The 144,179-nt window shown below is 42.3% G+C and overlaps 3 protein-coding genes and 1 long non-coding RNA gene across 4 annotated transcripts; 3 read left to right on the forward strand and 1 right to left on the reverse strand.

The window, feature by feature from the left end:
• The first annotated feature begins 28,670 nt into the window (after window positions 1–28,670).
• LOC109415305 (gustatory receptor for sugar taste 64a-like) lies at window positions 28,671–34,385 on the forward strand. Its single transcript, XM_062856999.1, has 5 exons — window positions 28,671–29,512; window positions 29,577–29,860; window positions 29,942–30,104; window positions 30,185–30,274; window positions 34,261–34,385. Exons 1-5 carry the CDS (start codon window positions 29,324–29,326, stop codon window positions 34,372–34,374), a joined length of 840 nt encoding a protein of 279 aa, XP_062712983.1. The 5' UTR covers window positions 28,671–29,323; the 3' UTR covers window positions 34,375–34,385.
• Window positions 34,386–55,797: 21,412 nt separating this feature from the next.
• LOC109415316 (glutathione S-transferase D4-like) lies at window positions 55,798–56,813 on the reverse strand. Its single transcript, XM_019689203.3, has 3 exons — window positions 56,632–56,813; window positions 56,146–56,568; window positions 55,798–56,077 (listed from the first exon to the last, which is right to left on the reverse strand). Exons 1-3 carry the CDS (start codon window positions 56,719–56,721, stop codon window positions 55,934–55,936), a joined length of 657 nt encoding a protein of 218 aa, XP_019544748.3. The 5' UTR covers window positions 56,722–56,813; the 3' UTR covers window positions 55,798–55,933.
• Window positions 56,814–59,180: 2,367 nt separating this feature from the next.
• LOC109416051 (gustatory receptor for sugar taste 64b-like) lies at window positions 59,181–109,604 on the forward strand. The gene is made up of 10 exons (XM_062857421.1): window positions 59,181–60,344; window positions 60,416–60,578; window positions 60,649–60,738; window positions 107,737–107,781; window positions 107,963–108,266; window positions 108,330–108,524; window positions 108,584–109,022; window positions 109,085–109,247; window positions 109,314–109,403; window positions 109,461–109,604. Exons 1-10 carry the CDS (start codon window positions 59,698–59,700, stop codon window positions 109,557–109,559), a joined length of 2,235 nt encoding a protein of 744 aa, XP_062713405.1. The 5' UTR covers window positions 59,181–59,697; the 3' UTR covers window positions 109,560–109,604.
• A 20,755-nt stretch (window positions 109,605–130,359) lies between these two features.
• On the forward strand, window positions 130,360–130,994 carry LOC134290032 (uncharacterized). Its single transcript, XR_009998808.1, has 3 exons — window positions 130,360–130,725; window positions 130,793–130,873; window positions 130,963–130,994. It is a non-coding gene; the product is annotated as an uncharacterized LOC134290032 (long non-coding RNA).
• Window positions 130,995–144,179: the final 13,185 nt, after the last annotated feature.

The following is a 144,179-nucleotide window of genomic DNA, read 5'->3' on the forward strand; positions in this document are numbered from 1 at the left end:
TTGTGATTGCAGCGTACTGCCCCCAACAGTGTTATGAACGGCAGGGAGGGGCCCGGCAGTTCAAGAATGACCTGGTCAAGCTAACTCGGCACAGAAAGCGGTTCGTCGTGGCATGTGATCTCAACGCCAAGCACGAGGCTTGGGGCAACCATCGGCGAAACAAGAATGGAAACCTCCTGTTTGGAGAAGCGCAGCTGGGACATTTCACGGTACATGCCCCCAGCGATCCAACGTACCTGTCGCGGGCGGGTGTACCGTCCTTCATGGACATCTTCCTCACGAATACAGAAGTATCAAGCCCAAACACCATCAACGACCTCAGCTCTGACCACTTACCAGTGTCCATCCGGGTTGGTGGGGGAGCTGAGCGACGGCAACATCGAATGCGAAAGGATTTTCAACGAGTGAACTGGGTCGAGTTCCAGCGGAGGGTCGATATGGGAATCGACCTCGAGGCAGCCCTGGAAACCGAAGACGACATCGACGCTGCAGTGGCCAACCTGCAAGAAGCCATAACATCAGCCGAGACCAGATGTGTTCCACGAGTATCAGTAGTAAGTAACCAACTTCAACTTGACCCTTTCACGAAACGTATTATCAGAGCTAGGAACGTGTTCAGGCGCCAGTACCAGCGTACTGGTGACCCGGTAAAAAGAAGTACGGCTAGGAGACTGAACAAAATAATAGCTTCTAGAGTCCAAAATATTAAAAATGAAAACTTCAAACAAGCCCTCAGCAGGATGAATCCGTTAGCCAAACCATTTTGGAAAGTAGCAAAAGTTTTAAAATCGAAACCTCAGCAGATTCCCCCACTCAAGTGTAATAGTGATCTACTAGTGTCTCCAATCGAAAAATCGAATGCTATTGCCTTACAGTTCAGAGAATCCCATATGATAGGTAGCCAAATGGTCAGTCCTATGGAGCTTCCGGTTAGAGATACATTGTCCACCTTGCGTAACACCCCATGCTATGTCCCACAAAACAAACGAATAACTACCGAACAAGTCGCAGCTGCACTCAAGGGTTCCAAAAACATGAAAGCACCTGGCTTTGATGGTATTTTTAATTTAGTGTTAAAAAATCTGAGCATGTCTGCGTTGGCCTACATAGCTAAAATCCTCAACAAATGTCTTGATCTCCACTACTTTCCCACTTGCTGGAAGATGGCTAAAGTGGTGCCAATTTTGAAACCAGGGAAAGACCCAACCAGCCCTAAGAGTTACAGACCGATAAGCTTGCTGTCGGCCCTCAGTAAGCTGTTCGAGAGGTTGATACTCGATCGCGTTCAGGAGCATGTACTCAACAACAATATTTTACTTCCGGAACAATTTGGTTTCCGTAAAGGTCACTCGACTGCCCATCAGCTTTATCGAGTGACTAATATTATCAAGCGGAACAAATCCGTGGCCAAATCCACTTTCATGGGCCTTCTTGATATTGAGAAGGCCTTTGATAGTGTTTGGCACGATGGATTAGTACACAAGCTCTACCGTTACAATTTCCCGAACTACATAATCAAAGTTATCCAAAACTACTTGAGCGACAGATGCTTTAGAGTGTCTCTAGGTGGAGCTCTCTCGGACAGCTTACAAATTCCGGCTGGCGTCCCTCAGGGTAGTTTGCTTGGTCCTATACTGTACAGCATATACACGTCTGACGTCCCCCAACTCCCAGACGGCTGCTATTTGTCTCTTTTCGCCGACGATACAGGCATAATGGTCAAGGGTCGAAATACGTCCACCTCGGTGCGTAAACTGCAACAGTGTCTGGACTCCTTCCAACAATATGCTGAATTGTGGAAAATCAAAGTTAATTCAGCAAAAACGCAGGTCATTGTCTTCCCATACAATCGATCCCCCAGACTGATCCCATCTGAAAGTCAAAAAATCATCATGGATGGAAATCCGTTAGACTGGTCCGCTGAAGTAGTGTATCTCGGCCTAACTCTTGACCAGAGGCTTCTGTTTAGGTCACACGTAGACAAAACGAAAACAAAATGTAACAAAATCATTAGAGCACTATATCCATTGATAAACAGAAGGTCCAGATTGTGCCTGAAAAATAAATTAGCTGTGTATAAACAGATTATTGCTCCTGTTATACACTATGCAATGCCTGTTTGGCAGACTACTGCTATGTCGCATAGGAAAACGTTGCAAAACCTACAAAGCAAGACGTTAAGAATGATTTTGAACGTACCGTTTAACACGAGAACGACTGAAGTACATGATCTAGCAGGAATCCAAACCATAGAACAGAAAATGCAAACAATATTTCAAAAATTCAGAGAAAAGGCATCACAATCTGAGCACGAAATGATCAGTTCGCTGTTTCAGCAATAGTAGGGTAAGGAGAGGTAGGATAGGGTAGTTTGTAATTAGTTTTAAGGAAACCAAAAGCAATATTTACAAATTGCAAAAGAAAACATCAAATCAACAAAACAATGTAACATAAAAATTAGAAGAAGGTCAAAGCTGAAATGTAAACCACAGTATCACTTAAAATGTAAAATGTATAGTAATGTAAAAATAACTGAAATAAAGAATATTTAACTGAAACTTTCTTTCGTCATTTTCGTTGGATCAGTCAAGGAGGTTGGAGGTGGATGTCACCTCCAGCAAGGCAGCAGCACAACAACCCAGCGACTACTCTCGGATATCGTGCTGATGATAGCACTTGGAATCGCATCCATGGCAGCGGCGGTGGGCCAATTTTCGACGGCGTCCAGCATTCTCCGCACTCCGCAGCGAAAACCAACACGCATTGCATGGCATTTTGAATGCATCAAAATCGTCCATTATTCAAACCGGTCCTTTTCAGGACCATCGAAAATGATTCCTCAAGAGTTAATTGGATAATTTCCAACATCGATCGAGATGTAGTGCAACCAAAAAGCAAAAGACAGAGCATCGTTGCCAGCAATAGTGAAACTGGTCATTATTGTAATCCACGGCGGTCCAGTTTTCGGTGGCGTTTATCATTCAGCACGGAGAAAACCAACACGCATTGCGTGACATGGTGAATTCATGCCATTTCGTTCCTAAAATCGTCAATTAATCAAACGGTCTTGTTCAGGACCACCGTTAATTATTCCTTAAGAGTTTGTGAATCAGCTAATTTCATTCCATCGAACGAGAAAAGTGTGGTGCAATTGAGAAGTGAAAGATTGAATACTTGGTGGCCCAGCAATAATGATGAAACCGGTCACTAATGGCCTAATGGTTCCACCCGGAATTTAACAACGCATTATTCTATCCGAACTATTTTGCGTGAAACATTGCTTAATTAAAATTAAGTTTAAACAATTTTCGAAAATGTTCGAAGGTGAATATATGACGAAGCCACACCTAGAATTTTCTAGAGCACAAATCTGAAGAACCGAATGTCGGTTTGCGCTTAAAAGTTGATCGTTTGGTTACCCGCTGGTGGTTTGCTCATTTCTCGGTTGGTTAGTTGCTTGATGCGTCTGGAGCATTCGGGGCGGGTCATGCAAACGAAATAAACTGGAAAGCCAGCCAAATGGGAGGAGCCTAATCTACTAATCAAGGGGAATAAAAGCAGTGACCTCTGTTTTCTTCCGTCATTTTCGTTGAATCAGTCAAAGGGAATGGATGTCACCTCCGCAGCTGCTCACCAATCCTGCGATGACTCTCGGCTATTTAGCTGATAGAACCAGGAATCTCTAGAATCTGGAACCAGGCATCTCAGGCTATATGGAACAGGGCCCATATAGCCGAGGCGGTAAACGCACGGGTATTCAGCATGACCATGCTGAGGGTAACGGGTTCGATTCCCGGTCGGTCCAGGATCTTTTCGTAAAGGAAATTTCCTTGACTTCCTTGGGCATAGAGTATCTTCGTGCCTGCCACACGATATGCACATGCAAAATGGTCATTGGCAGAGGAAGCTCTCAGTTAATTACTTTGGAAGTGCTAATAGAAGCAGGCTTTGTCCCAGTGAGGACGTTACGCCAAGAAGAAGAAGAAGAACCAGGAATCTCATCCACGGCAGTAAGCGATGGCAGTTTTCGATGGCTTCCAGCATTCAGTGCGGATAATTTTCAATTGTCTTGCCGAAATCTCCTGTTATTTAAAAGGTTCTTTTCAGGACCAGTGAAAATTATTCCTCCAGAGTTATGAATCGGATAATTAAAAGCAACAGACTGAAAACTTAGCAACAGTATAGCCGGCCTCTAATTGTTGTTCGCGTAACTATACAACGTATTGTTGAATCTAGAATATTTCATGAAACTGCAATCAAAATTATCTAAAATTTCGTTAACAGCAATTGGGTTGTTTAGTGAATTAAATATTACCATTTTCTTTAGCCTAATCGAAAGAGCTCATTTTTCTGAGTATTAGGTGAATTTATTGCGTTCCAATTTCTTTGTTTTGATGGTTAAATAAACAAAACAGTTTTAATTTCCGTGGATAGAATGACAGTTCAATCGATAAAGTGACATTTCACCCCGACCAAAAAATTTTCTCCATACAAACTTTAAATGCATTTTAAAAATAGTTCCCGGTCACCAAAAATGATGAAATTTTGGATTTCGACTAATTTTTGGACGGAGATTCCGATTATGCAATAATCTGGATACCCCTAAAGAACCCAATTGAGTTGTGTCAAATACACATGGCTACGGTGGCTCCATCTGTTCATTTCATAGCGGCAATTTTAGTTATTTTAATGATTGTTGCGATCGCAATATGATGTTTGGGAAGCTATGGCTTAACGCTTTTCAATATTATAATCATTCTTTCCTTTCGACGAAAATTCTTTCAAACAACGGTTGAACATTTATCTTCAAAATAAAATAATACTCAACCCTCAAGTGATGGCCAACCGCGCGAGTTACGGAAGGTTTAACTAATTAACATCTTATGAATGCGTTCAGTGAAATGGATCACATAGGTAACAACTTTAATCAACACATCACTCCGCCGATTTGAATTTTGCCAGCATACATTGTGTAGGCCTTTTATCGTCGGTTTCCTGCAATAAGGGCACAACTCAAAAAATGTGAATTTTCAGAATAAGCGTTTGAAATTTGGCAATCATGAAGCACCTCCTGCAAATTCACTTATTTCTCTCATCATTTGATAAAAGTAAACAAATTTTGATTGTTGTATCATTGAAAGGGGCTGAAGGACTATCTGTTTCATGAATTTTTGACAACTATTTTTCAACGACTATTGAAAAAATTGACTGATTTTGAGTTGTGCCCTTACTGCGGAAAATTGGTGAAAATGCCCAAATCTCGCGTTTCTCATCGAATTTTGGAACGGGTCTTTGTGAGATGAAATTTTACATAGTTTTTCATCATTTGCCATCAAAATCTCAAAAATGACATATCTTGAGTTGTGCCCCTATTGCAGGAAACCGACGTTATGTGATAAATTCGTTATGCATTTATTTACGAAGGTCGGACAACAATGACACGAAAAATCAGCTGATTTAAGACTTCAAATTAAAGGGCCCATTTCAATATATAAAAGTCGGAACCTCATTCCAGCCTTTGTCCTACGTCAACAATGCGGTTATGTCTCAGACATTACCCACCCCTAGTTTTTAACTAAAATCTTATTTTGCCAATTACTATTTTGCATGTGTATAGCGTGTGACTTGCACGAAAATACTGCATGCTCATTTAAGTCGAGGAAATTTCCTTCACGAAAAGGTCCTGGACTGACCGGGAATCGAACCCGTCATCCTCAGCATGGTTGTGCTGGGTACTCAGTACTCACGCCTTAGCAGCTGTGGCTTTATGGGCACTTTTCGTTATCAAAAACAAATCATCGGTGAACAAAATCGGTTTAGGGGGCGTCCATAAATGACGTAGCTATTTTTGAGCGATTTTTAATACCCCCCTCCCCCCTCGTAGCATTTCGTCACAAATTCAGACACCCCCCTCTATAAATGACGTAGCTTGTTAAACACCCCCCCCCCCCTTCAACAAAATGTTCATGTGATTAAACTCGAACTTAGCTCTGATTTCAATTTTAACTTGTATGCTAATAGAATATTATGAAAAAACAACAATAGCAAGAAAACATTGCCAACTGCCAGGTTCAGATCACCGATATCAAGACCATAGGTGCAACCAGTGGAGATTATCACCAAAGCTAATGACTCAATAAACCACCCATTGTTCTGCTACCATATTAGCTTAGAAGCTCTTCCGAAGATATTAGTTTGTTCACTAATAACGGGTGTCCACTAAATAACGAGAATGCTTCCAAAGTGCTCTTAAAAATATATGATCTTCTAAAACGGCAATCTGAATCTATCTATCATAAAGGTTTAACACTGTACTTTCATGGAAAAATATAAAATTTTAGAAAATTGAACGTAGTAATTTGTACAGCATATTTGTGTAGTGATGTTGGAGCAACTGCTTTGTACGACTTTTAAAATTTAACTTTCACGCATTTTCTGCATCTGTGAAATAGTTAGTTGAAATAATTGACTTCCAAGCTACCTTTAGCATCTACACACTCAAACAACAATAGGAAAAAAAATGGGGATACTGACTGGTTTTACTGCTTTGATGGCAGCCTTTTCTCGTAAATGACGTTTATTGAAATTTCCAAAAAATGCCATTTTTCTGTATCATAAAAACGTGTCAATGTAATTTGTGCACTGCGGTTCATTGTTGACCTTTTTGTGTGCTATTTTATTTTATAACAAACCATTTACATGTTGTCCAACGTGTAAATGTGATTTGATGTGGATATTTGATATTTTACACGGCATTCTATTGATTTATCCAGCCCATGACGCAAAAGTACGTTTAATGATGTGAAATGATTTCATGCTTATTGATTTAGCTAGTTTACATCTATTTCCATCAGGATCTGTTTCTAGGGATGCCAGGTTGTAGAGTTCATTCAAAACTGGACAGATTTTAGGTTTTCTTTTAACTTTTTTACGTTTTTTTTAGCAATCGGTAGAGCCGTCCAAGGCGCTTAACTAGGGCTTCCTGTTTCAATGTCGTTTTCTACAGAACAGAATAAGTTGAAACAAAATAAAAAAATACGCTGACTTTGTGGATAGATAGATGATTGTTTTAGGGCCCATATAGCCGAGGCGGTAAACGCACGGGTATTCAGCATGACCATGCTGAGGGTGACGGGTTCGATTCCCGGTCGGTCCAGGATCTTTTCGTAAAGGAAATTTCCTTGACTTCCTTGGGCATAGAGTATCTTCGTGCCTGCCACACGATATACACATGCAAAATGGTCATTGGCAGCGGAAGCTCTCAGTTAATAACTGTGGAAGTGCTCATAGAACACTAAGCTGAGAAGCAGGCTTTGTCCCAATGAGGACGTTACGCCAAGAAGAGAGAGAGAGAGATGATTGTTTTGCATAAAAAAACTTTTCTCTAGGGGCGCTTGTAATTTTTTAATCAGTTGCTAAAACCATTCTCGTTATTTAGTGGACACCCGTTAAATCTATGAAGAATATCAAATTGAATTAATTTGAATAAAATTCACCACGACATTCGAAGGACTCTACAAGAGTTTCTTCTAAAATTCTTATAGCAGTTCATTTTGGAATTCCTAGAGAAGTTTATATTGGGATTCCCATTTTTGAGAATGTCTCCCTTTTTGGAGGAACTACGTCCTTCTAGGATTTATCCATGCTTTTTTGTGATTCCATTAGATAATTCCTCCTTATTGTATTCCTTCAGGGGTTCCTTCAAAGATCCCTCCAATAATTCATTCCGGAGTTTCTTCTTAGATTCCTCCAAAGGTCCTTCTGAGATTTTGACGTAGGACTACGTCTCTGTTTTCTATACCCGGTGTCATTTCAAAATTTATGAAACCAAGAGCGTTACGTTTGAGTGAAAGATTTTAAACGCTCACAGTACCTTTCCCACTGAACGAAATGATAAACAAATCCCGTTATCCGAGAGATGAAACTCCCGCGTTCAATTTGTAATATTCGATGAACCTAAAAATCATTGATAAATAGTTGAAAAGTTGTTTTAAAGTTAGACATTGAAATTGCTGAAATCTATAAATATGGGTAGCGGACAAATTTTCTCGTTCAGTATACCAACGCTCTCTGATTGGTGCGCATCGTGGGGGCAACTACGATGCAGGAAGGAATGCGATCATGCGAGAGCTGATCGTCAGTTCCATTCAACCACCGTCGAGGTGACACCTCGAGCTGGGCAGCGGCACATCGACTCAGCGACGACAATTGGCTATTGTACTGATAGCACCAGGAATCTCATTCACGGCAGCAAACGGCGGCCAGTTTTCGATTGCGTCTAGCGTTGAGCGCGGAGAAAACCAACACGAATTGCGTGGCATTGTAAATTCATCAAAATCGTCCATTATTCAAACGGTTCTTTTCAGGACCATCGAAAAAGATTTCTCAAGAGTTAATTGGATGAATTTCCACCCTCGATCGAGAAAGGTGAACCTAGTGCAAAGCAAGGACAGAGCGGCGTTTCTCAGCAAAAGCAAAGCCGGTCATTAATCGCATGCACGGCAGCAAGCGGCGGGCCAGTTTTCGGTGGCGTTCAGCATTTAGTGCGGAGAAAACAAACACGCATAGTGGCATAGTGAATTCATTTAATTTTCCTCCTAATTTAAGGACCATCGAAAATGATTTTTCAAGAGCTGTGAATCGGATAATTCCATTCCAACGAACGGGAAAAGTGTAGTACAACCGAAAAGTGAATGATTTTGAATGCTTGGTAACTCAGCCAGCAACAATTATGACGTCTAATTGTTCCACCCGGACTTTGGCAACGCATTATCATATCCGGACCATTTTGCGTGAAAAATGTTTCAATTCTAACATTTTCCAAATTAAAATGATCTAAATCATCTAATATTTTGGTTACATTATCCGTTCAATGGAAATTTTCTCATTTCTCGGTTGATTAATCGTTTGATGCGTCTGGAGCATAAGGGGCGGGTCATGCAAACGAAATTAACTGAAAAGCCAGCCGAATGGGAGGAGCTTCATCTGCCAATCTAGGGGTATAAAAGCAGTGTTCTCTGTTTTCTTTCGTCATTTTCGTTGGATCAGTCAAGGAGGTTGGAGGTGGATGTCACCTCCAGCAAGGCAGCAGCACAACAACCCAGCGACTACTCTCGGATATCGTGCTGATGATAGCACTTGGAATCGCATCCATGGCAGCGGCGGTGGGCCAATTTTCGACGGCGTCCAGCATTCTCCGCACTCCGCAGCGAAAACCAACACGCATTGCATGGCATTTTGAATGCATCAAAATCGTCCATTATTCAAACCGGTCCTTTTCAGGACCATCGAAAATGATTCCTCAAGAGTTAATTGGATAATTTCCAACATCGATCGAGATGTAGTGCAACCAAAAAGCAAAAGACAGAGCATCGTTGCCAGCAATAGTGAAACTGGTCATTATTGTAATCCACGGCGGTCCAGTTTTCGGTGGCGTTTATCATTCAGCACGGAGAAAACCAACACGCATTGCGTGACATGGTGAATTCATGCCATTTCGTTCCTAAAATCGTCAATTAATCAAACGGTCTTGTTCAGGACCACCGTTAATTATTCCTTAAGAGTTTGTGAATCAGCTAATTTCATTCCATCGAACGAGAAAAGTGTGGTGCAATTGAGAAGTGAAAGATTGAATACTTGGTGGCCCAGCAATAATGATGAAACCGGTCACTAATGGCCTAATGGTTCCACCCGGAATTTAACAACGCATTATTCTATCCGAACTATTTTGCGTGAAACATTGCTTAATTAAAATTAAGTTTAAACAATTTTCGAAAATGTTCGAAGGTGAATATATGACGAAGCCACACCTAGAATTTTCTAGAGCACAAATCTGAAGAACCGAATGTCGGTTTGCGCTTAAAAGTTGATCGTTTGGTTACCCGCTGGTGGTTTGCTCATTTCTCGGTTGGTTAGTTGCTTGATGCGTCTGGAGCATTCGGGGCGGGTCATGCAAACGAAATAAACTGGAAAGCCAGCCAAATGGGAGGAGCCTAATCTACTAATCAAGGGGAATAAAAGCAGTGACCTCTGTTTTCTTCCGTCATTTTCGTTGAATCAGTCAAAGGGAATGGATGTCACCTCCGCAGCTGCTCACCAATCCTGCGATGACTCTCGGCTATTTAGCTGATAGAACCAGGAATCTCTAGAATCTGGAACCAGGCATCTCAGGCTATATGGAACAGGGCCCATATAGCCGAGGCGGTAAACGCACGGGTATTCAGCATGACCATGCTGAGGGTAACGGGTTCGATTCCCGGTCGGTCCAGGATCTTTTCGTAAAGGAAATTTCCTTGACTTCCTTGGGCATAGAGTATCTTCGTGCCTGCCACACGATATGCACATGCAAAATGGTCATTGGCAGAGGAAGCTCTCAGTTAATTACTTTGGAAGTGCTAATAGAAGCAGGCTTTGTCCCAGTGAGGACGTTACGCCAAGAAGAAGAAGAAGAACCAGGAATCTCATCCACGGCAGTAAGCGATGGCAGTTTTCGATGGCTTCCAGCATTCAGTGCGGATAATTTTCAATTGTCTTGCCGAAATCTCCTGTTATTTAAAAGGTTCTTTTCAGGACCAGTGAAAATTATTCCTCCAGAGTTATGAATCGGATAATTAAAAGCAACAGACTGAAAACTTAGCAACAGTATAGCCGGCCTCTAATTGTTGTTCGCGTAACTATACAACGTATTGTTGAATCTAGAATATTTCATGAAACTGCAATCAAAATTATCTAAAATTTCGTTAACAGCAATTGGGTTGTTTAGTGAATTAAATATTACCATTTTCTTTAGCCTAATCGAAAGAGCTCATTTTTCTGAGTATTAGGTGAATTTATTGCGTTCCAATTTCTTTGTTTTGATGGTTAAATAAACAAAACAGTTTTAATTTCCGTGGATAGAATGACAGTTCAATCGATAAAGTGACATTTCACCCCGACCAAAAAATTTTCTCCATACAAACTTTAAATGCATTTTAAAAATAGTTCCCGGTCACCAAAAATGATGAAATTTTGGATTTCGACTAATTTTTGGACGGAGATTCCGATTATGCAATAATCTGGATACCCCTAAAGAACCCAATTGAGTTGTGTCAAATACACATGGCTACGGTGGCTCCATCTGTTCATTTCATAGCGGCAATTTTAGTTATTTTAATGATTGTTGCGATCGCAATATGATGTTTGGGAAGCTATGGCTTAACGCTTTTCAATATTATAATCATTCTTTCCTTTCGACGAAAATTCTTTCAAACAACGGTTGAACATTTATCTTCAAAATAAAATAATACTCAACCCTCAAGTGATGGCCAACCGCGCGAGTTACGGAAGGTTTAACTAATTAACATCTTATGAATGCGTTCAGTGAAATGGATCACATAGGTAACAACTTTAATCAACACATCACTCCGCCGATTTGAATTTTGCCAGCATACATTGTGTAGGCCTTTTATCGTCGGTTTCCTGCAATAAGGGCACAACTCAAAAAATGTGAATTTTCAGAATAAGCGTTTGAAATTTGGCAATCATGAAGCACCTCCTGCAAATTCACTTATTTCTCTCATCATTTGATAAAAGTAAACAAATTTTGATTGTTGTATCATTGAAAGGGGCTGAAGGACTATCTGTTTCATGAATTTTTGACAACTATTTTTCAACGACTATTGAAAAAATTGACTGATTTTGAGTTGTGCCCTTACTGCGGAAAATTGGTGAAAATGCCCAAATCTCGCGTTTCTCATCGAATTTTGGAACGGGTCTTTGTGAGATGAAATTTTACATAGTTTTTCATCATTTGCCATCAAAATCTCAAAAATGACATATCTTGAGTTGTGCCCCTATTGCAGGAAACCGACGTTATGTGATAAATTCGTTATGCATTTATTTACGAAGGTCGGACAACAATGACACGAAAAATCAGCTGATTTAAGACTTCAAATTAAAGGGCCCATTTCAATATATAAAAGTCGGAACCTCATTCCAGCCTTTGTCCTACGTCAACAATGCGGTTATGTCTCAGACATTACCCACCCCTAGTTTTTTTTCTAAGGTTTTTCTAAAAGTTTATCCATGGTTTCCTTAAGGAGTTCTTTCAAGGTTTTTTTTTCTCCTCTCTTCCACCAGCAATTTCTTTAGACATCTCTACAGGGATTTTAACCGGAATTTCTTTTGAGATTCCATCAGAACTTCTTTCTGTGTTTCCTAAAAAAGTTCCTTTCGGGATTCCTCCAGGAGTTCCTTCTTGGATTCCTTCAGGGGTTCATTCAGATATACATTCCAAGATCTCGGCGGGTAACCCCTCCGGAATTCATTCAAAACCCTCCCAGGAGTTGCTTCTGGGATTCCTCCAGGTGTTCCTTTTTGGATTCCTTTAGGAATTCCTTCGTGGATTCTTCTGGGATTCCTCGAGAACTTCCTTCTAGGATTTATCCAGGATTTTTTTTTTCCCGGGACTCCTTCAGTAACTTTTTCCAGCATCCCTGCATTCACTCCATCCAAGATTCCTCCAGGATATCTTATAATTCTGCGAAGAATCCCTTTACGGATTCCTCCCATAGTTGCTTCTGGAATTCCTCCAGGATTTTCTTTCTAAGATTTCATCAGGAGTTATATCCAGATAATCTTCTGTGATTCCCCAAGAGTTATTTTCGGGATTGCTTCAGAAATTCCTTACGGAATTATTTCAATTATTTCTGCCATGCTTTCTTCAGAAATTAAACCAGGAGTTCCTTCTGACAATCTACAAATGTCTCCATCTAAGATTCTTCCAGAAGTTTATTCAGGGTTTCTCCGAAAGCTTCATCTAAATTGCTGCAGGTACTCCTCACGGAATTTCTTTTAAAATTTCTCTATTTCCTTTCATAATTGTTCCAGCAGTTCCTTCTGAAATTCTTCTGAAAGTTCCTTCAAGTTTTCCCTCTGAGATTTCTCCAGATCCTTTTGAAATGTTTTCAGAAGTTTTTTTTTCTGGGTTTCCCAGTAGGAATTTCTGTGGAAATGTTATCCTTCTCCTGTTTGGGAAACCTATAAAGAACACAATGAGAAATTCCTTACAAAGTTGCTAGAGGAGTTCCTTTAGAAATTGTTGGATGAATTCTTTGAGGAAGTCCTGTAGAAACTATATAAGGAACTGTTGGAATCTTGCCGTAATGCCAAAAGCTTAGAAAAATTTTCCATTGTAACCCTAGTGGCGTGCAGTGCCCTCTATAGGAAGCAGCAAACTATTGGTTTTGAGAAGCATTTCAGCGAAATTGATTTTTGTCTGCAAACACAATATATTATTCTTTACGCAGGATTTCAAAAACACTTTCTCAGATACAGTTGTTGCGTCCGATAGCGGCATGTCTTATGAAACGAATCCGGCATTTATTTCCATTATGTATTAGTTATTTATATTAATGTGAATGGAAAAAAACTAGGGGTGGGTAATGTCTGAGACATAACCGCATTGTTGACGTAGGACAAAGGCTGGAATGAGGTTCCGACTTTTATATATTGAAATGGGCCCTTTAATTTGAAGTCTTAAATCAGCTGATTTTTCGTGTCATTGTTGTCCGACCTTCGTAAATAAATGCATAACGAATTTATCACATAACGTCGGTTTCCTGCAATAGGGGCACAACTCAAGATATGTCATTTTTGAGATTTTGATGGCAAATGATGAAAAACTATGTAAAATTTCATCTCACAAAGACCCGTTCCAAAATTCGATGAGAAACGCGAGATTTGGGCATTTTCACCAATTTTCCGCAGTAAGGGCACAACTCAAAATCAGTCAATTTTTTCAATAGTCGTTGAAAAATAGTTGTCAAAAATTCATGAAACAGATAGTCCTTCAGCCCCTTTCAATGATACAACAATCAAAATTTGTTTACTTTTATCAAATGATGAGAGAAATAAGTGAATTTGCAGGAGGTGCTTCATGATTGCCAAATTTCAAACGCTTATTCTGAAAATTCACATTTTTTGAGTTGTGCCCTTATTGCAGGAAACCGACGATAAAAGGCCTACACAATGTATGCTGGCAAAATTCAAATCGGCGGAGTGATGTGTTGATTAAAGTTGTTACCTATGTGATCCATTTCACTGAACGCATTCATAAGATGTTAATTAGTTAAACCTTCCGTAACTCGCGCGGTTGGCCATCACTTGAGGGTTGAGTATTATTTTATTTTGAAGATAAATGTTCAACCGTTGTTTGAAAGAATTTTCGTCGAAAGGAAAGAATGATTATAATATTGAAAAGCGTTAAGCCATAGCTTCCCAAACATCATATTGCGATCGCAACAATCATTAAAATAACTAAAATTGCCGCTATGAAATGAACAGATGGAGCCACCGTAGCCATGTGTATTTGACACAACTCAATTGGGTTCTTTAGGGGTATCCAGATTATTGCATAATCGGAATCTCCGTCCAAAAATTAGTCGAAATCCAAAATTTCATCATTTTTGGTGACCGGGAACTATTTTTAAAATGCATTTAAAGTTTGTATGGAGAAAATTTTTTGGTCGGGGTGAAATGTCACTTTATCGATTGAACTGTCATTCTATCCACGGAAATTAAAACTGTTTTGTTTATTTAACCATCAAAACAAAGAAATTGGAACGCAATAAATTCACCTAATACTCAGAAAAATGAGCTCTTTCGATTAGGCTAAAGAAAATGGTAATATTTAATTCACTAAACAACCCAATTGCTGTTAACGAAATTTTAGATAATTTTGATTGCAGTTTCATGAAATATTCTAGATTCAACAATACGTTGTATAGTTACGCGAACAACAATTAGAGGCCGGCTATACTGTTGCTAAGTTTTCAGTCTGTTGCTTTTAATTATCCGATTCATAACTCTGGAGGAATAATTTTCACTGGTCCTGAAAAGAACCTTTTAAATAACAGGAGATTTCGGCAAGACAATTGAAAATTATCCGCACTGAATGCTGGAAGCCATCGAAAACTGCCATCGCTTACTGCCGTGGATGAGATTCCTGGTTCTTCTTCTTCTTCTTGGCGTAACGTCCTCACTGGGACAAAGCCTGCTTCTATTAGCACTTCCAAAGTAATTAACTGAGAGCTTCCTCTGCCAATGACCATTTTGCATGTGCATATCGTGTGGCAGGCACGAAGATACTCTATGCCCAAGGAAGTCAAGGAAATTTCCTTTACGAAAAGATCCTGGACCGACCGGGAATCGAACCCGTTACCCTCAGCATGGTCATGCTGAATACCCGTGCGTTTACCGCCTCGGCTATATGGGCCCTGTTCCATATAGCCTGAGATGCCTGGTTCCAGATTCTAGAGATTCCTGGTTCTATCAGCTAAATAGCCGAGAGTCATCGCAGGATTGGTGAGCAGCTGCGGAGGTGACATCCATTCCCTTTGACTGATTCAACGAAAATGACGGAAGAAAACAGAGGTCACTGCTTTTATTCCCCTTGATTAGTAGATTAGGCTCCTCCCATTTGGCTGGCTTTCCAGTTTATTTCGTTTGCATGACCCGCCCCGAATGCTCCAGACGCATCAAGCAACTAACCAACCGAGAAATGAGCAAACCACCAGCGGGTAACCAAACGATCAACTTTTAAGCGCAAACCGACATTCGGTTCTTCAGATTTGTGCTCTAGAAAATTCTAGGTGTGGCTTCGTCATATATTCACCTTCGAACATTTTCGAAAATTGTTTAAACTTAATTTTAATTAAGCAATGTTTCACGCAAAATAGTTCGGATAGAATAATGCGTTGTTAAATTCCGGGTGGAACCATTAGGCCATTAGTGACCGGTTTCATCATTATTGCTGGGCCACCAAGTATTCAATCTTTCACTTCTCAATTGCACCACACTTTTCTCGTTCGATGGAATGAAATTAGCTGATTCACAAACTCTTAAGGAATAATTAACGGTGGTCCTGAACAAGACCGTTTGATTAATTGACGATTTTAGGAACGAAATGGCATGAATTCACCATGTCACGCAATGCGTGTTGGTTTTCTCCGTGCTGAATGATAAACGCCACCGAAAACTGGACCGCCGTGGATTACAATAATGACCAGTTTCACTATTGCTGGCAACGATGCTCTGTCTTTTGCTTTTTGGTTGCACTACATCTCGATCGATGTTGGAAATTATCCAATTAACTCTTGAGGAATCATTTTCGATGGTCCTGAAAAGGACCGGTTTGAATAATGGACGATTTTGATGCATTCAAAATGCCATGCAATGCGTGTTGGTTTTCGCTGCGGAGTGCGGAGAATGCTGGACGCCGTCGAAAATTGGCCCACCGCCGCTGCCATGGATGCGATTCCAAGTGCTATCATCAGCACGATATCCGAGAGTAGTCGCTGGGTTGTTGTGCTGCTGCCTTGCTGGAGGTGACATCCACCTCCAACCTCCTTGACTGATCCAACGAAAATGACGAAAGAAAACAGAGAACACTGCTTTTATACCCCTAGATTGGCAGATGAAGCTCCTCCCATTCGGCTGGCTTTTCAGTTAATTTCGTTTGCATGACCCGCCCCTTATGCTCCAGACGCATCAAACGATTAATCAACCGAGAAATGAGAAAATTTCCATTGAACGGATAATGTAACCAAAATATTAGATGATTTAGATCATTTTAATTTGGAAAATGTTAGAATTGAAACATTTTTCACGCAAAATGGTCCGGATATGATAATGCGTTGCCAAAGTCCGGGTGGAACAATTAGACGTCATAATTGTTGCTGGCTGAGTTACCAAGCATTCAAAATCATTCACTTTTCGGTTGTACTACACTTTTCCCGTTCGTTGGAATGGAATTATCCGATTCACAGCTCTTGAAAAATCATTTTCGATGGTCCTTAAATTAGGAGGAAAATTAAATGAATTCACTATGCCACTATGCGTGTTTGTTTTCTCCGCACTAAATGCTGAACGCCACCGAAAACTGGCCCGCCGCTTGCTGCCGTGCATGCGATTAATGACCGGCTTTGCTTTTGCTGAGAAACGCCGCTCTGTCCTTGCTTTGCACTAGGTTCACCTTTCTCGATCGAGGGTGGAAATTCATCCAATTAACTCTTGAGAAATCTTTTTCGATGGTCCTGAAAAGAACCGTTTGAATAATGGACGATTTTGATGAATTTACAATGCCACGCAATTCGTGTTGGTTTTCTCCGCGCTCAACGCTAGACGCAATCGAAAACTGGCCCGCCGCTTGCTGTTGTGAATGAGATTCCTGGTGCTATCAGTACGATAGCCAAGTGTCGTCGCTGAGTCGATGTGCCGCTGCCCAGCTCGAGGTGTCACCTCGACGGTGGTCGAAATGGAACTGACGATCAGCTCTCGCATGATCGCATTCCTTCCTGCATCGTAGTTGCCCCCACGATGCGCACCAATCAGAGAGCGTTGGTATACTGAACGAGAAAATTTGTCCGCTACCCATATTTATAGATTTCAGCAATTTCAATGTCTAACTTTAAAACAACTTTTCAACTATTTATCAATGATTTTTAGGTTCATCGAATATTACAAATTGAACGCGGGAGTTTCATCTCTCGGATAACGGGATTTGTTTATCATTTCGTTCAGTGGGAAAGGTACTGTGAGCGTTTAAAATCTTTCACTCAAACGTAACGCTCTTGGTTTCATAAATTTTGAAATGACACCGGGTATAGAAAACAGAGACGTAGTCCTACGTCAAAAATAGTATTCGTTGATATTTCTTGAAACAGCAAATCATTATGAGATTTCACTTATTTGACTGATAAAAACTAGGGGTGGGTAATGTCTGAGACATAACCGCATTGTTGACGTAGGACAAAGGCTGGAATGAGGTTCCGACTTTTATATATTGAAATGGGCCCTTTAATTTGAAGTCTTAAATCAGCTGATTTTTCGTGTCATTGTTGTCCGACCTTCGTAAATAAATGCATAACGAATTTATCACATAACGTCGGTTTCCTGCAATAGGGGCACAACTCAAAATATGTCATTTTTGAGATTTTGATGGCAAATGATGAAAAACTATGTAAAATTTCATCTCACAAAGACCCGTTCCAAAATTCGATGAGAAACGCGAGATTTGGGCATTTTCACCAATTTTCCGCAGTAAGGGCACAACTCAAAATCAGTCAATTTTTTCAATAGTCGTTGAAAAATAGTTGTCAAAAATTCATGAAACAGATAGTCCTTCAGCCCCTTTCAATGATACAACAATCAAAATTTGTTTACTTTTGTCAAATGATGAGAGAAATAAGTGAATTTGCAGGAGGTGCTTCATGATTGCCAATTTTCAAACGCTTATTCTGAAAATTCACATTTTTTGAGTTGTGCCCCTATTGCAGGAAACCGACGATAAAAGGCCTACACAATGTATGCTGGCAAAATTCAAATCGGCGGAGTGATGTGTTGATTAAAGTTGTTACCTATGTGATCCATTTCACTGAACGCATTCATAAGATGTTAATTAGTTAAACCTTCCGTAACTCGCGCGGTTGGCCATCACTTGAGGGTTGAGTATTATTTTATTTTGAAGATAAATGTTCAACCGTAGTTTGAAAGAATTTTCGTCGAAAGGAAAGAATGATTATAATATTGAAAGGCGTTAAGCCATAGCTTCCCAAACATCATATTGCGATCGCAACAATAATTAAAATAACTAAAATTGCCGCTATGAAATTAACAGATGGAGCCACCGTAGCCATGTGTATTTGACACAACTCAATTGCTAGATTCAACAATACGTTGTATAGTTACGCGAACAACAATTAGAGGCCGGCTATGCTGTTGCTAAGTTTTCAGTCTGTCGCTTTTAATTATCCGATTCATAACTCTGGAGGAATAATTTTCACTGGTCCTGAAAAGAACCTTTTAAATAACAAGAGATTTCGGCAAGACAATTGAAAATTATCCGCACTGAATGCTGGAAGCCATCGAAAACTGCCATCGCTTACTGCCGTGGATGAGATTCCTGGTTCTTCTTCTTCTTCTTCTTGGCGTAACGTCCTTACTGGGACAAAGCCTGCTTCTCAGCTTAGTGTTCTATGAGCACTTCCAAAGTAATTAACTGAGAGCTTCCTCTGCCAATGACCATTTTGCATGTGCATATCGTATGGCAGGCACGAAGATACTCTATGCCCAAGGAAGTCAAGGAAATTTCCTTTACAAAAAGATCCTGGACCGACCGGGAATCGAACCCGTTACCCTCAGCATGGTCATGCTGAATACCCGTGTGTTTACCGCCTCGGCTATATCGTCGGTTTCCTGCAATAGGGGCACAACTCAAAATTGGTCGTTTTTGAGATTTTGATGGCAAATGATGAAAAACTATGCAAACTTTCATCTCACAAAGACCCGTTCCAAAATTTGTTGAGAAACGCGAGATTTTTGAATTTTCACCAATTTTCCGCAATAAAGGCACAACTCAAAATCAGTCAACTTTTTCAATAGTCGATGAAAAATAGTAATCCAAAAATCATGAAACAGATAGTCCTTCAGCCCCTTTCTATGATACAACAATCAAAATTCGTTTACTTTTGTCGAATAATGAGAGAAATAAGTGAACTTGTAGGAAGTGCTTCAAGTTTGCCAATTTTCAAACGCTCATTCTGAAAATTCACATTTTTTGAGTTGTGCCCCTATTGCAGGAAACCGACGATATGGGCCCTGTTCCATATAGCCTGAGATTCCTGGTTCCAGATTCTAGAGATTCCTGGTTCTATCAGCTAAATAGCCGAGAGTCATCGCAGGATTGGTGCGCAGCTGCGGAGGTGACATCCATTCCCTTTGACTGATTCAACGAAAATGACGGAAGAAAACAGAGGTCACTGCTTTTATTCCCCTTGATTAGTAGATTAGGCTCCTCCCATTTGGCTGGCTTTCCAGTTTATTTCGTTTGCATGACCCGCCCCGAATGCTCCAGACGCATCAAGCAACTAACCAACCGAGAAATGAGCAAACCACCAGCGGGTAACCAAACGATCAACTTTTAAGCGCAAACCGACATTCGGTTCTTCAGATTTGTGCTCTAGAAAATTCTAGGTGTGGCTTCGTCATATATTCACCTTCGAACATTTTCGAAAATTGTTTAAACTTAATTTTAATTAAGCAATGTTTCACGCAAAATAGTTCGGATAGAATAATGCGTTGTTAAATTCCGGGTGGAACCATTAGGCCATTAGTGACCGGTTTCATCATTATTGCTGGGCCACCAAGTATTCAATCTTTCACTTCTCAATTGCACCACACTTTTCTCGTTCGATGGAATGAAATTAGCTGATTCACAAACTCTTAAGGAATAATTAACGGTGGTCCTGAACAAGACCGTTTGATTAATTGACGATTTTAGGAACGAAATGGCATGAATTCACCATGTCACGCAATGCGTGTTGGTTTTCTCCGTGCTGAATGATAAACGCCACCGAAAACTGGACCGCCGTGGATTACAATAATGACCAGTTTCACTATTGCTGGCAACGATGCTCTGTCTTTTGCTTTTTGGTTGCACTACATCTCGATCGATGTTGGAAATTATCCAATTAACTCTTGAGGAATCATTTTCGATGGTCCTGAAAAGGACCGGTTTGAATAATGGACGATTTTGATGCATTCAAAATGCCATGCAATGCGTGTTGGTTTTCGCTGCGGAGTGCGGAGAATGCTGGACGCCGTCGAAAATTGGCCCACCGCCGCTGCCATGGATGCGATTCCAAGTGCTATCATCAGCACGATATCCGAGAGTAGTCGCTGGGTTGTTGTGCTGCTGCCTTGCTGGAGGTGACATCCACCTCCAACCTCCTTGACTGATCCAACGAAAATGACGAAAGAAAACAGAGAACACTGCTTTTATACCCCTAGATTGGCAGATGAAGCTCCTCCCATTCGGCTGGCTTTTCAGTTAATTTCGTTTGCATGACCCGCCCCTTATGCTCCAGATGCATCAAACGATAAATCAACCGAGAAATGAGAAAATTTCCATTGAACGGATAATGTAACCAAAATATTAGATGATTTAGATCATTTTAATTTGGAAAATGTTAGAATTGAAACATTTTTCACGCAAAATGGTCCGGATATGATAATGCGTTGCCAAAGTCCGGGTGGAACAATTAGACGTCATAATTGTTGCTGACTGAGTCACCAAGCATTCAAAATCATTCACTTTTCGGTTGTACTACACTTTTCCCGTTCGTTGGAATGGAATTATCCGATTCACAGCTCTTGAAAAATCATTTTCGATGGTCCTTAAATTAGGAGGAAAATTAAATGAATTCACTATGCCACTATGCGTGTTTGTTTTCTCCGCACTAAATGCTGAACGCCACCGAAAACTGGCCCGCCGCTTGCTGCCGTGCATGCGATTAATGACCGGCTTTGCTTTTGCTGAGAAACGCCGCTCTGTCCTTGCTTTGCACTAGGTTCACCTTTCTCGATCGAGGGTGGAAATTCATCCAATTAACTCTTGAGAAATCTTTTTCGATAGTCCTGAAAAGAACCGTTTGAATAATGGACGATTTTGATGAATTTACAATGCCACGCAATTCGTGTTGATTTTCTCCGCGCTCAACGCTAGACGCAGTCGAAAACTGGCCCGCCGCTTGCTGTTGTGAATGAGATTCCTGGTGCTATCAGTACGATAGCCAAGTGTCGTCGCTGAGTCGATGTGCCGCTGCCCAGCTCGAGGTGTCACCTCGACGGTGGTCGAAATGGAACTGACGATCAGCTCTCGCATGATCGCATTCCTTCCTGCATCGTAGTTGCCCCCACGATGCGCACCAATCAGAGAGCGTTGGTATACTGAACGAGAAAATTTGTCCGCTACCCATATTTATAGATTTCAGCGATTTCAATGTCTAACTTTAAAACAACTTTTCAACTATTTATCAATGATTTTCAGGTTCACCGAATATTACAAATTGAACGCGGGAGTTTCATCTCTCGGATAACGGGATTTGTTTATCATTTCGTTCAGTGGGAAAGGTACTGTGAGCGTTTAAAATCTTTCACTCAAACGTAACGCTCTTGGTTTCATAAATTTTGAAATGACACCGGGTATAGAAAACAGAGACGTAGTCCTACGTCAAAACTAGGAGTGGGTAATGTCTGAGACATAACCGCAATGTTGACGTAGGACAAAGGCTGGAAGGACTTTTATATTCTCATAATACAATGTTTGTTGTTATGATAATACAAATGGGTGGACTGATGTGTTGAGTAAAGTTGTTGTGTGATCGCTATCGCTGGACGCATTCATAACCCAACAATCATTTTTGCTGTATAAGAGTAAAACAAATCACTCTTAAGCTAACTTAAGCTCAAGAAGCTGTTATTCAGCTGGTCCGGTTACTTGGGAAGATTTTGAATAGTTCAAGAGTTATTTCGTTTTGAAGAGAAATGATCAATTTACTCTTCTACGAGAGAATTTTCATCGAGCGGATAAAATTATTAGATAATTGAACGGCGTTAGATAGATCCTTTTAATTGAAGATTAGCGTGAAACTCATTCAATAATACGTTGTTTTCATCTGGGAAGAACATATTAGTGGCCGACTTCACTATTGCTGAACTACCAAGCTTTCAGTCTGTCGCTTTTAATTACCGAAACATAACTCTTGAGAAATCATTTTCGCTGATCCTGGAAAAGACCGTTCATAAAACGGAAGATTTTGGCAAGACAATTATTGCATGAATTCATCACGCAATGCGAGTTGATTTTACCCATACGGAATGCGGCCGTTTGCTGTCGTGGATGAGATTTCTGGTGCTGCCACCACGATAGCCGAGAGTCATCGCTGAGTTTGTGTGCTGCTGCCTAGCTGGGAGGTGACATCTCCCTTCTCCTTGACTGATCCAAGGAAAATGACGAAAGTTAACAGAGGAAACAGCTGTTATGCCCCTAGATTAGCAGATGAAGCTCCTCCCATTCGGCGGGCTTTCCAATTTATTCCGTTTGCATGACCCGCCCACATTGTGTCAGACGCTTTAAACGACTAATCAAAGCCGTTCTTTGAGACAATTTCTAATCGAACGGATGAACTAACCGAAGTATTGAAAAGTTAAGATCATTTTAATTCGATAAATATTAGAACGCAACAATGTTTCAGGCACAATTTGTCCGAATAAGATACTAGAACAATTAGAACAATTAGAGGCCGGCTATACTGTTGCTAAGTTTTCAGTCTGTCGCTTTTAATTATCCGATTCATAATTCTGGAGGAATCATTTTCGATTTAAGTAATAGAAGATTTCGGCAAGACAATTGAAAATTATCCGCACTGAATGCTGGAAGCCGTCGAAAACTGCCATCGCTTACTGCCGTGGATGAGATTCCTGGTTCTATCAGCTAAATAGCCGAGAGTCGTCGCAGGATTGGTGCGCAGCTGCGGAGGTGACTTTCACTCCCTTTGACTGATCCAACGAAAATGACGGAAGAAAACAGAGGTCACTGCTTTTATTCCCCTTGATTAGCAGATTAGGCTCCTCCCATTTGGCTGGCTTTCCAGGTTATTTCGTCTGCATGACCCGCCCCGAATGCTCCAGACGCATCAAGCAACTAATCAACCGAGAAATGAGCAAATTTTCATTGAACGGATAGAGTAACCAAAATATTGGATAATTTCGATCAGTTTAATTCGAAAAATGTTCAAACTAATTTTAATTAAACAATGTTTCACGCAAAATAGTCCGGATAGAATAATGCGTTGTTAAATTCCGGGTGGAACCATTAGGCCATTAGTGACCGGCTTCATCATTATTGCTGGGCCACCAAGTATTCAATCTTTCACTTTTCAGTTGCACTACACTTTTCTCGTTCGAAGGAATGAAATTAGCTGATTCACAAACTCTTAAGGAATAATTAACGGTGGTCCTGAACATGACCGTTTGATTATTTGACGAGTTTAGGAACGAAATGGCATGAATTTACCATGCCACGCAATGCGTGTTGGTTTTCTCCGTGCTGAATGATAAACGCCACCGAAAACTGGACCGCCGCTTGCTGCCGTGGATTAGAATAATGACCAGTTTCACTATTGCTGGCAACGATGCTCTGTCTTTTGCTTTTTGGTTGCACTACATCTCGATTGATGTTGGAAATTATCCAATTAACTCTTGAAGAATCATTTTCGATGGTCCTGAAAAGGACCGTTTTGAATAATGGACGATTTTGATTCATTCACCATGCCACGCAATGCGTGTTGGTTTTCTCTACGGAGTGCGGAGAATGCTGAACGCCGTCAAAAATTGGCCCACCGCTCCGCTGCCATGGATGCGATTCCAAGTGCTATCATCAGCACGATAGCCGAGAGTCGCTGGGTTGTTGTGCTGCTGCCTTGCCGGAGGTGACTTCCACCTCCAATCTCCTTGACTGATCCAACGAAAATGACGAAAGAAACTAGGAGTGGGTAATGTCTGAGACATAACCGCAATGTTGACGTAGGACAAAGGCTGGAAGGACTTTTATATTCTCATAATACAATGTTTGTTGTTATGATAATACAAATGGGTGGACTGATGTGTTGAGTAAAGTTGTTGTGTGATCGCTATCGCTGAACGCATTCATAACCCAACAATCATTTTTGCTGTATAAGAGTAAAACAAATCACTCTTAAGCTAACTTAAGCTCAAGAAGCTGTTATTCAGCTGGTCCGGTTACTTGGGAAGATTTTGAATAGTTCAAGAGTTATTTCGTTTTGAAGAGAAATGATCAATTTACTCTTCTACGAGAGAATTTTCATCGAGCGGATAAAATTATTAGATAATTGAACGGCGTTAGATAGATCCTTTTAATTGAAGATTAGCGTGAAACTCATTCAATAATACGTTGTTTTCATCTGGGAAGAACATATTAGTGGCCGACTTCACTATTGCTGAACTACCAAGCTTTCAGTCTGTCGCTTTTAATTACCGAAACATAACTCTTGAGAAATCATTTTCGCTGATCCTGGAAAAGACCGTTCATAAAACGGAAGATTTTGGCAAGACAATTATTGCATGAATTCATCACGCAATGCGAGTTGATTTTACCCATACGGAATGCGGCCGTTTGCTGTCGTGGATGAGATTTCTGGTGCTGCCACCACGATAGCCGAGAGTCATCGCTGAGTTTGTGTGCTGCTGCCTAGCTGGGAGGTGACATCTCCCTTCTCCTTGACTGATCCAAGGAAAATGACGAAAGTTAACAGAGGAAACAGCTGTTATGCCCCTAGATTAGCAGATGAAGCTCCTCCCATTCGGCGGGCTTTCCAATTTATTCCGTTTGCATGACCCGCCCACATTGTGTCAGACGCTTTAAACGACTAATCAAAGCCGTTCTTTGAGACAATTTCTAATCGAACGGATGAACTAACCGAAGTATTGAAAAGTTAAGATCATTTTAATTCGATAAATATTAGAACGCAACAATGTTTCAGGCACAATTTGTCCGAATAAGATACTAGAACAATTAGAACAATTAGAGGCCGGCTATACTGTTGCTAAGTTTTCAGTCTGTCGCTTTTAATTATCCGATTCATAATTCTGGAGGAATCATTTTCGATTTAAGTAATAGAAGATTTCGGCAAGACAATTGAAAATTATCCGCACTGAATGCTGGAAGCCGTCGAAAACTGCCATCGCTTACTGCCGTGGATGAGATTCCTGGTTCTATCAGCTAAATAGCCGAGAGTCGTCGCAGGATTGGTGCGCAGCTGCGGAGGTGACTTTCACTCCCTTTGACTGATCCAACGAAAATGACGGAAGAAAACAGAGGTCACTGCTTTTATTCCCCTTGATTAGCAGATTAGGCTCCTCCCATTTGGCTGGCTTTCCAGGTTATTTCGTCTGCATGACCCGCCCCGAATGCTCCAGACGCATCAAGCAACTAATCAACCGAGAAATGAGCAAATTTTCATTGAACGGATAGAGTAACCAAAATATTGGATAATTTCGATCAGTTTAATTCGAAAAATGTTCAAACTAATTTTAATTAAACAATGTTTCACGCAAAATAGTCCGGATAGAATAATGCGTTGTTAAATTCCGGGTGGAACCATTAGGCCATTAGTGACCGGCTTCATCATTATTGCTGGGCCACCAAGTATTCAATCTTTCACTTTTCAGTTGCACTACACTTTTCTCGTTCGAAGGAATGAAATTAGCTGATTCACAAACTCTTAAGGAATAATTAACGGTGGTCCTGAACATGACCGTTTGATTATTTGACGAGTTTAGGAACGAAATGGCATGAATTTACCATGCCACGCAATGCGTGTTGGTTTTCTCCGTGCTGAATGATAAACGCCACCGAAAACTGGACCGCCGCTTGCTGCCGTGGATTAGAATAATGACCAGTTTCACTATTGCTGGCAACGATGCTCTGTCTTTTGCTTTTTGGTTGCACTACATCTCGATTGATGTTGGAAATTATCCAATTAACTCTTGAAGAATCATTTTCGATGGTCCTGAAAAGGACCGTTTTGAATAATGGACGATTTTGATTCATTCACCATGCCACGCAATGCGTGTTGGTTTTCTCTACGGAGTGCGGAGAATGCTGAACGCCGTCAAAAATTGGCCCACCGCTCCGCTGCCATGGATGCGATTCCAAGTGCTATCATCAGCACGATAGCCGAGAGTCGCTGGGTTGTTGTGCTGCTGCCTTGCCGGAGGTGACTTCCACCTCCAATCTCCTTGACTGATCCAACGAAAATGACGAAAGAAAACAGAGAACAATGCTTTTATACCCCTAGATTAGCAGATAAAGCACCTCCCATTTGGCTGCCTTTGCAGTTTATTCCGTTTGCATGCTACAGACGCTTCAAACGATTAATCAACCAAGAAATGAGAAAATTTTCATTGAACGGCTGAAGTAACCAAAATATGTGGTTGAACCACACTTTTCTCGTTCGATGGAATGAAATTATCTAATTCACAACTCTTGAGGAATAATTTTTGGTGTTTCTGTAAAAGACCGTATGATTAATTGACGATTTTAGGAAAGAAGTGGCATGAATTCACCATGCCACGCAAGGTGTGTTGGTTTTCTAAGTGCTGAATGATGGACGCCACCTGAAACTGCCCCGATGCTTGCTGCCGTGGATGAGATTAATGACCGGCTTCACTCTTGCTGGCAACGAAGTACACCTTTCTCGATCGAGGATTGAAATTTCTTCAATTAACTCTTGAGGAATCACTTTCGATGGTCCTGAAAAGGACCGTTTGAATAATGGACGAATTTGATGAATTCATCATGCCACGCAATGCGTGTTGGATTTCTCCGCGTTCAATACTAGGCGCCGCCGAAAACTCGCCCGCCGCTTGCTGCCGTGGATTAGATTCCTGGTGCTATCAACCGAGAGTCATCGCAGTCGATGTGCGGCTGCTTGCTGGAGATGACATCCTACCCCCTTGGCCGATCCAACGTAAATGAAGACAGAAAACAGAGGACACAGCTTTTATACCCCTAGATTAGCATATGAAGCTCCTCCCATTCGGCTGGCTTTTCAGTTAATTTCGTTTGCATGACCCGCCCCTCTTGCTCCAGACGCATCAAACGATTAATCAACCGAGAAATGAGAAAATTTCCATTGAACGGATAATGTAACCAAAATATTAGATGATTTAGATCATTTTAATGTGGAAAATGTTAGAATTGAAACATTTTTCAAGCAAAATGGTCCGGATATGATAATGCGTTGCCAAAGTCCGGGTGGAACAATTAGGCGTCATAATTGTTGCTGACTGAGTCACCAAGCATTCAATAATTCACTTTTACGGTTGTACTACACTTTTCCCGTTCGTTGGAATGAAATTATCCGATTCACAGCTCTCGAAAAATCATTTTCGATGGTCCTTAAAAGGACCGTTTGGATAATGAATAATTCTAGGAAGAAAATTAAACGAATTCACTATGCCACTATGCGTGTTTGTTTTCTCCGCACTAAATGCTGAACGCCGTCGAAAACTGCCCCCCCCCCCCCCCGCTTGCTGCCGTGGATGCGATTAATGACCGGCTTCACTCTTGCTGAAAAACGATGCTCTGTCCTTGCTTTGCACACTTCTCGATCGAGGGTGGAAATTTATCCAATTAACTCTTGAGAAATCATTTTCGATGGTCCTAAAAAGGACCGTTTGAATAATGGACGATTTTGATGAATTTACAATGCCACGCAATTCGTGTTGATTTTCTCCGTGCTCAACGCTAGACGCCATCGAAAACTGGCCCGCCGCTTGCTGCCGTGAATGAGATTCCCGGTGCTATCAGTACGATAGCCGAGTGTCGTCGCTGAGTCGATGTGCCGCTGCCCAGCTCGAGGTGTCACCTCGACGGTGGTCGAAATGGAACTGACGAACAGCTCTCGCATGATCGCATTCCTTCCTGCATCGTAGGTAGTTGCCCCCACGATGCGCACCAATCAGAGAGCGTTGGTAGACTGAACGAGAAAATTAGTCCGCTACCCATATTTATAGATTTCAGCGATTTCAATGTCTAACTTTAAAACAACTTTTCAACTATTTATCAGTGATTTTTAGGTTCACCGAATATTACAAATTGAACGTGGGAGTTTCATCTCTCGGATAACGGGATTTGTTTATCATTTCATTCAGTGGGAAGGATACTGTGAGCGTTTAAAATCTTTCACTCAAACGTAACGCTCTTGGTTTCATAAATTTTGAAATGACACCGGGTATAGAAAACAGAGACGTAGTCCTACGTCAAAACAACCTCTCGTTTGACCACCACAGGCCATAGGGTTGCTTCAGTGCAGTGCAGTGGCTGTTGATGCTGAATAGTTAATCAATGTACGGAGACTCAAAGGCGTTCCTAATGTAAACAGTAATTAACGTCAATGATGATTGAGTTTGTTATTGAGCCCTTAAGTATTGCTCAAATGTATGTTGGTGTTTCATTAGTGACCATGTCCGAGGGTGGCTTTCACAACCTGATGCGGCCAATCATTGTACCCGCGCAATTTCTTGGAATGTTCCCAATCCAGGGGGCGGCTTGACCATCTTCATCCATGCTGCAGTTTCGGTGGGCATCCGGGCGAACTGCTGTGAGTATTGTCGTCGTAAGCTGTTCGCTTCTGATGGCAACGGCTGAGATTCGTCGCATAGTCCGAACTGGCGTCAACTTCTCCAACATCATTGGGACGTACTTTTTCGTCGATACGGCAGTGATTGTAGGCATGACGCTGCTGATGGCTTCGGGTTGGAGAAGGTTTCTTTGCGAGGTAGAGAAACTTGAACAAATATGGATCAGATGGCCCTACAATTTGCGAAGCTCACGGCTGAAGTTGACATGCTGGAGTTTGGCCGTGATATGGATGATTCTTGCTGTCGGTAAGACCGTGACCCCTACTATTACCTCTTTTCAATGTATCGTTTAAACCGATTTCCAGTGGAACACTGTCTAGCTTCATACGTTCACGTCTTCAGCCAATATAGAGAATCTCTGCGCTGCAATTGGGCATTCTCCAATGCTGTGGAGAATTTCGCCGTCCGTAACTATGCCTACATCTTCAACTGGATGCCGTATAACGTCCCGGTTCTGTTGTTTGTTCGAGTAGGTTTCCAATTTACCAGTTTATTCAAAGTATTGCCTTATTCCGTTTGACAACCTTCAACAGTACGTAACTTACTCCCTGACGATGGCATGGACGTATCAAGATGTTCTGATCATGGTCATCAGCGCTTACGTAAAGGCACGGTATAGACAGTTTTTCTGGCGTGTTGAGGCTGCTTGCAGTGGAGCAGTGCTACCCGGTAAATCCTTCTGGATGGAGATTCGAGAGCACTATGTTGTTATCAGTGAGTTCCTGATGCACGTGGACAGAATGTACTCGCCGTTGGTAGTTAGTTCCTGTTGTAACAATATCTTTTTGATATGCTACCTGCTGTTGCACAGCTTGAAGTAAGTACCTATCGTTTCATAGTCTGGACGTTTAATTTTGTTCTTCTCACAATAACCAATAATCTTCTTATCCTCCAACAGACCACAACCATACACCATATCGTTTATCTATTTTTGGTACACCCTTTGCTTCCTGATTGGTCGTGCCCTGACGACCCTTTGGATGGCAGCCGAGCTGAATCGAGAGAAAGGAACGGCTCTGCGGGTGGTTCAACGCATCGCCAGTGATGCTTGGTGCCCAGAGGTGAAAAAATGTTTTACAGACTCTAACTGTGTAACTTGCCCAATGTCCATCCCATGTCATTTCCTCCACTTGAATTACAGCTCGAACGGTACTATCTGCAGCTGCGAGCGGAAGTTGGCGCCCTTTCCGGTGGCAGGTTCTTCCATCTGACTCATCAGACAACCTTTACCGTGAGTGGGAGTTATTTACTGTTTGTTTTGACATGGCTGCAATTATTGACGTAGGACTACGTCTCTGTTTTCTATACCCGGTGTCATTTCAAAATTTATGAAACCAAGAGCGTTACGTTTGAGTGAAAGATTTTAAACGCTCACAGTACCTTTCCCACTGAACGAAATGATAAACAAATCCCGTTATCCGAGAGATGAAACTCCCGCGTTCAATTTGTAATATTCGGTGAACCTAAAAATCATTGATAAATAGTTGAAAAGTTGTTTTAAAGTTAGACATTGAAATCGCTGAAATCTATAAATATGGGTAGCGGACATATTTTCTCGTTCAGTATACCAACGCTCTCTGATTGGTGCGCATCGTGGGGGCAACTACGATGCAGGAAGGAATGCGATCATGCGAGAGCTGATCGTCAGTTCCATTTCGACCACCGTCGAGGTGACACCTCGAGCTGGGCAGCGGCACATCGACTCAGCGACGACACTTGGCTATCGTACTGATAGCACCAGGAATCTCATTCACAACAGCAAGCGGCGGGCCAGTTTTCGATTGCGTCTAGCGTTGAGCGCGGAGAAAACCAACACGAATTGCGTGGCATTGTAAATTCATCAAAATCGTCCATTATTCAAACGGTTCTTTTCAGGACCATCGAAAAAGATTTCTCAAGAGTTAATTGGATGAATTTCCACCCTCGATCGAGAAAGGTGAACCTAGTGCAAAGCAAGGACAGAGCGGCGTTTCTCAGCAAAAGCAAAGCCGGTCATTAATCGCATGCACGGCAGCAAGCGGCGGGCCAGTTTTCGGTGGCGTTCAGCATTTAGTGCGGAGAAAACAAACACGCATAGTGGCATAGTGAATTCATTTAATTTTCCTCCTAATTTAAGGACCATCGAAAATGATTTTTCAAGAGCTGTGAATCGGATAATTCCATTCCAACGAACGGGAAAAGTGTAGTACAACCGAAAAGTGAATGATTTTGAATGCTTGGTAACTCAGCCAGCAACAATTATGACGTCTAATTGTTCCACCCGGACTTTGGCAACGCATTATCATATCCGGACCATTTTGCGTGAAAAATGTTTCAATTCTAACATTTTCCAAATTAAAATGATCTAAATCATCTAATATTTTGGCTACATTATCCGTTCAATGGAAATTTTCTCATTTCTCGGTTGATTAATCGTTTGATGCGTCTGGAGCATAAGGGGCGGGTCATGCAAACGAAATTAACTGAAAAGCCAGCCGAATGGGAGGAGCTTCATCTGCCAATCTAGGGGTATAAAAGCAGTGTTCTCTGTTTTCTTTCGTCATTTTCGTTGGATCAGTCAAGGAGGTTGGAGGTGGATGTCACCTCCAGCAAGGCAGCAGCACAACAACCCAGCGACTACTCTCGGATATCGTGCTGATGATAGCACTTGGAATCGCATCCATGGCAGCGGCGGTGGGCCAATTTTCGACGGCGTCCAGCATTCTCCGCACTCCGCAGCGAAAACCAACACGCATTGCATGGCATTTTGAATGCATCAAAATCGTCCATTATTCAAACCGGTCCTTTTCAGGACCATCGAAAATGATTCCTCAAGAGTTAATTGGATAATTTCCAACATCGATCGAGATGTAGTGCAACCAAAAAGCAAAAGACAGAGCATCGTTGCCAGCAATAGTGAAACTGGTCATTATTGTAATCCACGGCGGTCCAGTTTTCGGTGGCGTTTATCATTCAGCACGGAGAAAACCAACACGCATTGCGTGACATGGTGAATTCATGCCATTTCGTTCCTAAAATCGTCAATTAATCAAACGGTCTTGTTCAGGACCTCCGTTAATTATTCCTTAAGAGTTTGTGAATCAGCTAATTTCATTCCATCGAACGAGAAAAGTGTGGTGCAATTGAGAAGTGAAAGATTGAATACTTGGTGGCCCAGCAATAATGATGAAACCGGTCACTAATGGCCTAATGGTTCCACCCGGAATTTAACAACGCATTATTCTATCCGAACTATTTTGCGTGAAACATTGTTTAATAATAATTAAGTTTAAACATTTTTCAAAAATGTTCGAAGGTGAATATATGACGAAGCCACACCTAGAATTTTCTAGAGCACAAATCTGAAGAACCGAATGTCGGTTTGCGCTTAAAAGTTGATCGTTTGGTTACCCGCTGGTGGTTTGCTCATTTCTCGGCTGGTTAGTTGCTTGATGCGTCTGGAGCCTTCGGGGCGGGTCATGCAAACGAAATAAACTGGAAAGCCAGCCAAATGGGAGGAGCCTAATCTACTAATCAAGGGGAATAAAAGCAGTGACCTCTGTTTTCTTCCGTCATTTTCGTTGAATCAGTCAAAGGGAATGGATGTCACCTCCGCAGCTGCGCACCAATCCTGCGATGACTCTCGGCTATTTAGCTGATAGAACCAGGAATCTCTAGAATCTGGAACCAGGAATCTCAGGCTATATGGAACAGGGCCCATATAGCCGAGGCGGTAAACGCACGGGTATTCAGCATGACCATGCTGAGGGTAACGGGTTCGATTCCCGGTCGGTCCAGGATCTTTTCGTAAAGGAAATTTCCTTGACTTCCTTGGGCATAGAGTATCTTCGTGCCTGCCACACGATATGCACATGCAAAATGGTCATTGGCAGAGGAAGCTCTCAGTTAATTACTTTGGAAGTGCTCATAGAACACTAAGCTGAGAAGCAGGCTTTGTCCCAGTGAGGACGTTACGCCAAGAAGAAGAAGAAGAAGAAGAACCAGGAATCTCATCCACGGCAGTAAGCGATGGCAGTTTTCGATGGCTTCCAGCATTCAGTGCGGATAATTTTCAATTGTCTTGCCGAAATCTCCTGTTATTTAAAAGGTTCTTTTCAGGACCAGTGAAAATTATTCCTCCAGAGTTATGAATCGGATAATTAAAAGCGACAGACTGAAAACTTAGCAACAGCATAGCCGGCCTCTAATTGTTGTTCGCGTAACTATACAACGTATTGTTGAATCTAGCAATTGAGTTGTGTCAAATACACATGGCTACGGTGGCTCCATCTGTTAATTTCATAGCGGCAATTTTAGTTATTTTAATGATTGTTGCGATCGCAATATGATGTTTGGGAAGCTATGGCTTAACGCCTTTCAATATTATAATCATTCTTTCCTTTCGACGAAAATTCTTTCAAACTACGGTTGAACATTTATCTTCAAAATAAAATAATACTCAACCCTCAAGTGATGGCCAACCGCGCGAGTTACGGAAGGTTTGACTAATTAACATCTTATGAATGCGTTCAGTGAAATGGATCACATAGGTAACAACTTTAATCAACACATCACTCCGCCGATTTGAATTTTGCCAGCATACATTGTGTAGGCCTTTTATCGTCGGTTTCCTGCAATAGGGGCACAACTCAAAAAATGTGAATTTTCAGAATAAGCGTTTAAAAATTGGCAATCATGAAGCACCTCCTGCAAATTCACTTATTTCTCTCATGATTTGACAAAAGTAAACAAATTTTGATTGTTGTATCATTGAAAGGGGCTGAAGCACTATCTGTTTCATGAATTTTTGACAACTATTTTTCAACGACTATTGAAAAAATTGACTGATTTTGAGTTGTGCTCTTACTGCGGAAAATTGGTGAAAATGCCCAAATCTCGCGTTTCTCATCGAATTTTGGAACGGGTCTTTGTGAGATGAAATTTTACATAGTTTTTCATCATTTGCCATCGAAATCTCAAAAATGACATATTTTGAGTTGTGCCCCTATTGCAGGAAACCGACGTTATGTGATAAATTCGTTATGCATTTATTTACGAAGGTCGGACAACAATGACACGAAAAATCAGCTGATTTAAGACTTCAAATTAAAGGGCCCATTTCAATATATAAAAGTCGGAACCTCATTCCAGCCTTTGTCCTACGTCAACAATGCGGTTATGTCTCAGACATTACCCACCCCTAGTTTTTTTTGTTTACATTAAACTTCTCGCACGTAGATTGCAGCCGTAATTTTCACCTATGAATTAGTGATGATAAAATACTCCAGAATGACGGCAGCTAACGTGGGAATTCCGGAGAATTGTTCTGCTATGGCATTTTCGCAAGACTGAGGAGCATGCAGAGAACGCCACAAAATAAAAAAAATAAGTTGGATCATGCGCTGGATGAATTAAACGAAAATTTTTAAAATCCACCCAACCCCCGAACACCATTTTATTCGAGAAAATCCTGGGAAAATCCACCTAGGGGCCAGGGAGTGGACCTGTGTGCAAATCTGGCTGAGACATCGATTTTTGTGAAACGATTCGAATCGGATCAGCAGAATCGATTCACCGATTTAATCGAATGCCGTGAATCGATGTTTTCACATCGATTCGATATTATAAAATATTATAAAACTATAAAATGATTCGTTTACTGCATGAAGTTCAAGTTTATGGATTGTTTTATTTGTCTTAATAAATTCAAAATTGGACAATTTCTTCAGAATTTTCCTGTGAATTTCCCAATAATTTCACCGGCAATTTCCTCCAGGATTGCAAAGGATTTCTCCAGAGTTTTCCGAGAATTCCTCCAGGAGTTCCTCGGAAATCCATACATCTTTTAGTGGGAATTCCAAGATTCAATCAACATTACATTAGGAATTCTTTCAAGATTGCCCCAAAAGTTTATTCAGGTTTTTCCTGAGAAATTCACTAAGATTTCCCAGGGAATTCTTCCAGGAGTTACCCGAAAATCCAGGAGCTCCCGCGATTTTTTTTCTAATGATTCCCGGAAATGCCTCCAGGGGCTCCCTGAAATACTTCTAAGAGTTCCAGATTTTTTCTTTTGGAACTTCTTCAGCAGATCCACGGGAATTCCGGGACAGCTCAAAAATGAGTTGTCAAAAAAAAATAGTGTTTTACCCGAACGGTTCTAACTTTGCGAAAGATTAATCAATCGAGCCCAAATTTGTACCAATGATGCACATATAACAGGTTGACAAACAGTCAAAATTTGAGATTTTTTGATGCATTCTATGAAAAGTTATAGCATGTTGAACTTTTTTGTGAGAGAAAAAAAAAGTTGCCTACCCCAAACATTTTGGCCATCCCCTGTATTACTGGGAATTCCTCCAGGATTTCTCCGGAAACTACTAAAGAACAATGGGTATACATTCACGTTTCTCCAGGAGTTGCTCAAGAATTTTACCAGGAGTTTCTCGGGAATTCCAGAAGGAGCTTCTCAGTGATAGCTCCGGGAATTGCTGCAGAAGTTTCTTGAAAATTTCTTCAGGAGTACCTCGGGAACAACGCAAAGAAATCCTCGGAAATTTCTCCAGAAATTTCGCAGGAATTCCTCTAGTTACTAGCGTGATTTTTGCCGGAGTTGCTCGGAATTTCCACCAGGAATTTCCTGGGAGCTCCTCGTGAATGCTTCCAGTAGTTTTTTCTCTTAGGTTTCTCGGAAATTCCACCAAGAGTTTCTTGAAAAATTCTCCCGAAATTCCTCGGCAGTTTCCTCAGGGAGTACCTTGTGGATTGGTCCAGGACTTCCCGGCAATTCATCAGGATTTCCTCGGAATTCCCTCAAGAAGTTCCACGTGAATTTCAGCAGGAGTTCTTCGGCAATTCCTCTAGGAGTTCGTCAGAAGTTCCTCAAAGAGACCCCCAGAAATTTCTTAGAATTTCTTCAAGATTTCTTCAAGAAGAGTTCATTGGGATTTTTTCCAGTAGTTCCTCTGAAATGCCACCAGAAGGCTCGACGGAAACTTCTCCAAGAGCTCCTCCACGAGTTGCTCGGGAATTCCAACAGGATTTTTTTAACAATATCTGCAGAAGTTCATCGGAAATTGCTTTGTGGAATTCTTTCAGGAGTTGCTCGAGAATTTAACCAGGGGTGCCTCGGAAATTCGTCCAGGAGTTTATATAGAATTATTCCAGAAATTCCTCCAGAGTTCTTTTGTAATTCATCCGCAAGTTCCTTGGAAATTCCACAGAATGTTTTTCGGGAATTGCTGCAGAAGTTCCTCGTAAATTCTTTATGATATTTCTCGCGATGTTCTCCAGGAGTTGCATGGAAATTCATCCAGGAGTTCCTCAAAAATCCCTTTATGAGTTTCTCGAGTATTTTTTCAGGAGTTGCTCAGGAATTCAGCCGGGATTTCCTAGGAAGATCCCTAGGAATTTCTACAGGAATTCCTTGGAAGTTCCTCTTGAAGTTACTCGAGAGTTCTTGCGGGAGTTCCTCAGGAATTCTCTCTGTAATTCTTCGAAAATATCCCACAGAGTTCCTCGGGAGCTTTATTTCAAGAAGTACCTTATAAATTCCTTCGGAAGTTCCTCGGGAATTCTTCCAGTAGTTCCTCAAAAACTGCCCCTAGAGTTCCTAGGGAATTTCTCCAGGAGTTTCCTGACAATTCTTCCAAGAGTTCCTCGAGAATTTACCTAGTAGATGAAGTAGTAGACAAGAAGTAGGTACAGGTAATCTTCAAAATACCCTCGATATAGCGTACTATCAAGATATAGCAAATTCGATATAACGTACATTTTGCATCGATATAACGTACAACATTGAAAAAATATATTTTTTCCCAGTAATATCCCCCAAATAAACTACGAAAGCACTTAAATCCATGTTTTGTTGCAGCATTAGCCTTGTTACCCAGAATTAGCGCAAATTGAGAAAAAAATAACGTACCGTCGTTCGGGGTGACATTGGGCCTAGAGGGTAACATTGGTCCATCGCTCCCACGGATTCAATATAAGTCAGAGAATCCGACGGTGGATGCAAAGTATCTTAGAATTATGTATTCCAGTAGTCTAGCACACAATATACATTCCCGTGGTATTCTAAACGTGCGGAATGGTGGCCCAATGTCACCCCACTTTGGCCCAATGACACCCCGCACGACGGTATACGTCATATTGTATATTGAAGCAATTTTATGACTTTCACCGAAATCATTATTTGGGATTTAAGAGACGAACCAGCCAAGAGCTGAAAGTCTCTTAAATAAAGACAAATCAACCAATCAATTTAGGGTTAATTTAAAGTCTAATTCATCAACACTAGCATAAAACATGTTAATTTTTTTGACGTAGGACTACGTCTCTGTTTTCTATACCCGGTGTCATTTCAAAATTTATGAAACCAAGAGCGTTACGTTTGAGTGAAAGATTTTAAACGCTCACAGTACCTTTCCCACTGAACGAAATGATAAACAAATCCCGTTATCCGAGAGATGAAACTCCCGCGTTCAATTTGTAATATTCGATGAACCTAAAAATCATTGATAAATAGTTGAAAAGTTGTTTTAAAGTTAGACATTGAAATTGCTGAAATCTATAAATATGGGTAGCGGACAAATTTTCTCGTTCAGTATACCAACGCTCTCTGATTGGTGCGCATCGTGGGGGCAACTACGATGCAGGAAGGAATGCGATCATGCGAGAGCTGATCGTCAGTTCCATTTCGACCACCGTCGAGGTGACACCTCGAGCTGGGCAGCGGCACATCGACTCAGCGACGACACTTGGCTATCGTACTGATAGCACCAGGAATCTCATTCACAACAGCAAGCGGCGGGCCAGTTTTCGATTGCGTCTAGCGTTGAGCGCGGAGAAAACCAACACGAATTGCGTGGCATTGTAAATTCATCAAAATCGTCCATTATTCAAACGGTTCTTTTCAGGACCATCGAAAAAGATTTCTCAAGAGTTAATTGGATGAATTTCCACCCTCGATCGAGAAAGGTGAACCTAGTGCAAAGCAAGGACAGAGCGGCGTTTCTCAGCAAAAGCAAAGCCGGTCATTAATCGCATGCACGGCAGCAAGCGGCGGGCCAGTTTTCGGTGGCGTTCAGCATTTAGTGCGGAGAAAACAAACACGCATAGTGGCATAGTGAATTCATTTAATTTTCCTCCTAATTTAAGGACCATCGAAAATGATTTTTCAAGAGCTGTGAATCGGATAATTCCATTCCAACGAACGGGAAAAGTGTAGTACAACCGAAAAGTGAATGATTTTGAATGCTTGGTAACTCAGCCAGCAACAATTATGACGTCTAATTGTTCCACCCGGACTTTGGCAACGCATTATCATATCCGGACCATTTTGCGTGAAAAATGTTTCAATTCTAACATTTTCCAAATTAAAATGATCTAAATCATCTAATATTTTGGTTACATTATCCGTTCAATGGAAATTTTCTCATTTCTCGGTTGATTAATCGTTTGATGCGTCTGGAGCATAAGGGGCGGGTCATGCAAACGAAATTAACTGAAAAGCCAGCCGAATGGGAGGAGCTTCATCTGCCAATCTAGGGGTATAAAAGCAGTGTTCTCTGTTTTCTTTCGTCATTTTCGTTGGATCAGTCAAGGAGGTTGGAGGTGGATGTCACCTCCAGCAAGGCAGCAGCACAACAACCCAGCGACTACTCTCGGATATCGTGCTGATGATAGCACTTGGAATCGCATCCATGGCAGCGGCGGTGGGCCAATTTTCGACGGCGTCCAGCATTCTCCGCACTCCGCAGCGAAAACCAACACGCATTGCATGGCATTTTGAATGCATCAAAATCGTCCATTATTCAAACCGGTCCTTTTCAGGACCATCGAAAATGATTCCTCAAGAGTTAATTGGATAATTTCCAACATCGATCGAGATGTAGTGCAACCAAAAAGCAAAAGACAGAGCATCGTTGCCAGCAATAGTGAAACTGGTCATTATTGTAATCCACGGCGGTCCAGTTTTCGGTGGCGTTTATCATTCAGCACGGAGAAAACCAACACGCATTGCGTGACATGGTGAATTCATGCCATTTCGTTCCTAAAATCGTCAATTAATCAAACGGTCTTGTTCAGGACCACCGTTAATTATTCCTTAAGAGTTTGTGAATCAGCTAATTTCATTCCATCGAACGAGAAAAGTGTGGTGCAATTGAGAAGTGAAAGATTGAATACTTGGTGGCCCAGCAATAATGATGAAACCGGTCACTAATGGCCTAATGGTTCCACCCGGAATTTAACAACGCATTATTCTATCCGAACTATTTTGCGTGAAACATTGCTTAATTAAAATTAAGTTTAAACAATTTTCGAAAATGTTCGAAGGTGAATATATGACGAAGCCACACCTAGAATTTTCTAGAGCACAAATCTGAAGAACCGAATGTCGGTTTGCGCTTAAAAGTTGATCGTTTGGTTACCCGCTGGTGGTTTGCTCATTTCTCGGTTGGTTAGTTGCTTGATGCGTCTGGAGCATTCGGGGCGGGTCATGCAAACGAAATAAACTGGAAAGCCAGCCAAATGGGAGGAGCCTAATCTACTAATCAAGGGGAATAAAAGCAGTGACCTCTGTTTTCTTCCGTCATTTTCGTTGAATCAGTCAAAGGGAATGGATGTCACCTCCGCAGCTGCTCACCAATCCTGCGATGACTCTCGGCTATTTAGCTGATAGAACCAGGAATCTCTAGAATCTGGAACCAGGCATCTCAGGCTATATGGAACAGGGCCCATATAGCCGAGGCGGTAAACGCACGGGTATTCAGCATGACCATGCTGAGGGTAACGGGTTCGATTCCCGGTCGGTCCAGGATCTTTTCGTAAAGGAAATTTCCTTGACTTCCTTGGGCATAGAGTATCTTCGTGCCTGCCACACGATATGCACATGCAAAATGGTCATTGGCAGAGGAAGCTCTCAGTTAATTACTTTGGAAGTGCTAATAGAAGCAGGCTTTGTCCCAGTGAGGACGTTACGCCAAGAAGAAGAAGAAGAACCAGGAATCTCATCCACGGCAGTAAGCGATGGCAGTTTTCGATGGCTTCCAGCATTCAGTGCGGATAATTTTCAATTGTCTTGCCGAAATCTCCTGTTATTTAAAAGGTTCTTTTCAGGACCAGTGAAAATTATTCCTCCAGAGTTATGAATCGGATAATTAAAAGCAACAGACTGAAAACTTAGCAACAGTATAGCCGGCCTCTAATTGTTGTTCGCGTAACTATACAACGTATTGTTGAATCTAGAATATTTCATGAAACTGCAATCAAAATTATCTAAAATTTCGTTAACAGCAATTGGGTTGTTTAGTGAATTAAATATTACCATTTTCTTTAGCCTAATCGAAAGAGCTCATTTTTCTGAGTATTAGGTGAATTTATTGCGTTCCAATTTCTTTGTTTTGATGGTTAAATAAACAAAACAGTTTTAATTTCCGTGGATAGAATGACAGTTCAATCGATAAAGTGACATTTCACCCCGACCAAAAAATTTTCTCCATACAAACTTTAAATGCATTTTAAAAATAGTTCCCGGTCACCAAAAATGATGAAATTTTGGATTTCGACTAATTTTTGGACGGAGATTCCGATTATGCAATAATCTGGATACCCCTAAAGAACCCAATTGAGTTGTGTCAAATACACATGGCTACGGTGGCTCCATCTGTTCATTTCATAGCGGCAATTTTAGTTATTTTAATGATTGTTGCGATCGCAATATGATGTTTGGGAAGCTATGGCTTAACGCTTTTCAATATTATAATCATTCTTTCCTTTCGACGAAAATTCTTTCAAACAACGGTTGAACATTTATCTTCAAAATAAAATAATACTCAACCCTCAAGTGATGGCCAACCGCGCGAGTTACGGAAGGTTTAACTAATTAACATCTTATGAATGCGTTCAGTGAAATGGATCACATAGGTAACAACTTTAATCAACACATCACTCCGCCGATTTGAATTTTGCCAGCATACATTGTGTAGGCCTTTTATCGTCGGTTTCCTGCAATAAGGGCACAACTCAAAAAATGTGAATTTTCAGAATAAGCGTTTGAAATTTGGCAATCATGAAGCACCTCCTGCAAATTCACTTATTTCTCTCATCATTTGATAAAAGTAAACAAATTTTGATTGTTGTATCATTGAAAGGGGCTGAAGGACTATCTGTTTCATGAATTTTTGACAACTATTTTTCAACGACTATTGAAAAAATTGACTGATTTTGAGTTGTGCCCTTACTGCGGAAAATTGGTGAAAATGCCCAAATCTCGCGTTTCTCATCGAATTTTGGAACGGGTCTTTGTGAGATGAAATTTTACATAGTTTTTCATCATTTGCCATCAAAATCTCAAAAATGACATATCTTGAGTTGTGCCCCTATTGCAGGAAACCGACGTTATGTGATAAATTCGTTATGCATTTATTTACGAAGGTCGGACAACAATGACACGAAAAATCAGCTGATTTAAGACTTCAAATTAAAGGGCCCATTTCAATATATAAAAGTCGGAACCTCATTCCAGCCTTTGTCCTACGTCAACAATGCGGTTATGTCTCAGACATTACCCACCCCTAGTTTTCTGCTTTGATATAACATACAGTTTGATATAACGTACAAAGAGAAAATGTATGTGTACTTTATAGCGAAGAGTACCTGAATTAGGTTTTAGAATGGATCTTAAAACATTTACTAGCCTAATTAGCCATCAAAATGTTACTTGGACGGGCATTCCCTCAGGAGTTCCTCAGGAATTCCTCGAGGAGGAATGCTGCAGAAGTTTCTCGAATTTTAATTAAGATACACCACTTTATTTCTTAAGATATACCTCCACGAAAATCTCAGGAGTTCCTACAGAAGTACCTCGCGAACTCGTCAGGAGTTCCTAGCGAATTTCTCCAGGAGAGCTTGGAGATTTTTGCAGTCGTCCCTTGGGAATTGCTCCAAGAATTCTTCGTCAATTTCTCCAGGAGTTTCTTGGGAACTCGTCTGGGAGCTCTCCAAAAATTTCTCCAGAAGTTCCACAGGAATTTACACAAGAGCTCTTCAGAAATTCCTCCACAAATTCCCCTGAAAGTTTCTTTCCCATAAACCTGATGGAAGTTTATTGGCCCTGGCAGTCTGAGTGGGTAGCAAAAGGCAGAAAACTCCTGGAAAAAATCTCAATGAACTTTTGGAGGAATACTCGATTTACTTGTGGATGAATTCCCAAAGAGCTCCTGAAGGGTCTCCTGGCTAACGCCTGCAGAAATTCATGAGGATTTTCTGGAGTAATTCTTTATGATATCCTGTAGAACCCGCGGAAGGAATTTCCAGAGAACTTTATGGAGAAGACCATTAAATTTTGGTTTTACGACTGTGGATTCTGCACCTTACAGGGGTTTCTTGGCTCTGGCAGTCTAAGTGGGTGGCAAAAGGCTGTTTTGCTCCTACTTCCGACGTTTCAGTTATATTTAATTAATCTTCTGCGGGGAATCTAAAATATTTCCATCTCAGAATTCGATTTTTCTTTAACTATGTTTCGTGACGCAATGAGACACATTCATACTTCGCATGGCATGAATTCTAGATACAATATTAAGCTAGAAATCACTGTATTAACTCAATGCAACATCCCAGAGTTGAATTTCATAAACGAAACTTTTATGAAAATGCTATTTTTCAAATAAAATATACGATTTATTAAAAGTTGGCATTCACTTTTCAAGCCTACTTTTAGGCGTCATTCGAGGTGTTTCAGCTTGAAATTAGGTTTTGATCCGTATTAGAGAAGTTTATCTGTACGCTCAGTAAAATGCAACAATGAAGAAATTGTAAACACAAGAGATAATGGATCAAGTTCATAAGCTCATTCTTCATACAGTACAATGCGTCAAAGGTTTCAATAGTCAGCCAAATAATATTTAACCCCAGCCATGTTCTAAACCAAATCAGTATCAGTATGTATATAATATCGTCTGTATCAAGTTTGTATCGAAGCAAGGGCGTAGCCAGCTTTTCGGTCAAGGGGGGGTGGGGGTGGTGGGCAAGCACCCTTGGCAAAGTTGTACCTGTACCTACTAGCTTCTATAACTAAACGCAATACAGAAGAATTTCTGAAGGAATCCCTGAAGGATTTTCTGGAGAACTTCCTGGATGAATTGCGGACATAATGTATGATGAATTCTTGGTGAAATTCCTTGAGGAATCCCTGAAGAAATTTCTGGAGGAATTCCTCGAGGAGACCCGGGAGAAATTCCTAGATGAAATCCTGGAGGTTTGTCTGCATGGGTTTCTGAAGGAATCCCAGGGAGAATTCCTGAAGCAATCCCAGGGGAAACTCCTGAAAGAACTCCTGGGGAATTCCTGAAGCAATTCCTGGAGGAATATCTGGTGGAATCCCTGGAGGAATCGCTGAAAAAAGTCCTGGAGAAGTCTCTGCAATAATCCAAGAAGGAACCCCTGGAAGAATGCTACAAAAATTTCATGGAAGAATGCATAGGAGAATTCTTGGTGGAATTCTTAGAGGGTTTTCTGATGTAATTCCTGGAGAAATTTTCGGAAGAATTCCTGTAGGAGTCTCTGGAAAACCCCTTGGAGGAACATCTTGAAGATTTCCTGGATATATTTCTGTAGGAATTCCTGATGAAATTTTTGAAAGAATCGCGGAAGCAGGTACTGGAGGAATCTCTGAAGGAATGCATTGAGGAAATTCTGGAAGGTTTCTTGGAGGAATCTCTGACAAAAAATCTTCTGAGAATTTTTAGAGGGATCCCTGGAGGATATTCCAGAGGAATGCCTGTAGGAATTCCTGAAGGAATCTCTAGAGTAACTTCTGGAGAAATCTCTAGGGGAATTCCTGACGCAATTTATAGAGAAATCTCTAGATGAATTCCCGGTGATTTTTTTTAGAGAAATTTATGTAGAAATTCCTAGAGAAATCCCTGGAAAAAATCCTTCAGAAATTCCTGAAGAAATTCGTGGATGAATCTATAAAGGAATTCGAAGAGGAATACCAGGACTATTTCCTGCAGAAATCGTAGATGGAATTCTTGGAGAAATTCTGGAGGAATCCCTTAAGGAGTTCGTGAAGAAACTCCAGAAGGAATCCTGGAAGCAATTTCAAGAGGGATTCCTAAGAAAATCCCCAAATTGTTCCTGGAGAAACTGCTGAATTGAATCGTGGAGAAATTGTTGAACGAATACTAGGAAGAATTCCTGAAGGAATCCTATGAAGAGTTTCTGGAAGAATCTTTGGAGAAATTTTTAAGAATAAGTTGTTCCTGGAAGAATCACAGAAGTAATTCCCGAGTAAAGCCCTGCACAAATTCTTGGAGGGATCCATGGAGGAATCCCTGGATGGTATCCTAGAGAATGCCTGTGGGGATCAACGGAGGAATCTCTAGAAATTTTCCTGGAGGAATCTCTGAAGAAATTCGTGGAGGAATCCCTTGAAAAATTCCTGGAGAATTCCCAGGAAGAATTCCTGAAGAAATTGCAGATGGAATCCTTCGAGAAATCCTGAAGGAATTCTAAGAAGAGTTCGTGGAGGAACTCCTTGAGGAATCCCTGTTGCAGTTCCTGAAGGACTCCCTACAGGAGTTCCTGAAGAAACCCCAGGAGGAATCCCGGAAGCGATTTCTGGAGGCATTCCTAAGGTAATTCCTAAACAGTCCCTGGAGGAAGTACTGGACTAATTCCTGGAGGAGTTCCTGAAAAAACTAGGGGTGGGTAATGTCTGAGACATAACCGCATTGTTGACGTAGGACAAAGGCTGGAATGAGGTTCCGACTTTTATATATTGAAATGGGCCCTTTAATTTGAAGTCTTAAATCAGCTGATTTTTCGTGTCATTGTTGTCCGACCTTCGTAAATAAATGCATAACGAATTTATCACATAACGTCGGTTTCCTGCAATAGGGGCACAACTCAAAATATGTCATTTTTGAGATTTCGATGGCAAATGATGAAAAACTATGTAAAATTTCATCTCACAAAGACCCGTTCCAAAATTCGATGAGAAACGCGAGATTTGGGCATTTTCACCAATTTTCCGCAGTAAGAGCACAACTCAAAATCAGTCAATTTTTTCAATAGTCGTTGAAAAATAGTTGTCAAAAATTCATGAAACAGATAGTGCTTCAGCCCCTTTCAATGATACAACAATCAAAATTTGTTTACTTTTGTCAAATCATGAGAGAAATAAGTGAATTTGCAGGAGGTGCTTCATGATTGCCAATTTTTAAACGCTTATTCTGAAAATTCACATTTTTTGAGTTGTGCCCCTATTGCAGGAAACCGACGATAAAAGGCCTACACAATGTATGCTGGCAAAATTCAAATCGGCGGAGTGATGTGTTGATTAAAGTTGTTACCTATGTGATCCATTTCACTGAACGCATTCATAAGATGTTAATTAGTCAAACCTTCCGTAACTCGCGCGGTTGGCCATCACTTGAGGGTTGAGTATTATTTTATTTTGAAGATAAATGTTCAACCGTAGTTTGAAAGAATTTTCGTCGAAAGGAAAGAATGATTATAATATTGAAAGGCGTTAAGCCATAGCTTCCCAAACATCATATTGCGATCGCAACAATCATTAAAATAACTAAAATTGCCGCTATGAAATTAACAGATGGAGCCACCGTAGCCATGTGTATTTGACACAACTCAATTGCTAGATTCAACAATACGTTGTATAGTTACGCGAACAACAATTAGAGGCCGGCTATGCTGTTGCTAAGTTTTCAGTCTGTCGCTTTTAATTATCCGATTCATAACTCTGGAGGAATAATTTTCACTGGTCCTGAAAAGAACCTTTTAAATAACAGGAGATTTCGGCAAGACAATTGAAAATTATCCGCACTGAATGCTGGAAGCCATCGAAAACTGCCATCGCTTACTGCCGTGGATGAGATTCCTGGTTCTTCTTCTTCTTCTTCTTCTTGGCGTAACGTCCTCACTGGGACAAAGCCTGCTTCTCAGCTTAGTGTTCTATGAGCACTTCCAAAGTAATTAACTGAGAGCTTCCTCTGCCAATGACCATTTTGCATGTGCATATCGTGTGGCAGGCACGAAGATACTCTATGCCCAAGGAAGTCAAGGAAATTTCCTTTACGAAAAGATCCTGGACCGACCGGGAATCGAACCCGTTACCCTCAGCATGGTCATGCTGAATACCCGTGCGTTTACCGCCTCGGCTATATGGGCCCTGTTCCATATAGCCTGAGATTCCTGGTTCCAGATTCTAGAGATTCCTGGTTCTATCAGCTAAATAGCCGAGAGTCATCGCAGGATTGGTGCGCAGCTGCGGAGGTGACATCCATTCCCTTTGACTGATTCAACGAAAATGACGGAAGAAAACAGAGGTCACTGCTTTTATTCCCCTTGATTAGTAGATTAGGCTCCTCCCATTTGGCTGGCTTTCCAGTTTATTTCGTTTGCATGACCCGCCCCGAAGGCTCCAGACGCATCAAGCAACTAACCAGCCGAGAAATGAGCAAACCACCAGCGGGTAACCAAACGATCAACTTTTAAGCGCAAACCGACATTCGGTTCTTCAGATTTGTGCTCTAGAAAATTCTAGGTGTGGCTTCGTCATATATTCACCTTCGAACATTTTTGAAAAATGTTTAAACTTAATTATTATTAAACAATGTTTCACGCAAAATAGTTCGGATAGAATAATGCGTTGTTAAATTCCGGGTGGAACCATTAGGCCATTAGTGACCGGTTTCATCATTATTGCTGGGCCACCAAGTATTCAATCTTTCACTTCTCAATTGCACCACACTTTTCTCGTTCGATGGAATGAAATTAGCTGATTCACAAACTCTTAAGGAATAATTAACGGAGGTCCTGAACAAGACCGTTTGATTAATTGACGATTTTAGGAACGAAATGGCATGAATTCACCATGTCACGCAATGCGTGTTGGTTTTCTCCGTGCTGAATGATAAACGCCACCGAAAACTGGACCGCCGTGGATTACAATAATGACCAGTTTCACTATTGCTGGCAACGATGCTCTGTCTTTTGCTTTTTGGTTGCACTACATCTCGATCGATGTTGGAAATTATCCAATTAACTCTTGAGGAATCATTTTCGATGGTCCTGAAAAGGACCGGTTTGAATAATGGACGATTTTGATGCATTCAAAATGCCATGCAATGCGTGTTGGTTTTCGCTGCGGAGTGCGGAGAATGCTGGACGCCGTCGAAAATTGGCCCACCGCCGCTGCCATGGATGCGATTCCAAGTGCTATCATCAGCACGATATCCGAGAGTAGTCGCTGGGTTGTTGTGCTGCTGCCTTGCTGGAGGTGACATCCACCTCCAACCTCCTTGACTGATCCAACGAAAATGACGAAAGAAAACAGAGAACACTGCTTTTATACCCCTAGATTGGCAGATGAAGCTCCTCCCATTCGGCTGGCTTTTCAGTTAATTTCGTTTGCATGACCCGCCCCTTATGCTCCAGACGCATCAAACGATTAATCAACCGAGAAATGAGAAAATTTCCATTGAACGGATAATGTAGCCAAAATATTAGATGATTTAGATCATTTTAATTTGGAAAATGTTAGAATTGAAACATTTTTCACGCAAAATGGTCCGGATATGATAATGCGTTGCCAAAGTCCGGGTGGAACAATTAGACGTCATAATTGTTGCTGGCTGAGTTACCAAGCATTCAAAATCATTCACTTTTCGGTTGTACTACACTTTTCCCGTTCGTTGGAATGGAATTATCCGATTCACAGCTCTTGAAAAATCATTTTCGATGGTCCTTAAATTAGGAGGAAAATTAAATGAATTCACTATGCCACTATGCGTGTTTGTTTTCTCCGCACTAAATGCTGAACGCCACCGAAAACTGGCCCGCCGCTTGCTGCCGTGCATGCGATTAATGACCGGCTTTGCTTTTGCTGAGAAACGCCGCTCTGTCCTTGCTTTGCACTAGGTTCACCTTTCTCGATCGAGGGTGGAAATTCATCCAATTAACTCTTGAGAAATCTTTTTCGATGGTCCTGAAAAGAACCGTTTGAATAATGGACGATTTTGATGAATTTACAATGCCACGCAATTCGTGTTGGTTTTCTCCGCGCTCAACGCTAGACGCAATCGAAAACTGGCCCGCCGCTTGCTGTTGTGAATGAGATTCCTGGTGCTATCAGTACGATAGCCAAGTGTCGTCGCTGAGTCGATGTGCCGCTGCCCAGCTCGAGGTGTCACCTCGACGGTGGTCGAAATGGAACTGACGATCAGCTCTCGCATGATCGCATTCCTTCCTGCATCGTAGTTGCCCCCACGATGCGCACCAATCAGAGAGCGTTGGTATACTGAACGAGAAAATATGTCCGCTACCCATATTTATAGATTTCAGCGATTTCAATGTCTAACTTTAAAACAACTTTTCAACTATTTATCAATGATTTTTAGGTTCACCGAATATTACAAATTGAACGCGGGAGTTTCATCTCTCGGATAACGGGATTTGTTTATCATTTCGTTCAGTGGGAAAGGTACTGTGAGCGTTTAAAATCTTTCACTCAAACGTAACGCTCTTGGTTTCATAAATTTTGAAATGACACCGGGTATAGAAAACAGAGACGTAGTCCTACGTCAAAAAAAAATCCAAGAGGAGCTCCTGAAGGGATTCTAAAATGTGTTCCTGGGGGAATCCTTGGAGGATTTTTTAGAATAATCCTTGGAGTTGTTCCTGGAAGAAATACAGAAGAAAATCCCGGGTGAATCCCTGGAGAAATCCCTGAAGAAATCCCATAAGGAATTCCTTAGGAAAGCCCAGGAAAGCTTTCCTAACAAATTCCTGGAAAAAAAATATGAAGGAGTCCATGTCAGCAATAATTTTAGGACGAATTATTGTTGGAATCTTTGGATTGTCTTCCAGAAGAATTTTTTTGTACAATGCTTTAGGAACTCCTGGAATAATTTTTAGCTAATCTCTGGTAAAACTTCCTGTAAGGGTTTCTGGAAGATAGTCCTGCTGAAATACTTCGAATTATCCCAGATTGGATAATTGGAGCAATCTGTAGTGGAATTCTTGAAGGAGTATATGGAGAAATTCCTGAAGAAATATCAGAAGCAACACGTTAAACAATTTCTGTTGACATTCCTTTGGGAATCCCGGGAGAAATTCCTGGAGGAATTATCGAAAAAAGCATTGGAACAATCACTGGAGAAACATCTATAGATATCCCAGGAGAAATTCCCGGAGGAATGTCTGGAGAAACCCATAGGGGAATTCTTGTAACATTATCCTAGTGGAATTCGTCGATGCATATTTGCAGAAGTATCTGAAACAATCGTAGGATGAATTCTTGAAGCATTTCTTGGAACAAACCCTGAAACCATCACTATCGGAACCCTTCAAGATGCCCAAGGAAGAATTCACGAAGAAGAAACTCCTGAAGATGTCCCTTGTGGAATTTCTGAAAGAATCTCTGACGAATTTCCTGAATAAATGCCTAAAGGAATCTCTAAAGGTGTAGCATTAGCACATTACTGCACTCTATAGCAGCATATGGTTTTAGATAGTCCTCTTTTTCCCTACCGGAACCGGTTCCGGCATATCTAGAAAATTTGGCATGCTGTTTTTGTATTCCCTGAATAAGCATCACAAAATTTAGCCATTGGACAAAGCTTGTTATTTGGTAAAATTCTATGATAAGATTGAAGTGGTTCTCTTGGAGAAATGCTTGGCGAAATTTCCCTTTGGTTCTTGAGTTGAAAAGGATTGATAGTTGTGGATAAAAATCTTATTTACTAGAATAGTTAATTTTTTGTGATATTTTTTTGTGGAACTTTGAATTATTGATAATCCGGCTCGATTTTAAAAAATTAATCTGGCAGCCTGCCCCCCTCTGGCTACGCCCACGTATCGAAGTATCCGTCCAAATCGTACCTGTAACAAGTCCCGCGTCCGTTGTATAGTGTTACAGTCCAATAAATACAAATTACAGTGTTAACCCGTGTTCAGTTAAGTATTTGTATAGTTAATCAGACCACTAAGTTCCGTGTAAATCAGACCCGATTATTCCGAACCATGAAACCAACCATTCAGACAGACCGCGTACTATCCAGTGATTATCATTTCCGGAACTCCAGTGATTAATCAAATACCGACAAATCAGTACAGACGCTCTTATGTGCGCGAACACGAGGATTGAAGAATTTCATTGCTAAAATAAATCAAAAAGTATATAACTAGTAAAGAATTTGGACAGCATATTCGATACAAAGACCCCAAAATATAGTAAGAAAGGATATTTTTAACACAAATGAACATTGTGAATTGGTCAATGTTACCCAAAACCAAAAAACTAGGGGTGGGTAATGTCTGAGACATAACCGCATTGTTGACGTAGGACAAAGGCTGGAATGAGGTTCCGACTTTTATATATTGAAATGGGCCCTTTAATTTGAAGTCTTAAATCAGCTGATTTTTCGTGTCATTGTTGTCCGACCTTCGTAAATAAATGCATAACGAATTTATCACATAACGTCGGTTTCCTGCAATAGGGGCACAACTCAAAATATGTCATTTTTGAGATTTTGATGGCAAATGATGAAAAACTATGTAAAATTTCATCTCACAAAGACCCGTTCCAAAATTCGATGAGAAACTCGAGATTTGGGCATTTTCACCAATTTTCCGCAGTAAGGGCACAACTCAAAATCAGTCAATTTTTTCAATAGTCGTTGAAAAATAGTTGTCAAAAATTCATGAAACAGATAGTCCTTCAGCCCCTTTCAATGATACAACAATCAAAATTTGTTTACTTTTGTCAAATGATGAGAGAAATAAGTGAATTTGCAGGAGGTGCTTCATGATTGCCAAATTTCAAACGCTTATTCTGAAAATTCACATTTTTTGAGTTGTGTCCCTATTGCAGGAAACCGACGATAAAAGGCCTACACAATGTATGCTGGCAAAATTCAAATCGGCGGAGTGATGTGTTGATTAAAGTTGTTACCTATGTGATCCATTTCACTGAACGCATTCATAAGATGTTAATTAGTTAAACCTTCCGTAACTCGCGCGGTTGGCCATCAGGCAGCGTCCATTTATTACGTAACGCTAAAATCGACAATTTTCGACCCCCCCTCCCCCCTCCATAACGCTGTTTTGTATGAAAACCCGGAAATTTTTGTATGGGCCGTAACGCTCGACCATACTCCCCCCCTCCCCCAAGAGCGTTACGTAATTTGTGGACGGCGCCTCACTTGAGGGTTGAGTATTATTTTATTTTGAAGATAAATGTTCAACCGTTGTTTGAAAGAATTTTCGTCGAAAGGAAAGAATGATTATAATATTGAAAGGCGTTAAGCCATAGCTTCCCAAACATCATATTGTGATCGCAACAATCATTAAAATAACTAAAATTGCCGCTATGAAATTAACAGATGGAGCCACCGTAGCCATGTGTATTTGACACAACTCAATTGCTAGATTCAACAATACGTTGTATAGTTACGCGAACAACAATTAGAGGCCGGCTATGCTGTTGCTAAGTTTTCAGTCTGTCGCTTTTAATTATCCGATTCATAACTCTGGAGGAATAATTTTCACTGGTCCTGAAAAGAACCTTTTAAATAACAGGAGATTTCGGCAAGACAATTGAAAATTATCCGCACTGAATGCTGGAAGCCATCGAAAACTGCCATCGCTTACTGCCGTGGATGAGATTCCTGGTTCTTCTTCTTCTTCTTCTTGGCGTAACGTCCTCACTGGGACAAAGCCTGCTTCTCAGCTTAGTGTTCTATGAGCACTTCCAAAGTAATTAACTGAGAGCTTCCTCTGCCAATGACCATTTTGCATGTGCATATCGTGTGGCAGGCACGAAGATACTCTATGCCCAAGGAAGTCAAGGAAATTTCCTTTACGAAAAGATCCTGGACCGACCGGGAATCGAACCCGTTACCCTCAGCATGGTCATGCTGAATACCCGTGCGTTTACCGCCTCGGCTATATGGGCCCTGTGCCATATAGCCTGAGATTCCTGGTTCCAGATTCTAGAGATTCCTGGTTCTATCAGCTAAATAGCCGAGAGTCATCGCAGGATTGGTGCGCAGCTGCGGAGGTGACATCCATTCCCTTTGACTGATTCAACGAAAATGACGGAAGAAAACAGAGGTCACTGCTTTTATTCCCCTTGATTAGTAGATTAGGCTCCTCCCATTTGGCTGGCTTTCCAGTTTATTTCGTTTACATGACCCGCCCCGAAGGCTCCAGACGCATCAAGCAACTAACCAGCCGAGAAATGAGCAAACCACCAGCGGGTAACCAAACGATCAACTTTTAAGCGCAAACCGACATTCGGTTCTTCAGATTTGTGCTCTAGAAAATTCTAGGTGTGGCTTCGTCATATATTCACCTTCGAACATTTTTGAAAAATGTTTAAACTTAATTTTAATTAAACAATGTTTCACGCAAAATAGTTCGGATAGAATAATGCGTTGTTAAATTCCGGGTGGAACCATTAGGCCATTAGTGACCGGTTTCATCATTATTGCTGGGCCACCAAGTATTCAATCTTTCACTTCTCAATTGCACCACACTTTTCTCGTTCGATGGAATGAAATTAGCTGATTCACAAACTCTTAAGGAATAATTAACGGTGGTCCTGAACAAGACCGTTTGATTAATTGACGATTTTAGGAACGAAATGGCATGAATTCACCATGTCACGCAATGCGTGTTGGTTTTCTCCGTGCTGAATGATAAACGCCACCGAAAACTGGACCGCCGTGGATTACAATAATGACCAGTTTCACTATTGCTGGCAACGATGCTCTGTCTTTTGCTTTTTGGTTGCACTACATCTCGATCGATGTTGGAAATTATCCAATTAACTCTTGAGGAATCATTTTCGATGGTCCTGAAAAGAACCGGTTTGAATAATGGACGATTTTGATGCATTCAAAATGCCATGCAATGCGTGTTGGTTTTCGCTGCGGAGTGCGGAGAATGCTGGACGCCGTCGAAAATTGGCCCACCGCCGCTGCCATGGATGCGATTCCAAGTGCTATCATCAGCACGATAGCCGAGAGTAGTCGCTGGGTTGTTGTGCTGCTGCCTTGCTGGAGGTGACATCGTCGGTTTCCTGCAATAGGGGCACAACTCAAAATTTGTCATTTTTGAGGTTTTGATGGCAAATGATGAAAAACCATGCAAACTTTCATCTGACAAAGACCCGTTCCGAAATTCGATGAGAAACGCGAGATTTTTGCATTTTCACCAATTTTCCGCAGTAAAGGCACAACTCAAAATCAGTCAACTTTTCAATAGTCGATGAAAAATAGTAATCTAAAATTTATGAAAGAGATAGTCCTTCAGTCCCTTTCCATGATACAACAATCAAAATTCGTATACTTTTGTCTAATAATGAGAGAAATAAGTGAACTTGTAGGATGTGCTTCAAGATTGCCAATTTTCAAACGCTCATTCTGAAAATTCACATTTTTTGAGTTGTGCCCCTATTGCAGGAAACCGACGACATCCACCTCCAACCTCCTCGACTGATCCAACGAAAATGACGAAAGAAAACAGAGAACACTGCTTTTATACCCCTAGATTGGCAGATGAAGCTCCTCCCATTCGGCTGGCTTTTCAGTTAATTTCGTTTGCATGACCCGCCCCTTATGCTCCAGATGCATCAAACGATTAATCAACCGAGAAATGAGAAAATTTCCATTGAACGGATAATGTAACCAAAATATTAGATGATTTAGATCATTTTAATTTGGAAAATGTTAGAATTGAAACATTTTTCACGCAAAATGGTCCGGATATGATAATGCGTTGCCAAAGTCCGGGTGGAACAATTAGACGTCAAAATTGTTGCTGGCTGAGTCACCAAGCATTCAAAATCATTCACTTTTCGGTTGTACTACACTTTTCCCGTTCGTTGGAATGGAATTATCCGATTCACAGCTCTTGAAAAATCATTTTCGATGGTCCTTAAATTAGGAGGAAAATTAAATGAATTCACTATGCCACTATGCGTGTTTGTTTTCTCCGCACTAAATGCTGAACGCCACCGAAAACTGGCCCGCCGCTTGCTGCCGTGCATGCGATTAATGACCGGCTTTGCTTTTGCTGAGAAACGCCGCTCTGTCCTTGCTTTGCACTAGGTTCACCTTTCTCGATCGAGGGTGGGAATTCATCCAATTAACTCTTGAGAAATCTTTTTCGATGGTCCTGAAAAGAACCGTTTGAATAATGGACGATTTTGATGAATTTACAATGCCACGCAATTCGTGTTGGTTTTCTCCGCGCTCAACGCTAGACGCAATCGAAAACTGGCCGCCGTTTGCTGCCGTGAATGAGATTCCTGGTGCTATCAGTACAATAGCCAATTGTCGTCGCTGAGTCGATGTGCCGCTGCCCAGCTCGAGGTGTCACCTCGACGGTGGTTGAATGGAACTGACGATCAGCTCTCGCATGATCGCATTCCTTCCTGCATCGTAGTTGCCCCCACGATGCGCACCAATCAGAGAGCGTTGGTATACTGAACGAGAAAATTTGTCCGCTACCCATATTTATAGATTTCAGCGATTTCAATGTCTAACTTTAAAACAACTTTTCAACTATTTATCAATGATTTTTAGGTTCACCGAATATTACAAATTGAACGTGGGAGTTTCATCTCTCGGATAACGGGATTTGTTTATCATTTCGTTCAGTGGGAAAGGTACTGTGAGCGTTTAAAATCTTTCACTCAAACGTAACGCTCTTGGTTTCATAAATTTTGAAATGACACCGGGTATAGAAAACAGAGACGTAGTCCTACGTCAATACAAATTTAATTTAAAAGCCTATTTAACCCTAAAAGGGATACCTGGGGTCCATTGGACCCCAGGCGCCTTTCAGAGCTCGTCTTTGATGGAACACATTCAGCAAGGTGACGAAATGAAGGTATCCCTTTTAGGGTTAAACATGTTTTAAAGTTTCACAATCCTTTTTAAGAAGCTTAACACATACTCAGAGAACCAGAACTTATTTTAAACATATAAAACATATAAAATTTGCTTGCACAAGAGCAATAATAAAAAAATCGAACATATTGATCAAAGTTACCCCGGATTACAGTACTTAAGGCGAAACTAGAAGCATTTTCTCATTTTTTTTGGTTTTTGATTTTTTATTAAATAACGAAGCAATATTTTCAAAATCGGTTTTCGTGCACATGTAGAGTATGGATCAAGGTATCTTCTGATTTTTTTTTTGTGGTGGTGTAACCAAAAAGTGAGGACATGCTTCTAGTTTCGGCTTAAGGGGTCGTCCATAAATGACGTGGCATTTTAGGGAGGAGTGGGATGTCTAGGAATATGCTACAAGCCACGTATAAGGTATGGGAAAATACCTACGAGAAGGAAAGGGGTTGTCAAAAATCGTCAAAAAAATGATACGTCATTTATGGACTGCCCCTAATATGCTCATATCTGACAACCCTTAAGCTTTTGAATCATCACGCTGACCTAGCCGCCCCAAACCTCAACATCTTCCCACCGACCAAAAAATTGTTACGTTACCAGCTGCACTGCTGTTTGCAGCATAGTTGTCCCATGTTAAGAAGGATTCCCATAGAACATGGGAAAACTATGCTGCACACGATAATGCTAGTTGCCTAAAACTGTATCAAATTTGCAACTCAATCGCCTGTGACGCGATGCGATAAATAAAATGTACCATTACTCAGCGAAATTCCCGTTCAAACTCCCACTCAAAGCTCTGAATTTCGAATCACGATTGCAACATCAAACGCCCTGCTTTGTTGTTTATCAGCAGTAATCCATCGGGTGGGTCTGACAAGTGTTTAATATCGGTTCGATTGTATACTATTATTCACATCGAAAAAGCGCGCGCTCACTGAGTGCAATATTATCTTATCTGTCCTTCGACTCTTTTACATTCCCTCGGTCACGAGTGACTTAAAATACGCTCCAACCTGTTGGGCCACCGCCTGGTCCTCTTCGTACCCCTTGAGAACCTTGCAGTTGTCGTACCAAGCGGCCAACCGTGGATACTGCGACAGGTCAAACCCGGCGTGCTGAAAAAAGGCGTTGAAGCTTAGCATACGGTCGTAATTAATTAACATAACGTTAATTGATAACATACCACCATCGAAGAAATCGTCGGTAGCACGCAAAGATCTGCCACGGTGACGTTCTCCCCAGCGAACCAATCGTTACGGACCAGGAATAGTTCCAAATTGGTGAGCCCCTCGTGCATCTTGGCCTTCATCTCATCGGTGACAACCGACGTTTCTCGCCGGTAGATGGGAATCATTTGGCGCAGAGTTTTTGGATTGAAAGCCGACAACTCATGGTGCAAGACTCGATTGATTTGGGCCTTTTCTCTGGGGATGTTCGGATAGAGGTCGTGTCCCGGACGGTAGGCATCCACCAGGTAGGTTAGGATGGCACGGGATTCCCACAGGTAGAATCCATTGTCGTCCAACGTCGGGATCGTATGCTCCGGGTTCATCTTGAGAAACTCCTCGGTTCGAGTTTCACCGCCCTGGACGTCCACCTCCTTTAGCTGTGGTTCAGAAAATATTCAATGACGATGACGAATCACTCGTCACACCAATCCAGGCCATACCTGAATTCCAGTTAGACCCAGCTCCTGGATGAGCAGCAGAACGGATCGAGCCGGAGGGCTCATCTTTGAGTAGTACAACGTAATTGGCATGGTGGAGAAACTACGGAAACTTTAAAAGTGACGACCTTTCCAGTTTGACACTATGTTCGAGACTGGCGAAATGTACTAATTGGATAATACGACCAACACGTAGCGCGACAAGCGATAAGAATCCAATCAGAAATGATACGAGCTATGAACGTAACTCTGCCTGACTGATAAGATATCGGAAGTGCCTTCGCTGATATGATTCTATGTTGATTTGAATGTGATGCAGTTGTAGTGCTAACAGGTGTTTCAGCTGGAAGGTCACTGGAAGTGTTTGATAGGTTGAACTGATTAATCCTGTTTAGATTTGGATATAGCATAGGCGTAAATATATGGGGTCCCCAGTTAGCCTTGTGGATAAGGCTTTAGATTGCCAATCCGGACACGGTGGGTTCGATTCCCGGATCCGATCGGGAACATTTCTCTACATCCCGGGGCATAATTGTGCTTGCCTCACAATATACAAATTCATGCAATGGCAGTCAAAGAAAGCCCTACAATTAATTCAAAGAACTCCAAGTTGAAGAAAGGTAGGTTTATTAAAAACAAATCCGCGTGAAAAAGTCAAGTCACGGTAGATAGAGATTTCAGGGGGTTCCAGGATGTTTTAGAGAAGTTTCAGAGCGGTTTCAAGGGCTTACTGGACTTTTTAGGGATGTTTCAGAGGCGTTTTACAGGAGGGCACCCAGGAGGGAGCTTTAAGGGGCGTTTCAATTAGCTTCAGTAGGTTTCAGGGCTATTTCAGAGGCGTGTTAAGAGGTTTTAGGGGATTTCAAGATGTTTTCGGTGGGTTTTTAGGGGCGTTTCAATGCGTTTCAGGGCGTTTCAAGGGGTTGTGATTCAAGAGATTTTAGGGGGAGGGGTTTCAAAGGGGTTTTGGATGTTACAGATGGGCTTTCAGTTACAAGGCGTTTCAGGGTCGTTTCAGAGGCGTTTGAGGAGATTTAGGAGGGTTTCATGGACTCCCGGATGTTTCAGGTGAGCTGCTAGGTGTCCCACTGAAAATCGTCCAAAACTCCCTGAATTCTGTCGGATTCATTGTAACGTACCTGTGACCAGGGATGGGAAAAGTACTAGAAAAACGGTTACTGGCTCTACATTTGACATTTTCTCATATGAACATCACAGGCCCAGCCCTAATTGAACTGCTCGAATAAAAAATGTCATCAACATTTTTTTTCCTGCAGCCTTCTCCCTCGAAACAGTTTCCAAGCGCGAGATTGCCAGTACTCGAGCACAACTACGACAGAATTTTCTGTCTCTCCCATTTGCTGTTTTCTGCGTTTCAAACCGCGTTTAGTGAAACTATACACGCACCACAAAGCTAAAAAAGTGTTCTAGCTATTTGTGCAAAAATAATTAGATTATTCAATTAAACAAGTGGATATTGGTAGTTGAACATATTTGACATTTTTTGCAATCACCCGCCTCGGAACTAAGCGTCCTAAGCGTTTCAGTCTTAAGCACCCATGGTGTTGCAGAGGGCCGAATTGAAAGATCTCCATCCAGGGCAATTGCCAGCCATCGTCTTGACCTGTGGCCAGGTCAAATTTCAGTCGACTTGCTTGATTTCGTTGTTGAGGCTGCGCCGCCATGAGCCTCTGGGTCTGTCTCTGCTGTGATGTCGTTCCAATCTAACGCTTGCTTGCAAATTTCATTCCCACCCCTGCGTAGAGTGTGGTCGACCCACGTGCACTTTCGCTCCCGAATTTCGGTCACTATCGACTTTTGATGACATCGATGATGGAGCTCCATGTTGGAGATCCAATTGTAAGGCCACCATGCACGAATTATATACCGCAGACATCTATTGATGAATACCTGCAGCCGTTGAGTGTTCTCCACTGATACACACCACTCACCAGATTTCACTGGCGTATAGCAGCACAGATTTCACGTTCGAATTAAATATGGTGTATCGACTGATCTGATTGTTTTTCCAAACATTTCCTAAACTCGCAAAAGCAGCCCTCGACTTCTTGATCCGTGCGCCTATGTCGATCTTGGTGCCACCATCGGCCGCCATTTGGCTACCAAGATATTGGAAGCTTTCAACATTTTCCACTGATTCCACTGATTGCCCAGCTACCGTAAAGCTGGAAAGGTTGGCCGTGTTCACATCCAACGATTTGGTCTTGTTGACGTTGATGGTGAGACCTGCCGCTGGACTAGGTGCAGTAAACTCGTTCAAAATCAACTTTCCGGCAGAAAATCTTCACAACAATCACTGTTAACAACAAGTTCACGCAATAAAACATCTGATTCAGATGGAAGATGTGGACGAAAACGGTCGTTCGTAGTGCCGGGAATGGGGTCAAAACCCCTATTGTGGAATTGAATGCCCCATAGTGCAACGGAGCGTATTAAATCGATTTCCCCTATGCCGCCGCTTATCTCGCCTGGAACAAATCGACTAGACTGATGGCCAGCCTATAAATTCACCTCCTTCACTTTACGACCCGAGAGGATGTGGAAATCGCACTCGTAAAGTGCGATTGCCGTCCAGTTGGCTCACACGCCACGGTAGCATTGCATGTCACCCCAAATCGTTCGCACGGGACATGAAACTAGTGACGTTGACCCCGCAAGAAGCTGCAGCTGGTGGCAAGGAGTCGCCCTTCCCGTCGAATTTTCACCTGCCACGATGGAGCAAGTGGTTCGGTCGACTGACGAAGAACGGCGGTTCGTTTGACGGAAGCTTCCATCAGGCGGTTGCTCCCGGTAAATTGATGTTTCCTTCCAGAGGGTAGAAAGTATGGGCTATAAATTCGAAATTGCTCAGTTTTGTTTCTAGGGCAATGCTTCACACTGCTTCCGGTGGTGGAAATCTTCAATCGCAACCCACGCAACACAAGGTTCAAGCTTCTGAGTGTGCGGTTTGCTTATACGGCAGTTTACTTGATTGCTGCGGGCGTATATACCGTCCTGGCATGCCGACGGTTCATCTTGAGAGGGCTGAACGTAAGCTCTTTTGGAGACATGTTCTACCTGTTGTTCAACTACATCATAACAGTACTATTTCTGGTGATTGCTCTCCAGTGGCACAAGGTGTTGAAAGAATTTGCCAACTGCGAGAGACTGATGCTCAAGGATGCTTATACCAAGCTGACGGAAAGGGTTACACGCTTCAACCTTGCCTGGAGAATCCGTTTGATCATTTCAGGGATAATGGTTCTGGCATTTGTTGAGGATTTCTTGAACTTCTATTCAGCCTATCAGGATAATTTTGTTCAGATGGACTACTGCAATCGAACTGAGATTAGCTTCTGGGAAAACTTCTACATCCGCGATCATCCTCAGGTGTTCCAGTACGTTCCGGTTAACCTTGGGTCGATTCTGTTCGTTGAGTGGATCAACCGATGCTTGCGATACACCTGGACGTATTTGGATTTGTTCATTATCGCCTTCAGCTATGCCGCTCAGTTCAGATACACTCAAATCTATCAGCGACTGGTTAGTGTAGAAGGTACCCTGTATCCAGCAACTTTTTGGCGGGAAATTCGGACGGACTACGTGGCCGTTTCCCAGCTGGTGGCGTTTCTGGACGAACAGTTCGGTCACCTCATACTGTTGTCGTGCGCCAACGATATGTACTTCATTGCAACGCAGCTCTTCAACGGGTTTCAGTTGAGTTTCTAATCCATTTCACTTGACAAAATCAAGTCTTCATTCTTACAAATCTTATTCAATTCTACAGACGAAGACCGGCATTCATGACGATGGTATATTTTTGGTATTCGCTCGCATTGCTTATCTTCCGCACGCTTTGCATGTTGTACATCGGATCCGGTGTGCATGTGGCTTCCATGAGCCCGCTGAACATTTTGCGGAATGTGCCGTCCAAGTACTGGGGACTTGATGTAAGAATTATCTGCGTTAACGATCAAATCGAACCACTGCTGGTTAACAAATATAATTAATACTTCACAGCTGCAACGGCTTACGGATGATGTGGCGTCTGGAGAGAATACCTTGTCCGGCAAGAAGTTCTTCTACCTCAAGAGGCAGATTATACTGGCGGTAAGTACGTGACAGTCAAATACCCTAGGGATACAATGCGTATTATTACAGCATTGGTGGAAACTATGAAGCACATCCGCATATGAGACTTCAGTTGATTCGTCTTGAACTGGTTGAATGTGTTATTCCGTCAGGATACCGTCTGGACCCGGAGCCTTGTTCAACTTAAGCGACTTCGCTATTGCGTTGAGCTCGTCGTTCGTTACCGAGGCGACCTCGATTTGGCCGATTTGGCCATAAGGGACGAGACGGGAGTCTCGTGGCGCGGGAACAACGTTTCCACGATCTTTTGCTGCATCTCGGGGGAGCGTTCTGGAGGTTTCTGACTCGCCATTAATTTTGACAATGACTACTCTACAGGCATCACCCCAAGGAGTCGTATTGGCTGCCTGGCAGAGTTGTTTGAAGCACGTCCTGTAGGCCTCACTCCGTTTCATTCTACCCACATCGTAGCGAGCTCTTTCCATTCTTCTACGAGCACTTAGGCAGGATGCGTGGAGTTCTACAATTTCTGGACATCACCGGTATACTATCGGTTTGCGTCCACTTCTAAGTAGGGATTGCCTTGGCATTGCAGCGTCACATGCCACGGCTAGATTATAGCTGGATAGATCGTCGGTGTTACTCTCCATAATCAATCGCTCAACAAATGCCGGCTTATCGAAGCGTGAGGCCAGCCATCCCCGATGACGGTCGATGACCTTCGGCTGTGGCCGTCTTCCTTCGTGTTCCACCCAGTATTGAATCGCCAGATGTTCACTGTGTGTGTCCGAGAAGAGTTTAGACCCGGGCTTCAGAAGGTCACATCAACGTTCAATCTAGCCATAGCTACGAGTCGAACCCAGCCTCTCGCGTTACTCGAGTGGCTGCCACACTCAACCGCCTAGGCGATGAAGTCTCTACCGATGACCACGAGACTCATTGCAATGCGATCGATAGCGAATCTAGCATGATTCAGAACTGATCTATCGGCCACCTGCAGTACTACACCTCGTTGGTCTTCAGTATTGCGAAGCCCTCGTGCGACGTCGAAATCATTTCCTGGGCCGGAAAACGACCGGTTGTACAGATCGCCGCTAGGTTGGCCTTATCCGCTACCCAGTTCCCGTTATCGGGAGGGATGCGGTTTGGGTCCGATAGTAGGGCGATGTCTGTAGTTGACTTCGAGACTGACTGCCACAGCAACTGTTGTGCGACTTCACACAGTGGTGCAGGTTTATCTGAGTAACCTGCATTATCGTCGGTTGGTTCGACCTTCTCGCGTGCTTAGGCATTCGGGCCCGCCCGTTGTGTGACCCTTGTTCACCGTGCAAATCAGGCATTTTGGTGCTGAGTTGCGCTCCCTGCCCTGCCCGCACTTCCTACAGCGTTTACTCCTGTCGGGGTCTTTACACGCCCACAACTTGTGTCCTTGCTCGAAGCACTTGAAGCACGCCTCTGCTGGCGGCTCTTAGATATTGAGCGGCCAAACTGATGCGAACACGTAGATGCCTCTCCTACAGGGAGCTTGATCGTGGCGATCTGCGTGACAGCCGGATCCTTTCGCAAGCGGATCCATGCACTTGGTGCATCTACCTCGCACTGCTACATAAGTGCGGCTGCGAGATGCTCTGCATTGGTGACCTCGTCCAGGTTATTACACCGGAGAGTCGCCTCCGCCGTTAGGGCTAACGCCCTAGCAGGTGCCTTTCTGGGCCGCCCGCTAGCATTCATCTATCCAGTCCTGGTGCGCCGGTAGCTTTTTACATCCGCACCTACCGGTGAGAGATGATTTTCGCCTCGCATGGCCCTCAGCACCTTGGCGTATGTACTTATCCGTCTCAGCTTTGAGGACCAGCGCGTCGCTCCGTTCGCGCTTGCGGACTGGACTTTTCTCAACTCCTTCTTCTTTCCAACCGGTTCTTCTTCTCTTGATTCCCGTTTCTCTTAGGGTTGGCCTCCTGGGGCTTGGTTTCTCTGCCCTTTGCGCGTTTCGCAAAAGACTTGCGAGCAGTCTTGTGCATTATCACTATCATAACACAAAAAAAGCCGCAACATCAACATTGCCCTTCTTCCTCCATCAACGCTGCAGCCGACCGTCTCTATGGTGCTAACGAACACATTCGAGACGAACGCATTGATGCGGTGGATGCCGCCGTCACGCTCTTTTTTGCAAATCTCATGAGCAGCTGAACGCTTGTTAACAGTGAAAGGGCCAGGATGAAGGTCAATTTGTTAAGTAGTACTGCATGGCGCAACAAACACAAACATAGCACGCCCTATGAGTATGAATGCAAAGCGTAGAACAAATCTCGCTTCGGTGTTTCATCGTGTGGTTCAAAAACAAGAGACGATCGCTGTTGTTGGATGTGGTTGACTCTGGATTGAACGAGGGTTGGCTTGAGCGGCTTTTGCGTGAATTGATTATGTTTTGATGGACTGCGTTTGTCGTATGAGGTGATGGTTAAAGCGAGTGTCGTTCGACATTATAAATATCCTGAAACTACACAACCCTGCTTGCGAGCCTGCTTGCTCGCGGTGGCCGTCTCTTTCTGCCTCTTTCCGCCTATTTCTGCTTTCTGGCAGCCTCTGCCGGACGCTTCTTGGCCCTCGCGGGCTGTATTTCCTTGACATGTTTCGGTCATGCTGCTCGAGCCTTAGGACGGTTTGACCTCTCCGCTACGGTTCTGGGAGCTGCATGTTCTCATGCGCCATCGTCGCGTTGCCAGCAAAGAAGAAGCTGCCTGTTTGAGTAGCCCCCTCTTCCCTGCTCGCGTCAGCAGTACTCCACTCTTCGACCAGGAGAACGCATTCCTTTTTGGCTAAAGCATGCGATTTGCGAAGCTTCAGCAGGCCCTGTTTCAGGTCCTTGCTGAAGTTAGTCCGCTCGCTCGTAGAGCTGATCAGCCCGTTCGGATGTTCGAAAACTACCAGCATCTTTGGTAGCCCGTTCCTGTTACGGTTTAGCGCCAGCGTGAGCTCTGCACCGATCGTCTGCGCTTCTTCGACTGGTGCTGTGCCTCCTCGTACTCCTTCTGTTGAACCTCCTGCCGCCTACTAGCTGGTGCGGGTATACCAGTCCTCCTCGCGCGAACGGGTTCAACGCCGTTCCCCCTGTCTCTCCACTGTCGTTCACATGGTTTATGGATTTAGTAGTCATTTCTGTTGGGTCCCACTAAGAGCTGCTATCCCTCACTGTTAATGAAGTAGTCACGGTTATCTTGATTATATAATCAGGAAGGCCACCCGAGGATTTGCACATGTAGAGATAGAGCGTATAACATTAAAAAATTAAAATAAGCTTAGTTATGAAATAGCAAAACAGTTTCTCTCGGTGTATCTATTCACAAAAAATTGCATGCATACGGAAATCCTATTCCAACGCGGGCGATTCACAGAAAGCAAGCATCCGAAATCCTGCTCTGAGTCTGAGCGTGCGCCAGGGCGTGCGCTGGTGATGAGGAAGAAAGATACATGGTCGACGGGTGATGAATAAAAGGAAGAAAGAGAGAGGTGATAGATTTGACTCACGGTGCGGTTGAATGAAAAGTTCAGTTATGAGATAGATGTTGTTGAGAACGGTTTAAGTGAGTCTGTCAGAAATAAAATTTATCACATAACGTCGGTTTCCTGCAATAGGGGCACAACTCAAGATATGTCATTTTTGAGATTTTGATGGCAAATGATGAAAAACTATGTAAAATTTCATCTCACAAAGACCCGTTCCAAAATTCGATGAGAAACGCGAGATTTGGGCATTTTCACCAATTTTCCGCAGTAAGGGCACAACTCAAAATCAGTCAATTTTTTCAATAGTCGTTGAAAAATAGTTGTCAAAAATTCATGAAACAGATAGTCCTTCAGCCCCTTTCAATGATACAACAATCAAAATTTGTTTACTTTTATCAAATGATGAGAGAAATAAGTGAATTTGCAGGAGGTGCTTCATGATTGCCAAATTTCAAACGCTTATTCTGAAAATTCACATTTTTTGAGTTGTGCCCTTATTGCAGGAAACCGACGATAAAAGGCCTACACAATGTATGCTGGCAAAATTCAAATCGGCGGAGTGATGTGTTGATTAAAGTTGTTACCTATGTGATCCATTTCACTGAACGCATTCATAAGATGTTAATTAGTTAAACCTTCCGTAACTCGCGCGGTTGGCCATCACTTGAGGGTTGAGTATTATTTTATTTTGAAGATAAATGTTCAACCGTTGTTTGAAAGAATTTTCGTCGAAAGGAAAGAATGATTATAATATTGAAAAGCGTTAAGCCATAGCTTCCCAAACATCATATTGCGATCGCAACAATCATTAAAATAACTAAAATTGCCGCTATGAAATGAACAGATGGAGCCACCGTAGCCATGTGTATTTGACACAACTCAATTGGGTTCTTTAGGGGTATCCAGATTATTGCATAATCGGAATCTCCGTCCAAAAATTAGTCGAAATCCAAAATTTCATCATTTTTGGTGACCGGGAACTATTTTTAAAATGCATTTAAAGTTTGTATGGAGAAAATTTTTTGGTCGGGGTGAAATGTCACTTTATCGATTGAACTGTCATTCTATCCACGGAAATTAAAACTGTTTTGTTTATTTAACCATCAAAACAAAGAAATTGGAACGCAATAAATTCACCTAATACTCAGAAAAATGAGCTCTTTCGATTAGGCTAAAGAAAATGGTAATATTTAATTCACTAAACAACCCAATTGCTGTTAACGAAATTTTAGATAATTTTGATTGCAGTTTCATGAAATATTCTAGATTCAACAATACGTTGTATAGTTACGCGAACAACAATTAGAGGCCGGCTATACTGTTGCTAAGTTTTCAGTCTGTTGCTTTTAATTATCCGATTCATAACTCTGGAGGAATAATTTTCACTGGTCCTGAAAAGAACCTTTTAAATAACAGGAGATTTCGGCAAGACAATTGAAAATTATCCGCACTGAATGCTGGAAGCCATCGAAAACTGCCATCGCTTACTGCCGTGGATGAGATTCCTGGTTCTTCTTCTTCTTCTTGGCGTAACGTCCTCACTGGGACAAAGCCTGCTTCTATTAGCACTTCCAAAGTAATTAACTGAGAGCTTCCTCTGCCAATGACCATTTTGCATGTGCATATCGTGTGGCAGGCACGAAGATACTCTATGCCCAAGGAAGTCAAGGAAATTTCCTTTACGAAAAGATCCTGGACCGACCGGGAATCGAACCCGTTACCCTCAGCATGGTCATGCTGAATACCCGTGCGTTTACCGCCTCGGCTATATGGGCCCTGTTCCATATAGCCTGAGATGCCTGGTTCCAGATTCTAGAGATTCCTGGTTCTATCAGCTAAATAGCCGAGAGTCATCGCAGGATTGGTGAGCAGCTGCGGAGGTGACATCCATTCCCTTTGACTGATTCAACGAAAATGACGGAAGAAAACAGAGGTCACTGCTTTTATTCCCCTTGATTAGTAGATTAGGCTCCTCCCATTTGGCTGGCTTTCCAGTTTATTTCGTTTGCATGACCCGCCCCGAATGCTCCAGACGCATCAAGCAACTAACCAACCGAGAAATGAGCAAACCACCAGCGGGTAACCAAACGATCAACTTTTAAGCGCAAACCGACATTCGGTTCTTCAGATTTGTGCTCTAGAAAATTCTAGGTGTGGCTTCGTCATATATTCACCTTCGAACATTTTCGAAAATTGTTTAAACTTAATTTTAATTAAGCAATGTTTCACGCAAAATAGTTCGGATAGAATAATGCGTTGTTAAATTCCGGGTGGAACCATTAGGCCATTAGTGACCGGTTTCATCATTATTGCTGGGCCACCAAGTATTCAATCTTTCACTTCTCAATTGCACCACACTTTTCTCGTTCGATGGAATGAAATTAGCTGATTCACAAACTCTTAAGGAATAATTAACGGTGGTCCTGAACAAGACCGTTTGATTAATTGACGATTTTAGGAACGAAATGGCATGAATTCACCATGTCACGCAATGCGTGTTGGTTTTCTCCGTGCTGAATGATAAACGCCACCGAAAACTGGACCGCCGTGGATTACAATAATGACCAGTTTCACTATTGCTGGCAACGATGCTCTGTCTTTTGCTTTTTGGTTGCACTACATCTCGATCGATGTTGGAAATTATCCAATTAACTCTTGAGGAATCATTTTCGATGGTCCTGAAAAGGACCGGTTTGAATAATGGACGATTTTGATGCATTCAAAATGCCATGCAATGCGTGTTGGTTTTCGCTGCGGAGTGCGGAGAATGCTGGACGCCGTCGAAAATTGGCCCACCGCCGCTGCCATGGATGCGATTCCAAGTGCTATCATCAGCACGATATCCGAGAGTAGTCGCTGGGTTGTTGTGCTGCTGCCTTGCTGGAGGTGACATCCACCTCCAACCTCCTTGACTGATCCAACGAAAATGACGAAAGAAAACAGAGAACACTGCTTTTATACCCCTAGATTGGCAGATGAAGCTCCTCCCATTCGGCTGGCTTTTCAGTTAATTTCGTTTGCATGACCCGCCCCTTATGCTCCAGACGCATCAAACGATTAATCAACCGAGAAATGAGAAAATTTCCATTGAACGGATAATGTAACCAAAATATTAGATGATTTAGATCATTTTAATTTGGAAAATGTTAGAATTGAAACATTTTTCACGCAAAATGGTCCGGATATGATAATGCGTTGCCAAAGTCCGGGTGGAACAATTAGACGTCATAATTGTTGCTGGCTGAGTTACCAAGCATTCAAAATCATTCACTTTTCGGTTGTACTACACTTTTCCCGTTCGTTGGAATGGAATTATCCGATTCACAGCTCTTGAAAAATCATTTTCGATGGTCCTTAAATTAGGAGGAAAATTAAATGAATTCACTATGCCACTATGCGTGTTTGTTTTCTCCGCACTAAATGCTGAACGCCACCGAAAACTGGCCCGCCGCTTGCTGCCGTGCATGCGATTAATGACCGGCTTTGCTTTTGCTGAGAAACGCCGCTCTGTCCTTGCTTTGCACTAGGTTCACCTTTCTCGATCGAGGGTGGAAATTCATCCAATTAACTCTTGAGAAATCTTTTTCGATGGTCCTGAAAAGAACCGTTTGAATAATGGACGATTTTGATGAATTTACAATGCCACGCAATTCGTGTTGGTTTTCTCCGCGCTCAACGCTAGACGCAATCGAAAACTGGCCGCCGTTTGCTGCCGTGAATGAGATTCCTGGTGCTATCAGTACAATAGCCAATTGTCGTCGCTGAGTCGATGTGCCGCTGCCCAGCTCGAGGTGTCACCTCGACGGTGGTTGAATGGAACTGACGATCAGCTCTCGCATGATCGCATTCCTTCCTGCATCGTAGTTGCCCCCACGATGCGCACCAATCAGAGAGCGTTGGTATACTGAACGAGAAAATTTGTCCGCTACCCATATTTATAGATTTCAGCAATTTCAATGTCTAACTTTAAAACAACTTTTCAACTATTTATCAATGATTTTTAGGTTCATCGAATATTACAAATTGAACGCGGGAGTTTCATCTCTCGGATAACGGGATTTGTTTATCATTTCGTTCAGTGGGAAAGGTACTGTGAGCGTTTAAAATCTTTCACTCAAACGTAACGCTCTTGGTTTCATAAATTTTGAAATGACACCGGGTATAGAAAACAGAGACGTAGTCCTACGTCAAAATATTATTTTGAAATAGAAAAAAGTGTTAATTTAATCGACGCGAAAAAATCCTACAATGGCGCATGGCGGTAGGTTGTGATTGCAATAAAGTAGATGTTTCATCGATTTGTGCTCCGTATTTGAATGATTTGTAAAACTGATGTGATTAGAATCGGACAGAGTGAGTAATGCACCGTTAGAAGATGGTGACGGCTGCGATTCAACGGTAGTGAAACAGTCGAAGAGAGGAAAGTTTTCTATTGAGCGCATTGCTGAACCGGTTATGGTTGGAAAATAAAGGTGAAGTGGAAAATGGGGATGCTCGAAAATGTGTTCTGAGAACTCTACAAGAGGTGAGTTATTTTGTACATGGTTATCCACAGACGAGACGTTGTAACGGTGTGACTTTGTAACAGAAGATGTCTGATTTTCGTGAGGTACGGAAATTGGTAGCGTTCATTTCTAATTGGGAGCCAATGCGAACGAGCGTTAATTCACGCTGCGTCAAGCGTCCCTGTGGGGTATGCGTTGGCATTGCGTGCTGCACACGGTGTGGCGCGGTTGAAGCTGTGGTAGCGTTGCGTTATCGGGTGCATCGGCTGAAGAGGGAAGGCATTTAATTTTGATAATGAGGTGTGCAAGGGCGTTCCACGGATTTTTTTTTGTTTTATTTCGTTTTGCTTGATTCTCGTGAGAGGGGACATTGGGGCGTTTCCTCATGCGCGTTTATTTTGCGAACGGTTAATGGGCATTAAAGAGGGTGTATTACGTGGAGTTTTTGAACCATTTTCTGCACTTGATTACTTGTTGGAAGCATTAAGCTAAGCCGAAACACCTCAGTTTAGGATTGAGTAATTGGATGGATGAGAGATTGAATGACGATTTATGAAACAGTCCATTGGAGTTTTTCGTGGAGTTTTTGAATAATTTTCTGAACTTGATGCTTGATTAATGGAATGTTTCGTAGGGAGATCTGTATAGTAAAACAATTGGAAATTACTGATTTTGTGCTCTATGGATATTTCTGGAGCCTGGTAAGCTCCACCCAAGAGAGCAAGGTCAAAATCAGCAGTTGTGTTGAATGAAAGGTAGAATATCTTGTAGGGAGATCTGTATAGTGGAGCGATAAGAAAATTTCTGATTTTGTGCTCTATGGATACTTCTGGAGCCTGGTAAGCTCCATCCAATAGAGAAATGTCAAAATCAGCAGTTGTGTTGAATGAAAGGTAGATCTGTATAGTAAAACGACTGGAAATTTCTGATTTTGTGCTCTATGGATACTTCTGGAGCCTGGTAAGCTCCACCCAAAAGAGCAAGGTCAAAATCAACAGTTGTGTTGAATGAAAGGTAGAATATCTTGTAGGGAGATCTGTATGGTAGAGCGATAAGAAAATTTCTGATTTTGAGCTCTATGGATACTTCTGGAGCCTGGTAAGCTCCACCCAAGAGAGTAAGGTCAAAATCAGCAGTTGTGTTGAATGAAAGGTAGAATATCTTGTAGGGAGATCTGTATAGTAGAACGATACAAAAATTTCTGATTGTGTGCTCTATGGATACTTCTGGAGCCTGGTAAGCTCCACCCAATAGAGCAAGGTCAAAATCAGCAGTTGTGTTGAATGAAAGGTAGAATATCTTGTAGGGAGATCTGTATGGTAGAGCGATAAGAAAATTTCTGATTTTGTGCTCTATGGATACTTCTGGAGCCTGGTAAGCTCCACCCAAGAGAGCAAGGTCAAAATCAGCAGTTGTGTTGAATGAAAGGTAGATTTTTTCGTAAGGAGATCTGTATAGTAAAACGACTGGAAATTTCTGATTTTGTGCTCGATGGATACATCTGGAGCCTGGTAAGCTCCACCCAATAGAGCAAGGTCAAAATCAGCAGTTGTGTTGAATGAAAGGTAGAATATCTTGTAGGGAGATCTGTATAGTAGAACGATAAGAAAATTTCTGATTTTGTGCTCTATGGATACTTCTGGAGCCTGGTAAGCTCCACCCAAGAGAGCAAGGTCAAAATCTGCAGTTGTGTTGAATGAAAGGTAGAATATCTTGTAGGGAGATCTGTATAGGTATCAGGTATCAGAAGGCCGGCTCCAGAGGCACGTTATCCTCCATTTGGGACATTTGTGCCATCGCCAAAATAACAGCCTATTTCATCATCTACCTGAGGGAAAAGGAAGGAAAAAGGATTTGGATGGGGATAGGGGCAGGTAGGGAAATAGGAAAAATACCCTGGAAGAGGGTACTAACGCAGAAGCGTACCACAATGGGTTCAAACAGCGCCCTGAAAAGGGCACTGTAATAACGCATAAAGCGAAAGAGAGCCTATAGCTCTTTACCACAGCGGGTTAAGAACAACAGAATATCCTGAAGATTCAGGTTTCTGAAGTCAGTTTCACTTAATAAGTGTTTACCGAATACTCGGAAACGCAGTTGCGCGAAAACTGGACAGTTACATATCAAATGATACGAAGTTCCATAATCGGATTCACAGCTATCACAGGCAAATGAATCAGCTTGCTGAATATTCGCCATGTGATAGCTGAGTCGGCAGTGGCCAGTCAATGCTTTGACCAGTATGCTGCAATTCTGCTTAGACAGATTAGTTAGATACTTCGCCACCCGTAGAGATGGCTCAGCACTATACAATTTGGTTTGACGACATGACTCCAAACTATTCCAATATTGTCTGTGTTGAGTGACAGCCCAGGTGTGAATCTGAAGCTTAATCCAACACTTCGATATCGGAATAGCTGGCTCAGGGCCAATGAAGTCATGTGATGCTCCAGAGCGAGCTAACTCATCAGCCAATTCATTTCCAGCGATGGAAGAATGACCAGGTACCCATACAAGGTGAACAGCGTTTGCTGTATTCAGCTCCTCGATTTGAGTTCGACAAGCGATAACTATCTTCGACCTGGAGTTGGCCGAAGCAAGTGCTTTAATAGCAGCCTGGCTATCTGAACAGAAGTATATTACTTTGCCCATTACGTGCTGCTGAAGTGCTGATTGCACTCCACACATAAGAGCAAAAATTTCGGCCTGAAAAACGGTACAGTGTCTACCAAGTGAATAAGACTGATACAGCCTTAGCTCACGAGAATAAACACCAGCACCTGCTCGACCTTCGAGAAGGGAGCCATCAGTGTAACATACGATGCCGTCTGAAATACTTCTTTCCAGATAACCAGATGTCCACTCTTCCCGGGAAGGGAATTTCGTGGAAAATGTCCTATATGGAAAATTACAAGCAATTGTAAGATCACTTGGAGCAAGGACAATTTTGTCCCAATTCACCAAAAGTGGAAACAACGAGGTGTGTGTTGAACTGCGGTTCACAGGAGTTTCCTCTAGTAGACCGTGTACCCGTAACCGGTAAGTGCAAGAAAGGGCTTCTTGTTTGAGATGAATGTGTAGTGGGGCAACGTCAAACCCAACTTCTAGCGCTGCCGTAGGAGTTGAAGAGAACGCTCCAGACATCGCCATTAAGCACATCCTTTGGAGATGGCCTAATTTTGATTGGACCGTTCTCACTTCACCCTTTTGCCACCACACAAGACATCCATAAGCCAATATTGGCCGAACCACAGTTGTGTAAATCCATTTGATATACTTGGGTTTTAGACCCCAAGTTGTACCAAAAGTACGCCGGCATTGCCCGAAGGCCATACAAGAGCCTTCGTAGAAGAAGAGCGTATAACAATATAAAATTAAAATGATATTGGTTAGGAAGGAGCAAAATAGTTTCTCGCAGTGTATCAATTCTCAGAAAACTGCATGCACACGGAAATCCTGTTCCAACGCTTGCGATTCACGGAAAGCGAGCATCCGAAATCCTGCTCTGGTCTGGGCGCGCGCTGCTGCCGAGGAAGACAGAAACGAGCTGGATGGATGACGAACAAAGGGAAGAAAGAGAGAGGTTATAGATAGGATTCACTGTGCTGTGCCCTTGAATGAAAAATCAGTTTTGAGATAGATGTTGTTGAGAACGGTGTGTGTCTCTCGCGGTCGTGAATAAAAAAAGAAAAAGGTTGAAAAATGAAAATTGTTAATTTATTTAAATAAAAGGGAGAAATCCTACAATGGCGCATGGCGGTAGTAGTGATTTCTATATTTAAAGCAGCTATATAATTAGTTCGTTTATCGTATTTCTGAAAAGAATAATGTTTAGAATCGAGCAGTGTGCGTAGCTTGTACTTTGATGATAATGGTAGCTGTGGTGGAAACGGTAGTGAAACAGGGTCGAAGAGTTATGTTTCTTTGGTGAGTGCATTATTGAACTGGAGATGGTTGAGAGGTGGAATGAAGTGAAAAATGGGGATGCTCGGAAATATGTATGCTGTGAATTCCACAGGAAGAGGTAGGTGCAGGTGTTATTTTATCAACAACAAGAAGCTCCTATAGCTACAGCGGTAAAGGCGTGGGTGTTCAAGCTGGTGGTGGGGGATGACAGGTTCGAGTTTGTATTTGTCCGAGACGATGCATACCAAAAAGAAGAAGAAGGGGGTTTATTGTTGTAACGGTACATGTTTGTTTTTTTCTCTATGTAATCGTTTCTGTTTTGTTTTTTTCATTCTTGAAGAAGTTGAGCCTGGTCACCCCAATCAAAAATAAATTGATTGAGATCTGAACATGTGATGTGTAGAATAAAAAAAAGTTGGAAGGTGACTTTAACGAGACAGATAGTTACCGTCGAGTAGTGTTTTTTCGAGAAATCAAGCATAATTTTTCAAATCGACGTATCTAACTTTTTCACTGATCTGAGTAAATTCATGGTCAATGTTGACGACCATTTCACTAAAATAGTTTTTTATAAAAAGACTTCATAAGTTTTTTCGTGCTTAACATCACCAGGGATTTAGCACGCACTAGGTAAGAAACAAAACCTACTCATTCCATATCATTTTCAGAATGAATTTTGACAAAAAATACACATACATCGGGTTGGTTAGAGATACGTCATGCCAGATACGTCGCTTTTGTATGGTGCCAGTTTGGTGTATCTGTTACTTTTGATTTTGGCTAGATACGTCGTTTAGTTTTCTCATATATCAAAACGGTGTATCTATCAGTAAAGTTGTGAACATTAAAATAGTTAGATACGTCGTTTCGAAAAATATGCTTAGTTAAACAAATTAAGCAATAAATCATCAAATAGTGATGTGGATTCTTCAATTTGCTTTATGAATCATGCATGCAGAAGTTAACCCGGATTTGTTTACATTCTCGAGTTACGTCGGATTGAAAAGTTATGCTTGAAATGCTTGAATCGTTTAATGCGCTGATACTTGAGCGACTTCGTGCGTCTCTTAGAATTGGAGAGTTGAGAGTTCTTCTGGAGCCTGGTAAGCTCCCTCCAAGAGAGCAACATCAAAATCAGCGTTAAAGAGGTAGAATTTGTAAGTGAGACCGGGAGACTAGTATGGTAATCAGATTGGAAATTTCTGATTTTGTGCTTGATGGATTCTTCTGGAGCCTGGTAAGCTCCCTCCAAGAGAGCAAGATCAAAATCAGCGTTAAAGAGGTAGAATTTGTAAGTGAGACCGGGAGACTAGTATTGTAATCAAATTGGAAATTTCTGATTTTGTGCTTGACGGATTCTTCTGGAGCCTGGTAAGCTCCCTCCAAGAGAGCAAGATCAAAATCGGCAGTTGCGTGAGAGAGGTAGTATATGTAAGTGAGGCCGGGAGACTAGTATGGTAATCTGATTGGAAATTTCTGATTTTGTGCTTGATGGATTCTTCTGGAGCCTGGTAAGTTCCCTCCAAGAGAGCAATATCAAAAGCGGCAGTTGCGTGAGAGAGGTAGTATATGTAAATAAGACCGGGAGACTAGTATCGTAATCAGATTGGAAATTTCTGATTTTGTGCTTGACGGATTCTTCTGGAGCCTGGTAAGCTCCCTCCAAGAGAGCAAGATCAAAATCAGCATTAAAGAGGTAGAATATGTAAGTGAGACCGGGAGATCAGTATGGTAATCTGATTGAAAATTTCTGATTGTGTTCTTAATGGATTCTTCTGGAGCCTGGTAAGCTCCCTCCAAGCGAGCAACATCAAAATCAGCGTTAAAGAGGTAAAATTTGTAAGTGAGACCGAGAGACTAGTATGGTAATCTGATTGAAAATTTCTGATTTTGTGCTTAATGGATTCTTCTGGAGCCTGGTAAGCTCCCTCCAAGAGAGCAATATCAAAATCGGCAGTTGCGTGAGAGAGGTAGTATATGTAAGTGAGGCCGGGAGACTAGTATGGTAATCTGATTGGAAATTTCTGATTTTGTGCTTGATGGATTCTTCTGGAGCCTGGTAAGTTCCCTCCAAGAGAGCAATATCAAAAGCGGCAGTTGCGTGAGAGAGGTAGTATATGTAAGTGAGGCCGGGAGACTAGTATGGTAATCTGATTGGAAATTTCTGATTTTGTGCTTGACGGATTCTTCTGGAGCCTGGTAAGCTCCCTCCAAGAGAGCAAGATCAAAATCAGCGTTAAAGAGGTAGAATTTGTAAGTGAGACCGTGAGACTAGTATGGTAATCTGATTGAAAATTTCAGATTTTGTGCTTAATGGATTCTTCTGGAGCCTGGTAAGCTCCCTCCAAGAGAGCAATATCAAAATCGGCAGTTGCGTGAGAGAGGTAGTATATGTAAGTGAGGCCGGGAGACTAGTATGGTAATCTGATTGGAAATTTCTGATTTTGTGCTTGATGGATTCTTCTGGAGCCTGGTAAGTTCCCTCCAAGAGAGCAATATCAAAAGCGGCAGTTGCGTGAGAGAGGTAGTATATGTAAATAAGACCGGGAGACTAGTATCGTAATCAGATTGGAAATTTCTGATTTTGTGCTTGACGGATTCTTCTGGAGCCTGGTAAGCTCCCTCCAAGAGAGCAATATCAAAATCGGCAGTTGCGTGAGAGAGGTAGTATATGTAAGTGAGGCCGGGAGACTAGTATGGTAATCTGATTGGAAATTTCTGATTTTGTGCTTGACGGATTCTTCTGGAGCCTGGTAAGCTCCCTCCAAGCGAGCAACATCAAAATCAGCGTTAAAGAGGTAAAATTTGTAAGTGAGACCGGGAGACTAGTATGGTAATCTGATTGAAAATTTCTGATTTTGTGCTTAATGGATTCTTCTGGAGCCTGGTAAGCTCCCTCCAAGAGAGCAAGATCAAAATCAGCGTTAAAGGGGTAGAATTTATAAGTGAGACCGGGAGACTAGTATGGTAATCTGATTGAAAATGTCTGATTTTGTGCTTGATGGATTCTTCTGGAGCCTGGTAAGCTCCCTCCAAGAGAGCAACATCAAAATCAGCGTAAAGGAGGTAGAATTTATAAGTGAGACCGGGAGACTAGTATGGAAATCAGATTGAAAATTTCTGATTTTGTGCTTAATGGATTCTTCTGGAGCATGGTAAGCTCCCTCCAAGAGAGCAAGATCAAAATCAGCGTTAAAGAGGTAGAATTTATAAGTGAGACCGGGAGACTAGTATGGTAATCAGATTGGAAATTTCTGATTTTGTGCTTAATGGATTCTTCTGGAGCCTGGTAAGCTCCCTCCAAGAGAGCAAGATCAAAATCAGCGTTAAAGAGGTAGAATTTGTAAGTGAGACCGGGAGACTAGTATTGTAATCAAATTGGAAATTTCTGATTTTGTGCTTGATGGATTCTTCTGGAGCCTGGTAAGCTCCCTCCAAGAGAGCAAGATCAAAATCAGCGTTAAAGAGGTAGAATTTGTAAGTGAGACCGGGAGACTAGTATGGTAATCTGATTGAAAATTTCTGATTTTGTGCTTAATGGATTCTTCTGGAGCCTGGTAAGCTCCCTCCAAGAAAGCAATATCAAAATCGGCAGTTGCGTGAGAGAGGTAGTATATGTAAGTGAGACCGGGAGACTAGTATGGTAATCAGATTGGAAATTTCTGATTTTGTGCTTAATGGATTCTTCTGGAGCCTGGTAAGCTCCCTCCAAGAGAGCAAGATCAAAATCAGCGTTAAAGAGGTAGAATTTGTAAGTGAGACCGGGAGACTAGTATTGTAATCAAATTGGAAATTTCTGATTTTGTGCTTGATGGATTCTTCTGGAGCCTGGTAAGCTCCCTCCAAGAGAGCAATATCAAAATCAGCGTTAAAGAGGTAGAATTTGTAAGTGAGACTGGGAGACTAGTATGGTAATCTGATTGAAATTTTCTGATTTTGTGCTTGACGGATTCTTCTGGAGCCTGGTAAGCTCCCTCCAAGAGAGCAACATCAAAATCAGCGTTTAAGAGGTAGAATTTATAAGTGAGACCGGGAGACTAGTATGGAAATCTGATTGGAAATTTCTGATTTTGTGCTCAACGGATTCTTCTGGAGCCTGGTAAGCTCCCTCCAAGTGAGCAACATCAAAATCAGCGTTAAAGAGGTAAAATTTGTAAGTGAGACCGGGAGACTAGTATTGTAATCAGATTGGAAATTTCTGATTTTGTGCTTGATGGATTCTTCTGGAGCCTGGTAAGCTCCCTCCAAGAGAGCAAGATCAAAATCAGCGTTAAAGAGGTAGAATTTGTAAGTGAGACCGGGAGACTAGTATGGTAATCTGATTGGAAATTTCTGATTTTGTGCTTGATGGATTCTTCTGGAGCCTGGTAAGCTCCCTCCAAGAGAGCAATATCAAAATCAGCGTTAAAGAGGTAGAATTTGTAAGTGAGACTGGGAGACTAGTATGGTAATCTGATTGAAATTTTCTGATTTTGTGCTTGACGGATTCTTCTGGAGCCTGGTAAGCTCCCTCCAAGCGAGCAACATCAAAATCAGCGTTAAAGAGGTAAAATTTGTAAGTGAGACCGGGAGACTAGTATGGTAATCTGATTGGAAATTTCTGATTTTGTGCTTGACGGATTCTTCTGGAGCCTGGTAAGCTCCCTCCAAGAGAGCAAGATCAAAATCAGCGTTAAAGAGGTAGAATTTGTAAGTGAGACCGCGAGACTAGTATGGTAATCTGATTGAAAATTTCTGATTTTGTGCTTAATGGATTCTTCTGGAGCCTGGTAAGCTCCCTCCAAGAAAGCAATATCAAAATCGGCAGTTGCGTGAGAGAGGTAGTATATGTAAGTGAGACCGGGAGACTAGTATGGTAATCTGATTGGAAATTTCTGATTTTGTGCTTGATGGATTCTTCTGGAGCCTGGTAAGCTCCCTCCAAGAGAGCAATATCAAAATCAGCGTTAAAGAGGTAGAATTTGTAAGTGAGACTGGGAGACTAGTATGGTAATCTGATTGAAATTTTCTGATTTTGTGCTTGACGGATTCTTCTGGAGCCTGGTAAGCTCCCTCCAAGAGAGCAACATCAAAATCAGCGTTTAAGAGGTAGAATTTATAAGTGAGACCGGGAGACTAGTATGGAAATCAGATTGGAAATTTCTGATTTTGTGCTTGACGGATTCTTCTGGAGCCTGGTAAGCTCCCTCCAAGAGAGCAAGATCAAAATCAGCGTTAAAGAGGTAGAATTTGTAAGTGAGACCGGGAGAATAGTATGGTAATCTGATTGAAAATTTCTGATTTTGTGCTTAATGGATTCTTCTGGAGCCTGGTAAGCTCCCTCCAAGAGAGCAATATCAAAATCGGCAGTTGCGTGAGAGAGGTAGTATATGTAATTGAGACCGGGAGACTAGTATGGAAATCAGATTGGAAATTTCTGATTTTGTGCTTGACGGATTCTTCTGGAGCCTGGTAAGCTCCCTCCAAGAGAGCAACATCAAAATCAGCGTTTAAGAGGTAGAATTTATAAGTGAGACCGGGAGACTAGTATGGAAATCTGATTGAAAATTTCTGATTTTGTGCTTGATGGATTCTTCTGGAGCCTGGTAAGTTCCCTCCAAGAGAGCAATATCAAAATCAGCGTTAAAGAGGTAGAATTTATAAGTAAGACCGGGAGACTAGTATGGAAATCTGATTGGAAATTTCTGATTTTGTGCTTGACGGATTCTTCTGCAGCCTGGTAAGCTCCCTCCAAGAGAGCAACATCAAAATCAGCGTTAAAGAGGAAAAATTTGTAAGTGAGACCGCGAGACTAGTATGGTAATCTGATTGAAAATTTCTGATTTTGTGCTTAATGGATCTTTCTGGAGCCTGGTAAGCTCCCTCCAAGAGAGCAATATCAAAATCGGCAGTTGCGTGAGAGAGGTAGTATATGTAATTGAGACCGGGAGACTAGTATGGTAATCTGATTGAAAATTTCTGATTTTGTGCTTGATGGATTCTTCTGGAGCCTGGTAAGCTCCTTCCAAGAGAGCAATATCAAAATCGGTAGTTGTGTTAGAGAGGTAGAATATGTAAATAAGACCGGGAAACTAGTATGGTAATCAGATTGGAAATTTCTGATTTTGTGCTTGACGGATTCTTCTGGAGCCTGGTAAGCTCCCTCCAAGAGAGCAACATCAAAATCAGCGTTAAAGAGGTAGAATTTGTAAGTGAGACCGGGAGACTAGTATGGTAATCTGATTGAGATTTTCTGATTTTGTGCTTGACGGATTCTTCTGGAGCCTGGTAAGCTCCCTCCAAGAGAGCAACATCAAAATCAGCGTTAAAGAGGTAGAATTTATAAGTGAGACCGGGAGACTAGTATGGAAATCAGATTGGAAATTTCTGATTTTGTGCTTGATGGATTCTTCTGGAGCCTGGTAAGTTCCCTCCAAGAGAGCAATATCAAAATCGGCAGTTGCGTGAGAGAGGTAGCATATGTAATTGAGACCGGGAGACTAGTATGGTAATCTGATGAAAATTTCTGATTTTGTGCTTGATGGATTCTTCTGGAGCCTGGTAAGCTCCCTCCAAGAGAGCAACATCAAAATCAGCGTTAAAGAGGTAGAATTTATAAGTGAGACCGGGAGACTAGTATGGTAATCTGATTGGAAATTTCTGATTTTGTGCTTGATGGATTCTTCTGGAGCCTGGTAAGCTCCCTCCAAGAGAGCAATATCAAAATCGGTAGTTGTGTTAGAGAGGTAGAATATGTAAATAAGACCGGGAAACTAGTATGGTAATCAGATTGGATTGGCGTTGGATCCGGTTGGATCTAATGAAAACAAATCCATACCCTCGAGCGGGTTGGTGCGTCTCTGAGGAGGCGTTGGATCCGGTTGGATCCCATGGTAGAAAATCCATACCCTCGAGCGGGTAGGTGCGTCTCTGAGGAGGCGTTAGATCCGGTTGGATCTAATGAAAACAAATCCATACCCTCGAGCGGGTTGGTGCGTCTCTGAGGAGGCGTTGGATCCGGTTGGATCCCATGATAGAAAATCCATACCCTCGAGCGGGATGGTGCGTCTCTGAGGAGGCGTTGGATCCGGTTGGATCTAATGAAAACAAATCCATACCCTCGAGCGGGTTGGTGCGTCTCTGAGGAGGCGTTGGATCCGGTTGGATCCCATGGCAGAAAATCCATACCCTCGAGCGGGTAGGTGCGTCTCTGAGGAGGCGTTAGATCCGGTTAGATCTAATGAAAACAAATCCATACCCTCGAGCGGGTTGGTGCGTCTCTGAGGAGGCGTTGGATCCGGTTGGATCCCATGATAGAAAATCCATACCCTCGAGCGGGATGGTGCGTCTCTGAGGAGGCGTTGGATCCGGTTGGATCTAATGAAAACAAATCCATACCCTCGAGCGGGTTGGTGCGTCTCTGAGGAGGCGTTGGATCCGGTTGGATCCCATGGCAGAAAATCCATACCCTCGAGCGGGTAGGTGCGTCTCTGAGGAGGCGTTAGATCCGGTTGGATCTAATGAAAACAAATCCATACCCTCGAGCGGGTTGGTGCGTCTCTGAGGAGGCGTTGGATCCGGTTGGATCCCATGGCAGAAAATCCATACCCTCGAGCGGGTAGGTGCGTCTCTGAGGAGGCGTTAGATCCGGTTGGATCTAATGAAAACAAATCCATACCCTCGAGCGGGTTGGTGCGTCTCTGAGGAGGCGTTGGATCCGGTTGGATCCCATGATAGAAAATCCATACCCTCGAGCGGGATGGTGCGTCTCTGAGGAGGCGTTGGATCCGGTTGGATCTAATGAAAACAAATCCATACCCTCGAGCGGGTTGGTGCGTCTCTGAGGAGGCGTTGGATCCGGTTGGATCCCATGGCAGAAAATCCATACCCTCGAGCGGGTAGGTGCGTCTCTGAGGAGGCGTTAGATCCGGTTGGATCTAATGAAAACAAATCCATACCCTCGAGCGGGTTGGTGCGTCTCTGAGGAGGCGTTGGATCCGGTTGGATCCCATGATAGAAAATCCATACCCTCGAGCGGGATGGTGCGTCTCTGAGGAGGCGTTGGATCCGGTTGGATCTAATGAAAACAAATCCATACCCTCGAGCGGGTTGGTGCGTCTCTGAGGAGGCGTTGGATCCGGTTGGATCTAATGAAAGCAAATCCATACCCTCGAGCGGGTTGGTGCTTCTCTGAGGAGGCGTTGGATATGAGAGAAAACTCTTACACTGAGAATGAGACATGCAAATCGTCATAAGAGTTAGAATCATGCCCAGAGTTCGTAAACGCGAAGGAAAAAAATAACAGTAGAGCGGAAATTTTTTCCGTTGATGAATTGAAATTGATTTTTGTTCCATTTTTAAGCAAAATCGCTCACTTCATACATCTCATTCTCAGTAATCAATGTTCCGATTGAGCTGATTTTTTACTGTAACACGCCTACATATGATATGTCAAATAGACGTTGAGAAAGATTTTGACGTAGGACTACGTCTCTGTTTTCTATACCCGGTGTCATCTCAAAATTTATGAAACCAAGAGCGTTACGTTTGAGTGAAAGATTTTAAACGCTCACAGTACCTTTCCCACTGAACGAAATGATAAACAAATCCCGTTATCCGAGAGATGAAACTCCCGCGTTCAATTTGTAATATTCGGTGAACCTAAAAATCATTGATAAATAGTTGAAAAGTTGTTTTAAAGTAAGACATTGAAATCGCTGAAATCTATAAATATGGGTAGCGGACAAATTTTCTCGTTCAGTACACCAACGCTCTCTGATTGGTGCGCATCGTGGAGGCAACTACGATGCAGGAAGGAATGCGATCATGCGAGAGCTGATCGTCAGTTCCATTTCGACCACCGTCGAGGTGACACCTCGAGCTGGGCAGCGGCACATCGACTCAGCGACGACACTTGGCTATCGTTCTGATAGCACCAGGAATCTCATTCACAACAGCAAGCGGCGGGCCAGTTTTCGATTGCGTCTAGCGTTGAGCGCGGAGAAAACCAACACGAATTGCGTGGCATTGTAAATTCATCAAAATCGTCCATTATTCAAACGGTTCTTTTCAGGACCATCGAAAAAGATTTCTCAAGAGTTAATTGGATGAATTTCCACCCTCGATCGAGAAAGGTGAACCTAGTGCAAAGCAAGGACAGAGCGGCGTTTCTCAGCAAAAGCAAAGCCGGTCATTAATCGCATGCACGGCAGCAAGCGGCGGGCCAGTTTTCGGTGGCGTTCAGCATTTAGTGCGGAGAAAACAAACACGCATAGTGGCATAGTGAATTCATTTAATTTTCCTCCTAATTTAAGGACCATCGAAAATGATTTTTCAAGAGCTGTGAATCGGATAATTCCATTCCAACGAACGGGAAAAGTGTAGTACAACCGAAAAGTGAATGATTTTGAATGCTTGGTAACTCAGCCAGCAACAATTATGACGTCTAATTGTTCCACCCGGACTTTGGCAACGCATTATCATATCCGGACCATTTTGCGTGAAAAATGTTTCAATTCTAACATTTTCCAAATTAAAATGATCTAAATCATCTAATATTTTGATTACATTATCCGTTCAATGGAAATTTTCTCATTTCTCGGTTGATTAATCGTTTGATGCGTCTGGAGCATAAGGGGCGGGTCATGCAAACGAAATTAACTGAAAAGCCAGCCGAATGGGAGGAGCTTCATCTGCCAATCTAGGGGTATAAAAGCAGTGTTCTCTGTTTTCTTTCGTCATTTTCGTTGGATCAGTCAAGGAGGTTGGAGGTGGATGTCACCTCCAGCAAGGCAGCAGCACAACAACCCAGCGACTACTCTCGGATATCGTGCTGATGATAGCACTTGGAATCGCATCCATGGCAGCGGCGGTGGGCCAATTTTCGACGGCGTCCAGCATTCTCCGCACTCCGCAGCGAAAACCAACACGCATTGCATGGCATTTTGAATGCATCAAAATCGTCCATTATTCAAACCGGTCCTTTTCAGGACCATCGAAAATGATTCCTCAAGAGTTAATTGGATAATTTCCAACATCGATCGAGATGTAGTGCAACCAAAAAGCAAAAGACAGAGCATCGTTGCCAGCAATAGTGAAACTGGTCATTATTGTAATCCACGGCGGTCCAGTTTTCGGTGGCGTTTATCATTCAGCACGGAGAAAACCAACACGCATTGCGTGACATGGTGAATTCATGCCATTTCGTTCCTAAAATCGTCAATTAATCAAACGGTCTTGTTCAGGACCACCGTTAATTATTCCTTAAGAGTTTGTGAATCAGCTAATTTCATTCCATCGAACGAGAAAAGTGTGGTGCAATTGAGAAGTGAAAGATTGAATACTTGGTGGCCCAGCAATAATGATGAAGCCGGTCACTAATGGCCTAATGGTTCCACCCGGAATTTAACAACGCATTATTCTATCCGAACTATTTTGCGTGAAACATTGCTTAATTAAAATTAAGTTTAAACAATTTTCGAAAATGTTCGAAGGTGAATATATGACGAAGCCACACCTAGAATTTTCTAGAGCACAAATCTGAAGAACCGAATGTCGGTTTGCGCTTAAAAGTTGATCGTTTGGTTACCCGCTGGTGGTTTGCTCATTTCTCGGTTGGTTAGTTGCTTGATGCGTCTGGAGCATTCGGGGCGGGTCATGCAAACGAAATAAACTGGAAAGCCAGCCAAATGGGAGGAGCCTAATCTACTAATCAAGGGGAATAAAAGCAGTGACCTCTGTTTTCTTCCGTCATTTTCGTTGAATCAGTCAAAGGGAATGGATGTCACCTCCGCAGCTGCTCACCAATCCTGCGATGACTCTCTGCTATTTAGCTGATAGAACCAGGAATCTCTAGAATCTGGAACCAGGCATCTCAGGCTATATGGAACAGGGCCCATATAGCCGAGGCGGTAAACGCACGGGTATTCAGCATGACCATGCTGAGGGTAACGGGTTCGATTCCCGGTCGGTCCAGGATCTTTTCGTAAAGGAAATTTCCTTGACTTCCTTGGGCATAGAGTATCTTCGTGCCTGCCACACGATATGCACATGCAAAATGGTCATTGGCAGAGGAAGCTCTCAGTTAATTACTTTGGAAGTGCTCATAGAAGCAGGCTTTGTCCCAGTGAGGACGTTACGCCAAGAAGAAGAAGAACCAGGAATCTCATCCACGGCAGTAAGCGATGGCAGTTTTCGATGGCTTCCAGCATTCAGTGCGGATAATTTTCAATTGTCTTGCCGAAATCTCCTGTTATTTAAAAGGTTCTTTTCAGGACCAGTGAAAATTATTCCTCCAGAGTTATGAATCGGATAATTAAAAGCGACAGACTGAAAACTTAGCAACAGTATAGCCGGCCTCTAATTGTTGTTCGCGTAACTATACAACGTATTGTTGAATCTAGAATATTTCATGAAACTGCAATCAAAATTATCTAAAATTTCGTTAACAGCAATTGGGTTGTTTAGTGAATTAAATATTACCATTTTCTTTAGCCTAATCGAAAGAGCTCATTTTTCTGAGTATTAGGTGAATTTATTGCGTTCCAATTTCTTTGTTTTGATGGTTAAATAAACAAAACAGTTTTAATTTCCGTGGATAGAATGACAGTTCAATCGATAAAGTGACATTTCACCCCGACCAAAAAATTTTCTCCATACAAACTTTAAATGCATTTTAAAAATAGTTCCCGGTCACCAAAAATGATGAAATTTTGGATTTCGACTAATTTTTGGACGGAGATTCCGATTATGCAATAATCTGGATACCCCTAAAGAACCCAATTGAGTTGTGTCAAATACACATGGCTACGGTGGCTCCATCTGTTCATTTCATAGCGGCAATTTTAGTTATTTTAATGATTGTTGCGATCGCAATATGATGTTTGGGAAGCTATGGCTTAACGCTTTTCAATATTATAATCATTCTTTCCTTTCGACGAAAATTCTTTCAAACAACGGTTGAACATTTATCTTCAAAATAAAATAATACTCAACCCTCAAGTGATGGCCAACCGCGCGAGTTACGGAAGGTTTAACTAATTAACATCTTATGAATGCGTTCAGTGAAATGGATCACATAGGTAACAACTTTAATCAACACATCACTCCGCCGATTTGAATTTTGCCAGCATACATTGTGTAGGCCTTTTATCGTCGGTTTCCTGCAATAAGGGCACAACTCAAAAAATGTGAATTTTCAGAATAAGCGTTTGAAATTTGGCAATCATGAAGCACCTCCTGCAAATTCACTTATTTCTCTCATCATTTGATAAAAGTAAACAAATTTTGATTGTTGTATCATTGAAAGGGGCTGAAGGACTATCTGTTTCATGAATTTTTGACAACTATTTTTCAACGACTATTGAAAAAATTGACTGATTTTGAGTTGTGCCCTTACTGCGGAAAATTGGTGAAAATGCCCAAATCTCGCGTTTCTCATCGAATTTTGGAACGGGTCTTTGTGAGATGAAATTTTACATAGTTTTTCATCATTTGCCATCAAAATCTCAAAAATGACATATTTTGTGTTGTGCCCCTATTGCAGGAAACCGACGTTATGTGATAAATTCGTTATGCATTTATTTACGAAGGTCGGGCAACAATGACACGAAAAATCAGCTGATTTAAGACTTCAAATTAAAGGGCCCATTTCAATATATAAAAGTCGGAACCTCATTCCAGCCTTTGTCCTACGTCAACAATGCGGTTATGTCTCAGACATTACCCACCCCTAGTTTTGACGTAGGACTACGTCTCTGTTTTCTATACCCGGTGTCATTTCAAAATTTATGAAACCAAGAGCGTTACGTTTGAGTGAAAGATTTTAAACGCTCACAGTACCTTTCCCACTGAACGAAATGATAAACAAATCCCGTTATCCGAGAGATGAAACTCCCGCGTTCAATTTGTAATATTCGGTGAACCTAAAAATCATTGATAAATAGTTGAAAAGTTGTTTTAAAGTTAGACATTGAAATCGCTGAAATCTATAAATATGGGTAGCGGACATATTTTCTCGTTCAGTATACCAACGCTCTCTGATTGGTGCGCATCGTGGGGGCAACTACGATGCAGGAAGGAATGCGATCATGCGAGAGCTGATCGTCAGTTCCATTTCGACCACCGTCGAGGTGACACCTCGAGCTGGGCAGCGGCACATCGACTCAGCGACGACACTTGGCTATCGTACTGATAGCACCAGGAATCTCATTCACAACAGCAAGCGGCGGGCCAGTTTTCGATTGCGTCTAGCGTTGAGCGCGGAGAAAACCAACACGAATTGCGTGGCATTGTAAATTCATCAAAATCGTCCATTATTCAAACGGTTCTTTTCAGGACCATCGAAAAAGATTTCTCAAGAGTTAATTGGATGAATTTCCACCCTCGATCGAGAAAGGTGAACCTAGTGCAAAGCAAGGACAGAGCGGCGTTTCTCAGCAAAAGCAAAGCCGGTCATTAATCGCATGCACGGCAGCAAGCGGCGGGCCAGTTTTCGGTGGCGTTCAGCATTTAGTGCGGAGAAAACAAACACGCATAGTGGCATAGTGAATTCATTTAATTTTCCTCCTAATTTAAGGACCATCGAAAATGATTTTTCAAGAGCTGTGAATCGGATAATTCCATTCCAACGAACGGGAAAAGTGTAGTACAACCGAAAAGTGAATGATTTTGAATGCTTGGTAACTCAGCCAGCAACAATTATGACGTCTAATTGTTCCACCCGGACTTTGGCAACGCATTATCATATCCGGACCATTTTGCGTGAAAAATGTTTCAATTCTAACATTTTCCAAATTAAAATGATCTAAATCATCTAATATTTTGGCTACATTATCCGTTCAATGGAAATTTTCTCATTTCTCGGTTGATTAATCGTTTGATGCGTCTGGAGCATAAGGGGCGGGTCATGCAAACGAAATTAACTGAAAAGCCAGCCGAATGGGAGGAGCTTCATCTGCCAATCTAGGGGTATAAAAGCAGTGTTCTCTGTTTTCTTTCGTCATTTTCGTTGGATCAGTCAAGGAGGTTGGAGGTGGATGTCACCTCCAGCAAGGCAGCAGCACAACAACCCAGCGACTACTCTCGGATATCGTGCTGATGATAGCACTTGGAATCGCATCCATGGCAGCGGCGGTGGGCCAATTTTCGACGGCGTCCAGCATTCTCCGCACTCCGCAGCGAAAACCAACACGCATTGCATGGCATTTTGAATGCATCAAAATCGTCCATTATTCAAACCGGTCCTTTTCAGGACCATCGAAAATGATTCCTCAAGAGTTAATTGGATAATTTCCAACATCGATCGAGATGTAGTGCAACCAAAAAGCAAAAGACAGAGCATCGTTGCCAGCAATAGTGAAACTGGTCATTATTGTAATCCACGGCGGTCCAGTTTTCGGTGGCGTTTATCATTCAGCACGGAGAAAACCAACACGCATTGCGTGACATGGTGAATTCATGCCATTTCGTTCCTAAAATCGTCAATTAATCAAACGGTCTTGTTCAGGACCTCCGTTAATTATTCCTTAAGAGTTTGTGAATCAGCTAATTTCATTCCATCGAACGAGAAAAGTGTGGTGCAATTGAGAAGTGAAAGATTGAATACTTGGTGGCCCAGCAATAATGATGAAACCGGTCACTAATGGCCTAATGGTTCCACCCGGAATTTAACAACGCATTATTCTATCCGAACTATTTTGCGTGAAACATTGTTTAATAATAATTAAGTTTAAACATTTTTCAAAAATGTTCGAAGGTGAATATATGACGAAGCCACACCTAGAATTTTCTAGAGCACAAATCTGAAGAACCGAATGTCGGTTTGCGCTTAAAAGTTGATCGTTTGGTTACCCGCTGGTGGTTTGCTCATTTCTCGGCTGGTTAGTTGCTTGATGCGTCTGGAGCCTTCGGGGCGGGTCATGCAAACGAAATAAACTGGAAAGCCAGCCAAATGGGAGGAGCCTAATCTACTAATCAAGGGGAATAAAAGCAGTGACCTCTGTTTTCTTCCGTCATTTTCGTTGAATCAGTCAAAGGGAATGGATGTCACCTCCGCAGCTGCGCACCAATCCTGCGATGACTCTCGGCTATTTAGCTGATAGAACCAGGAATCTCTAGAATCTGGAACCAGGAATCTCAGGCTATATGGAACAGGGCCCATATAGCCGAGGCGGTAAACGCACGGGTATTCAGCATGACCATGCTGAGGGTAACGGGTTCGATTCCCGGTCGGTCCAGGATCTTTTCGTAAAGGAAATTTCCTTGACTTCCTTGGGCATAGAGTATCTTCGTGCCTGCCACACGATATGCACATGCAAAATGGTCATTGGCAGAGGAAGCTCTCAGTTAATTACTTTGGAAGTGCTCATAGAACACTAAGCTGAGAAGCAGGCTTTGTCCCAGTGAGGACGTTACGCCAAGAAGAAGAAGAAGAAGAAGAACCAGGAATCTCATCCACGGCAGTAAGCGATGGCAGTTTTCGATGGCTTCCAGCATTCAGTGCGGATAATTTTCAATTGTCTTGCCGAAATCTCCTGTTATTTAAAAGGTTCTTTTCAGGACCAGTGAAAATTATTCCTCCAGAGTTATGAATCGGATAATTAAAAGCGACAGACTGAAAACTTAGCAACAGCATAGCCGGCCTCTAATTGTTGTTCGCGTAACTATACAACGTATTGTTGAATCTAGCAATTGAGTTGTGTCAAATACACATGGCTACGGTGGCTCCATCTGTTAATTTCATAGCGGCAATTTTAGTTATTTTAATGATTGTTGCGATCGCAATATGATGTTTGGGAAGCTATGGCTTAACGCCTTTCAATATTATAATCATTCTTTCCTTTCGACGAAAATTCTTTCAAACTACGGTTGAACATTTATCTTCAAAATAAAATAATACTCAACCCTCAAGTGATGGCCAACCGCGCGAGTTACGGAAGGTTTGACTAATTAACATCTTATGAATGCGTTCAGTGAAATGGATCACATAGGTAACAACTTTAATCAACACATCACTCCGCCGATTTGAATTTTGCCAGCATACATTGTGTAGGCCTTTTATCGTCGGTTTCCTGCAATAGGGGCACAACTCAAAAAATGTGAATTTTCAGAATAAGCGTTTAAAAATTGGCAATCATGAAGCACCTCCTGCAAATTCACTTATTTCTCTCATGATTTGATAAAAGTAAACAAATTTTGATTGTTGTATCATTGAAAGGGGCTGAAGCACTATCTGTTTCATGAATTTTTGACAACTATTTTTCAACGACTATTGAAAAAATTGACTGATTTTGAGTTGTGCTCTTACTGCGGAAAATTGGTGAAAATGCCCAAATCTCGCGTTTCTCATCGAATTTTGGAACGGGTCTTTGTGAGATGAAATTTTACATAGTTTTTCATCATTTGCCATCGAAATCTCAAAAATGACATATTTTGAGTTGTGCCCCTATTGCAGGAAACCGACGTTATGTGATAAATTCGTTATGCATTTATTTACGAAGGTCGGACAACAATGACACGAAAAATCAGCTGATTTAAGACTTCAAATTAAAGGGCCCATTTCAATATATAAAAGTCGGAACCTCATTCCAGCCTTTGTCCTACGTCAACAATGCGGTTATGTCTCAGACATTACCCACCCCTAGTTTTTTTTTTTGAAGCACGGTTTCGAAATCAGCGCTAAACTGTGCGTCGAAAATTTTGGTCGTTGACAGAAGTTCAAGACTTTCGTTTTAATTTGTAAACTAGTGTAATTGATGACCCTTATCTATGATAGTGTGTTCGAGATAAGAAAACTAGGGGTGGGTAATGTCTGAGACATAACCGCATTGTTGACGTAGGACAAAGGCTGGAATGAGGTTCCGACTTTTATATATTGAAATGGGCCCTTTAATTTGAAGTCTTAAATCAGCTGATTTTTCGTGTCATTGTTGTCCGACCTTCGTAAATAAATGCATAACGAATTTATCACATAACGTCGGTTTCCTGCAATAGGGGCACAACTCAAAATATGTCATTTTTGAGATTTCGATGACAAATGATGAAAAACTATGTAAAATTTCATCTCACAAAGACCCGTTCCAAAATTCGATGAGAAACGCGAGATTTGGGCATTTTCACCAATTTTCCGCAGTAAGAGCACAACTCAAAATCAGTCAATTTTTTCAATAGTCGTTGAAAAATAGTTGTCAAAAATTCATGAAACAGATAGTGCTTCAGCCCCTTTCAATGATACAACAATCAAAATTTGTTTACTTTTATCAAATCATGAGAGAAATAAGTGAATTTGCAGGAGGTGCTTCATGATTGCCAATTTTTAAACGCTTATTCTGAAAATTCACATTTTTGACGTAGGACTACGTCTCTGTTTTCTATACCCGGTGTCATTTCAAAATTTATGAAACCAAGAGCGTTACGTTTGAGTGAAAGATTTTAAACGCTCACAGTACCTTTCCCACTGAACGAAATGATAAACAAATCCCGTTATCCGAGAGATGAAACTCCCGCGTTCAATTTGTAATATTCGGTGAACCTAAAAATCATTGATAAATAGTTAAAAAGTTGTTTTAAAGTTAGACATTGAAATCGCTGAAATCTATAAATATGGGTAGCGGACAAATTTTCTCGTTCAGTATACCAACGCTCTCTGATTGGTGCGCATCGTGGGGGCAACTACGATGCAGGAAGGAATGCGATCATGCGAGAGCTGATCGTCAGTTCCATTTCGACCACCGTCGAGGTGACACCTCGAGCTGGGCAGCGGCACATCGACTCAGCGACGACACTCGGCTATCGTACTGATAGCACCAGGAATCTCATTCACGGCAGCAAGCGGCGGGCCAGTTTTCGATGGCGTCTAGCGTTGAGCGCGGAGAAAACCAACACGAATTGCGTGGCATTGTAAATTCATCAAAATCGTCCATTATTCAAACGGTTCTTTTCAGAGCCATCGAAAAAGATTTCTCAAGAGTTAATTGGATGAATTTCCACCCTCGATCGAGAAAGGTGTAGTGCAATGCAAGGACAGAGCGGCGTTTCTCAGCAAAAGCAAAGCCGGTCATTAATCGCATGCGCGGCAGCAAGCGGCGGGCCAGTTTTCGGTGGCGTTCAGCATTTAGTGCGGAGAAAACAAACACGCATAGTGGCATAGTGAATTCATTTAATTTTCTTCCTAAAATTACACTAGTTTACAGCATTTTTGAACTCGGTAAGCTGATGATCATTTTTGGTGTAGAATCATGCCCTGAGTTCGAAAACGCGAAGGAAAAAAATTACAGTAGAGCGGATTTTTTTTCGACTTTCCATACAAGGTTGATGATTTGAAATCGATTTTTGTTCTATTTTTAAGCAAAGTCGCTCACTTCAAACATCTCATTCTCCGTAATCAATGCTCCGATTGAGCTGACATTTTTACTGCAACTTGCCTACATATGATATGTCAAATAAACGTCGAGAAAGAATTTTTAAGTTGGGTTTTTCTTATTGAAAAAAATACATTTCTTCAAAAAATTTTGGGAATTTTGCTAAAATTTAAGAAGATCGTCCCTGAAACTCGCAAATATCTTGAATTTCATCAATCTGACGCAAAACCTGTATTTAGATGACCGAATGGTATTGTATTCAGCTTTTAATTTATGGAAAAAGATTTAAAATTGGTTGAACAAAACGTAATATATTTGAATTTTAGTAAATTACATATTTTGAAAAGTTGCAAAACTCGATATTGAGCTAAAACTCAAAAACTGTTCTACTTAAAATTTTTTGAAGGTCGGTTACGAAATAAGCATTAAATTGTGCTTCAAAAATTTTGGTCGTTGACAGAAGTTCACGACTTTCGTTTTATTTTGTAAACTTGTGTTATTCATTATCCAAACGGTCCTTTTAAGGACCATCGAAAATGATTTTTCAAGAGCTGTGAATCGAATAATTCCATTCCAACGAACGGGAAAAGTGTAAGTAGTACAGCCGAAAAGTGAATGATTTTGAATGCTTGGTGACTCAGCCAGCAACAATTATGACGTCTAATTGTTCCACCCGGACTTTGGCAACGCATTATCATATCCGGACCATTTTGCGTGAAAATGTTTCAATTCATTTTCCAAATTAAAATGATCTAAATCATCTAATATTTTGGTTACATTATCCGTTCAATGGAAATTTTCTCATTTCTCGGTTGATTAATCGTTTGATGCGTCTGGAGCATAAGGGGCGGGTCATGCAAACGAAATTAACTGAAAAGCCAGCCGAATGGGAGGAGCTTCATCTGCCAATCTAGGGGTATAAAAGCAGTGTTCTCTGTTTTCTTTCGTCATTTTCGTTGGATCAGTCGAGGAGGTTGGAGGTGGATGTCACCTCCAGCAAGGCAGCAGCACAACAACCCAGCGACTACTCTCGGCTATCGTGCTGATGATAGCACTTGGAATCGCATCCATGGCAGCGGCGGTGGGCCAATTTTCGACGGCGTCCAGCATTCTCCGCACTCCGCAGCGAAAACCAACACGCATTGCATGGCATGGTGAATGCATCAAAATCGTCCATTATTCAAACCGGTCCTTTTCAGGACCATCGAAAATGATTCCTCAAGAGTTAATTGGATAATTTCCAACATCGATCGAGATGTAGTAGTGCAACCAAAAAGCAAAAGACAGAGCATCGTTGCCAGCAATAGTGAAACTGGTCATTATTGTAATCCACGGCGGTCCAGTTTTCGGTGGCGTTTATCATTCAGCACGGAGAAAACCAACACGCATTGCGTGACATGGTGAATTCATGCCATTTCGTTCCTAAAATCGTCAATTAATCAAACGGTCTTGTTCAGGACCACCGTTAATTATTCCTTAAGAGTTTGTGAATCAGCTAATTTCATTCCATCGAACGAGAAAAGTGTGGTGCAATTGAGAAGTGAAAGATTGAATACTTGGTGGCCCAGCAATAATGATGAAGCCGGTCACTAATGGCCTAATGGTTCCACCCGGAATTTTACAACGCATTATTCTATCCGAACTATTTTGCGTGAAACATTGTTTAAATAAAATTAAGTTTAAACATTTTTCGAAAATGTTCGAAGGTGAATATATGACGAAGCCACACCTAGAATTTTCTAGAGCACAAATCTGAAGAACCGAATGTCGGTTTGCGCTTGATCGTTTGGTTACCCGCTGGTGGTGAATCGAAATTATCCAATCCGTTCAATGAAAATTTGCTCATTTCTCGGTTGGTTAGTTGCTTGATGCGTCTGGAGCATTCGGGGCGGGTCATGCAAACAAAATAAACTGGAAAGCCAGCCAAATGGGAGGAGCCTAATCTACTAATCAAGGGGAATAAAAGCAGTGACCTCTGTTTTCTTCCGTCATTTTCGTTGGATCAGTCAAAGGGAACGGATGTCACCTCCGCAGCTGCGCACCAATCCTGCGATGACTCGGCTATTTAGCTGATAGAACCAGGTATCTCATCCACGGCAGTAAGCGATGGCAGTTTTCGATGGCTTCCAGCATTCAGTGCGGATAATTTTCAATTGTCTTGCCGAAATCTCCTGTTATTTAAAAGGTCCTTTTCAGGACCAGTGAAAATTATTCCTCCAGAGTTATGAATCGGATAATTAAAAGCGACAGACTGAAAACTTAGCAACAGTATAGCCGGCCTCTAATTGTTGTTCGCGTAACTATACAACGTATTGTTAAATCTAGAATATTTCATGAAACTGCAATCAAAATTATCTAAAATTTCGTTAACAGCAATTGAGTTGTGTCAAATACACATGGCGACGGTTGCGCCATCTGTTCATTTCATAGCGGCAATTTTAGTTATTTTAATGATTGTTGCGATCGCAATATGATGTTTGGGAAGCTATGGCTTAACGCCTTTCAATATTATAATCATTCTTTCCTTTCGATGAAAATTCTTTCAAACTACGGTTGAACATTTATCTTCAAAATAAAATAATACTCAACCCTCAAGTGATGGCCAACCGCGCGAGTTACGGAAGGTTTAACTAATAAACATCTTATGAATGCGTTCAGTGAAATGGATCACATAGGTAACAACTTTAATCAACACATCACTCCGCCGAATTGAATTTTGCCAGCATACATTGTGTAGGCCTTTTATGTGATAAATCCGTTATGCATTTATTTACGAAGGTCGGACAACAATGACACGAAAAATCAGCTGATTTAAGACTTCAAATTAAAGGGCCCATTTTAATATATAAAAGTCGGAACCTCATTCCAGCCTTTGTCCTACGTCAACATTGCGGTTATGTCTCAGACATTACCCACCCCTAGTTTTTTTGAGTTGTGCCCCTATTGCAGGAAACCGACGATAAAAGGCCTACACAATGTATGCTGGCAAAATTCAAATCGGCGGAGTGATGTGTTGATTAAAGTTGTTACCTATGTGATCCATTTCACTGAACGCATTCATAAGATGTTAATTAGTCAAACCTTCCGTAACTCGCGCGGTTGGCCATCACTTGAGGGTTGAGTATTATTTTATTTTGAAGATAAATGTTCAACCGTAGTTTGAAAGAATTTTCGTCGAAAGGAAAGAATGATTATAATATTGAAAGGCGTTAAGCCATAGCTTCCCAAACATCATATTGCGATCGCAACAATCATTAAAATAACTAAAATTGCCGCTATGAAATTAACAGATGGAGCCACCGTAGCCATGTGTATTTGACACAACTCAATTGCTAGATTCAACAATACGTTGTATAGTTACGCGAACAACAATTAGAGGCCGGCTATGCTGTTGCTAAGTTTTCAGTCTGTCGCTTTTAATTATCCGATTCATAACTCTGGAGGAATAATTTTCACTGGTCCTGAAAAGAACCTTTTAAATAACAGGAGATTTCGGCAAGACAATTGAAAATTATCCGCACTGAATGCTGGAAGCCATCGAAAACTGCCATCGCTTACTGCCGTGGATGAGATTCCTGGTTCTTCTTCTTCTTCTTCTTCTTGGCGTAACGTCCTCACTGGGACAAAGCCTGCTTCTCAGCTTAGTGTTCTATGAGCACTTCCAAAGTAATTAACTGAGAGCTTCCTCTGCCAATGACCATTTTGCATGTGCATATCGTGTGGCAGGCACGAAGATACTCTATGCCCAAGGAAGTCAAGGAAATTTCCTTTACGAAAAGATCCTGGACCGACCGGGAATCGAACCCGTTACCCTCAGCATGGTCATGCTGAATACCCGTGCGTTTACCGCCTCGGCTATATGGGCCCTGTTCCATATAGCCTGAGATTCCTGGTTCCAGATTCTAGAGATTCCTGGTTCTATCAGCTAAATAGCCGAGAGTCATCGCAGGATTGGTGCGCAGCTGCGGAGGTGACATCCATTCCCTTTGACTGATTCAACGAAAATGACGGAAGAAAACAGAGGTCACTGCTTTTATTCCCCTTGATTAGTAGATTAGGCTCCTCCCATTTGGCTGGCTTTCCAGTTTATTTCGTTTGCATGACCCGCCCCGAAGGCTCCAGACGCATCAAGCAACTAACCAGCCGAGAAATGAGCAAACCACCAGCGGGTAACCAAACGATCAACTTTTAAGCGCAAACCGACATTCGGTTCTTCAGATTTGTGCTCTAGAAAATTCTAGGTGTGGCTTCGTCATATATTCACCTTCGAACATTTTTGAAAAATGTTTAAACTTAATTATTATTAAACAATGTTTCACGCAAAATAGTTCGGATAGAATAATGCGTTGTTAAATTCCGGGTGGAACCATTAGGCCATTAGTGACCGGTTTCATCATTATTGCTGGGCCACCAAGTATTCAATCTTTCACTTCTCAATTGCACCACACTTTTCTCGTTCGATGGAATGAAATTAGCTGATTCACAAACTCTTAAGGAATAATTAACGGAGGTCCTGAACAAGACCGTTTGATTAATTGACGATTTTAGGAACGAAATGGCATGAATTCACCATGTCACGCAATGCGTGTTGGTTTTCTCCGTGCTGAATGATAAACGCCACCGAAAACTGGACCGCCGTGGATTACAATAATGACCAGTTTCACTATTGCTGGCAACGATGCTCTGTCTTTTGCTTTTTGGTTGCACTACATCTCGATCGATGTTGGAAATTATCCAATTAACTCTTGAGGAATCATTTTCGATGGTCCTGAAAAGGACCGGTTTGAATAATGGACGATTTTGATGCATTCAAAATGCCATGCAATGCGTGTTGGTTTTCGCTGCGGAGTGCGGAGAATGCTGGACGCCGTCGAAAATTGGCCCACCGCCGCTGCCATGGATGCGATTCCAAGTGCTATCATCAGCACGATATCCGAGAGTAGTCGCTGGGTTGTTGTGCTGCTGCCTTGCTGGAGGTGACATCCACCTCCAACCTCCTTGACTGATCCAACGAAAATGACGAAAGAAAACAGAGAACACTGCTTTTATACCCCTAGATTGGCAGATGAAGCTCCTCCCATTCGGCTGGCTTTTCAGTTAATTTCGTTTGCATGACCCGCCCCTTATGCTCCAGACGCATCAAACGATTAATCAACCGAGAAATGAGAAAATTTCCATTGAACGGATAATGTAGCCAAAATATTAGATGATTTAGATCATTTTAATTTGGAAAATGTTAGAATTGAAACATTTTTCACGCAAAATGGTCCGGATATGATAATGCGTTGCCAAAGTCCGGGTGGAACAATTAGACGTCATAATTGTTGCTGGCTGAGTTACCAAGCATTCAAAATCATTCACTTTTCGGTTGTACTACACTTTTCCCGTTCGTTGGAATGGAATTATCCGATTCACAGCTCTTGAAAAATCATTTTCGATGGTCCTTAAATTAGGAGGAAAATTAAATGAATTCACTATGCCACTATGCGTGTTTGTTTTCTCCGCACTAAATGCTGAACGCCACCGAAAACTGGCCCGCCGCTTGCTGCCGTGCATGCGATTAATGACCGGCTTTGCTTTTGCTGAGAAACGCCGCTCTGTCCTTGCTTTGCACTAGGTTCACCTTTCTCGATCGAGGGTGGAAATTCATCCAATTAACTCTTGAGAAATCTTTTTCGATGGTCCTGAAAAGAACCGTTTGAATAATGGACGATTTTGATGAATTTACAATGCCACGCAATTCGTGTTGGTTTTCTCCGCGCTCAACGCTAGACGCAATCGAAAACTGGCCCGCCGCTTGCTGTTGTGAATGAGATTCCTGGTGCTATCAGTACGATAGCCAAGTGTCGTCGCTGAGTCGATGTGCCGCTGCCCAGCTCGAGGTGTCACCTCGACGGTGGTCGAAATGGAACTGACGATCAGCTCTCGCATGATCGCATTCCTTCCTGCATCGTAGTTGCCCCCACGATGCGCACCAATCAGAGAGCGTTGGTATACTGAACGAGAAAATATGTCCGCTACCCATATTTATAGATTTCAGCGATTTCAATGTCTAACTTTAAAACAACTTTTCAACTATTTATCAATGATTTTTAGGTTCACCGAATATTACAAATTGAACGCGGGAGTTTCATCTCTCGGATAACGGGATTTGTTTATCATTTCGTTCAGTGGGAAAGGTACTGTGAGCGTTTAAAATCTTTCACTCAAACGTAACGCTCTTGGTTTCATAAATTTTGAAATGACACCGGGTATAGAAAACAGAGACGTAGTCCTACGTCAAAATAATATTTATTATTCGTCATGAAATATAGGTATTGAAACAACTATATTAATTTTTATTCTGTTTGATTTTTGAGAAAAGGGATTCTTGAAAAATCGGGGATTGTAAATGACTGGAAATAAAAAAAATCTGAAGAAAAAGATTCTAAAGGAATGCTATTAAATTTTTCCTGAACTTGACGCTTCCTATACTACGAAAAAAAAAATAAAAACTAGGGGTGGGTAATGTCTGAGACATAACCGCAATGTTGACGTAGGACAAAGGCGGGAATGAGGTTCCGACTTTTATATATTTAAATGTGCCCTTTCATTTCGCGCCCTTAATGCTAGAGCTAGGTAACTCGTTTTGGAAAGTGCGGATAAAAATGGCTGGTAAAACTCATCCTGGTATAAAACAAACTCTTTGATGGTCTAAAATGTTGAATTAATATGTGTTTTCGGATTTTCAATTGACAAACTTGTGTTTATTGTGGTATACGTTCAGATATAAACAAATTTCTTGCGATTACGCAAAACCAGTTACCTAGTTCTAGCATTAAGGGGACGATTTGAAGTCTTAAATCAGCTGATTTTTCGGTTCATTGTTGTCCGACCTTCGTAAATAAATGCATAACGGACCTATCACATAAAAGGCCTATACAATGTATGCTGGCAAAATTCAAATCGGCGGAGTGATGTGTTGATTAAAGTTGTTATGTGATCCATTTCACTGAACGCATTCATAAGATGTTAATTAGTTTAACCTTCCGTGACTCGCGCGGCCATCACTTGAGGGTTGAGCATTATTTCATTTTGAAGATAAATGTTCAACCGTTGTTTGAAAGAATTTTCGTCGAAAGGATAAAATGATTATAGTATAGAAAGGCGTTAAGCCATAGCTTCCCAAACATCATATTGCGATCGCAACAATCATTAAAATAACTAAAATTGCCGCTATGAAATGAACAGATAGCGCCACCGTAGCCATGTCTATTTGACACAACTCAATTGCTGTTAACGAAATTTTAGATAATTTTGATTGGAATTTCGTGAAATATTCTAGATTTGGCAATAATTTGAATAATTTTCACTGATCCTGAAAGAAACTTTTAAATAACAGAAGATTTCGGCAAGATAATTGAAAATTATCCACACTGAATGCTGGAAGCCATTGAAAACGGTCACCGCTTACTGCCGTGAATGAGATTCCTGGTTCTATCAGCTAAATAGCCGAGAGTCGTCGCAGGATAGGTGCGCAGCTGTGGAGGTGACATCCACTCCATTTGTTTGACTGAACCAATGAAAATGACGGAAGAAAACAGTGGTCACTGCTTTTATTCCCCAAGATTAGCAGATTAGGCTCCTCCCATTTGGCTGGCTTTCCAGGTTATTTCATTTGCATGACCCTCCCCGAATGCTCCAGATGCATCCATCAACTAATCAACCGAGAAATGATAAAATTGCCATTGAACGGATAGAGTAACCAAAATATTGGATAATTTCGATCAGTTTAATTCCAAAAATGTTTAAACCTAATTTTAGTCCGGATAGAATAATGCGTTGTTAAATTCTGGGTGGAACCATTAGGCCATTAGTGACCGGCTACATCATTATTGCTGGGCCACCAAGTATTCAATCTTTCACTTTTTAGTTGCACCACACTTTTCTCGTTCAATGGAATTAAATTAGCTGATTCACAAACTCTTAAGAAATAAATTACAGTGGTCCTGAACAAGCCCGTTTGATTAATTGACGATTTTAGAAACGAAATGGCATGAATTCACCATGTCACGCAATGCGTGTTGGTTTTCTCCGTGCTGAATGATAAACGCCACCGAAAACTGGACCGCCGCTTGCTGCCGTGGATTAGAATAATGACCAGTTTCACTATTGCTGGCAACGATGCTCTGTCTTTTGCTTTTTGGTTGCACTACATCTCGATCGATGTTGGAAATTATCCAATTAACTCTTGAGGAATCATTTTCGATGGTCCTGAAAAGGACCGGTTTGAATAATGGACGATTTTGATGCATTCACCATGCCATGCAATGCGTGTTTTCTCTGCGGCGTGCGGAGAATGCTGGACGCCGTCGAAAATTTGCCCACTGCTCCGCTGCCACGGATGCGATTCCAGGCGCCTTCATCAGCACGATAGCCGAGAGTAGTCGCTGGATTGTTGTGCTGCTGCCTTGCTGGAGGTGACATCCACCTCCAACCTCCTTGACTGATCCAACGAAAATGACGAAAGAAAACAGAGAACACTGCTTTTATACCCCTAGATTAGCAGATGAAGCTCCTCCCATTTGGCTGGCTTTGCAGTTTATTCCGTTTGCATGACCCGCCCCGCATGCTCCAGACGCTTCAAACGATTAATCAACCAAGAAATGAGAAAATTTTCATCCACCTCCACCCTCCTTGATTGATCCAACGAAAATGACGTAAGAAAACAGAGGGCACAGCTTTTATACCTGTAGATTAGCAGATGAAGCTCCTCCCATTTGGCTGGCTTCCACTTTATTTCGTTTGCATGCCCCGCCTACATGCACCCAGACGCTTCAAACGATTAATCAGCCCAGAAACGAGTAAATTTTCATCGAAAAGAGCACCAAGCATTCATTCTTTCACTTTTTGGTTGCATCACGGTTTTCCTGACCGATGGAATGAATCCTGCTTAAGGAATCTGGACGATTTAAGAAAGAAAACTACATTAATTCACCATTTCACGCAATGTGTGTTGGATTTCTCCGCTCTGAATGCCGGATACCGTCGAAAATTGCCCCATCGCTTGCTACCGTGGATAAGATTTAGTAACCGGCTTCACTGTTGCTTAGGCACGAGTATTCAATCTGTACTATTTGGTTCCACTACATCTTTACTATTTGGTTTCTCGATCGATTGATGAAAATTATCCGCTCATGAGTTATCATTTTCGGTGGTCCTGATAAGGATCGTTTGGTTATGAATTCACCATGCCAAGCAATGCGTGTTGGTTTTCTCCGCGCTTAATGCTGGGCCACCGAAAACTGACCTGCTGCTTACTGCCGTGGATAAAATTAGTAGTCGACTTCACTCTTGCTGACAAACGGAGCTGTCTTCCACTTTTCGGTTACAACACTGTTCTCGATCGATGGAGGTATAATTATTCTTAACTCTTTTGGAAAGACTTTCTGTGGTCCTGAAAAGGACCGTTGGAATAATGGACAATTTTGATGAATTCACCATGCCACGCAATGCGTGTTGGTTTTCTCCGCGCTCAATGCTAGGTGCCTCCGAAAACTAGTCTGCCGCTTGCTGCTGTGCTCAGTGGATGAGATTCCTGGTACTAACAGCCGAGATTTGACGCAGTTGATGTGCAGCTGCCAGCTGTGGAAGTGACATCCACCTCCATCCTCCTTGATTGATCCAACGAAACTGACGAAAGAAAACAGAGGGCAAAGCTTTTATACCCCTAGATTAGCAGATGAAGCTCCTCCCATTTGGCTGGCTCTCCAGTTTATTTCGTTTGCATGCCCCGCCTGCACGCACTCAGACGCACCAAACGATTAATCAACCCAGAAATGAGTAAATTTTCTTTGAACGGATGAAGTTACCAAAATATTAATTCGAAAAATGTTAGAATTAAACAATGTTTCACTCAAAATGGTCTTAATAGGAAAATGCGTTGCTAAATTCCAGGTGGAATCATTAGTGACCGGCTTCGTAACTGTTGCTGAGCCATGAAGCATTCAATCTTTCACTTTTTGGTTGCACCACACTTTTCTCGATCGATGGAGGAAAATTATCCGAATCATAACTCTTATGGAAATAGTTTCGAAAATCCTGAAAAGGACCGGGACGTATGATGGGCAAATAATTTGCATTATTTCACTCCGCCACGCAATGCTTGTGGGATTTATCTGCCCTGAATGCTAGACGCCGTCGCGAATAGGCCCGCCGCTTGCTGCCGTAGCTGAGATTTATGACCGGCTTCACCGTAGCTGAACAACCACCAAGCATTCAATTTATCACTATTTGCTTTCCCTTTCACTGGAGGAAATTTATCTAATTAACTCTCTAGGAATCATTTTCGATGGTCCTGAAAAGAACCGTTTGAATAATGGACGATTTTAGGAAGGAAATGAAATGAATTCACCATGCCACGCACGGTATTCTCCGCGCTGAATGCTGGATGCCGTCGAAAACTGGCCCGCCGCTTGTTGCCCTGGATGCGATTCCTGGTGCTATCGATAGGCGAGCGTCGTCGCTGGGTTGATGTGCCGCTGCTCAGCTGGAGGTGACATTCACCTTTGTTGGTTGTTCCAACGAAATCAACGAACTGCGAACTGCTCTCTCCTCGACGGTGGTCGAAATGGAACTGACAATCAGCTCTCGCATGATCGCATTCCTTCCTGCGTCGTAGCTCCACCGCACGATGTGCACCAATCAGAGAGCGTTGGTAGACTGAACGAGAAAATTTGTCCGCCACCCATATTTATAGATTTCAGCGATTTCAATGTCTGACTTTAAAACAACTTTTCAACTATTTATCAATGATTTTTAGGTTCACCGAATATTACAAATTGAACGCGGGAGTTTCATCTCTCGGATAACGGGATTTGTTTATCATTTCGTTCAGTGGGAAAGATACAGTGAGCGTTTAAAATCTTTCACTCAAACGTAACGCTCTTGGGTTCATAAATTTTGAAATGACACCGGGTATAGAAAACAGAGACGTAGTCCTACGTCAAAAACGGCCACGATTTAAAAATATCAAATATTAATTTAATCAAAATTTTCCAGCCTTCCAATGTTTCCAACTATAAGCTGAACAAGGGAGTTGTTGTGAGTGGTTTCTGGCGTCTATTGTATAAAGGAATCTTATTACGCCTAACAAACTCCACCGAGCATAATGAAATTCAGCTGTATGTTATCGATTGTGGGGTAGAATAATCAAATTTTAATTTTCAGATCAGTACAATCAATCCAGCAACATTTAAACACATTAAATTGATTAGTTGGTAAGTATATTTTCATGTATATGAAATAATATTTTTTTCTTTTCAGGCCTCTTGCATCATATCCCGGCTATGCGATCAAATCTAAAATAATGTAATTATGTCTAGTTCTGAAGCAAAAAAAAAAAATACATGAAAAAATATTTGAAAACGCTTGAAATAGAGAGTAGGGGAGAAGAAGGATGTAGAAGAAGAGCGTATAACAATATAAAATTAAAATGATATTGGTTAGGAAGGAGCAAAATAGTTTCTCGCAGTGTATCAATTCTCAGAAAACTGCATGCACACGGAAATCCTGTTCCAACGCTTGCGATTCACGGAAAGCGAGCATCCGAAATCCTGCTCTGGTCTGGGCGCGCGCTGCTGCCGAGGAAGACAGAAACGAGCTGGATGGATGACGAACAAAGGGAAGAAAGAGAGAGGTTATAGATAGGATTCACTGTGCTGTGCCCTTGAATGAAAAATCAGTTTTGAGATAGATGTTGTTGAGAACGGTGTGTGTCTCTCGCGGTCGTGAATAAAAAAAGAAAAAGGTTGAAAAATGAAATTTGTAATTTATTTAAATAAAAGGGAGAAATCCTACAGTCCTTATGGAGACTGAGCTCAGAGCCGGATCAGCATTAATCAGGAGAGTTCATCTGAATCTTTTCCCATCCAGTTAGTTGCCTAAGCTGGGTACATGTTAGGAACGTACTTTAGGGCCACGCCACGGTTTTATGCGACAGAAGACAGCGCCGACATGAGCCCATCCGCCGTTTCAAGTCAGTAGTGTCACCGGATCTTACTACTTAAGAGGATAGAATGCCGTCGCTAACAGCTCACTTGTGTGTAGTTACCTAAGCGTGTACCGCCTCAGTTACCAATTACAAAGCAAGACCAGTATGCCGTACTGGCGTCGTTCCTGATGTGCCCGAGGCACTCCTAGTTGGGCTGTGCCACTTTGGGAGAGGTACCGTATCGCTTGTACGGAGAGACGCTTCTGGTCCTTGGCCAAAGGAGAAGAGGTGAGGGCTCTGACATAAGAGGCCACTATGAAGGGGAAAAACCAAGACGAGGTCACCGAAGTGGAAGTCAACAGTGCGACGTGCAGGTGGCCACCACAGCCATTGGGCTAGGGTTGGGGTCGGCAGGGACACAGGTAGCTTTGGTTCAGCTACCTTGGCGGACGTAAAAAAGTCTGTTAAAGTAGGGACATATGTCACCTGACATTCCACGAGCCACCGGAGGAAGGTTTATTTCAGGTGTCTAGAATCAGGACATACATATGTTATGGGACTGCAAAAGCACTGCCGGGAGCAAACTGTATAGGAGATGCGGTGCCGAAGGCCATACGGATCAAGTCTGAACGAGTTCACCCATTTGTCTAATTTGTACCGGGAAATCCATGAACAACAGGAATCCAACGGCCTTCAAGAAAGCCGCAGTGAACAAATCACAGTGCAGGTAACGCAACTGAACCTGAACCACTGTAACGCAGATCAGCAACTGCTTTGTCAGGTGGTTTCTGAATGGGGGACGGATATCGCCATCATAGCGGACCCATACCGAGTACCCGCCGGCAACGGCAATTGGGTCACGGATGGGTCCAGAAAAATGGCGGCGAGATGGACGACTGGTAAATACCCCATCCAGGAGTTGGTGTCTACTGGCAAAGTAAACGAGGTCTTCTTCTGTAGCTGTTATGCTCCTCCGCGGTGGTCGATCGAGCAGTTCTCGCGAATGCTGGATTGTATGACGACTGTGCTAACAGGGCAAAGGCCGGTGGTAATAGCGGGTGACTTTAATGCCTGGGCCGTGGAATAAGGAAGCTGTTCCACGAACCCGCGGGGTCAGATCCTGCTAGATACACTGATCATACTAGATGTCGACCTGGCTAATGTTAATAAGAGTACACGTAGTCGGAATGGTGCGGAATCGATTATTGACGTTAATTTTTTGTAGTCCTAACCTAGCCGAACATGTAGTTCGAACTGCAGAGTATTCGATAGCTACACTCACAGCGATCACCTGGCGGTTCGCTATAGTATCGGTTATAACAACAGCAGGCAACGGGTAGAAGGAGAGGCGGCTAGACCAAGGCCAAGCCCTCGCAGGTAGAAGACATCATACTTCGATGAAGGGGTATTTAGGACAGCGCTGTGAGCAAAACCTACTTGGTATAGACGGCGACGAGCTGGTAGCGGTGCTCTTGCTTGCGTGCGATGCGACCATGCCTATGCGAGTCCACCCTAGAAATGGAAGACCACCAGCTTGCTGGTGGAAACAAGCGATTGCGGACCTGCGCCGCGCCTGCCTACGAGCAAGGCGGCGGATGCAGCGAACACGATCTGAGGAAGAGCGAAACGGATGTTGTTCATCGCTGCAAAAGCTCGGCTGCAAGCGAAAAGGCCTGCTTTGAGGATCTTTGTCGGAGTTCCAGAGCAAATCCGTGGGGTGATACCTACAGGATCGTAATGGCCAAGACGAGAGGTGTAATGGCTCCTACAGAGCAATCTCCAGAGATGTTAGAGAGGATCATCGAGGAGCTTTTTCCGCGCCATGATCCTAGTCCTTGGCCTCCATTCGTAGGACAGCCGGAGACTGGGCTGGCGATGATGAGGGGGTCACCGATGTGGAACTTGCGGGGTCAGCAAAGTCCCTATCGCAGAGGCCCACGAGATGTTCAGGTCTGCTATGCAGAAATGCCTGGACGAGGGAGTTTTCCCAGAGGTTTGGAAGCGGCAGGGCCTGGTTATATTGCCAAAGGCGGGGAAACCACCCGGAGACCCGTCGGCATATAGACCAAAATGCTTGATAGATATGGCGGGGAAGGTGCTCGAAAAGATCATCCTCAATAGAATATTGAGGTTCACCGAGGGCGAAAATGTTCTCTCGAGTAACCAGTACGGCTTCCGGAAGGGGAGGTCCACCGTAGACGCTATCTTGTCGGTTACAAAAACCGCCGAAAAGGACCTGAGCGTAAGAGAAGGAGGATTCGCTGCTGTGCAGCAGTGACTCTGGATGTAAGGAAAGCGTTTAAAAGCGCCAACTGGTCTGCTATTCCCGATGCGCTCTTGCGTCTGGGGATACCCGGGTACCTGTACAAGATTCTCGATAGTTACTTTCAGAATAGAGTCCTAGTTTACGACACAAAGGTGGGTCGGAAGTGCTTTCACATAACCTCAGGAGTCCCGCAAAGTTCCATCCTGGGTCCGGTGTTATGGAATGTCATGTACGACGAGGTGTTGAGGTTAGAGTACCCAGTGGGAGTGAAGATTGTCGGATTTGCCGACGACATTACGCTAGAAGTATACGGTGAATCGATCGAGGAGGTGAAGTTGACTACCGACCACTCGATCATGCTTGTGGAGGCGTGGATGAGGTCCAGAAAACTGGAGTTAGCTCATCACAAGACTGAGGTGACGGTTATGAACAACCGGAAGTTAGAGCAGCAAGCGATGATCAGTGTAGGCGATTGCGCTATCACGTCGAAGCGCTATGTGAAACACTTGGGCGTGATGATCGACGATTAGCTTACCTTCTGTAGCCATGTTGATTGCACCTGCAAAAGAGCCTCCACAGCTATTGTGGCACTGTCGCGGATGCTGTCCAATAGTTCTGCGGTGTACGCCAGTAAGCGCAAGCTTCTGGTTAGTATTGCTACGTCCATACTTAGGTATGGCCATCCGGCGTGGGGCACTGCGCTAAATACTGAATGCTACCGACGGAAGCTGGAAAGTACTTACAAGCTGATATGCCTGAGGGTTGCGAGGGCGTACCGTACCGTGTCACACGACGCGCTCTGCGTAATCGCTGGTATGGTGCCTATCGGCATCCTTATCAAGGAGGATATGGAGTGCTTCAAAATGCGCGGCACAAGAGGCATACGCAGGACTGCCAGATTGAACTCCATGGTTAAATGGTAGCGCATGTGGGACAGTTCCACCAAAGGAAAGTGGATCTACAGATTGATCCCGAGGGTAGATAGTTGGGTTTACAGGCGCCAGGTCCTTTCGGACCATGGTTGCTTCCGACAGTATCTACATAGTTTTGGACATGCGGGGAGGACATAACTCCAGACAGTCATGTCCAGAGGATTGTAGGGATGAGTTTGGCTGGAATGCCGTTTCAACGGCTATCACTCACATCGTCTTGGAGCTATAGAGGAGGTGGCGCGTGGACTCGAAGAATGGATCGTGCAGGCGCTATACAAGAGGTGATCCAAGGGTTCGGATTTGGCTACTTAGGTCACACCGGTGCCCTGCGGTCGAAATCGACCCTTACAGCGATTGAGTGGCCGCGGGGAGAACATCCTGGTAGCGTTGCAGTCTATGTGTTGGTCTACTGGGTTTGGATCCGAATCCGTGGCAAGGTCGGGGCAGGTGGCGGCCCTATGTCGGCATGTCCTTCTGTATGCTGGCTGATAGCGCCCTACTTGCTGAAAAGTCAAATTGCTGTGTACAGTTGAAATCGGGGGTGGTGTCTTTCCTGCCTGCCTTCCGAGGATGAAAGACGTGGTAAGGACCACTCGGGAAACATGGCTGAGCGCCAGCATGCTACCTAGATGGGCTCCCCAAAGCGAGTCATCGACGTGCGTTGCTGCAGGCTACGCAGCTAATCTTGAGTGTGCGATGTGCACTAGCTCTTCTCTGAAGCCAAACCGTCTTGGTGGTTGCGGGGAAACGAAGGGTTTGGCTGGCATAAGAATGTTGTTTAGTGGGTCGAGAAAAGAGTAGACCTGGCTTGTACGTTTGTTTTAGAAGGCAGTCCTTAACCATGTACTTCCTGGACCTCCCTGTTTAGGTTTAGAAGAAAAATCGAAGGCTCCCCTCTGAGCTAGTCGTCAGTTACAGAATCATAGGTTCCCGACAATCATCTTATGAAGAGAACGTGTGACTTACTACGCTACGGGCCCCGGCTTATATTAAACATTATCGGGAAGCATGAGGTTTTTAGGGACAAACCAGAGTTCGTATGAATGTCCAGTTCATGTTTTGAATCAAATACTTTAGTGAAGGTATGGTATTATGGGATGTTGGAATTGGAATTGGAAAATACTAAGTCTAAGTCTAGTCTAAAGTTTTCGCTGAATTCGATCTTATAAATACAAATATTTTATAGATTCTGGGTCTCCAGATAGCCTAGTGGTTAAGGCTATGGATCGCTAAACCGGAGATGGCGGGTTCGATTACCGTTCCGGACGGGAAAATGTTCTCGATTCTCTGGGCATAGTGAATCATTGTACTTGCCTCACAATGTACAAACTCATGCAATGGCTGGCAAAGAAAGCCCTTCATTTAATAACTGTGGAAGTGCTCAAAGAACATTAAGTTGAAGCAAGGTAGGCCAAGTCCTAGTGGGAACGTAGAGCCACAAAGAAGAAGAAGAAGAACTTATGATTCTACACAACATATTTCAAAATATTTGAATAAGTTTGCTAGTTCAGAGTTTGCTTCATTAACAGTATAAATTATATCTTGTCATTTCATAAAATTATAACTTTGTACTGCCTTTTTTTTACTCCAGATGGCCAGCACCCTCGTGACCTACGAGCTGGTCCTAATGGACCAGGTCAAGCAAGCACCGGATCCAACTACTGACTGTTCGTTCTACTAATTACCCCCCTAGTGGTTGACACCTGTCACGAATCCCACCGTTAATTGTAACCTGCCTGGATGTAAACAAATTCAAACAAATTGCACCCGCTTGCTATCGAACCAAGGTCACCCCGCCGCTGACTGTACCTATCTAGAATGCTTTTCACCTGTCTACAAATTGGCACCGCCATCAATTTTCCACTGACAACCCCTCGGTGATGGACTCCAATCCGAAGATTGATGACTTTTGGGGCGCGGTCAGGCCAATCATTTTCGTCGCACAGCTTTTCACATTCTTCCCGGTGCAGGGTGTCTTCAGCCGGGATCCTCACAAGATTCGGTTCCAATGGATGCACTGGAGGACTTTGTACTCGTTGACGTTTTTGGTACTGGCAGCGTTGATCATAATTGCCCAGATCAATCACACTGTTGTCTCCACGGCAAGCACCAGCATGATCAGTAAGTATTGCTATTTGGTGGATGGGGTTCAAGAGTCCTTATGATGGATATTAATCTTCACAGCTTCGGTGCTGTACTACATACTCAACTTTAGTGGATCGGTTTGCTTTTTAATAATCGCTACAAAGTGGAGGACCATCATGTTAAACTGGAAAATGTATGAGGAAGTGTTCCTGCATCCACCATATCTGATGAAAGGCCGAAGTTTGAAGTTCAAGGTTCGGATGGTTGGCGGAGGCATACTCCTGTTAGCTTTTGGTAGTTATTAGTTTGTATCACATCTTGAAATGGATAATATAATAGTTCATGCTTTCCAGTGGAAGATTTACTGCACGTTCTATCGTGTTGCCGAACGATAGAAGTGTACATAGAGCGTTGTGATAACAGTACACCATTTTGGGAAACTTTCTACACCCGAGAACACTCCAAAACATTCGATTATGTTCCATACAGCCTTCCTCTGGCAATACTCTTAGAGTTCATTCACAAGGTCTATCTGTTCGTGTGGACCTTCATGGATGTATTCATATCGCTGGTTAGTATAGGGCTTGCGATGCGGTTCGAACAGTTGTTCCAACGCATTGAACACCTCAAGGGAAAACTTCTACCGGATTCATTCTGGGCGGAAATCCGTTTGGATTACACGAAAATTTCCAATCTAGTTATCTACATGGACGGGATTTTGTCGCCCATGATAATGATCACAAGTGCGTCGAACATCTTCTTCATCACCTACCAACTGTATATGTCCGTTCAGTAAGTATCTTTGTATTAGCCACCTCAAACTTTTCACTCATGTCAATGATCCATTCTTCCAGACTCGACGCTTCCACTATGACAACCTTCTACTACCGAGTCTCTCTACTGTTTCTGATCCTAAGAACGCTAGTGATGCTACTCACGTCATCGCATGTCTACGTGGCATCTAGGAAACCCTTGGAGATACTTCGAGCGGTTCCGATGAGCTCTTGGTCCACCAGTGTATGAGATCAACTATCCAACAACCATATTAGTCAAACAATAAGCGGTTCCATTTCCCTCATACAGGTTCAACGCTTCACCAACGAGATCCTGAACATCGAAAACGCCCTGTCGGGGCATAAGTTTTTCTTCCTGAGGCGAGGTATCATACTAGCGGTAAAATTCTGGGGATTCGAGCTGTGCAACCCCGTTAAAATCTGATTACCATTTCAGATGGCAGGAACGATGATAACGTACGAGTTGGTGATGTTGAGCGAAGTTCGACACTCGGACAACACCCAATTTTGCGACGGAGGACACCGTTTGTACTGAGCGGGAAAAAATGCGGTTTTACCCTAAATGTGTATGCATGTGTGTTATTTTCACAATATTACACGACTGTTTGTTGCTTCAAGTGAGCCTTCACAAAACCATATTAGTTGGGAATATTTTGTTGATCACATCCAAGAAGTTGCATTCCGTGGTTGACGTGGAAATCAGAAATACCAACTCACACATACATCACATTTACCAGAACACAATCTTACCCGTTGCGCTCCTCACATTTTTGTATCAACTAAATTTGCGGCCTTACCATGATCCAATGTTACGCGCCAACCGATGCTGCCGAATTGCAAGACGAAGAGAACTTTTACAGTCAAATGAATGCTGTCGTGGACAAGATTCCGAAAGTTGATGATATCAAGATTCTCATGGGCGACTTCAACGCGAAGGTTGGTTCCGGCAACTCGGACTACTGATGAGCACGTCACGGGACGCCATTGTCTTGGAGAAATAAGCGAAAACGGAGAGCTTTTGCAGAGTTTTGTGGCAACAATGACATGGTGATTGGGGATCGCTTTCTCTCACCGACCAGTGCAAAACGTGACATGGGTTTCCCGTGATGGCGTCACGGAAACTCAAATCGACCACATCTGCATCAGCCGAAAATGGAGACCGATCCTTCTTGATGTGCAGAACAAACGTACCGCCGACATTGCGTCCGACCTTTGTCTGCTAATCGGCGAGATCCGGCTGCGCATTGCTAGGATCCACCGAAAGGAGGAGAAAATCGGGCGCCGGTTCAACACACGCTGGCTGGAAGACGCTGCGGTGAAAAGGTGCTAGGAGCTAGAGGAGCTGGAGATCTGTGCTGCGAATATTCCAGAAGGTGGAAGCGTAGAAGATCAATGGAGCGACATCAAGAACGACTTCATCAAATTTCATGTGGATCGTTGCAGTACTTTTTGTTGTAGCGATGAAAGAGTGAAATGTGCGCCATTGAATTTTGTACAGACCCTAGTTTTGCTTGCATGCGCTGTAACTTTTGAATTTGGCGAAGAAAATGGCTGAAATTTTGAACACAAACCTCTCAATCTACATTTGTTGTTTAGGCAAAATTTCAAAAAAATCGATGCACTATCAACAATTTTATAGTCGAAACATGTATTGGGACTAAACGTGATTTTAGCTCCTCAGACAGCAAACAGTCAGCACCCTTTATTGTTTCGATTGTACTAATGAAAGTACTATATCAATAATCATCAAATTTTGCAGGCATAATATACACGTAATCAACTATCTTCTGTAAAAATTTCATGAAAATTGGCAGAGAAATTCAAAAGTTATGAATAGGCAAACATGAAAAACACGAGAATTTTTCACTAACACTCACCCCTATCAACACCAGTAACTTTCAAACCAATTGATCAACGTTGATGAAATTTTGCAAGAAAGTGTCTCTATAAGTATCGTAACTGCTAACGAAATTTTATAATTCGACACCAACATTTCAAAAGGGCGTAAGTGCTTTTGGAATCATCACCTTCTTTTAAAGCTGTGGATCATGTGTTATGATTTCCATGTTTTTCACATTAAGTACCAGATGGGAAAAACTCTCCTCTTTCCGACAATCACGGTGGTTTGAGTGTAAGGGAGGCAGTACGACCTACAGCTTTGAAAGAAAGTATTACTTCCAAATGCAGTTACGCCCTTTTGAAATGTTGGTGCTGAATTATCATCACAGAACTTTGAACTGTAGCGTAAAAGAACCATCTATTATGCAAATGAAAATTGGTCATGATTGTACAAAATGCTTAAAACCACGCCTGTTTGTTTTTCATCCACAGTTAAAAGTAAGGCATCGATTTTTATGAAATTTGGCACACATAATAAACATACACCAAAGAGTTCTTAGTCAATGATTTGGCAAATTTTACCGATTCATTACAGAGCTACAGCCGTACTTCTGTGTCCCGATTATTGCGGATACAGGCTTCACTGCACAACGGTGTCTTGTCCGATCCCATCCGGGTCGTTGCTGGAGTGAAGCAAGCATGTATACTATCACAGCTACTGTTCCTCATCGTCATCGACGAGATCCTGGTGGGCGCGATTGATCATGAACCAAATCGTGGGTTGCTGTGGCAGCCCATTACCATGGAGCACCTAAATGACTTCGAACTGGCTGATGACGTTGCTCTCCTAGCTCAACGGCGCTCTGATATATGCACAGTAGAGTCAGCTGGATGATCTTGCCAATCGCTCCTCGGCGGCAGGTCTTACCATCATCGTCAACAAGACCAAATTGTGGGACGTCTACCTTTCCAGCTGCACGGTTGCTGGGCAAGCCGTGTAGAATGTTGGAAGCTTCCAATATCTTGGTAAAGACTGCCCCAGAAAGTATGGACGCACCTAGTCTTCAGTTGTCTGGGCCTGATCGATGGTTCTTGTTTCGGACTCCGTGTTGTCTGTTTCTGCTTATTACAGGATCGAAAATTCAAACGTTTTTTGCCACGATGAACATTGGAATTCGAAATGGTAACTTTTTTGGTCATACCCCGCTCTGTGTTAGTTAGAAGGTGTTTTGTTGTGCTCTAACATCTTCATCATTTGTTTATCCAAACGAGGGTTAGCAGGATCTTTATTTTTTACCCAATTTTTGCCTATGTTTTAACGTATCATTCTCATCGTGGTTGCTAATTGCTGGTTGCACAATTTTCTAAATTACTCCCACAATATTTTGTTCTTTTCCTATGTGACCTTTTAAACTCTGTACATCGTTTGTGCACATTTTTTCAATGATGTTCCGTTGAAAGTTCATGTATTTTGAAATACACAGTTGGAATCGCAAAAACCGTCATACAAATGCTGAGAAAATAGGTTGACCAACAGGATGAAGCTTTTAAAAAGTAGTAGTCATCAATAGTTTGGAAATGCCAGTATTTTCTTACTGCGTCCATACCGGTCTTTAGGGGATTTCAGGAGGTTCTAGGATGTTTCAGGGCGGGGGATTTTAGGGGTATTTCAAGCCGTTTCAAGGAGTAACAGGACGTTTCAGGGAGATTTCAGGAGTGTGTCAGGTGTTTTTGACAAGTAGCAGATACATTACAGAGGCGTTACATAGGCATTTTCTAGGGTTTAGGAAGGTCTCAGGTGCGTTACAAGGGGCCTAGGGGAGTTTTAGGGGGATTTCGGAGGCAGTTCAGGAAGCTTCCGAAGATTTTCGGTGTGTTCCAGAGACGTTACAGAGGCGTTACATAGGCTTTTTAAGGACGTAGGGTTCCTGGAGCGTTGCATGGAATCCGAGGGATATTAGGGGGATGAAAGCATTCAGGTAGTTTCAGAGAATTTTCGGCGGGTTTCCGATACAGTACAGAGGCATTTTTTACGGTATCGAAGGGTTTCAGATGTGTTACCACCTGAAACATCATAAAACCCCCGAAGCTCCCTAAAACCACCTGAAACGCATCTGAGACCTCTAGAAACGTCCTGTAATTCTTTGAAACGCCCTAAACGCATAGATAAGCTCATTTCAAACATCATGGAACCTCCTAAAACCCCTCGAAATTTTACGCGATTCCTTCCGGTGTTCCTCTTAGGACTTCCCCAGAAGATCTTCCAGAATTTCTTTCAGAGTTGCTAAAGGGGTTATTCCTAGGGTTTCTACTAAAGTTCATCCAAGGGTTTCTGAAGGAGTTTTCACGAATTTACTGCAAGAGTTCCTCAAGAGATTTCTTTCATTTTTTCCTGTGATATTTTCAAACAATTGCTTTGGGCTTTCTTCGAGATGTTCTTTCTGGTCTCCAGGAAGGAATTTCTTTAAAGTCTTCGCGATGTTTATTTTGAAGTTTTACCTGAAATTTCTCCCAGAGTATCTCCTGGAATTTCTCTCAGAAGATTCCTTCCGATGTTGGTTATGAGATGTTTCTCAGAGTTTTTCTAAATTTACCCTGGATTTTCTCCTAAGATCTTTTCCAGAGTGCCTTTTGTGATTTCCACAGGAGTTATTGCTGATATTTCTCATTGAATTATTCTCTTGCATTCTTTTAGAGCCAGGCTGTTCCTTATAGTTGTACCGGATTTCTTGCAGTGATCCACCTGAGATTTTTTTTTGACGTAGGACTACGTCTCTCTTTTCTATACCGGGTGTCATTCTAAATTTTCAGAAATCGGCCGCGTTACGTTTAAAGTGGAGATTTTGAGCGTTAATAACTCAGTCATTTCTAGTTGAATCTTCAAAATTTTGGCACCAATCGATTGCAAATCTTTACACCAATTATGTCCAATAATAATATTTGCTGTTTTTCAATAACAAACTATTGAAAAATTGGGAAAAGTGAACCCATGTTTATTCCAGCCAATCACGATCGAGCACATTTTGGAGCACATTTTGGATGCTCCCGTCGAATATAAAAGCTACTGCTTCTTCGCATCTTCCCTCATTTGCCTTTGTCGTCTCGAGGTGAACGCATCGAACGAGAGCTGCCCACTTTCTTCGTTTTCGCTCATTCTTCTTTGGCGGCCGTGTCGGCTCGGTATCGATGGTTGTCGGCAAGGGTGTGTTGCACATTCACCTTCTAACCGTCTAGCGCGGCAGACCAGGGAAGTGTTTCGAAAATTGGATTGATCGACGGTGGTGGCAGAGGCAGCAGCAAAATCCACAGAAAGACCCGCCGTGACGGACGAATTTGCGAGTTGCGTCGCTTTTCTTTCCTCGGGGCCTCGATTTGGATTGAGTGACAGCGGCGCATTGCTGATAGCATCAGGATTCGCATCCACGGCAGCAAGCGGCGGGTTAATTTTCGACGGCGTTCAGCATTCACAAAGAATAAACCAACACGCATTGTGTGGCATGATGAATTCATGTCATTTTCTGTTCAAAATCGTTCAATATTTAAACGGTTCTTTTCAGGACCATCGAAAATTATTCCTCAAGAGTTGTGAATCAGATAATTATTTCATTCCATCGAACAGGAAAAGTGTGGTGTGACCGAAAAGTGAAAGATTGAATGCTTGATGGCCCCGCAACAATGATGATGCCGGCCACCATTGGTTCCATCCGGAATTTAGCAACGCTTTATCCTATCCGGACCATTTTTAGTGGAACATTGTTTAATTATAGCATTTTAGAGTTAAAATGATCTGAATCTTCCAATATTTTGGTTACTTTATTCGTTACATGAAACTTTTCTCATTTCTCGGTTAATAAATCGTTTCAAGGGTCTGGTGCATGTGGGGCGGGGCATGCAAACGAAATAAACTGGAAGCCAGCCAAATGGGAGGAGCTTCATCTGCTAATCTAGGGGTATAAAAGCTGTACCCTCTGTTTTCTTTCGTCATTTTCGTTGGATCAGTCAAGGTGGTTGGTGTCACCTCCAGCCCGGCAGCAACACACACGAACACAGCGACGACTCTGCTCGGCCAGGAATTTCATCCACGGCAGTGTTCGAAGGCATTCAGAATTCAACGTGGCGTAAATTAACATGGCAGGACCACATCAAAATCGTCCATAATACAAACGGTCCTTTTCAGGACCACGGAAAATCTTTCCTACAGAGTTATGAAAAGTGAAAGACAGTTCCGCTTCTCAGCAAAAGTGAAGCCGACCATTAATTTTATCCATAGCAGCAAACAGTGGGTCAGTTTTCGGTGGCCCAGCATTCACCGCGCAGAAACCCAACACGCATTGCGTCATCGATCGGGAAAAGCGTGGTGCAACAAAAAAGTGAAATATTGAATGATTGGTGGCTCAGCAACAATGATAAAGCCGGCCACTAATGATTCCACCTGGAATTCCACAACGCATTTTCCAAATAAGACCATTCGTATAATTCATTTCTGGGATGATTAATGATTTGAAGCGTCTGGGTGCATGCGGGCGGGGCATGCAAACAAAATAAACTGGAAAGGCAGCCAAATGGGAGGAGCTTCATCTGCTAATCTAGGGGTATAAAAGCTTTGTCCCCGGTTTTCTTTCGTCATTTTCGTTGGATCAGTCAAGGAGGTTGGTGGCGCCTCCAGTACGACAGCAGCACACACCAACCCAGCGACGGCTCGGCTCGGCTGGAAATCTCATCCAAGGCAGCAAGCGGTGGGTCAGTTTACGACGGCTTCCAGCATTCAGCATGGAGAAAACCAACACGCATTGCGTGGCGTGGTGAATTCATCAAAATCGTTCATAATATAAACGGTCCTTTTCAGGACCAAATAAAATCTTTCCAAAAGAGTTATGAGTTTGACCGGCAGTGGACTTTGGCAACGCATTATCATATCCGGACCATTTTGTGTGAAAAGTTTTTCAATTCTAACATTTTTCAAATTAAAATGATCTAAATCATCTAATATTTTGGTTACATTATCCGTTCAATGGAAATTTTCTCATTTCTCGGTTGATTAATCGTTTGATGCGTCTGGAGCATGAGGGGCGGGTCATGCAAACGAAATTAACTGAAAAACCAGCCGAATGGGAGGAGCTTCATGCTAATCTAGGGGTATAAAAGCTGTGCCCTCTGTTTTCTGTCTTCCTTTTCGTTGGATCGGCCAAGGAGGTAGGATGTCATCGCCAGCAAGCAGCCGCATATCGACTGCGATGACTCTCGGCTGATAGCACCAGGAATCTCATCCATGGCAGCAAGCGGCGGGCCAGTTTTCGACGACGCCTAGTATTGAGCGCGGAGGAATCCAACACGCATTGCGTGGCATGATGAATCCATCAAATTCGTCCATTATTCAAACGGTCCTTTTCAGGACCATCGAAAATGATTCCTGAAGAGTTAATTGGAGAAATTTCCATCCTAGATCGAGAAAGGTGCCTTCGTTGCCAGCAAGAGTGAAGCCGGTCATTAATCTCATCCACGGCAGCAAGCGGCGGGGCAGTTTCAGGTGGCGTCCATCATTCAGCATTGAGAAAACCAACACGCCTTGCGTGGCATGGTGAATTCATGCCACTTCCTTCCTAAAATCGTCAATTAATCAAACGGTCCTTTACAGGACCACCAAAAATTATTCCTCAAGAGTTGTGAATTGGATAATTTCATTCCATCGAACAAGAAAAGTGTGGTGCAACTATTCAATATTTTGGTTACTTCAGCCGTTCAATGAAAATTTTCTCATTTCTTGGTTGATTAATCGTTTGAAGCGTCTGGAGCATGAGGGACGGGTCATGCAAACGGAATAAACTGCAAAGCCAGCCAAATGGGAGGAGCTTCATCTGCTAATCTAGGGGTATAAAAGCAGTGTTCTCTGTTTTCTTTCGACATTTTCGTTGGTTCAGTCAAGAAGGTTGGAGGTGGATGTCACCTCCAGCAAGGCAGCAGCACACCAACTCACCGACTACTCTCGGCTATCGTGCTAATGATAGCACCAGGAATCGCATCCATGGCAGCGGAGCGGTGGGCCAATTTTCGACGGCGTCCAGCATTCTCCGCAAAGAAAACCAACACGCATTACGTGGCATGGTGAATGCATCATAATCGTCCATTATTCAAACCAGTTCTTTTCAGGACCATCGAAAATGAATCCTCAAGAGTTAATTCGATAATTTCCAACATCGATCGAGATGTAGTGCAACCAAAAAGCAAAAGACAGAGCATCGTTGCCAGCAATAGTGAAACTGGTCATTATTCTAATCCACGATCGCAATATGATGTTTGGGAAGCTATGGCTTAACGCCTTTCAATATTATAATCATTTTATCCTTTCGACGAAAATTCTTTCAAACAATGGTTGAACATTTATCTTCAAAATGAAATAATGCTCAACCCCCAAGTGATGACCAACCACGCGAGTTACGGAAGATTTAACTGATTAACATCTTATGAATGCGTTCAGTGAAATGAATCATATCGTCGGTTTCCTGCAATAGGGGCACAACTCAAAAAATGTGAATTTTTAGAATGAGCGTTTTAAAATTGGCAACCTTGAAGCACCTCCTACAAGTTCACTTATTTATCTCATTATTCTACAAAGGTAAACGAATTTCGACTGTTGTATCATGGAGGGGGACTGAAGGACTATCGGTTTCATGAGTTTTGGATTACTATTTTTCAACGACTATTGAAAAAGTTGACTGATTTTGAGTTGTGCCTTTATTGCGGAAAATTGGTGAAAATGCAAAAATCTCGAGTTTCTTAACGAATTTCGGAACGAGTCTTTGTGAGATGAAAGTTTGCATAGTTTTTCATCATTTGTCATGACAAATTTTGAGTTGTGCCCCTATTGCAGGAAACCGACGATATAACAACTTTAATCAACACATCACTCCGCCGATTTTAATTTTGCCAGTATACATTGTATAGGCCTTTTATGTGATAAATCCGTTAGGCATTTATTTACGAAGGTCGGACAACAATGACCCGAAAAATCAGCTGATGTAAGACCTCAAATGAAAGCAGGCCAAACATGTCTAAAGGTCCAATCTGCAGAAGAGAGGCTCTCTTTGGTTTCCTTCTCTTTCGTTAATATCTCAGCTGTTTATTTGTATTTTGATTATCTCCTTGCATTGAACGATGGTCAAAACAATCGTCTTTTGATTTGTACTGCAAAAATAGTTGAAAAGTGTACCATTACATTGCAATTATTGAAAGAGAAAGTGAACAAAGAGAGCTTCTCAAATGCAGATAGGACCTATTGAAATGTTTGGCCTGAAAGGGCCCATTTTAATATATAAAAATCAGAACTTCATTCCAGCCTTTGTCCTACGTCAACATTGCGGTTATGTCTCAGACATTACCCACCCCTAGTTTTTACAGATATTCTCTGCATTATTCCCAAAATTCTTCCCGGAATCTTTACCAGAAATTGTCCCGAGATTCTGGATACTTCTTTAGGGAGTTCTCCCAAAATTATTGCAGGAATTCTTCTACGGGTTTTCCTCAGAATGTCTCCTGAGATAACTTACGAAATATAAAATGTTCTGGAGTATTGAACTTCTTAAAGTTTCTAGAATCATCTTGAAGCTTCTGGACGCTTCAAAAGAAAGGGAAGAACCTTCTGCAGCATCATGGAACATCTTCTTTTTTCTTGGCGTAACATCTCAACTGGGACAAAGCCTGTTTCTCGGCTATGAGCTCTACCACAGTTATTAACTGAGAACTTTCTCCTCTTATGATCACTTCTAAGTTGTTAAACTTTTAAGAAAAGAACCTTCTAGAATGTTGTCCACATAAAACCTAATGAAGTTTGGAAAACTTTATGGAAGTTAGAAAACAAACAAAAAAGCAAAAAAACAACTTTCTCGATTGTTCTGAAACATAAAAATCTATAAAATTTCAGTAACCTCCTGGAAGTTACTGAATGGTCCAAAAGCAAAACAATAATCTGAGATATTCTGAAATATCACACTTTCTCAAATATGGAAAACTTTCTGTATATCACTAACATGAGAAGAACCTTATGGAATGTCCTGTTACACTTTTTTTTTTAATTTCGAGAACTTTCTGGAAGTTAATAATCGTTCAAGAAAGAATAATGGAGCTTTTGGGGTGTTCTGGAACATCATCATATATATAAAATCCCAGAGTTGTCTGTCCTTCCGTCACGCTTTGAAATGTTTCACAGAATGAAAGCTACAATAATTATTGCTCTGTAGCATTGTACCTGTGTTACATTATTGCGTCGTTGCATCGGTGCATTAGTGCATTCGTGCATAATTGCATTGGTACATCGTTGCATAGATGCATCGCTTCATTTGTGCATCGTTACATAGGTGCATCGTTGCATTGTCGCATCATTGCATTGGTGCATCGTTGCATTGATGCATCGTTACATTGCATGCCTTAGAAGTTTCTAGAATTTTTTTTCCATTATATAAATCAGAACCCTACAACAGTTATTTACAGTCAAAAAGGTGGATGCTTGGACGCATACCTTCTGGCGCTTCTCAATGACATGTCCAATGCTGTGAAATACTTCACATAATCACATATGAATCATATATATAAAAGCCCAGCGTTGTCTGTCTGTCTGTCTGTCCGTAACGCTTTGAAATGTTTCGATGAAATGTTTCACCATAGTTATATTAAATTTATAAAAATAACGAGAACTTTCTGGATGTGTTTTAACTTTCCAGAAATAATAAGAAGAACCTTCTGGAATGTTCAATATTCTATAGATTCCAGGAATTTTCTGGAAGTTGCTGAAGGTTCCAGAAAAAAAGGAAAAAGAACGTTCGAGAATGTTCTGGAGTATTGAACTTCGTAAAGTTTCGAGAGTCTACTTGAAGTTTCTGGACGCTTCAAAAGAAGGGCAAGAACCTTCTGTAGCATTATGGAACATCTTTTTCTTGGAGTAACATCTCAACTGGGAAAAACTGCTTCTCAGCTATGAGCTTCTGTCTATGAGCTCTACCACAGTTATTAACTGAGAACTTCCTCTTCTAATGACCACTTCTAAGTTTTTTAAACTTTTTAGAAAAGAACCTTCTAGAATGTTCTTCACATCAAACCTAAAAAAAATTAGAAAACTTTATGGAAGTTAGGAAACAAGCAAAAAAAAAAACCTTCTCGAATGTTCTGGAACATAAAAATTTATAAAATTTCCAGAAACCTCCTGGAAGAAACTGAATGCTCCAAAAGTAAAACAATAATCTGAGATATTCTGGAATATCACACTTTCTCATATACGGAAAACTTTCTGTAAGCTACTAAAATAAGAAGAATCTTATGGAATGTTCTGTTACACATTTTGTTTTCTAATTTCGAGAACTTCCTGGAAGTTGTTAACGTTGAACAATTCGTCATTGAAATCATCGTCATCATCAAACATTTGAAAGCAGTTTTTTCGTTCAAAACTAGGGGTGGGTAATGTCTGAGACATAACCGCATTGTTGACGTAGGACAAAGGCTGGAATGAGGTTCCGACTTTTATATATTGAAATGGGCCCTTTAATTTGAAGTCTTAAATCAGCTGATTTTTCGTGTCATTGTTGTCCGACCTTCGTAAATAAATGCATAACGAATTTATCACATAACGTCGGTTTCCTGCAATAGGGGCACAACTCAAAATATGTCATTTTTGAGATTTCGATGGCAAATGATGAAAAACTATGTAAAATTTCATCTCACAAAGACCCGTTCCAAAATTCGATGAGAAACGCGAGATTTGGGCATTTTCACCAATTTTCCGCAGTAAGAGCACAACTCAAAATCAGTCAATTTTTTCAATAGTCGTTGAAAAATAGTTGTCAAAAATTCATGAAACAGATAGTGCTTCAGCCCCTTTCAATGATACAACAATCAAAATTTGTTTACTTTTGTCAAATCATGAGAGAAATAAGTGAATTTGCAGGAGGTGCTTCATGATTGCCAATTTTTAAACGCTTATTCTGAAAATTCACATTTTTTGAGTTGTGCCCCTATTGCAGGAAACCGACGATAAAAGGCCTACACAATGTATGCTGGCAAAATTCAAATCGGCGGAGTGATGTGTTGATTAAAGTTGTTACCTATGTGATCCATTTCACTGAACGCATTCATAAGATGTTAATTAGTCAAACCTTCCGTAACTCGCGCGGTTGGCCATCACTTGAGGGTTGAGTATTATTTTATTTTGAAGATAAATGTTCAACCGTAGTTTGAAAGAATTTTCGTCGAAAGGAAAGAATGATTATAATATTGAAAGGCGTTAAGCCATAGCTTCCCAAACATCATATTGCGATCGCAACAATCATTAAAATAACTAAAATTGCCGCTATGAAATTAACAGATGGAGCCACCGTAGCCATGTGTATTTGACACAACTCAATTGCTAGATTCAACAATACGTTGTATAGTTACGCGAACAACAATTAGAGGCCGGCTATGCTGTTGCTAAGTTTTCAGTCTGTCGCTTTTAATTATCCGATTCATAACTCTGGAGGAATAATTTTCACTGGTCCTGAAAAGAACCTTTTAAATAACAGGAGATTTCGGCAAGACAATTGAAAATTATCCGCACTGAATGCTGGAAGCCATCGAAAACTGCCATCGCTTACTGCCGTGGATGAGATTCCTGGTTCTTCTTCTTCTTCTTCTTCTTGGCGTAACGTCCTCACTGGGACAAAGCCTGCTTCTCAGCTTAGTGTTCTATGAGCACTTCCAAAGTAATTAACTGAGAGCTTCCTCTGCCAATGACCATTTTGCATGTGCATATCGTGTGGCAGGCACGAAGATACTCTATGCCCAAGGAAGTCAAGGAAATTTCCTTTACGAAAAGATCCTGGACCGACCGGGAATCGAACCCGTTACCCTCAGCATGGTCATGCTGAATACCCGTGCGTTTACCGCCTCGGCTATATGGGCCCTGTTCCATATAGCCTGAGATTCCTGGTTCCAGATTCTAGAGATTCCTGGTTCTATCAGCTAAATAGCCGAGAGTCATCGCAGGATTGGTGCGCAGCTGCGGAGGTGACATCCATTCCCTTTGACTGATTCAACGAAAATGACGGAAGAAAACAGAGGTCACTGCTTTTATTCCCCTTGATTAGTAGATTAGGCTCCTCCCATTTGGCTGGCTTTCCAGTTTATTTCGTTTGCATGACCCGCCCCGAAGGCTCCAGACGCATCAAGCAACTAACCAGCCGAGAAATGAGCAAACCACCAGCGGGTAACCAAACGATCAACTTTTAAGCGCAAACCGACATTCGGTTCTTCAGATTTGTGCTCTAGAAAATTCTAGGTGTGGCTTCGTCATATATTCACCTTCGAACATTTTTGAAAAATGTTTAAACTTAATTATTATTAAACAATGTTTCACGCAAAATAGTTCGGATAGAATAATGCGTTGTTAAATTCCGGGTGGAACCATTAGGCCATTAGTGACCGGTTTCATCATTATTGCTGGGCCACCAAGTATTCAATCTTTCACTTCTCAATTGCACCACACTTTTCTCGTTCGATGGAATGAAATTAGCTGATTCACAAACTCTTAAGGAATAATTAACGGAGGTCCTGAACAAGACCGTTTGATTAATTGACGATTTTAGGAACGAAATGGCATGAATTCACCATGTCACGCAATGCGTGTTGGTTTTCTCCGTGCTGAATGATAAACGCCACCGAAAACTGGACCGCCGTGGATTACAATAATGACCAGTTTCACTATTGCTGGCAACGATGCTCTGTCTTTTGCTTTTTGGTTGCACTACATCTCGATCGATGTTGGAAATTATCCAATTAACTCTTGAGGAATCATTTTCGATGGTCCTGAAAAGGACCGGTTTGAATAATGGACGATTTTGATGCATTCAAAATGCCATGCAATGCGTGTTGGTTTTCGCTGCGGAGTGCGGAGAATGCTGGACGCCGTCGAAAATTGGCCCACCGCCGCTGCCATGGATGCGATTCCAAGTGCTATCATCAGCACGATATCCGAGAGTAGTCGCTGGGTTGTTGTGCTGCTGCCTTGCTGGAGGTGACATCCACCTCCAACCTCCTTGACTGATCCAACGAAAATGACGAAAGAAAACAGAGAACACTGCTTTTATACCCCTAGATTGGCAGATGAAGCTCCTCCCATTCGGCTGGCTTTTCAGTTAATTTCGTTTGCATGACCCGCCCCTTATGCTCCAGACGCATCAAACGATTAATCAACCGAGAAATGAGAAAATTTCCATTGAACGGATAATGTAGCCAAAATATTAGATGATTTAGATCATTTTAATTTGGAAAATGTTAGAATTGAAACATTTTTCACGCAAAATGGTCCGGATATGATAATGCGTTGCCAAAGTCCGGGTGGAACAATTAGACGTCATAATTGTTGCTGGCTGAGTTACCAAGCATTCAAAATCATTCACTTTTCGGTTGTACTACACTTTTCCCGTTCGTTGGAATGGAATTATCCGATTCACAGCTCTTGAAAAATCATTTTCGATGGTCCTTAAATTAGGAGGAAAATTAAATGAATTCACTATGCCACTATGCGTGTTTGTTTTCTCCGCACTAAATGCTGAACGCCACCGAAAACTGGCCCGCCGCTTGCTGCCGTGCATGCGATTAATGACCGGCTTTGCTTTTGCTGAGAAACGCCGCTCTGTCCTTGCTTTGCACTAGGTTCACCTTTCTCGATCGAGGGTGGAAATTCATCCAATTAACTCTTGAGAAATCTTTTTCGATGGTCCTGAAAAGAACCGTTTGAATAATGGACGATTTTGATGAATTTACAATGCCACGCAATTCGTGTTGGTTTTCTCCGCGCTCAACGCTAGACGCAATCGAAAACTGGCCCGCCGCTTGCTGTTGTGAATGAGATTCCTGGTGCTATCAGTACGATAGCCAAGTGTCGTCGCTGAGTCGATGTGCCGCTGCCCAGCTCGAGGTGTCACCTCGACGGTGGTCGAAATGGAACTGACGATCAGCTCTCGCATGATCGCATTCCTTCCTGCATCGTAGTTGCCCCCACGATGCGCACCAATCAGAGAGCGTTGGTATACTGAACGAGAAAATATGTCCGCTACCCATATTTATAGATTTCAGCGATTTCAATGTCTAACTTTAAAACAACTTTTCAACTATTTATCAATGATTTTTAGGTTCACCGAATATTACAAATTGAACGCGGGAGTTTCATCTCTCGGATAACGGGATTTGTTTATCATTTCGTTCAGTGGGAAAGGTACTGTGAGCGTTTAAAATCTTTCACTCAAACGTAACGCTCTTGGTTTCATAAATTTTGAAATGACACCGGGTATAGAAAACAGAGACGTAGTCCTACGTCAAAACAAAAGTCTTTGCTATGAAAATATATTCACTGTACTCCGCATGAGGAATAGAATGCAGTGAATATATTTTCATGGTCGATGTTTTAATTTACAGCGAGAAAACTGCTTTTTATTTTCCGAAAAGCGATGACGGATGCTTGAGCCTTAATCGTTCAAGAAAGAATGAAGGACCTTTTGGGATGTTCTGGAACATCAAATTACATAGAGGTTTGAGAGTTTTCTGAAGATTACTTAATGGTTAAAAAAGAAGAATAATAATCTACGGGTATGTTTTAGATCATCAAAATTCTTAAGATTCTAAGACATTTCGAAATGTTACTGGACGTCCCTAAACAAGACTAAGAACCTTTTGCATTTTTTTATATTTAACAAAAAAGTGTCAGGAAGTTTGTGAACGTTCCAGAAAAAAAAGAAACGTTCTGAAACAAAATTCATTAATTTTTTGAAATATTTCTGGAAGCTACTGAACGTTCCAAAAAAAAAACTAGGGGTGGGTAATGTCTGAGACATAACCGCAATGTTGACGTAGGACAAAGGCTGGAATGAGGTTCCGACTTTTATATATTAAAATGGGCCCTTTAATTTGAAGTCTTAAATCAGCTGATTTTTCGTGTCATTGTTGTCCGACCTTCGTAAATAAATGCATAACGGATTTATCACATAAAAGGCCTACACAATGTATGCTGGCAAAATTCAATTCGGCGGAGTGATGTGTTGATTAAAGTTGTTACCTATGTGATCCATTTCACTGAACGCATTCATAAGATGTTTATTAGTTAAACCTTCCGTAACTCGCGCGGTTGGCCATCACTTGAGGGTTGAGTATTATTTTATTTTGAAGATATATGTTCAACCGTTATTTGAAAGAATTTTCATCGAAAGGAAAGAATGATTATAATATTGAAAGGCGTTAAGCCATAGCTTCCCAAACATCATATTGCGATCGCAACAATCATTAAAATAACTAAAATTGCCGCTATGAAATGAACAGATGGCGCAACCGTCGCCATGTGTATTTGACACAACTCAATTGCTGTTAACGAAATTTTAGATAATTTTGATTGCAGTTTCATGAAATATTCTAGATTTAACAATACGTTGTATAGTTACGCGAACAACAATTAGAGGCCGGCTATACTGTTGCTAAGTTTTCAGTCTGTCGCTTTTAATTATCCGATTCATAACTCTGGAGGAATAATTTTCACTGGTCCTGAAAAGGACCTTTTAAATAACAGGAGATTTCGGCAAGACAATTGAAAATTATCCGCACTGAATGCTGGAAGCCATCGAAAACTGCCATCGCTTACTGCCGTGGATGAGATACCTGGTTCTATCAGCTAAATAGCCGAGTCATCGCAGGATTGGTGCGCAGCTGCGGAGGTGACATCCGTTCCCTTTGACTGATCCAACGAAAATGACGGAAGAAAACAGAGGTCACTGCTTTTATTCCCCTTGATTAGTAGATTAGGCTCCTCCCATTTGGCTGGCTTTCCAGTTTATTTTGTTTGCATGACCCGCCCCGAATGCTCCAGACGCATCAAGCAACTAACCAACCGAGAAATGAGCAAATTTTCATTGAACGGATTGGATAATTTCGATTCACCACCAGCGGGTAACCAAACGATCAAGCGCAAACCGACATTCGGTTCTTCAGATTTGTGCTCTAGAAAATTCTAGGTGTGGCTTCGTCATATATTCACCTTCGAACATTTTCGAAAAATGTTTAAACTTAATTTTATTTAAACAATGTTTCACGCAAAATAGTTCGGATAGAATAATGCGTTGTAAAATTCCGGGTGGAACCATTAGGCCATTAGTGACCGGCTTCATCATTATTGCTGGGCCACCAAGTATTCAATCTTTCACTTCTCAATTGCACCACACTTTTCTCGTTCGATGGAATGAAATTAGCTGATTCACAAACTCTTAAGGAATAATTAACGGTGGTCCTGAACAAGACCGTTTGATTAATTGACGATTTTAGGAACGAAATGGCATGAATTCACCATGTCACGCAATGCGTGTTGGTTTTCTCCGTGCTGAATGATAAACGCCACCGAAAACTGGACCGCCGTGGATTACAATAACGACCAGTTTCACTATTGCTGGCAACGATGCTCTGTCTTTTGCTTTTTGGTTGCACTACTACATCTCGATCGATGTTGGAAATTATCCAAAACTCTTGAGGAATCATTTTCGATGGTCCTGAAAAGGACCGGTTTGAATAATGGACGATTTTGATGCATTCACCATGCCATGCAATGCGTGTTGGTTTTCGCTGCGGAGTGCGGAGAATGCTGGACGCCGTCGAAAATTGGCCCACCGCCGCTGCCATGGATGCGATTCCAAGTGCTATCATCAGCACGATAGCCGAGAGTAGTCGCTGGGTTGTTGTGCTGCTGCCTTGCTGGAGGTGACATCCACCTCCAACCTCCTTGACTGATCCAACGAAAATGACGAAAGAAAACAGAGAACACTGCTTTTATACCCCTAGATTGGCAGATGAAGCTCCTCCCATTCGGCTGGCTTTTCAGTTAATTTCGTTTGCATGACCCGCCCCTTATGCTCCAGACGCATCAAACGATTAATCAACCGAGAAATGAGAAAATTTCCATTGAACGGATAATGTAACCAAAATATTAGATGATTTAGATCATTTTAATTTGGAAAATGAATTGAAACATTTTCACGCAAAATGGTCCGGATATGATAATGCGTTGCCAAAGTCCGGGTGGAACAATTAGACGTCATAATTGTTGCTGGCTGAGTCACCAAGCATTCAAAATCATTCACTTTTCGGCTGTACTACTTACACTTTTCCCGTTCGTTGGAATGGAATTATTCGATTCACAGCTCTTGAAAAATCATTTTCGATGGTCCTTAAAAGGACCGTTTGGATAATGAATAATTTTAGGAAGAAAATTAAATGAATTCACTATGCCACTATGCGTGTTTGTTTTCTCCGCACTAAATGCTGAACGCCACCGAAAACTGGCCCGCCGCTTGCTGCCGCGCATGCGATTAATGACCGGCTTTGCTTTTACTGAGAAACGCCGCTCTGTCCTTGCATTGCACTACACCTTTCTCGATCGAGGGTGGAAATTCATCCAATTAACTCTTGAGAAATCTTTTTCGATGGCTCTGAAAAGAACCGTTTGAATAATGGACGATTTTGATGAATTTACAATGCCACGCAATTCGTGTTGGTTTTCTCCGCGCTCAACGCTAGACGCAATCGAAAACTGGCCCGCCGCTTGCTGTTGTGAATGAGATTCCTGGTGCTATCAGTACGATAGCCAAGTGTCGTCGCTGAGTCGATGTGCCGCTGCCCAGCTCGAGGTGTCACCTCGACGGTGGTCGAAATGGAACTGACGATCAGCTCTCGCATGATCGCATTCCTTCCTGCATCGTAGTTGCCCCCACGATGCGCACCAATCAGAGAGCGTTGGTATACTGAACGAGAAAATTTGTCCGCTACCCATATTTATAGATTTCAGCGATTTCAATGTCTAACTTTAAAACAACTTTTTAACTATTTATCAATGATTTTTAGGTTCACCGAATATTACAAATTGAACGCGGGAGTTTCATCTCTCGGATAACGGGATTTGTTTATCATTTCGTTCAGTGGGAAAGGTACTGTGAGCGTTTAAAATCTTTCACTCAAACGTAACGCTCTTGGTTTCATAAATTTTGAAATGACACCGGGTATAGAAAACAGAGACGTAGTCCTACGTCAAAAATATGAAATTAACCTTCTAAAAAGTTCTGGAACATCAAAATTTAATAAATTTCGAGAACTTTCTGGAGATTAGAAAACGTTCAAGAGAGAAGCATTTTGGAGAGAGATTCTGGAATATTTTCGAGATTTTTTTATATCTGTATTAACGAAATTTTTAGCCCTAGGCTAGTTCATCTCGGAAGAAGAAGCCAGGAAGAAACTTTGGAAGAAATTCCAGGAATTACGCTCAGAAATCTTGAAAGAATTTTTGAAGAATAGGGGACTTACGTATTTTCGGCAGTTTTATTCTCTTTGTCATGGGGGGTTTTTTGAAACCTTGTAACCTGTTCCATTTTCTTGATGTCTGTGGTGAGAATAATTGCTCGCGTACATGGGACCTGTGAGTACCCTCCAGCATCGCCAATCAACAAAAAAGTTTTAATTAGATATGCCATGTCAAATCACCACACTGGTACAACATTCACAACAGAACACTTTCATCAGATCATTCGTTGTCAATTGTCGAATGATCGCGCCGCATGCCTTACATGGATGCTTGTAGCCTTTGCTCCATTTCCATTAAAAAGCCGAATATATTTTCATTAACAGTTTCAAATATCAATATAAAAATGACCTTCAATTAATACATCAATGCCCACTACAGATCAGTTAATTACATTGCGCCGAACAGTTAGGCAATTTTCTCACTATGGAAAGCTTTAATCGGCCTTCAATCGGCCGCGAATGGGATATCCGAAGGTCAAGTACGTTTGGAATTTCCGGAGAAAGTCGGGGAAGAAAAAGTTGCGACCGAGTCCAAAACTGAGCGAGCCTTCAACGTAAGCCGTTACACTGCCGAACCATTTCGAAGAAGCTCGGGGGAAATATCGAACTTCCGTTAAGTTCGGTCGATGGCACCTTCCCTAATCTGAGGATCACGGTTTCATTTTACTTTCGTTCGATCCGCAGATTAGTGTAGAAGTGTCGTTGTTAACCTTGTAGAAATAGCCGTTGAATGTGAGTGAAAGTAACGTGGTGATATTTCTTTAGTTTAATTGTTCTTTTTGTTAGTTCCTAGTTTTCAGTCCAAGTTAGGAAAGAAGTGCGTAGGGTTTGTGCGTTTACCTCGACAGATTACCAGGTAATGTGCTCTTTGTGCTCGTCTTATGAACCCGTGCATGTGCTAATTGTACGTGAATAGCCCACTGGCTAGATTCTTCCACAGCGACGCTTCTCTGCCGATCGACTCGGAACTTCCGGCGAACGAATACCGCCAAAGGAGTGGTCGTCAATTGCCACTTGCCAGGCCCGTCTTCAAGGTCGTTCAAGGTTGCGCAACAACAACCCCCACGTGACCCCCCCCCCCCCCTACACGTGGTCCAGGGGTCGCTTGACCGTCCCCATCGACGCGACACACCAGGAGCGCAGAATCAGCAGGTCAGCGAAAACCACGTAGCTGCTCGGTGAGTCGTTTCCTTTTTTGCACCGTCTTTTTGTGGAGTGGGGCGTCCGGTGAGGACGCCTCGGAGAAGTTTTTGCCGACCATAAGGTCGAGAATAAGTTGGACGTCTAGTCTGAAACAGCGTCCGGAAATGTAAGGTTGGGTGGTTGCTTGGATTTCAAAACGTGCGCACGTATTTCATGACCGGCCCACCCAACCCTATTGTGTAAGACACCCGGGTGTAGCAAGCTTGCCGCTTTCGCTTGTCGCATCATCGAGGGAGAAACTTCAATGGAACGCACACAAGAATAGAGCACAGGCACAGCGGTATAGGACTGTTGTGATAGATCGATGGACAGATAGATAGAGATAGAATACAAACGCACGAGAGAGCAGGATTGAAGAAGGAATATATGTAAAGAATGAAAATGATAAACGAGTAGCATGCATCTAGAATAAATCTTTCGTTTTTGGTGTTATCATAGAATAAATGTGTTTAGTTCTACATTGTGAATGCGTTTGTAAATCAGAGTTAGTCCTGCGAAAGATCTGTTAGATTATGGTAATGTTGTCCCGTTACTTCGCGTATTTAGTGTAATGTTGTTTGCGTGGCGCAATTTGACTGTAGTCTTGCGTACTCCCTTCTACGCTGGTAGCGCCTTTAGCGGGAAGTAGTGGAACCGCCAGTGATGAGAAGTAGCACGCGATCCTGATGTCGCGTTGCGTTTAGGTATGGGTGACATCTTACCGCGTTCTTTGGAGGAATGGTTTTGTAGTGTATCGGGTTATGTTGTTGGTAGGGTAATTACCCCAGTTAAGGTGTAGGAAGTAGATGCGCTGGCTCGATCCTACTTTCTTCGGGAATTTCAAATGGACTCGCCCTGAAGAGTCTCAACCGGGCAAATTTAGAACTTGTCGTGCGGTCTCCTAACGGAGTGGCGCTTAAGCCGCATGATTTATTCCCGGATCGGCCAGTGCCGGCTACATGCTCCGCTGGGCGCAAGCTGCTCATGCCTCCATATTAGAGAATACCCGACTTCATCCACCACATAATTGCTCCACCTAAATCTATGATGATCCACCACCCCATAAAAATCAAGATCATGATATTAGGAACCCTAGCACGACAGCACTCATTCTCTGATAAGAGATTTGCAGTTGATCTTCCCTTTCATATCAAAGGCCGATCGTATACTCCAACACTGCGAAGCAGGGACGGTGAAGACTGATAAAACCAATGCCGCACAGTTCAATAGCCATCAGTTGTCGGTTCAAAGTAAAGCACACCAGTTGATTTTGTTATCCAATAGTGCGTGTATCAGAAGTGACCGATAGTGTCGAGCGCGGTCTGACCGACGTAAGCGAAAGTGCCTAGTACTTTGTGGGTATTCAGTGCTAATTGTTCCTAATACTAATTGTTGCAGAATGCAGTCTATAATTACGATGGTTCTTACGACAAGTGCGATGGCTTACTGTGAGTGAGCAAAACATTTCTTTTGAGATCGGTAAGAACTAGTGGAAGTGAATTTCTGACAGGATTCGAAAGAAGGTGTGATAACCCTTAGTTAATTCCATATCTCTACGCCAATCTCAGGCCTTTTCTTGTTACCAACGAGTGTCGTGGTGAAGGTCGTGGTGGCTTCGCTAATGGCATGCAGAGCAGCGGGGCGGCCGGCATGGCGCCGGTGGTCCTCCTCATCTGTCCGGACAGGATTGTTTCCTCAAGCAGACGCCGTGGGATACACCTGCACACAGACACCACACCCAACACAACAACCCTAGAGTAAGACGGTAGGATAAGTAGCAGCAATAAATGTAAGTACACTCATTGCACAATTATGGGTCACTCAAGGAACACTCATTTCATAATATGAATCGTTTTTCATACAAAAATAACACTTTCATTATTTTTATTTTATATTCTCTTCAATGAAACTCCTTTTTATTGTTTTATATAATAATCTGCTTGTAAAATTTACTTTAGGCGGTGAAAATTACCAAAATGTTGGTGAATAATGAAAACCACAATAATGGGTCAAAATTGGCTGTGTAACAATTATGGGTCAATTTGTTGCCTATTATGGGTCACTCAAGAGGAATCGGCTCAACAATAATGGATTGTCTATTTTTTTCAATGAATGATCACTTATTTTCGATAGATCAACTATAGTAGAACCTAAAACTGGTCTCAAACCTCTTAACGAAGCTTGTTTTCACGATTTGGAATCAATTTTTCAAAATTGGAACAAAATCTCAAACACAACCATCGTTAAACGCCTAAAAGTATGCAATGACCATGTACGCAGAACTCTAAATATTATGCTGCACAAAAAGTGACCCATAATTGTGTGATTTTCGCTGTTGTTTGGCACAATAATGAGTCACTTAAATTTTGCCTGAAATAAGCTTTAATTAGCTGCAGTCACATGAATTTCAACATTTAGAACGTAAATTATACCTTGGTTCTGGTGACGATACCATTTCGCACTCGAAAATCATTAAAGCTCGCTTTTGCAGAGCTTACGAAAGCAGCGCACGCACTTTCCGATGTTCACAATCGAAGCGTTACTTTGACAGATGGTTATGAACCGAACAAAAAAATATTGAAAATATGTATGTTTTGACGTATAAGCCCGTGTGCAATACGTATAGTGACACAAAATAAATCAACTTATGAACGAAAAATGATAGTGGCTAACAAAAGCTTGCAACTAATTAGTATTTATCTATAAAAGTGGAAAGTAACTAATAATTGTGTGTGACCCATAATTGTGCAATGAGTGTACTCTAAACCTGATCACTCCATTCTTTTTGTGAAATTAGAACTTTTCTTTTGCTCGGGATGACTCGTGTAAGTCAGCGTTTTGGTTCCGCTCTCTCGAACCAGTTTCTTTCTTACGGGTCGAGCAGATGGGTCGGGGGACCTGTGCTCATTGCAACCCGTCTATTTTACTAAAATTTTGTCTCCCTGTCTCATGCGCCCTCTGCGGAGCGGTGACAACCTGTTGAACGCAGAGTTGGTATCAAATCCTTCCCAACCAAGCTGAATATGATCCAAGTTTCAGGCAATTTAACCGAGATAAATCCCTCATGACGAAGAGAACAAACCTGCTGATGATACCCTAAGCCACCCTTTATGATTTTTTAGAAAATTTGGGTTATTTTTTGAATTATAAACTTTCAAAATTTCATCTAGAAAAATCTGGTTTGAACTTTTCTGTTTTGACGTAGGACTACGTCTCTGTTTTCTATACCCGGTGTCATTTCAAAATTTATGAAACCAAGAGCGTTACGTTTGAGTGAAAGATTTTAAACGCTCACAGTACCTTTCCCACTGAACGAAATGATAAACAAATCCCGTTATCCGAGAGATGAAACTCCCGCGTTCAATTTGTAATATTCGGTGAACCTGAAAATCATTGATAAATAGTTGAAAAGTTGTTTTAAAGTTAGACATTGAAATCGCTGAAATCTATAAATATGGGTAGCGGACAAATTTTCTCGTTCAGTATACCAACGCTCTCTGATTGGTGCGCATCGTGGGGGCAACTACGATGCAGGAAGGAATGCGATCATGCGAGAGCTGATCGTCAGTTCCATTTCGACCACCGTCGAGGTGACACCTCGAGCTGGGCAGCGGCACATCGACTCAGCGACGACACTTGGCTATCGTACTGATAGCACCAGGAATCTCATTCACAACAGCAAGCGGCGGGCCAGTTTTCGACTGCGTCTAGCGTTGAGCGCGGAGAAAATCAACACGAATTGCGTGGCATTGTAAATTCATCAAAATCGTCCATTATTCAAACGGTTCTTTTCAGGACTATCGAAAAAGATTTCTCAAGAGTTAATTGGATGAATTTCCACCCTCGATCGAGAAAGGTGAACCTAGTGCAAAGCAAGGACAGAGCGGCGTTTCTCAGCAAAAGCAAAGCCGGTCATTAATCGCATGCACGGCAGCAAGCGGCGGGCCAGTTTTCGGTGGCGTTCAGCATTTAGTGCGGAGAAAACAAACACGCATAGTGGCATAGTGAATTCATTTAATTTTCCTCCTAATTTAAGGACCATCGAAAATGATTTTTCAAGAGCTGTGAATCGGATAATTCCATTCCAACGAACGGGAAAAGTGTAGTACAACCGAAAAGTGAATGATTTTGAATGCTTGGTGACTCAGTCAGCAACAATTATGACGTCTAATTGTTCCACCCGGACTTTGGCAACGCATTATCATATCCGGACCATTTTGCGTGAAAAATGTTTCAATTCTAACATTTTCCAAATTAAAATGATCTAAATCATCTAATATTTTGGTTACATTATCCGTTCAATGGAAATTTTCTCATTTCTCGGTTGATTTATCGTTTGATGCATCTGGAGCATAAGGGGCGGGTCATGCAAACGAAATTAACTGAAAAGCCAGCCGAATGGGAGGAGCTTCATCTGCCAATCTAGGGGTATAAAAGCAGTGTTCTCTGTTTTCTTTCGTCATTTTCGTTGGATCAGTCAAGGAGGTTGGAGGTGGATGTCACCTCCAGCAAGGCAGCAGCACAACAACCCAGCGACACTTCTCGGATATCGTGCTGATGATAGCACTTGGAATCGCATCCATGGCAGCGGCGGTGGGCCAATTTTCGACGGCGTCCAGCATTCTCCGCACTCCGCAGCGAAAACCAACATGCATTGCATGGCATGGTGAATGCATCAAAATCGTCCATTATTCAAACCGGTCCTTTTCAGGACCATCGAAAATGATTCCTCAAGAGTTAATTGGATAATTTCCAACATCGATCGAGATGTAGTGCAACCAAAAAGCAAAAGACAGAGCATCGTTGCCAGCAATAGTGAAACTGGTCATTATTGTAATCCACGGCGGTCCAGTTTTCGGTGGCGTTTATCATTCAGCACGGAGAAAACCAACACGCATTGCGTGACATGGTGAATTCATGCCATTTCGTTCCTAAAATCGTCAATTAATCAAACGGTCTTGTTCAGGACCACCGTTAATTATTCCTTAAGAGTTTGTGAATCTGCTAATTTCATTCCATCGAACGAGAAAAGTGTGGTGCAATTGAGAAGTGAAAGATTGAATACTTGGTGGCCCAGCAATAATGATGAAACCGGTCACTAATGGCCTAATGGTTCCACCCGGAATTTAACAACGCATTATTCTATCCGAACTATTTTGCGTGAAACATTGTTTAATTAAAATTAAGTTTAAACATTTTTCGAAAATGTTCGAAGGTGAATATATGACGAAGCCACACCTAGAATTTTCTAGAGCACACATCTGAAGAACCGAATGTCGGTTTGCGCTTAAAAGTTGATCGTTTGGTTACCCGCTGGTGGTTTGCTCATTTCTCGGTTGGTTAGTTGCTTGATGCGTCTGGAGCATTCGGGGCGGGTCATGCAAACGAAATAAACTGGAAAGCCAGCCAAATGGGAGGAGCCTAATCTACTAATCAAGGGGAATAAAAGCAGTGACCTCTGTTTTCTTCCGTCATTTTCGTTGAATCAGTCAAAGGGAATGGATGTCACCTCCGCAGCTGCGCACCAATCCTGCGATGACTCTCGGCTATTTAGCTGATAGAACCAGGAATCTCTAGAATCTGGAACCAGGAATCTCAGGCTATATGGAACAGGGCCCATATCGTCGGTTTCCTGCAATAGGGGCACAACTCAAAAAATGTGAATTTTCAGAATGAGCGTTTGAAAATTGGCAAACTTGAAGCACTTCCTACAAGTTCACTTATTTCTCTCATTATTCGACAAAAGTAAACGAATTTTGATTGTTGTATCATAGAAAGGGGCTGAAGGACTATCTGTTTCATGATTTTTGGATTACTATTTTTCATCGACTATTGAAAAAGTTGACTGATTTTGAGTTGTGCCTTTATTGCGGAAAATTGGTGAAAATTCAAAAATCTCGCGTTTCTCAACAAATTTTGGAACGGGTCTTTGTGAGATGAAAGTTTGCATAGTTTTTCATCATTTGCCATCAAAATCTCAAAAACGACCAATTTTGAGTTGTGCCCCTATTGCAGGAAACCGACGATATAGCCGAGGCGGTAAACACACGGGTATTCAGCATGACCATGCTGAGGGTAACGGGTTCGATTCCCGGTCGGTCCAGGATCTTTTTGTAAAGGAAATTTCCTTGACTTCCTTGGGCATAGAGTATCTTCGTGCCTGCCATACGATATGCACATGCAAAATGGTCATTGGCAGAGGAAGCTCTCAGTTAATTACTTTGGAAGTGCTCATAGAACACTAAGCTGAGAAGCAGGCTTTGTCCCAGTGAGGACGTTACGCCAAGAAGAAGAAGAAGAAGAACCAGGAATCTCATCCACGGCAGTAAGCGATGGCAGTTTTCGATGGCTTCCAGCATTCAGTGCGGATAATTTTCAATTGTCTTGCCGAAATCTCTTGTTATTTAAAAGGTTCTTTTCAGGACCAGTGAAAATTATTCCTCCAGAGTTATGAATCGGATAATTAAAAGCGACAGACTGAAAACTTAGCAACAGCATAGCCGGCCTCTAATTGTTGTTCGCGTAACTATACAACGTATTGTTGAATCTAGCAATTGAGTTGTGTCAAATACACATGGCTACGGTGGCTCCATCTGTTAATTTCATAGCGGCAATTTTAGTTATTTTAATTATTGTTGCGATCGCAATATGATGTTTGGGAAGCTATGGCTTAACGCCTTTCAATATTATAATCATTCTTTCCTTTCGACGAAAATTCTTTCAAACTACGGTTGAACATTTATCTTCAAAATAAAATAATACTCAACCCTCAAGTGATGGCCAACCGCGCGAGTTACGGAAGGTTTAACTAATTAACATCTTATGAATGCGTTCAGTGAAATGGATCACATAGGTAACAACTTTAATCAACACATCACTCCGCCGATTTGAATTTTGCCAGCATACATTGTGTAGGCCTTTTATCGTCGGTTTCCTGCAATAGGGGCACAACTCAAAAAATGTGAATTTTCAGAATAAGCGTTTGAAAATTGGCAATCATGAAGCACCTCCTGCAAATTCACTTATTTCTCTCATCATTTGACAAAAGTAAACAAATTTTGATTGTTGTATCATTGAAAGGGGCTGAAGGACTATCTGTTTCATGAATTTTTGACAACTATTTTTCAACGACTATTGAAAAAATTGACTGATTTTGAGTTGTGCCCTTACTGCGGAAAATTGGTGAAAATGCCCAAATCTCGCGTTTCTCATCGAATTTTGGAACGGGTCTTTGTGAGATGAAATTTTACATAGTTTTTCATCATTTGCCATCAAAATCTCAAAAATGACATATTTTGAGTTGTGCCCCTATTGCAGGAAACCGACGTTATGTGATAAATTCGTTATGCATTTATTTACGAAGGTCGGACAACAATGACACGAAAAATCAGCTGATTTAAGACTTCAAATTAAAGGGCCCATTTCAATATATAAAAGTCGGAACCTCATTCCAGCCTTTGTCCTACGTCAACAATGCGGTTATGTCTCAGACATTACCCACCCCTAGTTTTTACTTCATTCTATCTTAACCCTCCTTAGGCATTAGAGTCAATTTTGACCCAAACCGTCAGCGAGCTGTTCCCAACGTAATGCAAAAGGCCAGTTAAACCTGAGGTGTCGTGCGCATTCTGCAGTCAAATTGTGTATATAGTGAATCCTTAATATTATGCATGGTTAACCCTCGAGCAGTCGACCACCTTTAATGGTATCACCTAGGTTACCACCGAAGCAATATTATTCAGTCAAATAGATAATAAGACGATTTTAGATGCATTATAAAACCAAAATAAGAGGTATTAGGTTTCATGAAGGTTCTGAAAATCTCTACAAGACTAATCAATCATCAAAAGGTTCCTTGGGCACGCTCGCTCTGTGCACCACAAAGCGTGCATTTTTCATGGCGCGTGTACACTGCAGTACACGACGAAGCCGATCCCGGGTTAAAGACTGTTTAGTATATACTTAGTGTTGGCGATGGCACCGGGGCGCAATCTTCCAATTGGCAGCACGATCGCGGCGTGGTGTTCCTCTTGCGGTGGGACTAGACCAAATACTTACTGAATCCAGCAGCACTTTTGTCCACAGCTATCGCGATGATGAATCGACGATGATCAGGATGACGAAACCCACAATCATTTCACGGTACCGTTGCGAAGGGATACGGTATTACATTCCGTGCGTGCCAACCAACAGACTAGACGGAACGCGTTACTTTCGGACACCGATACTACTCACTCAGGGTAGGAGGTTCAAGAAGGAGAATAGTTAAAATCGAACGTCCAAATCGTGTGTGTTAGGATTTAGGCCTTTCTAGACTCTTGCCAACGTTACTCGCATTCGGAACCTTGGCGTACCAGAGTGAGAAATAAATGCCTTCACACTTGAATCTAAATTGAACTGGCCTTTTCTAGACTCATGCTAACGTTCTCGCATTCGGAACCCTAGCTTACCAGAGTGAGAAAAAGTTCGATAGATTCAATGATTTGGGACTCGTCTAAAATCGTGTGTAGAGCACTTAGGCCTTTCTAGACTCATGCCAACGTTACTCGCATTCGGAACCTTGGCGTACCAGAGTGAGAAAAAGTTTGACCGATCCAATGACTTAAGCTGCTAGTACACAGGGTCAAATATTTGTCCAAAAAGAAACCAATGCTCAAACATCTTGTTTGACTCGATCGAATTTTCATTAGTGTCAAACTGATGTTGTTTCTTGAGTTCTTTCCTTGTCAAATATTTGACCCTGTGTACTACTGGCCTTAGACTTCCTCGATTCTAAATATCAACACTTTAGAAGGATTGAATTATCCAATCAAGTGATCAGAATAATTTAAGCTTCGCAAGTGCAAGTTCAGGATCAAAGGAATTTGAGTAGCAAAATACTTATCCGGGAGGTATCCAGTGTGGAGTCCAAAAACAAAACTGACTGTCGTCTTTTATAGCCGCAGGGCCTACCAAAAATTACACATGATCTTTCCTGAAAGGATGATGAAATAGCGGCTCTCGTTACGATCTACACATTTACACTTTGAGTACGTGTTTTAACATGAATATATGAGCGGCCAGATTTCTAGAATGATCTTTCGCGGGTACATGGTTTTTCGTGTTTTCACAGGAGAAATATTTTCTTCTCCGAAGAGAGAATTTTCCTGAATTTGAGCAATCTCTCTAGCTACATGATTTGATTGTATTTGTACAGAATTAGATCTACCATTCATATTTTGCACGATCCCGATGCTCAGCTGGCCTAATTTTCAAGATCAAGTTCAATGATGGATTTTGATTACATTCAGAATGCTGCCGATCTGCTAGGCTATTGGTATGGTTTCCATCGGGTGTCGTTTCAGATTGTTTATTTTATCATACTGCTCAAAGTCAGTCGAGTCCCTCAGCCGCATAGCTTTTGCTTCGTTATGCTGATAAACATTGCCGCTCTGCTCTACGTTTATAATCGCGGCCCCTATTATATTGTGGTAGGTCATGATTGTTCGAATTTGATTGGGGTTTTATGATGCGGCTCGCTTGGTTAGTTGTAGGAAATGGTTGGAAAGGAATTCGTTCCGAATTGTGTGGATTCAAATGTACTTCACGCTTCGCGTTCGTAACACTTAGGCTATCGCATGCAGACTTCCAGAGCCAATCACTCTCCACTCAGAATTACACTGCTCGACATAATTTTACAAAATTTGGTGTTATGGGATGAGAAAAAAAAAATAACAGGGGTTTGGGACCCTATTTAGAAGTGTCAAAGTGAAAGCTTTTTGAAAAATATGGAACCGGGCCTTCACAGTTTAAAACCGAAGTTTGTATGGAGAACTTGGGGTGTTCAATTGATATGCGCATTGTAACGTGCCGTGCATATTTTAAGGCGTTTTCGGTATATGGGTTAGTTTTGTTATTGTCTAACTCCTAAATATAAGCACAGCGCATTCTAATGCACATATCAATTGAACACCCCAAGTTCTCCATACAAACTTCGGTTTTAAACTGTGAAGGTCCTGTCCAATATTTTTCAAAAATTCTTTCACTTTGACACTTCTAGGGTCAAAAAGGCCGGTTTTTTCTCATCCCACAACAAAGTTTAGTGTTGAACGGTGTTATCGAATCGCTAAATGACATAGTTTTTTGCATTTCCATCCGATAGCACCCTACGAAAGTACTTACCTTACCGGTCAGGCTAAGGCCGGGGTGGCATCTGCTGTACATAGTAGCCGCCTCCATTCCACTCGGTCCATGGCTGTTTGTCTCCAGTTCCGCACTCTGCGTAGGGTCCGCAGATCGTCCTCCACTTGGTCGACCCACCTAGCTCGCTGCGCTCCACGTCTTCTTGTACCGGTCGGATGACTCTCGAGAACCATTTTAGTCGGGTTGCTATCCGACATCCTGATGACGTGACCCGCTCACCGTAGCCTCCCGATTTTCACGGTATGGACGATGGTTGGTTCTCTCAGCAGCTGATGCAGCTCGTGGTTCATTCGCCTTCTCCAAGTCCCGTCTTCCCGTTCTTCGTTAAGGGCAGCAGGGACGAAAGTCCTGGGGCCTGACGCACCCCCCCGCTTGCGAGTCAGCCGCGTAGTCGCCGGCTAAGAATAGGACTACTAACCCCAATTCAAGGTGTCAAGCGACCCGTGCTGAGGAATGAGTGATCGAGGGGGTGAAAAAGATGCTCGATCTTTAACAGAGCCTGTGGGGTACCTGGGCACCCCCCACAGTAAGCTGTCCCTTACCGCGTTAATGCAGGGCTCTGGCGTGGTGGACATTCTTTCCCGTGCTACTCGTGGGATTTAATCATGAAGTCAAATAAAAATCAAAATCTAGGTGGAAATAGTGGTGGGATCAACCCCTTCGCAAGAAGCGGGTTGATGAGATCTCCGACAAGGAGAAGTGAGGAGATAGGCGCTGGGAGTTGCGTACGCAGCTCAAGCGTGGGTGCTCCAGTCCACTTCCCGGCAAGCCAGCCGGTGGAGGTTATGGACGGAGCGTGGTTGTTGAGGGCCGTCAACCGAGGATCCAAAGGACGGTCCGCAATAGAGGTGGCTGAGCAGCAGCTTGGCAAAATCATCGACTTTGCGTCCACTAAGTCGAACATAAGCAAGGACCTGAAAACGGCCTTGCTTCGACTTAGGGCGTCGATCGACGATGCCAAGCAGGAGCACGCGGCACTCGCGTTGCTGACTGCTGCAGCAGCGGAGCCTGCAAATGAGAAAGTGCCGAAGTTTACCCAAACGGAGGCCTTCTCCTTCGCAGGAAGTCCGAATAAGGCGGAAGCGACTGCTCGCGACAAACGGGGCAAGCAATCGCAGAAGCGGGCGAGGCAACCGTCAGGCGAGGAGCTGTCTGGCGGTGCCCGCAAGGCCAGGCGAATCATTACCCCGAAAGTCGGTAATAATGCCGGAAGGTCGGACCCCAGCCAGGGTTCCCGGAAAGCTGGGAAGGGTGGGCCTGAAAAGGCTGGCCCGTCCCGGAACGATGGGAACAAGGGGTTGCGACCGCTAGTGGGCCCTCAACAGCCACAGAGTAGGGCGATCCAAGGGGAGGACCCCCCTTGGACGAAGGTAGAGCGGAAGAGGAAGAAGAAGGCGAATCCGCAGGTAGTAGCGCAGGACGCCAAGCCAAGGCGTAGGAGGGCAGGTGCCAAGCGCGAGAAAGGCGACGCTATCGTCATCAAGACGGAACAGTCCAAGTACTCGGACGTCTTGAAGATGATGCGAAGCGACGCCAAGCTTGAGGGTCTTGGAGCCGACGTACGCAGTATTAGACGTACTCGTACGGGCGAGATGATCCTGGAGCTGAAGCGCCAGAAGGAGCACAAGGGCGCCGCCTATAAGAGGCTGGCAGAAGAGGTCCTTGGTGAGGGTGTGCAGGTGAGGGCTCTGACACATGAGGCGACTCTGAAGGTCAAGGACATCGATGAGATCACCGAAGTGGAAGAGCTCGTCACGGCACTGCGGCAACAGTGCGATGTGCAGGTGGCCGCCGCAGCCGTTAAGCTACGGAAAGGGCCGGCAGGGACACAGATAGCTTTGGTTCAGCTACCTGTGGCGGACGTCAAAAAGTCCGTTAAAGTAGGGAGCATAAAGGTGGGCTGGTGTGTATGTCACCTGACATTCCACGAGCCACCAGAGGTTTGCTTCAGGTGTCTGGAACCAGGACACAAGTCGTGGGACTGCAAAGGCCCCGACAGGCGCAAACTGTGCAGGCGATGCGGCGCTGAAGGTCATAAGGCCCAAAGCTGCACGAGTCCGCCCATCTGCATGATCTGTACCGGGAAATCCTCGAACAACAGACATCCGATGGGTGGTCCAAGGTGCCCGGCCTTCAAGAAAGCCGCAGTGAACAACAAATCACAGTGCAGGTAACGCAGCTGAACCTGAACCACTGTGATGCGGCTCAGCAACTGCTTTGTCAGGCAGTTTCTGAGTGGGAGACGGATATCGCCATCATATCGGACCCATACCGAGTACCCGCCGGCAACGGCAACTGGGTCGCGGATGGGACCAGAAAAAACTAGGGGTGGGTAATGTCTGAGACATAACCGCATTGTTGACGTAGGACAAAGGCTGGAATGAGGTTCCGACTTTTATATATTGAAATGGGCCCTTTAATTTGAAGTCTTAAATCAGCTGATTTTTCGTGTCATTGTTGTCCGACCTTCGTAAATAAATGCATAACGAATTTATCACATAACGTCGGTTTCCTGCAATAGGGGCACAACTCAAAATATGTCATTTTTGAGATTTTGATGGCAAATGATGAAAAACTATGTAAAATTTCATCTCACAAAGACCCGTTCCAAAATTCGATGAGAAACGCGAGATTTGGGCATTTTCACCAATTTTCCGCAGTAAGGGCACAACTCAAAATCAGTCAATTTTTTCAATAGTCGTTGAAAAATAGTTGTCAAAAATTCATGAAACAGATAGTCCTTCAGCCCCTTTCAATGATACAACAATCAAAATTTGTTTACTTTTGTCAAATGATGAGAGAAATAAGTGAATTTGCAGGAGGTGCTTCATGATTGCCAATTTTCAAACGCTTATTCTGAAAATTCACATTTTTTGAGTTGTGCCCCTATTGCAGGAAACCGACGATAAAAGGCCTACACAATGTATGCTGGCAAAATTCAAATCGGCGGAGTGATGTGTTGATTAAAGTTGTTACCTATGTGATCCATTTCACTGAACGCATTCATAAGATGTTAATTAGTTAAACCTTCCGTAACTCGCGCGGTTGGCCATCACTTGAGGGTTGAGTATTATTTTATTTTGAAGATAAATGTTCAACCGTAGTTTGAAAGAATTTTCGTCGAAAGGAAAGAATGATTATAATATTGAAAGGCGTTAAGCCATAGCTTCCCAAACATCATATTGCGATCGCAACAATAATTAAAATAACTAAAATTGCCGCTATGAAATTAACAGATGGAGCCACCGTAGCCATGTGTATTTGACACAACTCAATTGCTAGATTCAACAATACGTTGTATAGTTACGCGAACAACAATTAGAGGCCGGCTATGCTGTTGCTAAGTTTTCAGTCTGTCGCTTTTAATTATCCGATTCATAACTCTGGAGGAATAATTTTCACTGGTCCTGAAAAGAACCTTTTAAATAACAAGAGATTTCGGCAAGACAATTGAAAATTATCCGCACTGAATGCTGGAAGCCATCGAAAACTGCCATCGCTTACTGCCGTGGATGAGATTCCTGGTTCTTCTTCTTCTTCTTCTTGGCGTAACGTCCTCACTGGGACAAAGCCTGCTTCTCAGCTTAGTGTTCTATGAGCACTTCCAAAGTAATTAACTGAGAGCTTCCTCTGCCAATGACCATTTTGCATGTGCATATCGTATGGCAGGCACGAAGATACTCTATGCCCAAGGAAGTCAAGGAAATTTCCTTTACAAAAAGATCCTGGACCGACCGGGAATCGAACCCGTTACCCTCAGCATGGTCATGCTGAATACCCGTGTGTTTACCGCCTCGGCTATATCGTCGGTTTCCTGCAATAGGGGCACAACTCAAAATTGGTCGTTTTTGAGATTTTGATGGCAAATGATGAAAAACTATGCAAACTTTCATCTCACAAAGACCCGTTCCAAAATTTGTTGAGAAACGCGAGATTTTTGAATTTTCACCAATTTTCCGCAATAAAGGCACAACTCAAAATCAGTCAACTTTTTCAATAGTCGATGAAAAATAGTAATCCAAAAATCATGAAACAGATAGTCCTTCAGCCCCTTTCTATGATACAACAATCAAAATTCGTTTACTTTTGTCGAATAATGAGAGAAATAAGTGAACTTGTAGGAAGTGCTTCAAGTTTGCCAATTTTCAAACGCTCATTCTGAAAATTCACATTTTTTGAGTTGTGCCCCTATTGCAGGAAACCGACGATATGGGCCCTGTTCCATATAGCCTGAGATTCCTGGTTCCAGATTCTAGAGATTCCTGGTTCTATCAGCTAAATAGCCGAGAGTCATCGCAGGATTGGTGCGCAGCTGCGGAGGTGACATCCATTCCCTTTGACTGATTCAACGAAAATGACGGAAGAAAACAGAGGTCACTGCTTTTATTCCCCTTGATTAGTAGATTAGGCTCCTCCCATTTGGCTGGCTTTCCAGTTTATTTCGTTTGCATGACCCGCCCCGAATGCTCCAGACGCATCAAGCAACTAACCAACCGAGAAATGAGCAAACCACCAGCGGGTAACCAAACGATCAACTTTTAAGCGCAAACCGACATTCGGTTCTTCAGATGTGTGCTCTAGAAAATTCTAGGTGTGGCTTCGT

The sequence above is a fragment of the Aedes albopictus genome, chromosome 3 (genome assembly GCF_035046485.1).
Source record: "Aedes albopictus strain Foshan chromosome 3, AalbF5, whole genome shotgun sequence".
Lineage (NCBI taxonomy): Eukaryota > Metazoa > Arthropoda > Insecta > Diptera > Culicidae > Aedes > Aedes albopictus.

Coding starts and splice junctions, on each gene's coding strand:
- LOC109415305 (XM_062856999.1), top strand. CDS start 29,324: ATGTATCGTTTAAACCGATTTCCAGTGGAACACTGTCTAGCTTCATAC. Junction 29,513..29,576: donor CGGTTCTGTTGTTTGTTCGA/GTAGGTTTCCAA, acceptor AACCTTCAACAG/TACGTAACTTACTCCCTGAC. Junction 30,275..34,260: donor CTCATCAGACAACCTTTACC/GTGAGTGGGAGT, acceptor TCTCGCACGTAG/ATTGCAGCCGTAATTTTCAC.
- LOC109415316 (XM_019689203.3), bottom strand. CDS start 56,721: ATGCCAATTACGTTGTACTACTCAAAGATGAGCCCTCCGGCTCGATCC. Junction 56,569..56,631: donor TGGGTCTAACTGGAATTCAG/GTATGGCCTGGA, acceptor TCTGAACCACAG/CTAAAGGAGGTGGACGTCCA. Junction 56,078..56,145: donor CGACGATTTCTTCGATGGTG/GTATGTTATCAA, acceptor GCCTTTTTTCAG/CACGCCGGGTTTGACCTGTC.
- LOC109416051 (XM_062857421.1), top strand. CDS start 59,698: ATGTTCTACCTGTTGTTCAACTACATCATAACAGTACTATTTCTGGTG. Junction 107,782..107,962: donor AGCTGGTCCTAATGGACCAG/GTCAAGCAAGCA, acceptor GTACCTATCTAG/AATGCTTTTCACCTGTCTAC. Junction 109,023..109,084: donor CAACTGTATATGTCCGTTCA/GTAAGTATCTTT, acceptor CCATTCTTCCAG/ACTCGACGCTTCCACTATGA.